The 144,179-nt window shown below is 43.1% G+C and overlaps 1 protein-coding gene across 1 annotated transcript; it reads right to left on the bottom strand.

The window, feature by feature from the left end:
- Window positions 1-36,180: 36,180 nt before the first annotated feature.
- Window positions 36,181-101,246, bottom strand: VTE1 (tocopherol cyclase, chloroplast / vitamin E deficient 1 (VTE1) / sucrose export defective 1 (SXD1)). Its single transcript, XM_086523818.1, has 10 exons — window positions 101,093-101,246; window positions 100,765-101,009; window positions 99,484-99,563; window positions 99,296-99,372; window positions 38,089-38,258; window positions 37,829-37,926; window positions 37,484-37,588; window positions 37,291-37,407; window positions 37,056-37,205; window positions 36,181-36,537 (listed from the first exon to the last, which is right to left on the bottom strand). Exons 1-10 carry the CDS (start codon window positions 101,239-101,241, stop codon window positions 36,361-36,363), a joined length of 1,368 nt encoding a protein of 455 aa, XP_086379944.1. The 5' UTR covers window positions 101,242-101,246; the 3' UTR covers window positions 36,181-36,360.
- Window positions 101,247-144,179: the final 42,933 nt, after the last annotated feature.

Below are 144,179 nucleotides of genomic sequence, written 5' to 3'. Positions count from 1 at the left end.
CACAACTCCAATTGGGGCACTTTAAAGCTTGAGAGAAAGCTTGAAAAATGACTGGCGAGAAATCTGAAGATGACTAAAATTGATTCCATACGCCCCCATGAGCAAAATTGACGCGAACAGAGAGCTGTCCCAGCACGACTACATGTAGAGAAGGCTAGTCGGGGCAAAAAACTGCATCCAAGAGCACCAAGGAGACAGAACGAGCTAAAACCTGTAAATTTCTGATATTTGGCTGAAATTGTTTTTGTTTGTACATGAGTTTAAGTTATATACAAGGCTCACTTCAAAAAACTCACTCACGGGCACTTACAGTAGCCCGACAGCTGTCACTAGACTAGCGACTTGCAGTGCATGTACATGTGCTTGCTAAAGCAAGCTAAAAAACCCACAAAAAGAAATCCCACACACCCTTTTGACATCGGGTGTCATATCCATATGTACAAATTTACAAAAAACGGTGGCACCCAACAACGTCTATTGGGTTGCAAGATTGCCGCCTATTGGCCAGCATTAGAGTGCGATGAGTTATAATTGGCAACAACTCGATCTGTAATAGATGGATAAAACTCGCCAAATTCACAAACGTGCTGCAAAGAAACGCGTCTTGTTCGTCGCACATCATGTTTGTATTGATTACAAGGACATAAGATCCTTGTTGAGAGATAGGTGTTTCGGTTGGACGGCCCCACATCGTCGTCGCTACTCATAATGAATGTAAAAACTTTATAACTTGGACATAAATTTAATCTTCTATCGGCATCCTCTCTCTCTCTCTCTCTCTCTCTCTCTCTCTCTCTCTCTCTCTCTCTCTCTCTCTCTCTCTCTCTCTCTCTCTCTCTCTCTCTCTCTGTTCACATTGTAATCTACCTCACGTTCTCTAGTCATGTCCGATCCCCGCACACCTCGGTCTAGAGGTGCATGGAGATCAAAACCACCGGGTTGTAATCTCGTCTTTAATGGTCAATGCCTATATTTGTGGTTACAAGAAATCTACACACCCACGTCTACATGACAGTGCATGTAGTGGACAAAACCCCTTTGCCTCTTCTCTAGCTGTAGCAATTCACAACATCTTAAAATCTCTTCACAGCAGATCCTTGTTCGAGGGATTACTTATAGCACATTACATGTTGGCCTCCAATCTGAGTATCATTCCGTTGAAAGCTTTCCAACTTAAGGTCGCATCCATAGAGAGGAAGAGAGGGATCACCGTTTTCCTATCTCTATTTTTTTTTCCATAATCCCGAAGGTAGACTTTAATATAAAAACTAAATCCAAAATCTAATCTTAAATTTAACATAATTGAATATATGGTGATTTTGAGCTAATTGAACATGGTTAGTGGGTGAGTTAATAGGTGTTAGATTCTGATGGGAATATACATATTGTTGTGTACCTAGTGTTTGCTCTTTGGGCAAAGCCTTGAGCTTAATTGGAACTCCCCCTTCATTGACATGCCCTAAAATCTAACCTAAATCTAAATCTAATCTAATCTTAAATCTAACCTAGCTAATCTTAAATCTTGCCCTAATCTTAAATCTAACATAAATCTAAATCTAATCTAATCTTAAAGTCAACATAAGCGTAAATCTAATCTAACCTAAACCTAAATGTAATGCAGTTTGACGCTTGCATTTCGTGTAGCTCTAACCTGTAGTAGAGGTGAGTTATGCTAGTGCAGTCATGCTGAGAGAGAGAGAGAGAGAGAGAGAGAGAGAGAGAGAGAAAGAGAGAGAGAGAGAGAGAGAGAGAGAGATCGTCTGTCACAACTGCAAGGGTGGGCCCTTCAATGCGCTCATGAAACGTTGCGAGTTTTCTCACTCCTGCTCTAGCATCAGCCTACAAGACAGTCCCATTCTCTCCGCCTCTTGCATAGCCCCCAAATCACCCTCTCATATCTCAACCTCCCTGGACCTCAACCGATGCATCACCAACAAACATGGTGCCTGCGAATACGTCTATTGGGTTGCAAGATTGCTGCACGTTGGCCAGTGTCAGAGTCCGACGAGTTATAATTGGCAACAAGTCGAGTTATAATCTAATCTAAACTTAAACTCAACATAAACCTAAATCTAATTTAACCTAAACCTAAATGTAATCTAACATAATCTTAAGTCTACCCTAATTTTAATTTTAGCATAAATTTTAAATATAAGTTAAATGTAATCTAACCTAATCTTCGACCTTAATCTAACCTAAGTTTAAATCTAACCTAATCCTAATCTTAATATAACATTTCATTAATTCATATTTTCTCTACTTTTTTTATCTATCACTCTCTCTCTCTCCCCTTACCTATCTCTTTTTGTCTTCTCCCCCTCTCTCTCTCTTTGTTTTCTTCTCTCCCTCTCTCTCTCTCTCTCTCTCTCTCTCTCTCTCTCTCTCTCTCTCTCTCTCTCTCTCTCTCTTCTTTTTCCAATGTGTGTGTATGCATTCTTTGTTTATGCATATGTGTGTAGTTTTTTGTACATTCAATGTGTGTGTATGTGTTTTTTCTATGCATGTGTGTACATTCTCTCTCTCTTTATCTCTCTCTCTCTCAAAGACACAATGTGTGTGTGTGTGTGTGTGTGTGTGTGTAAGATTGACAGGGAGAGAGAGAAAGAGGGGAAGGGAACATGAGAGGGAGGAGAGGGAAGGAGCATACCTGGCTCTCCTTCTTCTCCTCGTGTGTGTGTGTGTGTGTGTGTGGGGGGGGGGGGGGGGGGGGGGGGGGGGGGGGGAAGAGAGAGAGAGAGAGAGAGGGAGAGATGCGGGTTTACCTGTTTCGCTAGAGAGCCAAAGCTCAGATCTGAGATCTGAGTTTTTAGCGCTCTTCATTTATTTTTATACCATGTCGGCATCGCTATGCAACAAAGAAAATAGTGACGCCATGGATTTTAACGTTTGAGCGTCGCACTGCGAGCATCGCTAATGTAAAGTACCTCTTGTAGTGTAGCTAACCTAGAAATTCCTGATCTACCAAAAGCTTATGTCACAGAAGTAGATCAAAAGTTCCAATGGAAGAAATACTTACCTTTAGTGGAGTATGCTTACAATAACATTGTACATACTTCCACGGGAAAATCACCTTTTGAGGTGATAGAGGAAGATTAAAAAGTCCCCAGCTACTCAAGGTACATGGGAAGATCTTTGTTGCAAATGAATATAGCCGAATATAGCCGGCACCTACAAGAATCTTTTCAAAAGATTAAGGATGCTATATCCATCTCTCAGCAAAGGCAAAAAGCTTCTGCTAATAAGCACAAAAGAGCCCTAGACTTTTAAAAAAATGATTAGGTCTTGCTTAAGTTCCCAAGGCTCGATTAAGGCACACGACGAGCAAGAATCCTACAGGACACCAAAAGTACTATGCTAAGTTATCAAAAAGGTACTATGGTCCCTTTTAGATTCTTAGTCCACTCAATGAGATGACCTATCAACTCAAGTTGCCCAACCATTGGCTCATACACAATGCTTTCCACGTGAGCCTACTAAAGCCTTACAAAGGAGATCCACCTCAAGAAGCAATCATTAAAGACCCACCAGAGATCGAGGACCAAGAAGAGGTGCTACAGCCTGAGTCCATTCTTCGACATGAAGACAAATTACGAGGCGGTAAGACTATTCGATGATATCTTCAAGTTTAAAAATTATCCTTTTGAAGATGCTAGATGGATACAAGGCATATGATTAAAGGATAACCAAAACCTTGTCAATGTTTACAATGATTCCCTAGAGTAAGCAAATGTAAATATGTTTAAATGAACAAAGTTTTTGTCTTATAAGACTCTCTTTTTCTTTATTGTGCACAAATGATAATAAGTATGCAAGCCTAGGATCATGTTTGTGGAGACGAGGTCTCCCAAACACCAAGCATTAGGAAGAGAATGGGGTCAAGGAGGGCCTCTTTATTTGGCAGTTTAAGGAAGTCAAACCTTTTGTATTATTAAAGTAATCAAAGAACACCTTTTGAATTCAAACAGGCAAAATGGATAGTTTATTTGAATTCAAAGTTTCCCCCCAAAATGGAATTTAAAATATAGCGGGTAAAACCATATCATGTGGCATATCTATGGAAAGAGCTTGACGCATAAATTGTAGATCTATGATTTCCACTAAAATCAGAGATCATATGTGGGAGTTATGAAAGGCCAAAAATCATAAAACTTTCCATCTCCTTTTTGGGAGGAAAAGTGCATCCTTTGACCACTCTTACACACCCACCATTCTTGCACATTTGTCAAAATGTTAATCACCTCAATAAGCTCATGGAAAATAAAGAGGCCCTCCTACAGCCCATCCTCTTCCTAATGTAGAGTTTGTCACTCTACTATGGAGCATTGATACAGATTGGTAAGGCTACCAGACCGATCTCTGTCAGGAATAGAAAGGAGGGAAAATAGGGATCCAAAGGGGGACAGTCTGCAAAAGAGCAATGTGCTTTAGTGGGGCTTAAAAGACCTAAGGTCGAGCTCCATTAAGACTTCCATAGGCTAAAGTTCCCAAATTTAATTCAATTGTCTAATAGCCAAAGTAGGGGAAAATTGGATGGTCATGGGAAGACTAAAAATTCTTCCCACATCCCTAGGAAGGAGTGGGTGAGCCGTAATAGTAGGAGATGAGAGAGAAACACACACACACACACACACACACACACACTCCCAAGCTCTCCCCAAAGGGAAGAATGGACACATGGCAGACTCCTAGGCCAGTTGCCCCCAATTTCCTCTCAAATCCTATTGGATGGCCATAGAGGTGGACCAATGAGAATTAGGCTAGAGTATAATTATTCTAATCAATTAAAAAATGCTTGATAAAAGAACCAATAGAAAAATTAAGCTCCCTAGAAGACTATTGGACAGTCTACCAAGGGGTCCAATGAGCATACAATAGCCCAATGACTTGCCTGATTCCTATCGGCCAAAAGACTAAAAGGTCCAATTGGAGTTTACATGAATTATTTAATTACCTAAAGCTCTCACAAAAGTGGAAAGGGGAACACATGTCACAAGTCCATCAATTATAATTCTAAAGTGTGATTGGCTTAGCTTTGCACGAGCCAACGGGAATCCAGCATGAGTAATTAGCAAGAGGGGTCGACCAAGAAGAGAGAGAGGGCTGCATTTTAGTCTAACTCATTGCTACACACACACACACACACACACACACACACACACACACAACTCATGTGTGCAAGAAGAACTCCATCTCCTTCTCCACGCATTGGGAAGTTGCGGCCTACACCAACAACTCTTGGCTATGGAATGCAAATCCAACCAAGAGCCAAGCTTCAATGGCATGCTCATCTCATCTACCATGCTAATTACTAAGCTAATCTATGCTCTAGAGTGATTATGTGAGGAGAATACTTCTTTCTTATAAGATACATTTTCTTCCTCTCAATCTATCATCATTCCCTGTTAGCTCTCACTATTTTTGAAGGTGTGTGAGGTCTTGGGGCTGAGGCTAGGGACACTAGGTGTGTTTTTCAAGCATAATTTGGTGCATGAAGCTTCCATCTTCATTGCACCAATGATCAGTTTTGTCAAGGAACACAAAAATTGTAGTGTACAAAAGTCTCCTTTGATGGGAGAAGCTATAATACAAGGCCTTTACGGAGGAGGGACCGGCTCCATGTAAATCCGGTCCTGAACTATTGTCAATTGTTCTATTTCTCTACTTTTTTCAAGTATTGTCAATGCCAAATTAGCTAGGTGTAAATTGCTATGTTGATTTCTCAAATTAAGTACTCTCTCTATGCTCATTAGGTCTTGTTCTTAATGAAATGCTCACTATGTTATCAATTTTGGCCTTATAGACTATCAACCACAGAAAAGAATGGACTTTTTTGGGTAAATGGCTACATATTAGATTTTGGAAAACTTGAAGTACCATTGTGTTCTGTCAGCAAGACCTTCCGCCTTCTATTAAGGATGGTGTGGAGTGAGGGGGAGGAGGCTAGCATACAGGGTTCACAGTAGGTAAGTAGGGTATCGCCAACACATCCAAAGGCTTAGATGAAAACATAATCAGCAACTGAGAGAGAGAGAGAGAGAGAGATTTGATGAGATCTAAGCCCTTGGTTTTGAAGGAATAATGACTAAATAGGATGGTGATCCACGTAAACCTTTTCCAATCTGTGCGTGTCTCTAAGGAGAAACCCTTCATGTGTCTAAATGGGAGGGAGATCATCTGCTCCTCAGTGGGGTGATTGATGGCTCTAATTATCAACTTGGTAGTAAACTCAACAAGCTAGGTAGTAATGATTCTGATTTTAAGTCCCCCCTTTCTCTTTAGGAAGACAACATGTGTCCCAACTGAATTTGGCTGCTAACTTTTTGAAAGGGCCATCAGACCAAAGGAAGTTTCAGCAATGTCTAATAATTTGTTGAATATGGGAATTTGGTGGCCTCCAACAAAAGAGGAAGAATAGGATGTATGAAGTTGGAATTTGATTGATTACCATAACTCTTCTAGCCAATGAGAGTTGGACCCGTCATGGATCTTTTCTTTAAATTGATCAAGAATCCAGTCCCATCTCTGCTTCTTCAGAGTGACATTGAATTCAAAAGGCATTCCCAATAGTCTGAAAAGCTTTCCCTAGCCTCTTTGATCGCTTTACAACATTTTTGTGATTTCCAGCCATAAAGAGGGGCTCCACATGACTTCATTCCAATTTTACTCTGGTCGATCTTTGATACCAAGGCTGTGCAAAATGTCTATATGGCCCTCTAGAACTATCTGAGAGTGATTTCTTTGTTTGCTAGAAAGTCTTTTGTGCTATCTATAAATGGGAAAAGGCAATGTTAGCCTCTCTGATTTGGTAAGGGAATTCCTTTAATTAGACCCTAGTCCATTTTCCCTTTAATAAGATAGTTTATAAGTCTATCTGCTCCTACTGCAAACAAGAGGAGAGCCAAGGGCCAGACTTCTCTTATAGACATGTTCACTTCAAAATTTCATGAGAGAGCACCATTTAGGGAAACTTTAGCTCCGGCATTCCCAAAGAGTGTGGTCACAAACTGTAGCAAGTTTGGGCCAAACCTCATTTTTCCTATGCTTTGATTTGTAGAATGAACGACCGCTCCAATAGATCATAAACCTTGTCAAAATCAATCTTAACATATACATAGTTGAATCCTATTTTTTCTACATGCTTTATACCCTCCAAGAGAGCAATGAATGCTTTAAGAAGTCTTCTACCTTTGATGAATCCCTTTTGTTTAACATTGATCCAGTGCATGAGAATGGGTGATCAGGTTGGCTATTTTCTTAATTAGCAAATATTATATAGCCTATGGTGATCATTGTCCTTGTCTCTCTTCTTATGAAGTAGCTCTATGATGTCTTATGTCAATGGAGATTTGTAGGGCTTGATATCTTAGTGATTCCTCCCAAACCAATAGAAGCATTGGAACGAGGATGTCTTTGAAAGTGGAGAAGAATTCTATCAAGAGACCATGAATCTCTAGAGTCTTTTTTTTGTTTCAGGCTGTGAGTCATGAGATATATGTCTTTTAGGGACAAGGGAGTTTATGCGAGTTGTTTGAATTCAAGGGGGAGTTACTAATTTTTTGTAGGTCCACATGATGTTTCTGGCTTCCTTAGTTTCCAAGGTGATGTTCTTTGGAGGGCTAAACAAGCTTTGAAAGTGATCTTTTATGGATTCCAAATTCTCCATTTGGGCCTGGAGGCTCTTTTCTTGGGGTTGATGAGGAGAGCAATGGAATCTCTAGTTTTCTTCTTCTCAAAATTTTGAACATATGCTTAGAAGGCTTGCCTAAGAACATCAAGGATTGCTTGGAAACCAAGTCTTCTTCATTTTATATCTTCCTTCTGGTCTCAATGATTTGGGCTTGAGTTAAGGGGTCAACTGAGAGGGAAGACTCTAGTTCAGAAAGGGTCTATTATAATAAGTTCTATTTTCTCTTTCTCCTTATATTTGAAACCTCTTTTCTAAATTTGACTAGAGCTGCTTGAGTTTCCTTAACACTATTGGACCAGGCTAAGGTGGGACTACAGTTCAGAGAGAATTGTGATACCTAGATTTCTTTTATCAAGTCATGAGCTAGAGGTAGGGTAGAGAATGAGGGGTCAATGTGAAACCATTGATTCCTAATTTCTTTGGTTTTTCATCAAGCCTAACTACCAAGGGATAGTTGTCTCACAAGCAAGAGTTGTGTCCACTTTGTGACTCTAGTAAAGGATTTGGCCAATGAGATGGAGATGTAGCACGTATCCAACCTAGCCTTTCTTGCGAGATGACCAAAGAAGTAAATCTGGCAAGATGATTGACCCTATTTCTTAGCATACCACTGATCAAGATGATCCTTGAGGGCCTCCAAGGTGACTTTTCATCTGCCTTCCACAAATTTCCCTTGAATTTTGTATCTATCAAAGAGAGATTCGATCGTATTGAAGTCTCCACCGTTATGACTTCTCCTTGCATGTCTTGGAGAGTACTCCATAGGGGTTTTATCTATAGCTGATCCACTTGCATAGAGTGTGATAGTTGTGCAATTGTAGGGGTGAGTGGGAGGGGCTGCGATTTAGTTGGTCCCTATCCGTAGGGAAGCTCTATTAATTGTGAAGGATGATGGATTCCCAATACAGTGCCTCTAGACCCTCTTTTCTGAGTGGAAGCTATCTGAGTGTGGTCCTTTTATTGTGTAGTCTACATAAATTCAACACTATAAGAGGAAAAATTGAGAACCGCTCCTATTACCATCTAATAACAAATGAAAAGAGAGAGAGAAAATAAAAATAAAAATTGTGATGGCGGTAATTCTCGTGATAATAGATGCGGTTTGTCAAGAATATGCATGGTAATAGTCGTGGATATGTACCCACGCTTATTACCACAATTATTGCCATGACCATTATTGTGATTATTATTGCTAAACGCATTTTCAAAAATAAAGGTGCTCATTTGGGCTACCCAAAATGAGCACCTTTATTTTTTACCTTCATAAAACATATGAAGCATCAATTTTTGAAAAAGTGTACATAAAAAAATAAACAATAGAGTTTGAATATACGTGACGTTGACAATTTAAAGTGCAAAAGACCAATAATTCAAAAACCATTACAAATAAGGTGGAAATTTTAGTTCAGTTGTATATACATATGCTCATAGAGCTTTTCTTGTGCCACATTGGGACTTTAAGAGAGGACTACAAATAATTTTCTATCTATCCAAGTCCTCCTCTTCCTCCTTCTCCTCGTCCATAGGCTCATATGTCTGATTGCCATGACTCCACATTAACCAAAACCAAATTAAACAAATTAACAACTCAAAATAATTAATACAATATGATTTTTCTAGACTTTCCGCCTATAGAGATCCGACCGCTGAGTCGAATTTCTCGTGAGAGATGTAATGGCTCTCCAACAACCATTGTCAAGTTTCAAATTCTCTGTGCTGCTCTCGATATTTGACCATCTCTTTGGTTAGTCGACTTCGGGTGATATTTTCCTAAGTTAGCAATAGCAAAAGCAATTCATTAACAAGAACTTTTTTTAAACCGGTTTAGGTTCCAATTTAACCAAACCAAGATGCTTTGCCTCCCGAACCATAGTGTGTGGGAGTTTGTCTAGCCTAAGCTTCGGGCTGTTATCTATGGGATGAGCACGTTGCAGCTTGTTAGCCCTTTTTGTGCATTGCCCACTCCCACTCCACATCTACCATGTTGCCTCCGTAATAGCTCCTGTCTAGATCTCTAACCTGGTTGGCCGTTGCACACCATACACTTGATTTCTTGTTTTAAAAAAATATTTTAATGTAGCCCTCCAACCATTGTGTTGAAAAATGCTTGTTGGGGGCATTTTGGAATCGAGCATGCAATACTTCCTCGATGTAGCGCGCATGATCCGGTTGTTGGTCTCTGAAATTTACAAAACAATTCTTATACGTCGAGTGTATAAGAATTTGAAAATGGCATCAAAACACCCTACCATGTGCTGTAACAAAGTCCACAATTCGGCCATCGTACTTTATGTTATAGTAGCGTCCATGCGTATCTAGAGTGGGTGCATCAGTATCCTTGTCCTTTGTGTCTGGGACAACATGCTCCGAGATTAGGGGACTTCGTTCCTCCTCCCCTCCCCCCCCCCCAAATACCAAAACAAGAGAAGCCATAGGATCACTCATCGATCCACCTCTCTCAATGCTCACTTCCCTGAAGTGAATGTCTGTGCGCACTACCAGAAGAAGCACGTTGAGGATTCTTGAATGAAGCAGGAGTGGAATGGAGTGGCATGGGGCCCTACGATGGAAGAGGAGTAGGTTGATAAGAAGGGACCGTAGAAGGGTATGCCGTCGATGCGAGGCTCTGGACATAGGGAGTCCCTCCCTGGCTCCCCCATGTCATGCTTTGCTGAGAAAGACTGTAGACTGCAAGCTGCTATGGAGTGTAGCATCCAAACAGTCCCTCCATAAAACGGAGGTATCGCCCCGCAAAGAGAGTTCCCGTTGCAGGTCTGATCAATAGCCATTGGAAGAACCTAGGTAGATGGAATGGCACCTCCATAGGTGTAAGAGGTCCATGCCTACAAATAATATAGAAAACCTACACTCATGCTCATGGAAAAATAGCTACAAATAAGCTTAATTTCAATGCTTGGACTTACCGCCTCAAGACTCGGGTCCACTGGAGGCGACGTCCACCCTGGATGGGATCCCATCTAGACGTGAATCAACCAAAAGAAGAATGTGATGGCTGCTTCCCACCAGACGGTCTCTTGTCTGACATCTAGATTACAAGTAGATCAGAGACTTTGTGAAGGATTCAAAACATGTCATCCAACAATGATGGACTTAACCAAATTCCAAGAACAACTTCTATTCTTGGAAGTTTAGAATGTCAAACTTCCTCAAGAGTAAAGGTTATTGGGAGTACATTGATGGAGAGCATGACTAGCACCACTGTTACTAGAGGAAGGTGCAAATGCTATGTAGATAAAGATGTATAATTAAAATTGGAACCAGGGATCTCAGAAGGTCATGTACTCACTTTTTGTGAGGGTGCAAGACACTATGATTGGGCACATACAAGATGCTCACACCCCTAAGGAGGCTTGTGACACCTTATATTGTCATTGGATGTTACAAACACAAAGGCAAGGAGTCTATATTTGAAGGTTGACCTGAATATAATGTAGAAGAAAAACCCGTCTATTAATGACTATTCATTGAAAATAAAGAACATATATGAATCACTTGCATCGATTGGTGTTACAGTCAATGATGACAATAAAGTGTAAGTACGGTTTGAAGGGTTTGGGTCCAAAATACACACATTTTAAAATTGGTATCCATCTTATAGAGAACATTCCCTCTTTTATAGATTTATTGTCCTTAGTGCTTGTGGAAGAGAAGGAACTTGACGAATACTCCTCTACACAAGGTATAAAAAATTCTGAATAGGTCCTTTTCAACAACACAGGAAGAGAAAGAAGATGTGATGTGATATAAGTTATGGAGGAGGACAAGGAAGAGGCAAATACCAAGCACAATGACAGAATAATATAGGTGGTCAAGGAAACTTTTGAGGCATGGGTGAAGGAGTACGAGCGAAAGTACGACGCGAGAGAGAGTGCGAGAAGAAGAGCACGACAATATGGTGAACTCGCTCTACTGTAATGTGTAGAGCATAGTGAGTTCTTATTAGGTTTTTACAAAAGAATATGTGTACATACCTGGCGGCCCGCCCACTTACCAGGGCGACCACATTGGGCTTTATACCCCAACAACCTCCCACTTAAAGTCCAATGTGGTACTTTAAGTGTGAGAGAAGCTACTATACAAGCTAATATACAAGAGATGTAGAGAAGTGATGTACTACCCTACACCTAACTGCTTGCGAAAATGCGCAAAGCTCTCTGAGGGAAGTCCTTTTGTAAGTAGATCAGCAGGATTTTCTGTGGTGTGAACTTTGAGAAGCTGAAGTTGCTTATCCTCGAGCATTTCCCTGATGAAATGATACTTCACATCCACATGCTTTGTCTTTGAGTGATAAACTGGATTGCGAGCCAATTGTATAGCACTTTGACTATCACAATATAACATAGGCATCTCTTCTTTGATTCCCAAATCTGTTACTAGTCGATTAAGCCAAATTGATTCTTTGCATGCCTCTGATGTTGCAACATATTCAGCCTCTGTAGTAGACTGAGTAACACAATCTTGTAATCTAGAACGCCATGATACTGCTCCACCAGCCAATGTAAAGACATACCCTGACGTAGACCTTAGGTTGTCTAAGTCACCTGCATAATCTGAGTCTGTAAAACCCTTTACACTTAGCTCCTGACTCCCATAGCATATACGCATACTCTTTGTATCTTTCAGGTATCTCAATATTCCTTTCACTGCCTCCCAATGTTTCTTGCCTTGGTTTGACATGTATCGACTTACTACTCCCACTGCAAATGCAATGTCTGGGCGAGTAGCAATCATTGCATACATCAAACTACCCACTGCAAACGCATATGGAATCTTATCCATTTCAGCCTGTTCTTCCTCAGACACAGGAAAATCTTGTTTGCTAAGTTTCACATATGGTGGCAATGGAACACTCAATGCCTTTCCCTTCTCCATATTGAAACGTTGCAAAACCTTGTCAATATACTCTGTTTGAGATAACCAAATCAACTTCTTTGATCTGTCTCTCTCAATGCGCATACCAAGTATATGACTTGCCTCACCCATCTCTTTCATGTCAAACGATTTTGCCATCTTTGACTTCAAAGCTGAAATTTCTTCCAAGTGCTTGCCAGCAATCAACATGTCATCCACATACAAAATAAGGATCATCCAACTGCCATCCTTAGCCTTCTTTGTATATAGACAGTGATCGAACTCACTACGTTTGTAGCCTTGAGAAAGCATAAACTTGTGGAATTTATGGTACCATGCCCTCGGTGATTGTTTTAAGCCATAAAGACTCTTTAACAACTGGCATACCCAATCTTCCTTGCCTTTCTCAAAAAACCTTTCTGGCTGCTGCATGTAAATTTCCACATCTAAATCACCATGCAAGAACGCTGTCTTGACATCCATTTGGTGCAACACCAAATCTAATATGGCAACCAATGCAAGAAAGCATCTCAATGTAGTCATCTTGACCACCGGAGAGAAGACTTCATCAAAGTCAATGCCTTGTTCTTTCTTAAAGCCCTTGGCAACAAGCCTTGCTTTGTACTTTGGCTGACTATCATGAGCGGTGATCTTATACCTGTAAACCCATTTACAGGGTAGAGCATTTTTGCCCCGTGATAATTTAACTAGCTTCCATGTCTGGTTTTTATGCAGAGCTGTCATCTCTGACTGCATGGCCAATTGCCAATTCCCGGAGTCCTTCATTTGCACTGCTTCCTTGTAACATGAAGGGTCATTGCAATCAGTCAACATGACATAATTCATAGATGGAACAAACCTATTAGGAGGTCGCGTGACACGTCCAGATCTACGCACAATAGGTGGCTCAGGCTCAGCCACAACCTATGGTTCCACTCTATCCTGTCCTTGCTCCTCTTGAGCCCTGACATTTTGTCTTGCACGTGCAGGTCCATCTTCTTGGAAGACAACTCTCTAATCTCCTCAACCCTCTCTGGTTTAGAATGATATTTGGATTCATTAAAGTGAACATCATTGCTGCGGACAACCTTTCTGGATTCGGGATCCCAAAGTCTGTACCCCATCTCACCAGAATTGCCATAGCCTAGAAAGATGCACTTTCTACTCTTTGGCTCAAGTTTGTTCCTAAATTCCTTTGGAACGTGAGTATATGCCTCACAGCCAAAGACTCTGAGATGCTTGTATGAGGTCATTTTGCCTGACCATACCATCTCTGGCACTGAATCCTTCTGCAAAACCTTGCTAGGAGATCTATTTACAAGATGAACAGCTGTTGATACAGCTTCAGCCCAAAACCCATTTGGCAGTTGTGCATTAGACAACATACTTCTGACCTTCTCTTGTATGGTCCTATTCATCCTCTCAGCAACACCATTTTGAGGAGGATTGTAAGGAGCAGTAAGTTCACGTTTTATACCTTTTGACTCACAAAAGTCCTGAAAGGCCTTTGAAACATACTCTCCACCATTGTCAGTGCATAAGCATTTAAGCTTCTTGCCACTCTGATTCTCCACAAGTGTCACAAACGTTTTGAAAACACTAAACGCTTCATCCTTGTGCTTGAGAAAGTAAACCCATACTTTCCTCGAGTAATCATCTATAAATGTCATAAAGTAAGAAGCTGCCCCTAGAGATAGGTTAGGCATAGGTCCACACAAATCATTATGAACAAGTTCCAACTGTGTATCTCTTCTACTTCTTCTATGCTTATGTGGCTGCTGTGTTTGCTTACCATACAGACAATGTTCACAGAATTCAAAATCATTAAATGAAAATCCAGGCAAATAACCAGAACGAGACAAGATTTTCATTCCCTTCTTGGACATATGTCCTAACCGGCTATGCCACAAAGAAACGTTCGGTTGCTCGGTGACATTGATTACATTTTTAGAGACATTTGATACATAAATCATGTAAAGTCCTCCAGACTTTACTCTGTGTGCTACTGTCATAGAACCCTTGGATATCTTCCACATGTTCTATCTAAAAATGGTGACGTAGCCAGCATCATCAAGTAAACCAATGTTGATCAAGCTCTTTGCAATTGCGGGAACATGTCTCACATTCTTCAGCGTGAAAGAAGAGCCATTCTGAAACTTCAACTGAACATCTCCAACACCTAAGATCTCACATGTCTGCCCATTGCCTAGCCGAACATGATCTTTAGTGGTCACATAAGAAGTAAACCACTCCTTGTTTGGAGACACATGAAGTGATGCCCCTAAGTCTATAATCCAGTCACTCAGTGCATTTCCATCAGATGCTATAAGAAGAGCTGAGTCCATTGTATTCTTCAAGAAGTAGATGTCTCCTGACACTAGACTGTCATCCTCTGCAACAGTGTTTGTCACATTTATTTCTTGAATCTTCACTGAGGACTTGTTCTTCTCACCATGGTCTTCAGCTTTCTCTTTGCCTTTTTCTGCTTTCCATTCTCTGCAGTCTCTTTTCATGTGACCCTTCTTGCCACAATGGTAGCATTCTATGTCACTCTTGCCTTCAGCACTGCGGGACTTGCTACGAGACTGATTCCTCTTTCCACCTTTGTACTTTTCTTTGGTCCTTCCCCTGACAACTAAGGCTGTTCCTTTGCCTTTGTCCATTGTCTTTCTATTGGTTTCTTCAGTAAGCAGACTTCCTTCTACACCTGCTATGTTCAAACCATCTGGAGGTGCAGAATAACTCAAAGCTGTGCGAAAAGTGTCCCAACTTTCCGGCAATGTGATCAACAGGAACCTAGCTCTAACAGGTTCATCAAACTTGACACCTTGAGCTGACAACTGACTATAGATTGTGTTGAATTCATTCAGATGATTGGACATAGGTGTCCCTTCTTTCATCTTCAAGTCAACAAGCTTCTTAAGCCAGTATACCTGTGAAGCTGCACTCTGCTTCTCATAAAGATCACTCAGCTTTAACCATGCTTGATAAGCCGACATCTTGTCTGCTACATTGAAGTAAACGCTTTCTGCCAAAGTCAGCATAATGGTAGAAAGTGCCAATTCATCCATTTCGCTCCGTTCATCTTCGTCCATATCTTTTGGTTTTATCCCCTTGAGCTTTATAGGTTTTATCTACTTCTTTTGTACCAACACGTGCCAAATCTGCTTCTTCCACAATGGGAAATTGGTTCCATCCAGCTTCTTGATATTGTAAAGAGCAGTGTCCTGTGATCCAGCCATAGCTACGCTTCACAGTAGTTTACTTTTCTGGGAAAAATTTGGCAGAGTTTCCCCTGTAAACTGACCTCTGAACCAATATCAACCTGTCAAATGAACCAAGAAAGCTTCAGATTCTACAGAAATTTTGGCAGAGTCTCCTTTGTAAAATGGCTCTGGTGTACTAAAAATAGACCAAAAAACAGCTCCAAAAACACTGTCTCTCTGACACTGTAAGCTGCGGGTAAACCTGTCCTGCACCTGTACTGTCTCTCATTGTCCTGCCACTATCCTATAATCATAGACTGCGACAATGCCTCAACGGCAGTAAAGCAAAGATGCAATCCCAACTGTCTAACTCACAGTCAATACATCCTAGCTACCTATCTAAGGGTGCTCGAGGGATCGCTCCAAGACCTGTATCACCGAAAGGATCTCAACATTCGAGAATCCCCCAGCTCAATAAAACCTCACTCGACCCTCAACAAAGGCTGCAGTAAATCTGACAGTACATAGACTTCCCACAAAGTCATACATCCACAAATTTCCCACTGTATGATGTAACCGTTGCGGCGGTTTTTTGCTGCGTGACTCGCAGCCAGCAAACCCTCAACAGACATATATCATCTCTGACAATACATCCCATGTGGAAGTACCTGCAATGTCAGGATGAAATCTGGAATATCAAGCAGCAAACACAAGCTACCTGATGAACTAGTGGATGTCGCCTACAGTCTGTGTGTAGATGCGTCCGTGTCGTATGTGACACGCCTCCAAGAACTGTGAGCCGTCCTTCGATGTGTAGACAGCCACAAATCAACACTCTGGGAGTGTCGATATCTTCAGCACCTGCAGTCGTAGGCCGAAAACCCCAAATTTGCAGAGTCGGATATGCACCCGTCGAGACCACGTAGTCAAAAATGGCCTGCGCAGACCTTTGTCGAAGCCGAACGGTGGCCGAGATGACCTCAGAATGAAATTTTGAGAACACCGAGTCCTTCGGGCTCGCCCACAGGATTTGGGGCCGTGTCTTCGCCTGTCGAATTTCACTCCAATCTCAGTTGGTGACTCTAGCCTCCCGTAGTGCTGCCCCGAGCCTCGATCTGAGCTCTGATACCAGTTGAAGGAGTACGAGCGGAAGTACGACGCGAGAGAGAGTGCGAGAAGAAGAGCACAACGATATGGTGAACTCGCTCTACTGTAATGTGTAGAGCATAGTGAGTTCTTATTAGGTTTTTACAAAAGAATATGTGTACATACCTGGCGGCCCGCCCACTTACCTGGCCGACCACATTGGGCTTTATACCCCAACAATGGGGATTTGGAGAGGTCTTAGAAATGTGTAGCATACCAATACAAGTCAACACAAATATGTAGTATGTTGGGTTTGTGAAAGACATGGTCAATTTGAACGTGACTATCTAGACAAGAGGCAAGAAAATAATTGTGCAATCACTAGCAGGGTTGTTGATGAGCCTGAGAGGCTATTTGTGGTGTAGCACATGCTAAACACTATATCTACTAATGTGGAAAAAATTACTGATAATGTATGGTATGTGGATTTCGGTGCATCAAATCACATGACTAGTCATGGTGAGTGGTTTAAGGAAATATATACTTTGCAAAGTCCTCATTATGTAGAGAATGTGGATGATACTGCACATCCCATTATGCATACAAGAAAGTTACCATTTTCTATGAGTGATGGTAAAGTAAAGTACCTGACTGATGGATTGTGTGTATCCAATATTACAAAGAACTTGCTTTTTGTTGGGCAGATGGGCTTGCAAGTCAAGTTCAACTCTAATGGTCTCTTTGTCGACAAGCATAAGAAGAATGGAAGGTGGGTTTCACAAGGAAAGAAAGTGGGCAGAATGTTTACTTTGGATGTAAATGTGCGGAAGTTGAATGTTGCCATTTTTACACAAGGCGCATGAGTTGTTGTAGATATTGAGATTTGGCACTATTATGAAAGTATCAATCATGTAAATTTGCAAAAGTTGAAGACTATGCAAACCAAAGAGATGGTTACACATTTGCCATCACTTAAAGTTATTGAAATGCAAAAAAAAATTGTTAAGCTCGTTAGTTTGGAAAGCATGCAGTCTAAACATCATTTTCTCATGGTAAGCATGTAGGTAGGAATGCATTGGATTTAGTGCATACAAATGTATGGGATCTGGCAAAGATTGCATCTATGGGTGGATGTAGATGCTATGTGAGTCCCATTGATGACCATACGAGGAAGATATGGGTCTATTTCATGAACTAGAAAAGTGAGGATTTTATTCAGTTTCAAAGTTATGATTGAAAAAAAAAATTGGAAAACATGTAAATTGCCGAAGATCAAATGGAGGGGGAGAACATTTCTCTGATGAATTCAATTTCTTTCTCAAAAAGCATGGAATTCAGAGGCAATTTTCATGCAGGTATACTCCACAACAAAATGGTGTTGTTGAGCGAAAGAACGGAAACATTGCAAAAGTTGCTAGAGCATTGATGAATGAGAAGAGCATGCCTCATTGTTATTGGGGTGAGGCTGTTGCTATAGGCGTTTACATTATGAGCAGGACCCCTACTGCTATAATACATGATATGACACCAAAAGAGAAATTTTGTGGTGAAAAATTGTATGTTTCAAATTTTCAAGTGTTCAGATGTACTGATTATGTGCATGTGCCGGATGAACTAAGAAGTAATCTTGATCGAAAAGCAAAAAATTGTGCGTTTATTGGCTAGTCCCTTCAGAAAAAAGAGTACAAATATTACAATCATACCACAGGTAAAGTAAGGGTGAGAAAATATGTTCTTCTTGATGAAATGGCAAGTTGGTATGCTAATGTGAGATGGTTTAGGGGCTGATGCAAGAGAGAATGTGGCTGCAAAAATATAGGTGCACAATTGTAGGTTTTGAGTAGACCGCAAGGGTCACCTAATGCAGACCATGGTGAGAATCCATGGAGTGACAAGTTGTGTGAAAGAGTGAGTCCTCCTAGCTCTTCAAATATATCAAGCTAAGGGAAGGAAAAGATTGATGATGCCCCTAAGCTACCAAATTTGAGTGTTGGTCATGATGATGGTGATTGTAGTGGTTCTGAGCAGAGTTTAGATGAGGAGTTTGGCATACCCTCTGTGAAAACTTCCGGTGCAAGAAGGATGAAAATAGGAAAAAGGGAACCTAGAAGTGATCCTAGACCATAGAGGTTTGAAAGAGTAAGAAAGCATGTGCAAAGGTGGACTTATGACAATTATGTGGCTCGTCATTGTGCATATATGGTAAAGATTATAGAGGAGGTAGAGCCCACATGTCTTGAGATGCTATTAGAGGAGAAAAATAATGGCACTCTATGGACAAAGAGATGGATTTCCTTGATGCAAATAGGACATGGGAGTTAGTGCCATTACCAAAGGAAAAGAAGGCAACTGGATGTAAGTGGATTTACAAAATAAACCATAATGTTGATGGTAGTGTGAGTGGAAACAAAGCCATGCTTGTAGCCAAAGGTTATGCACAAATGTAGCAAATTAATTATGAGAAGACACTCATCCCCGTAGCCAAAAATGGCTATTGTTCATGTGCTAATTACAGTGGTTGTTGCAACCTTTAAATGGGTGTTGAAACAAATGGATGTGAAGAATGCTTTTAAATGGAGACTTAGAGGAAGTTGTGTATAAGGAGTAGCCACAAGATTATGCAAATATGAAGCTACGTGACCTTGTATGAAAGTTAACAAAAGAATTGTATGGGTTAAAGCAAGCACCTAGAGCCTGGAACGAGAGGATTGTGGCATTTCTCATTTCGTTGGGCTTTCAAATATTTGATGCAAATCATTCATTGTATGGTACAAATTGTGGTGATATGCATCAATGTGCATAACTTGATTGTTGCCAGTGATAATGTGGCTGAAGTAGGCTCTATTTATGCAAGATTTTGAGATGGAAAAAATTGGAAGACTTGCAATATTTCTTGGGCATTGAAATTATTCACACAAAAGACAGTTTATGGTTGTGACAAAGACAATATGCGTTGGACATGTTGAAAGAAGTATGGTATGGATGACTGTAAGCCGATTAAGATGCCCTTAGATCAGAATTTAAAGTTGAGGAATAATGTAGGTCAAGTACTTGAGAATGCTACCATGTACAAGAAGATTGTGGGTAGCTTGATCTACTTGACTATCTCACACATCCCGACTTGAGCTACACGATTGGATTGGTAAGTCAATTTATGCAGTCTCTTAGGAAACCCCACTTGGATGTAGTGAGGTGCACATTGCACTATGTGACTGTTACTTTGGATTATGCACTCTTTTATAGGGCTGATGTGGAATGGCAATTCTATGGTTACACGGATGAGGATTGGGCTGTTAGCACATACGATCGAAGGTCTACTAGCGGATTCTTGTTTCTTCTTAGGAGTGATTCTATCACATGGAGCAGCAAGAAGTAACCTACAATTCCTCTTTTGAGTATAGAGACAAGAGTACAGGGGTGTTGCAGTGGCATGGTTGGGATTGCTACTTCAAGAACTTGGAATATAGGTACAGAGGACGGTTGTCATCTATTGTGAGAACCTCAGTAGCTTATAGTTGGCATGAAACACTGACAGGACAAAGCACATTGAGGTACACTACCACTTTATCAGAGAGAGGGTCTTAGCAAGTGACATCAACCTTGAGCATGTGGCGACGGATGAACAAGTTGTATTTATCTTCATGAAGGCCCTTGGAGCAGAGAAGCTACGGTGATTTTGAGCAATCTTGGCATATGGGAGATGTCATTGAGCTTCAGGGGGAGTGTTGAGATGTCAGGCCCAACATGGATGACTCTTGGCTTGCCTTGGTGGATACGCATATCTTCGCCAATGATACTACAGTTGTGCTACACCAAGTTGATCTATTGCTCTTTCTTAAAGGTGACTTCTATGTGCATAATGTATCAAACTTGATTTGTTAAGGGTTTTCGTGGTTCATAAGTCTCCAACTACTAGAAAAATTCTTGTAAGGGTCTAGAAATGCATCGAGAATAGCCTACACAAGCAAACTATTAAAAATAACTTCACCTGCAAAAATGAGTTTCTCATTGATATCCTTGATACCAACAAGGAATGTTTCCCTATCATCTTTCTTTTGCATAATTTTCAACTCCAGCTCTTTATGCAACAATACAATTTTAGCCTTATTGTGACTTTCATAAAGACCAATCAAATTGTCCCAAGACAAATTTTACTGAACAAATGTGGGGAGTAATAATGCACTTCACAGGCTATGCAATCTCAATGCATGAGATTGCACATCTCTAACATATTAACTAGAGTTCTCAGTCGTAGGCAAAACAACTCTAACAACAATAGACCTATTAGAAATTGCAACATCCTTAATATAGCATGTATCCACAAAACGGGAATGTAGACCAATGCCCTACACAACATTCCAAACACACTTTTGACATAAAAACATGTGTCATCATGTAATCCCACATTGGGTAGTTATCCCCATCCAATTTTTCCTCAGTAGCAAGCATATCGAGAACATCTATGTTGTTAGCAAATGACTAAACTATGTGAAAATTCCAGGAAAAGAGGAAAAACAAAGTATGAATAACATGCACTATTTAGCACAACCCAAAGAGGATTGTATGGGACCTGTTCTACAAAAAATCACACTGAAACAACTTTGCACGGAAGGACAAAATTGCATGTGCAGTATTGCCTATAGAGGAAATACAGGCCAAAATGATATCGAACCAAAATTTTGAGTGACAAAGGAGTTGTTGGCGACACTGGTGGCTATGCTTGAGAGAATGCAGCCTGCTCTGATACCAATTGTTGGTATTAGGGGTGCATGGACGCACACAAAATTTGAAGAAGATAAATAAGTTCAAGGCACACATTACAAAGTTCATTGTGTAGTGCACATTGAATAGAAAGATAAGTTAGCCCTAAATGATCGGCAACTTGCATGAAGATCACCTCAAAGTATCCCAAGCCAACTTTTTTGACTTTTAAGAGCAAATGTAAGGAGTAATAATGCGCTCCACAAATAATACAATCAATGCATGAGCTTGTGCATCTCTAAAATCTCAACGATATTTCTTAGTCATAGAAAAAATAACTTTGCTCGCAAGAGACCTCCTAGAACCTGCAACATCCTCAAAAGAGCCTGTATCCATAGAAGGCACACCTACATCAGTGCCCTACACAAGCATTCCAAACATACTTTGAAACAAGAATATGTGTCATCATGTAAACCCACATAAGGTTGTTATCCATTTTTTTTCTCAGCAATAACAAACATCTTGAAAACATCTGTGTTGTTTTCGGCCATGATGAATGACTGCACTTGTTGTGAAATGAAATGAAAGAGGAAAAACAAAGTAGAACTAACATGTGCTATATAGAACAACATGAAGAGGACTCTAAGGACCTATTTTGCAAAAAAATACATTGACAAAAATCCTACACAAAAGGACAAGATTGTCTGCACAGTACTACCTATAGTGGAAATGAAGGCCAAAATGAACCCGAACAAACTTTTGAGCACATATAGCTCTTTGAGTTGTCCTGAAGTATTACTCGACCTATTAACGCTCACGAAAGCTCACCCAATTTGGAAAAAGTGAGTAGGGGGTTATGCTGGGAAGGACAAAACCTGCTCAAATACCAACTGTTGGAATTAGGGTTGTAGGGATGCATAGACAACTTGAAGAAGATGAACAATCTCAAGACACACAAAAGATAGTGTATTTATTAGTGCACAAATAGAAAGATATGCTAGACCTAGTAGGATGGGCGTACATATACAATGCAAAGGGAAAAACCTCCTAGTGAGGAAAAAATGCCCCAACGGTCCTGAGTGTGTTCACACACATCATTACCACATACATGGTCACATTTCCTCAAGAATGAGTTGAGCTTAATAGCAATGGTTTTAATCAAAATTTTGTACAATGTATCCATTTGATGACATTGGTGAGCTAAATAGGTGTAGAACATCTACTAGGGAATGAGCTTAATGGTGCCTTGTTTAAGTGAAGATTCCATTTATTTTGAGAAATCCAATATAGTTTACCAGATTAGTAACAAGAGGTTTCAATTGTTTCCACAATGTATGCATAAATTCCTTAGAGAGACCACACATACCTAGTGTCTTGTCATTAGGGAGTTTACTGATTGTCCATTTGAGTTCTTGTGCATTAAAGTCTTGCTCCAATCTAGAATTTCAGGAAAAAATTATGGTGTACTCATCTCCTCCTAGCCTTCCAATTCCTAGTTACATGATATGCGGGCTCATTGCCCTATATAGGACCCTTTTCCTCACACTACTCTCCCCTTGGAGAAGAGGTTCTGTCCTTAAAAATAAAAGTGAAAATTTGTTTATTAATCAAATTGACATTCTTCCAAGTGGAACCTTCTCTCTGTCCTTCCACTTGGCCTAAAATGTTTTGAATATCATAAACATGTAATAGTAAATCATAATGCTTGTACCATAAACATTTTATAAGTGGAACATCTTGATGCCCCTATTAAAAAGAGTATTAGGTAAATATTATCAAAATATGTACTGTTCATTCTCTTCAAAGAACCATAACAAGGTAGTACATAATGCCATCCCTAGGTTCTATAATATAACCCATCATAAGGTTGTCATACTTCTTATTCTTGCCACTTTTGTAGGCAAGGTCTTAATCATATCTATATACAAAACCTTGGCCATATAGTTGTCTTAAAAACAATTTTCTTCATGATACTCATAGAATGAGAGTGATCAACACACCTTAAGACCTCTCGTGACACATATGAAAAAATGGTATTAGTGCCATAGTTCATGAGAACTCATACCCTCTAAATGTCAAATATGTCCCATATAATGATGTTGATATCTCGCCCATCCATGTCAATATCCTTGCCAAAAAGGATTTAGTGCATGCATGGCTAAATTGAACTCCATGAGCTCCTAGATCATATTTTCCAACCTTGTGCTGGTGGATAACAAGTGCCGTAGAAAAGATCTCTACCCTTGTAATCATGGAATTTTCATAATCTAGTCTTGCTTTCAAGATTTTGGAAAACATAACAGCGTTACCTTCTTATTTGGCTACCAGCTTTGTAGCTATGCTTATTTTTGTTACAAATGTAAAAACTTGAACTAAATTCCACGAGTTCATGATGCACAAAGGCTCCTTAGGGGATGTAGAGAATGTAATCTATGGAAAACTCTGAAATTGGAAGAGAGGTTGAATCACATTTTTCAAACCATTATGGACTAGTAATGTATATGTAGTTTGAATTTTGTGTGACTTCACTATATGTTAAAGATTTGCTTTTAAATTTATGAGATAACATGCAAGTGTTGAGTTCTCAAAAAGGGCACCATGTGTTTTTTTTATAGTCTTTTTATATCTTTGAAGCATTTGAACCAATTGAGAAGTGAAGTGTGTAGTTATGAAATAATGAGTTATTTTCTTGACATGAAAATGTTGCATTTAGATAAGTACGCTTGGGGTTCTTGTAAGTTGGCATACTACCCCAAGCAATAACTTGTTGCATGATCATGCATAGAGTTGAACTAGATATTTTGGTGCCTCTACTTGCTCTTGATTGGGAAAATGTGATGTGAATGAGTGATTGGTAATGGCCAGAGGTTGCATGTGCCTTGATATTGTTGTTGTGTACAATCAATGTAAGGCTAGTTTAAAGCTATGGTGTTTGGGAGTGGATATAGTTAGAAAACTACAATTCATGGTTTTAAACGGTGTCATGTTGGTTATTGGGGTCTAATGGACCTTAGCGTTGAAATTTACTAGACGATTCGGAAGATTTGTATGTTAAGAAGGATTTGTCTAGGTTTGAGTTTATACTTCATATGGATGATGAGTTAAAGAATAATGCTTTTGGAGCTTATGCACACAAGAGGCATGTGATTGTGATGCCTACAAAGAGAACTTTCATGTGTGCGTTCATTTGGGGCAAGTCAATGATGTGTTGTTGTTTTTCTAAAATAAAGAAGCTCATCTTTGAGCATGAGGAAGTTTATAGATCTAAATAGTCTTCCACCAAATAGGGTTGTTGGTAAGCGCAAGAAGATGATGCAATTAGATCTCATCAGGAGGTTTTGTAGGGACTTTTAAAAGAGAGAGAAAAGAGCTCTTCCAATGAGAGAAGAACCAACGTTACGTAGAAAAATAGATTCATATTAACAAGAATTAAAAAAAGGTGCCACCCACTCATTTAGTAATCTATCGTTGAAAACAATCACCTTTTTTATTCAATGCAGTTGTCTTTTTCATGACCTGGACGCCACTCATTTGAAATTACTTTTGTCATCACTAGAATGAAAAAACAAAACACAAAAATATCATCTAGAGGTAGAATTTGAAGCTTTTGGCACCTTTGGTGCGTCCGGAACACCTAGAAACCTAAAAAACAAATATCTAGATGCCTTGTTCTAACACCCAAAGACGGACAAAAGCCCAATAAAACACTAAAAAGTGGTTTTTGAAGATTGGCACACAAAGGCCATTTCAAACAAAAATTGGAATGGCCTCTACATGTCGTTCTCCAAAAATCACGGTGTGCAAATGACAATCCAACAAAAATTGGAATGGCCTCTGTGCGCCGTTCTCCAAAAACCACTTTTTAGTGATTTTTCGAGCTTTTCTCTCTCTTCAAGTGTCAGAATGAGACATGCAAATATTCCTTTTTTAGGTTTTTGGGTGCTCCAGATTCACCGGGGGTGTCAAAAATTCTACCTCTAGGTGACAGTTTTGTGATTTTTTTATTTCATTCCAGTGATGACAACAACAATTTTAAATGAGCGGCGTCTACATCATGAAAAAGAAACTTGTATTGAATAAAAATGTGACCATTTTTAAAATTGGTGGAAAGTTTGGTTCACTTTTCAAAATGTGTAGTTGTCCTTTTGGACGTACTAAATAAGTGCGAGTGTATTTTAAGAAAACTTTGTAGAGAAAGAAATAGAATTTCTTATAAGGCCCTCCAAATGACCTCCAAAATTTTCAACTGTTGCTTCAAGGGTTGCCATGCTAGAGCCATTGTTGACTTTGTCTGTAATGTGTAGTCAAGAGTAACCCAAAGATAAGGTAAATCATTGTGTAAGTCATTTCTCTTCTTTTGGATATGTTTTTTGTGATTAACCGTAGTATACTTTCCATCTTCAATTTGATTCAAAAAATGAAGTAAATGGTTGGTCCTTCATTTCTTCTTCCTTTGAGCATGCAAGACTTGTTGGATTATCGTTCTGGACTAGTTTTTTTTTACGTATGGCTATAGAAGGTATATCTACTCATGATATTTTCATGTGTAGTAGATATGTTTACGATGCCTTGCTACTTTGTCATGGCTGATTCACGAGTCATAGGTTGATTGTGATAGATTGCAATGTCATGGTAAAAGGCCTTGTTCATGTGGCATATTGTAGTAGAGATTGCTTCTTTTGCTAATAGAGTAGTTTATAGAAGGTTTCTCTTGTGATAAGAGAGGTGTAGCAAATTCTCCTCTTTCTTGCAAAAAATCTTTCTCATGGAAACAAATAGTAGGAGATATGATAGCACATTGGCTTCATGAATTCATGTCTATGGAGTCACTTGTATTGTTTTGGTAGTCTTTTTGCTTTCATAGTCTAGATTTTTTAAGGAAATTCATGGGGTTTAATGTATTATTTTCATGAAACAGTTTATCTATTTTCTCAAGGAAGCCTCTATTTACCTCCACATGCCATGAAAGTTGGTTATTATAGGAGTCTCTACCTCTTGGTTAGAGGTATCAATGCTTTTCAAGGGTCTCTTGATAGCCAATTGTTCTAATGTGGTTATTTATGTGTTAATTTGGTTTGAAAATTTGTAATGAGGAAGAAGCTTACTAGTGACATACGTGACATATCCTGGCCCCTGCTAGTACCCCTCGAAATCGGCCAATCTCGATCTCGATCTCGATCTGTCCAATAGCGCATCGTATCCCATGGGATAAGTGTGTATCCATGTATGCAAGCGTAGTCACAAAACCGTCCTCTGTGGGTTGGAGAAGATGCTCTCTGTAGAAGGCCATCTTCGTTCCCAACTCCTGTGTCGACTGTATCCATGTGCTCTTGTTATCTAGCTGAATCAGATCCTAGCCTATGAGTCTGGTGATCTCTGTCCGTGTGAGAGACAGGGAGGGTGCATCCAGGGAGTATTTAAACGGAGGCAATCTATCCATGTTGAAACCATGCGATTGGAACTATGTTGTCTCTGTCCACACCAACATGCTTCGAGATGACTCGAGGACAAGCCGAGCATATCTATCCGGGAGGTCCCATAAACTGCGTATAAAGGATATTGATCTAGTTAGTGCCTCAACCACGAGAAGGGGGGGGGGGGGGGGGGGGGGGGGTTAATCTCATGCGGCGCTGAGGCCTTAGCCCGAATCATCCGAGCGATCATAGAGACCAAAGGCCTCTCCATATATCTCCATCCATCTGTGTTGCCAGATCTCCCATGATGGTCTACTGAGGGTCCCCATACCTGAACTCCGTAGAGCATAGCTGAAGTCACTAGAGTGTCAAAAAGCCAGAGCTTTGTTCGAGGTTCCTGGAACTGAAAATGCGAACATCTCCTCTGCTGTCCTCCCAAGGCTGCATATGCTCTTGTCAGTCTAGTTTCTGATGCTCTCTTCATTAAAAACACCGATCCATCGAAAACTACCCAAGATAAGTATGTGCATATGTGTACTCCACATTCTCCTGGCCATGCGTAAATGCGGGTGCTGACCTCCTGACCCACTGTGGTGTGGTGTTGAACACCATAACCTTGGTTTTTCCAAGGTTGACCGACAATCCATTGTCGCTAGCAAATGTATGCAAAGCATCTAAATGACACTGCATCCCCTCTCGAGAGTCAGAAATCAGCCCCTCTGTCTCCCTGACGTTCTACATAGTCTGAAAACTCATCTACATACATCCCAAAAAGAGTCGGAGATAGGGGGCATCCCTGCTTCACTCCAATAGTGGAGTGGATCATGTCAAACATTCCCTCAGTAGTGCGTACCCGCCCCAATCACTGTCCTGTATAAAGCCAGAATACCCCATATCAGCTCTATAGGCAGACCCATGTCCTCTAGTCTGCGTATAAGTCTGGCTCTCGGCACTGTGTCAAAAGCTTTGCGGGAATCCACAAAGCTACAATAGATCCTCTTGCCATGGTGTCTACCCTCCTCAATAATAGCTCTGAGTGTGAGAATTTGGTCAAGAGTGGAGAAACCTCTTCTGAATCCTGCTTGCCCTGGTGCTCGTATGCCTTCTCGCTTTGCCCATCTACTCAGCTCTTGCTCAAGAACAATGCATACAGCCTAGCCAATGTGTGACCAACCATGATGTTGCAATAATTTCCTGGAAACATGGGATCTCCTAAATTGAAAATAGGCACAATCGTACAAATACTCCAAGTCTCAAGAAAGCCTTCATACACGGCTCGATTAAACATCATTGCAAGAAGTTAGCATATCTCTAGCATGGATAAAGTATTGTGCTACCAGACCATCATGAGCATGTGCTCTCCTTGTCTTCATCCTGTCAATGGCTTTCTTTACCCTCTCGGCGGTAAAGAATACATGTCTCAAGGCATGTCTCTAGTGGGTCCGGCAAAGGTGGTTGCCCTAATGCTGTGTAGAGAGATGTGGCATATTCCCCCGTCTCTGTGGAGGTGATCGCTGGTGGTGGTGAATGCTCGTGGAATAGCCTCCATGCTTTGCCTGAGTCTTGACTCATAAATAGCTGATACAAATCCTGCTCTAGCTGAGATAGATAAGCCCTTTTCTTTCGTCGCACTAGGCGGCGAAAGATAATCCGTGGCTTTCTATCTGTGGTAATACCCAGGAGCACTTTCCTCTGTAATTTGATCCTCGTCTCTCTACACTCCTCATCATACCAACTGTTCTGGGGCATGCTCCCAGATCCTCTCCGTGTAGGCTGGCTGTGGAGGTATGCCTCTCATGCTGCATCATGGAGCGTCTCTGTCAATATCTGAGTGAGTTCATCTAGTGGCCGTCCCGGCTCCTGAGTACATAGCTGCCTATATATCTCATCCATATACACAGAATCTGTCTCCCTCATGAAGGTATACCGAGTGTGCATGGGGACTTCTCCTAATGGAGCTGTGCTGAATTGAAATGTAAGAGTGAAAGACAAGATAGCATGATCAACTACTACTCCAACTGGCCTAGTGCCCACCGTGAAATCCTGAAAGAATGGAATAAGACGAACCTTAGGTCTGATGAATCTACGTGACCTAAACCTAACACCTAGGTTCCTTTCATAACAAAGAGAGAGAGAGAGAGAGAGAGAGAGAGAGAGAGAGAGAGAGAGAGAGAGAGAGAGAGAGAGAAACAATGAGAATGAAATGAATGATATATTAACGTCTTCAAAAGGCCAAAACGACCTATGCGACCATCAGATACAAAGTGGTGAATCTAATACAATGTCTGAAGTACAAGTACAAAAAGTACTGAATGTAAAATGTGGAAAATGAAAAATGAAGTGTGAAATATGAAATGTGAAATATGAAATGTGAAATGTAGAATAGGCCCTCAACGACACTCTGGGCGTCGTGCTAGAATGCCTCTGATCCTCTGTTGGAGTCTCCGTCGATGGAGTGTGCTCCTGTGTCTCGGTCGTGGTCGTCTCGATCTCCCGAGCTCAGCCGCCCTGTCAATGAGGGTGTCTCTGGTTGAATGTGGGTACAACTCTGTGTTGGTGGTTGGTCTCCTGGCTCCCTCGATCCAAAGAAATCTGTGATCTGTCTCTGTGACTGTCGTACTCCATGTCTCCTCAGCAGACTATCTCTATGTCAATGTAGCTCAAGTAGATATAAGCCAAGGCATCTCTGATCCTGATACCTCATGACTCTATCTAGGGGTCCAAAACCCTCCCTAAATAAGCAATGAAAGCGCCCTCATATCTCATAATACACAGTGCAGCGGCATAGGTAGTGTAGCTTTGTCTCTAGCTCTCTATTGCATAGTTGGTATATCCTATACTCCGGTGGTATCCCTCTCAATCTACCCATCTCAATCTCCAACTGATGTGAGGACGTGCGAATCTGACCAATAGCACATCGCAGACCATGAGACAAATGAGTGTCCATGTAGCTTGGACGAATCACAAACCCATCTCCCGAAAGTTGGAGAAGATGCTCTTTGTAGAAAGCCATCTTCGTGCCCAACTCCTGCATCGGCTCTACCCATGTCCTCCTTATGTCCAACTGTATAAGATCCTGACGAATGAGTCTAGTGATCTCCGTCCGTGTGACTGGCAGTGAGGGTGCATCCAGGGAATATTGAAAAGGAGGTAGTCTATCCATGCTGAAACCATGAGGTCATCTGCGCATACCAACATGATGTGTCTCCCTGCATCGCTAATTGTCTAGAGGACTCAAGAGCCAATCTAGTATATCTGCCTCTATGTGTATCCCATAGACTGTGCATAAGGACACTAATCTGGTAAGAGCCTCAATCTCTACAGGAGGGGCGGCTACCTCCGCTCGAATAATCGCATGTGGTACGGAGGCCTTGGCTCTAATCATCCGGGATATCATAAATACCAAGGGTCTCTCCATGCTCCTCCAACTGTCATGATTCACAGATGGTCCCCAAACCTGGACCCCATAAAGCATAGCTGAAGCAACCAAAGTATCAAAGAGCGATAGCTTTGTTCGTGGTTCTTGAAATTGAACCTGCGAACACATCCTCTCTAGCCCTCCCAATGCCGCATAGGCTCTGGACAGTCTAGTCTCTGCTGCTCTCCTCATAGTAAACCTCGGTCCCATGAATACCACCCCCAGATATGTATATGCATCTGTGTACTCCACAGTGTCCTGACCCTATACAAGTGTAGGTGCCGATCTCTTGACCCACTGTGGTGTGGTGTTAAACACCATAACCTTGGTTTTACCAAGGTTCACAGACAATCCACTATCCTCTGCAAAGCTGTGCAATGCATCCAACTGCCCTCTGGTGACTCTGATATCAACACAATATCATCAGCATATAATAACAAAGGGATCCATGTCCCTGCTAGCTGAGCGCCTCTGTCGCCCTCTCTGTCAATGTAGTCAGAAACCTCATCTACATACATACCAAATAGTGTAGGGGACAAAGGACACCCCTGTTTCACTCCAATAGTGGAATGAACAATGTCAGAAATCCCCTCAAGAGTGCGTACATGGCCAATCACTGAGCCGTATAAAGCCATGATCCCCCATATGATCTCTGTGGGTACTCCCAACTTCAGTAGCCTACGCATCAATCTGGCCCTCGGCACAGTGTCAAATGCTTTGCGGAAGTCCACAAAGCAACAATACATCCGTCTCCCATGTGCCCGACCCTCCTCAATAATGGCTCTGAGTGTAAGAATATGGTCTAAAGTGGAGAAACCCCTCCTAAATCCAGCTTGTCCTGCTCCTCGTATGCCCTCATTTTCTGCCCATTTACTCGGTTGCTGTTCAAGAATGGATGCATACAACCGTGCCAATGTGTGCCCTATCATAATAGTGCGGTAGTTCCCTGGCACCGTGGGGTCCCCTGCCTTGAAGAGAGGTACAATAGTAGATAATCTCCAAGACTCGGGTAGTCCCTCACACATGACACAGTTAAACAACCACGCAAGAACCTCTGACAGTAAATCTCTAGCATGTATCAAGTGCTCTGCCACCAAACCATCATGATCATATGCTCTCCTAGTCCTCATCCTGTCAATGGCGTTCTTCACCATCTCAGTGGTAAAGAAGGTACTAGTGGCTGGACATGGCTCTAGAGGGTCTGGTAATGGTGGTTGCCCAGGTACTGTATATAATGTATTGCATACTGACCCCAAATCTCGGGAGAAGTAATCACTGGAGGAGGTGAGTGCTCATGGAAGAGACGCCAGGTCTCACCTGATTCTCGACTCAAAAAGAGCTGATAAAAACCATGTTCCATCTGGGCTAAAAATGCCCGCTTCTTCCGTCGCACTAAACGCCGAAGGGCAATCCGAGACTGTCTATATGTAATGACTCCAAGTATAAGCTCGCTTTGAATCTGAACTCTCATCTGTCTGCACTCCTCATCATACCAACTATTCTGAGGCATGTTCCCAGAATGTCTTCTCTGATCTGGTTGAGTGTGTGGGTATGCCTCTGCTGCTGCCCCATAAAAGATCTCCGTCAATAGAGCGGTGATCTCCTCCACGGTATATACAGGATCGACTGCCCACATCCGATTGTAAATCTCCTCCGCATAAACTGAGTCCGTCTCTAGTGTAAAAGTATACCGTGTGTGTGCAATCCTCCGTGGTGTCTGAGAAGCATTGTACTGGAAAGAGACTGAAAAAGTCAAGAGAGCATGGTCCACTGCTACTCCAACAGGTCTAGGTCCCACACTGAGAACCTGAATACTAGAGATGAAGCTCGGTGAAGTCATGACATAGTCCACTGTGCTGGCCCCATGTCTGTGTGGAAAGCATGTGAATCCCCCAGACAAAGGAAAAATCTCTAGACCATTAAGTATGGCCAAACCATGCGTAGTCGTCATCTCCAGGAGATATCTCCCATACTCTCTGTGCTCTCTATCCTGTGAGTGTCTATCAAGCCCCATCTCCGATATATCCATCTCTCTAAGCATCTCCTCCGAGGTATCATAAAATACCGTTTGGGAGTTGGCCGTCCTGGCATTAAAGTCTCCGAACAGAATGATATCTCCATCTCTAGAGAACTCCCATATGTCATCATCAAGTATAGAGAAAGGGGACTGCCCTCTAGGTGAGGTATAGACTGATGTGCTAGAGGGAAAGTAACATTTAGCAATGTATAAGAATCTGCCCATCTCAGCTCTCAATCTCACCCACATGTATCTCGCCTGGTCATCTCTCCAGACAATCTGTAATAGCGGTTGCAACTCCTCCCTGAATAAGACTGCTACCCCTCCTGAACCTCGACTCCCATGCTGGGATCTAGTGTCTAGCCGACAGGCTGTCTCCCATGAATAACCAGTCACACGTGGCATCAACTGTCCAGATTTCTGATGTGTCTCTGAGTAAAAGATTTCTGATGTGTCTCTGAGTAAAAGACAATGTCTCTATCTTTGAAGCTATCCTCAAAGGCACCCACATCCAGCCTATATGATTCATTACAATTCCATGCCGCCATCCTGAGTGTGGTCCCATATGTCTTGCACCGTCATGTTGTGCGTCTTTCCAAAACCACTACTTTCCCTCCTCTATAAAAGGCAATTTTTCCCTTCTCCCTTGCTACCTTGATCTCTGGCATCAACTCTTGCATATGTGCTATTTGTGCTAAAGTAAGGTCATCCCCCATAAATATCCCAGTTTTCTTAAGTGCTGGTCTCTTCTTCAGGAATTCCTTCTTTGTTTCCAAAGTCGGGAAACGCAAAACAAGTGCTCTCTCTTTGACGTTTCCCTTCTCATCCACTCCCTTCTCTTTCCTACTCTCCAAGCACCTATGTGCATAGGTTCCGGGATGCCCATGCGCGACAAGAGTTCCTTCACTTCTTCTTCTACATTTTCGGTGTCTTTGATACCTGTAATACGCACATGGAGGGCTCTATTCCTCCTCTTCTGTTCCTCCTCAATGATCATATTGATGATGGTAGAAGTCTGTGCAGCTTCTGGCATCCGGACCTTCCCTTTCTTTGCACCCTCAATCCATTTTTCTGCTTCGTCAACCTTCTCCTGTGTTTTAAAAAGGCGCTCCGCCCCCGCTTTCGAGTTTTGTTCTTCCCCTTCGTGCAGAGTCTTCACCTGCTCCTTAATTTCTTCGAGCTCCTTTAACATCGAGGGCTGATTTTCCCCCTCCATTTTGGGCATAATTTTGCAAGCTGCAAGTTCCCCTTTAAGCTCTTCAATCACTGCATCCTTTTCCTTCATGTAATTTTCCACAATGGTTTTCCAAGATTCAAAGCTTGCAATTGCCTCATCCAACTTTTTTTGCATAATACATTCCATTACATTCACTTATGCCCGCATTAGAGCCTGCATCTCCCCTTTCACAGATAGATACATCTCATCATGCTTACCAAGCATCGCTTTATCCAATTCTTTCCTCATATCTGCATACATAGAATTCTTATAACTCTCTGCGTTTGTGTACATCTCTTTCCTGATGTCATCTCTCATAAAGCTGAGCTCCGATTTAATCATCACTTGAACCCTCTCCATCATTAAATCATCCTGGACTCTGACGGTTTTCCCTGCCCGTAGAGAGCTTGGCGAGAGTACACTATCTTTGTTCCTCCGTTTGGATGTCGCTTTCATTTTTTGTGGGGTGATGAAGCTACCTGTATCACCATCCTCGGCTGGTTGGTCCATCCGAGAGAGAAGAACACACCGAGCAGCGAGCGAGAGAGAGAGAGAGAGAGTTAAAGAGCTTTTTCACTGAATACCCAACACAGGTCTTCTCTAGAGAGAGGAGATGGGCTGACGCATATCCAAAGCAGGACATGGCCTCTGCATCGAGACATGACCCATCGAGAGTATCTGTCTTGCTGAGGTCTCGCCCTCGCCCTGGCTGGCCTCACCCTCGCTCTCGCCCTTGCTGACCTTTGGTCTCGCCCTGAGGTCTCGCCCTCGCCCTGGCTGGTCTCGCCCTCGCCTGCTAGCTGCGGGCCTCGCCCTTGCCCTCGCTTGCTGCCCCGGCCTCGCCCTCACCTGCTGGCTGTGGGCCTCGCCCTCGCCCTCGCCTGGTTTCCCACACACACACACACACACACACACACACACACACACACACAGAGAGAGAGAGAGAGAGAGAGAGAGAGAGAGAGAGAGAGAGAGAGATGAAATGAAATGAAATGTTATATTAACGTCTTCAAAAGGCCAAAGTGACCTATGAGACCAGAAAGTTACAATGCGGTGTATCTGATACAAAGTCAGATTAACAAAATAAATTAAGCTAGGATAACAAGATATAAATACTGCGGAATCCTAAACTAAGCTGATAGGTGTGAAAGGTGAAAGGCGTGAAATGTGTGAACTAAGCAGTACAATGTGTAGACAATATGGGAGGGAAGTAGAGATCCATCTTCATAGAGATCCATCTTCATCTGCACTCTGGACGACGAGAAAGTAAGGCTCGAATCCTTATAGCCTCCTTCGAAACTGTGTAGCTCCTCTTCTCCATCGGGGTCGTCTAGATCTGCCTAGCTCCAATGCTCGGTCTATGAGAATGCCAGTAGTGCGGGCAGACCTCTCCACTGTTGGCTGCTCCTCTGTCTGTTCTTCTGGGTGTACAATATCTAGTGGAAAGAAATCTGTGTTCTGTCTTTGGGGTTGTCTCTCTTCAGATCTCCTCAGTAAAGTTTCTCTATGCCTGTGTAACTCAAGTAGACATAGCCCAAGACATCTCTAATCCTCATAACTCATGACCCTAGATAGAGGCCCAAAACCTTCTCTGAATAGACAATGAAAACAGCCTCGTATCTCATAGTACACTGTGCAATGACATATGTAATGTACCTCTGTCTCTAACTCTAGATGGCATAAGCGGCATATCCCGCTATCTGCTGGTGTCCCTCTGAATCTGCCAGTCTCAATCTCGAGCTGATGTGAGGACGTGCGTATCTGGCCAATGGCACAATGCAAACCATGAGAAAGATGCGTGTCCATATAGCTAGGTCGAATCACAAACCCATCCTTCGTGAGGTGGAGAAGATGCTCTCTCTATAGAAAGCCATCTTTGTGCCCAACTCCTATATCGGCTCTATCCATGTCCTCCTCGTGTCCAGCTGGATCAGATCCTGACGAATGAGTCTATTAATCTCTACCCGCGTCAAAGACCTCAAGGGTGCCTGTAGAGAGTATTGAAAAGGAGGCAACCTGTCCATGGTGAAACCATGTGTCTAAAACCATGATGCCATCTGTGCATACCAGCATGATGTATCCCCATTAAGAGCTAATTGTCTGGAGGACTCTAGAGCCACCCTGGCATATCTGTCTCTGGTAGTATCCCACAAACTGTGTACAAAGAAGACTAATCTGGTAAGCGCCTCAATCTCCATAGGGGGGGTAGCTAATTCCGCTCGAATGATATTCCTCCTAGAGCCGCACCAACTCTAGTTAGTCTAGTCTCTGCTGCTCTTCTCAAAGAAAATCTCGGCCCAGTAAAGACTACCCCCAGGTAAGTGTATGCATCTGTATACTCCACAATCTCCTGACCATATTTGAAAGTAGGTACTAATCTCCTGACCCATTGCGGTGTGGTGTTAAACACCATAACCTTGGTTTTACCTAGGTTTACACACAATCCACTATCCTCTGCAAAACTGCGTAGTGCATCCAAATGTCGTTGCATACCTTCTGGTAGAGAGAGAGAGAGAGAGAGAGAGAGAGAGAGAGGATCGCAAAATAAAAAGTAGACACCATCTACAACAGACACCAAAGCTTAGAATCAATTCATAAGTGAGACAACTTTATGGAAAAATGAAATGAAGGCTGAAAGAACGAAGGAAGCCCAAGTGGCTAACCAAAACAAGAGCATAAAATGAGCCGGCTCAGCTTATCTGATCCATGATCCAAAGCAGACAGAAGGGGAGAAGGGAACAAATCAGAGCCCGGGTGGTTTTAGAATTGGAGCCACAGAAAAGAGTGATTCTACATCTACAGGAAGTCCAACGATCGGGCTGATGGCATTATCCGTCTCGCTTCTCCCCTTCCAGTCACTATACCAAGGTCCACCACCAACCTCCAATGCTGCCATGTCACTTGTTACACTCAAGATTACCTGACAGTGCAAACAAACAGAAGGTCAAAACAACCATTGTCTATCAATATTATTATTTCTTTTTTGGAGGTGTAACTGAAATTTGTGAGATTCAAGTTCCCTCTGCCCACTTATGGTTACTTGATCTGTTTACACTGCAATCACCAGTTAGAAAGGTGCATCTATGGTTACATGATCTATTCACACTGCCATCACTAGCTGGAAAATCTCTTGCCTAATGGTACATGCATGCATGTGTGGGCGTGTGACTATGTTTTGGTGGTGGTTCTTTCTTTTTCTTGTTTTTTTTTTGTGTGTGTGTGTGTGTGTGTGTGTGTGTGTGTGTGTGTGTGTGTGTGTGTGTGTGTGTGTGTGTGTGTGTGTGTGTGTGTGTGTGTGCGCGCATGCACGTATGTGTGTGTGTGTTGGCGGGGGGGGGGGGGGGGGGGGGGGGGGGGAAGGAACAGCCCTCCATAAGCTGAAACTTAACTATTCCCTTTAGACACCACACGTCACAGAATTGAAATGGAATGTCTCACCTTTCCCCGGTCCCCCTTAGGATTCCGCTCCCAAATCTCAAGCCGAAGTTCACCATAGAAGGTATCTTTGCAAAAAGGAGCCAGACCAGCTTCGTCTGTTGGCGCTTTTAAGATTGTCCCTTGCTGTCTCGCAATGGCCTCAAGTTCAACCTTTGAAATTTTTATAGTAACCACATCAAAACCATGAACAATATAAAGGACCAAATGCATGAGCAGACATGTACATGTTGCCTACCTCATAGAGCGGAGTACTAGCCTTCATACGCCACAAACCCCAAGAGCTTATCTCCCATTCCACTGGGCCATACCAGGGTACAAACTCATAGAGTTTCCCATTATAATGAACACCTACCTGTCAAATTTTAGGTTGGCCCTTCAATGCTCTGTCCAAATAATCCCCCCAATGTCACAGAGTAAAGGCTGCTCACCATGGCCACTTCTTCATAAAGACCGGTGAGGGGAAGGTACCTTCGCCCTCCACCCGCAGTCAAGGCTATCTCCCCAACACCTCCTTCAAAAACATTGCATTGCACCTGTACCAGGGTATTAGCAGATAAACAGGAAAAAACACGGTTAAGCATGACTTGCAATCACCTTAGCAACCAGGAGCCATTTACCACACAGAACGACTTCTAAAACACAACAGCAGGAAAGTTTCTGACATGCTTATATACTTTCCAGAAGCCAACATATGCATGCACAATGTTTCTGAGGCCATGATAATGTAGTTAGGACAAGCACGGAATGTACAGGGGCAGAAGAGTAGAACAGACCCAAAACCATTTTTTGGGAAACGATCCCCCCCAGTTCTTTTCTGAATAAGATGGTGCATTCTCAAACTCAAACTTGCGACCGTCCCATTCAATCCAGCCTGCATTAGCCAATCAAAACTGTAATTTCAACTCACTGAAGGTAGAAACGATGGGACACAGCACATTATCAAGTTAATAGCTTTAAGCAGCCAATAGACCTGAAAAGGCAATATTCTCAAATCTAAGGAACAACGACTCGAGAGAAAACAGAGAGAGAATACCTGATGATAAACCACCAGCCATGCATATTTGCCAATGGGGCTCAAAGACAGGAAGTGCAGCCAACCAGCCTGCCGTAGCTCTCTGCGTTTTATCAGTATCACCCCACCCATAAACAGGACGAGTGCTGTATGCCCATTTGACCGTTTTTGCTGTTGTCATATCAGGTTGTCTGCAAATTCATATTAAGAACTCCATGAGACCCACTTATGTTATTTTGTTTCTTTAAAGTTCTTGATAGCTTGTAAACCAATGTTAGCTCTAAGGCACGCCTGTATTTGGCATTCGCCCAGATGGATGGGCATAGATACCTAAAAAATGCAATGCAGAGGGTGAGTCACGTCCACGAGTCTCTAAAGGCGGGCAAGAAGTGGCGTGAATTGAAAGTTAAAAGGACACAAACACTCAAATAAAAGAAATGCACCAGAAAAAAGAGGGCATTTGAAAAATTAAACAAGCACATGTTCAACTTGCACAGCTAACAAAATACAAATGCCAGATTAAGTGGAATATGACTCATTGTCAGAGTCTTTTTCCTGTACTGCCTCTTTCACCCCTCTGCCCCTGTGCTGACCCAGTACTTCACTTGTTCTCACAAGAGGAACGAAGGAAGCAATGACAAATCTGACAGACAGCTTCAAAGATAACTTTACTCAACAAGATGAAAAAATTTCATAGTGGATAATCATAATCCAGAATTTGCAGAAAAAGAAGATAGTAGTGGATGAAGAGACTAGAGCAGAAGATTTGATCCATATATTTGACAACCGATGATGAAGGAAGAGAATGAGGAAGTTTGACCACTTTTTTGACAGGTTTGACTAACAGGTGTCAAAGTGCATGGGAAAGCGTCTATGAAACGAACAGAGCGAGTGGATCTCCCGGCTACACAGACCGCCCACAGACACGTGTCGGACGAACCACCCGACTGTAGCCACCATCCGGCAGCTCCCTCGTGCTCGGGCCCGCGTCCGAGGACGTAGGCATGCACCTGTAACACCGAGCGTCCCATACCACCCGGCCTCACCTCCTCGAGGTGACCTCGCACACTCCTAGCCTCACGTGCTAACCACTGGCACTCTGCCAGTGGGGGTCAATAACTGTAAATGAGGCCTTGGCCTCCCTTTTATAATAATGGTTGGCCACACTGGCCGTGTTCACACTACGTTCGCCCGGACATTGGACGCCCATCCCGACGACGTCTGGGCTAGATCCCCTCTCCCAAGAGCGGGATATAACATACTTCCCCCCTTAAGAACCATTGATGTCCTCATCAATGAAGTGGGGATACTGAGCTTTTAGAGCTCTAACTCGTTCCCAAGTAGCAAACCTTTCAGATTGACCCTTCCGTTTAATTAAGTACTCGTCATAAGTCTTTTGGTGCAAATAATGGGTACAATGATCCAAAACTGCCTTTGGTTCTCGAGGAATATACTTAGTTTTCATATCTTGCCATACATTTTCCTCGATAGGCACAACAACGTCGGCTTCGCCTAATTTTACTTTAAGGCAGCTGACATGGAACACTGGATGTACACTAACATCCGAAGGAAGAGTCAGTTTATAAGCAACTTGGCCAATTTTCTTTGTGATCAAGAATGGACCACAATATCTAGCTGAAAGCTTATAATGCTTTCTTGTTCGCATAGTCTTGGAATCCTTGGGTATCTTCAGATAGACCCATTGTCCCACGTCAAGAGTCCTTGGAGATCTCTTTTGATTAGCATAAGTAGTGACCCGATCACGAGCTGTTCTTATACTATCTTTAGCCAATTCGAGCATTTCCTCCATGTCATACAGGAAATCACGAGCTTGGCGTTCCTTGACTTTCTCTAAGCCAATAGCATTTGGGGATTTAGGCTCAAACCCATACATCAATATGAACAGGCTAAAATCCAGTAGCAGAATGCTTGCTACTATTATAGGCAAACTCTAACTGTGGAAGGTACCTTTCCCAATCAGACTGCCTGTGAGAGACATAGGCCCTCGACATGTCCTCTAATGTCTGATTCGTCCTCTCAGTTTGTCCGTCGGACTCAGGATGGTCAGAAGACGACATACTCAACTTCGTCTAAAGATGAGGAAACACATCTCGCCAAAATCGGCCAATGAACTTAGTATCCCGATCACTGACGATATCCTCTGGCAGACCATACAGCTTTTAAAGCTAATCGACAAATAAAACTGCCAACTCATGGCTTTTTACTATCGACTTCATTGGTATAAACTTCGCCATTTTTGTCAGTCTATCAACCACAACCCAAATAGCGTCATTGCCCTACTAGTATTTGGCAAACCAACAATAAAGTCCATGGAAATACTCTGCCACTTGGCATCAAGGATTTCCAATGGATGTAGCAGGCCAGCTTTCCTAAGACGCTCTGCCTTATTGACCTGACACTGAGCGCATCTCTTCACATAGCTCTCTATGTAAGAGCGCATTCTTGGCCAATAGAAATATCGCTTGACCAAAGCCAAAGTTCTCTAGATGCCTGGGTGCCCGCTAGGAACATCGTGGCATTCGCACAAAATCCTTTGTCGAACCTCATCGATTTCCGGCACGTAGACTTTACCATTTCTGAACAATAGTCCACCTCTAATGGAATATTGTCGCTGTCTCGTCTCTCCGGCACGACTCACTTGGGTCTCCGGATCACCCAAGCCTGTACGCGAGTCATGCCCCGCTTCGAACTCGTTCCATATCTTGCCAAAATGGCCATCGGAACGACATAGCCCTCGGAGAGAGAGAGATAGAAATCCGTCGAGATTTCAACCATAGACAAGACATTGACCTCAGGAATCCTGCTGAGCGTATCGGTAACTCGATTGCTGGATCCTTTTCTATAACGGATCTCAAAGTAACTCTTGCATAAGCTCAACCCATCTACCTTCCAACCTCAAAGATCACCCTGATCACAGATATAGCGCAAGGAGTGATGATCTGTCCATGCAACAAACGTAGAGCCATACAAGTAGTGCCGTCATCAAGGCGTGGACTACGGCGTAAAGCTCCTTCTCATACGTTGGATAACGCGTCTTAGCGTTAGAAATATTCTTACTTTCAAACGCAACAAGACGTCCATTCTGGTATAATGCCACACCAATAGCATAATCGCTAGCATCCGTTTCAACCACAAACAGTTTGCTAGGGTCCACAATGTGCAATATTGGCGCAGTAGTCACTAAAGCTCTCGTCGAGACGCTCATTCTAGACAACAGGGGGATTACCCTTACCGTGAGGACCCGAAGTCTTCGGCCCTGTCACCCCTCTTTTTAATAGTTGTGTAAGCGGAGCAACAACTTTAGAGTAATCCTTGATAAATTTGCAAAAGAGTCTTGTAAAGCCTAAACTTGCGCACATTCTTCAGAATGGGCACCAATTTTTCACGGTCGACGCGAATTCCGTCACGAGTAATGATGTGACCCAAGTATAGAAGCTCTTTCTTAAAGAATTCACACTTAGAAGCCTTGGCGTAAAGCTTCTCAGTTCTCAGTGCTTCGAGAACAGTGCGTATATACGCTAAGTGCTCAAACAAACTTCGGCTGTAGATCAAGATATCATCAAGAAATACAACAACGAAGCTGTCTAAAAATGGTCTCAGCAGATCATTCATCATCTGCTGAAACGTAGCTGGAGCATTGGTCAAACCAAAAGGCAAGACCAAAAACTCATAGTGACCATAACGCGTATGGAAACCTGTCTTAGGAATATCTTCTAGTTTGATCCATATCTGATGATAGCCTAATCGTAGGTCTAACTTTGTAAAGTACATCGCTCCATGGAGCCGATCTATCAAATCGTCCATGCGTGGGAGCGGATACATATTCTTGACAGTGAGCTTATTCAACCCTTTATAATCCACGCAGAAGCGAATAGTGTTATCCTTCTTTCGAGAAAGTAACACTGGCGCTCCCCACGGGGATTTACTTGGCCGAACAAAACCCCTGTCGAGATAATCTTTCAGTTGTCGCTGAATCTCGTCCTCCTCGATTTTACTACACCGATAAGGTTGCATTCACAAGGGCTAACTACCAGCCACCAACTCAATGCCAAGATCTACTCCTCTCGAAGGCGGCAAGCCAGGAGGTAGATCATCAGGAAAAACATCCTTGAAATCAGTCATGATTTCTCGGATAAGGTTGGATTCGTCAGAATCCCCAAGTTGAACAAAAGACATGAAATATTTTCACGAAATTTAGTGGCAAAAGTACCAAGCACTAACGAATCAAACCAAGCAGATGGTACACATTGATAAAAGTCAACATCAGAAGACTTTGTTTCTTTATACATTTCCAAAGCAATAACAACTGGTATTGCAAGACCGTTATTTACAGACTTCTGATTACAAAGCGACACAGATACATGAGGCATGTCTTGCTTAACAAAAACAAGAGAGTGATGTACATAGTCTATATACAATGAGTCTTGTTTATCATAAAACCATGAAATTCCTAAAATAACATCTACTCTATCCAAGCGCATGATGTGGAAATCCAGGTTCTCTTTGTAATCAGCTAGCTCGAGCGACAAATCTGGAACCATCCAATTCCATACATCCGTCTCCTCGCCACGAGCCATCTTCACGCGATACTAATGGTCACTGTCCCACGTCCGCAGGCTCAGTTTCTGCACCAATTTTGCATCCACAAAATTGTGTGCGCTTCCATTATCAAGGAGTACCGTCACGTCGTGACCATTGATCTTCCCGGGGAAACGGAGAAGATCGTGCTTATCAAACACTTTGGTGCTGAAAGTACAGTTAGTGCATGAATTGTGCGAAATATGATGGATTTCAACTTGAACAATATCAGAGTTACCTGAGATCTTGTGAATCTGAACCGAAGGACGACCTTGCGGTTTCTGTGTCTTCTTCTTCTTGGGGCAATCCTTGATTTGGTGACCCGTCTGCCCACATCCGAAGCAAGTCCCCCTTCTTCACTACATCAGCAACTGACGCATTTTTAACTTTCTTCTTCTCCTGAGAAGATCTCGGCGGTGATTTGGACTTATACTCATAGTTACCCGGAACGCGGAACGGGAACGGCAAGGGGATCCCCGCACAACGGGGAACGGCTAGGGGTCCGGAATGGGAACGGCGCGGAACGGGAGGTATAAAAAACACCCAAATAGTGCATTTTTTAGCTCCTTGTGTTGAAATACAAGGAGTATTAGAGTCCTTCGACTCTAATACTCACAAAAAACTCGTTTTGAAGACCATTCAACCTTACTATGACTAGATGATGAGAGAATGAGAGAGAGAGAGAGAGAGAGGGAGAGGGAGAGAGAGCTTGAGAGCGTGAGATGGAGAGACTCCAGAGAGTGAGAGGGAGAGGGAGAGATTTGAGAGAGTGGGAGGGAGAGGAAGAGAGCTTGAAGGCTTGAAGCCTTCAGCCTTGAGAGAGTGAGTCTTGAGAGTGTGAGAGGGAGAGAGCTTGAGCCTTGAGGATTAGCTTGTGGAGAGAAAGGGGGAGGGGGGTGCATTTCATGAGTCCTTGAGGCCTTGCACACTTCAAAAAGAAGCCAAAACACTACCTCAATTTTTTCAATTTTTGCCAAATTTGTTTGTAGCCGTTGGCCGTTTCGGAACAATCCGGAACGGCCGTTCCGGTTTGCATTGACCACCTGGAACGTCCAGACGTTCCGGGACGTTCCGGAACGTTCGAGAAGGGAGCTGCCCCCCAGAACGCCGGAACGGGGACTAGGGGGCGTTCCCCGGTAACTCTGCTTATACTGTAATCGGGATCGCTTCCTCGAAGCACCCTCACTGGATTGATGGTCTGCAGTACTTTTCTTCTCATAGTTCGCTCCATTTATCAAATGGAACGTCCTGGCCTTTGCCACCGCATCCTCGACGTCAGTCGGGGCTTTGTCCTTGATTAAGGCCCAACGGTAATCCTCATGCAATCTTAGCAGGTACATGTGCACAGCGTGCGTAGAATCCACCTTGCAGAAGGTGAGCGCCTCTTTGAAAGCTGTCCTATACTTATCAATAGACAGAGTTTTCATCGAAAGACTCTGCAATTTGGCATAAGCTTTCAAAGCGTCCATTTTGGCGAAATCCCTCTTGAATTTCACACAAAAATCAACCCACGTTGTAGGCTTCTCTGTCATGTCGCGCCACCCGGTAAGCGCCTTACTACGCAAACAGAGAGGAATCGTCTGAATCCCCCGTTCATCATGCTCCCCATGGCGATCAAAATACGTGGTCCACTGATGCAGCCAGTTATTTATGGCGAGTTCCGTACACTTCTTCTCTTCCCCTGAGAAATTTGTAGTTTTGTACGGAAACGTGGCAGTCGGACCACCTTGTGAACGCCCAAAAGCAGCAATCTGCATCCGCAATTGCTGAAGATGGGTTTCGCCCTCAGAAATACGCGCAGTCGTCGACTGAGCCATATTTTCGAGAGTAGAAAGTCGGGAACTGAGCCCTTGCACGACCCCTTCGAGAGAGGCCAAGCAAATGTTCGTCTGAACGTTTGCGTTTTCTAGAGCAGTAGCACGCTGGTCAAAACTCTGGAGAGTACTTGTAATCCATATATAGAGAGCATGCGTGAATGGAATTTGAACATTACCTGGCGCGTCGTCATGGTGCACATCTGAACTGGAGGAATCCATGGCGAAATCTGTGAAAAACTGAAGGTTTCACGCGAAACTGGGACTTTTCTTGCACTTTTCAATTGCGAAAAGTTATACTGTGAGTAGCTCTACGCGTCGGCGTGAGTGTCTGAAGACGAGCAGGTGATGGCGGGAGCACGGGAGTGCGAGCTAGTGAGAGAGAGCAAGCTTGAGAGAGGAGCAGAGGCCAAAATTGAGTTCTTTGTAAACTCTACAAGTTTCTGTAAGTGAGTTTTAATGAAGTACAGGTTTCAGACCGTACTTTTTAAAAAAACTCAAAAAGTCCACATTTAAAGAGCCCGCCCATTTTATAATGGGTACCCCCTTTAAAAAAAAATCAATGTAGACCTTGCAGCGAGGAAAAGAAACTGTGCGCTGAAACTGCCGCGTGGAGATCACTAAGGAAAAGAATCGGGCGTGTGGTTACCTACGGCCAGCACGCGAAAGGGCCGCCAGTGAGAAGCCAGCGCTGGAAGGTGGACTCCACGCCAACAGTCAATATTCGCTGCACAAGAGCTCACGCTACAGAGAGAGGTCTCTCTCTCTCTCTCTCTCTCTCTCTCTCTCTCTCTGTGTGTGTGTATTGCGCACAGAGAGAGTAAAAAAAATAGTATGCTGAAATTGCAGTCCAGAATCAGCAAATCAATAATTAAATGACTGATTTTCGTCGAAAATCAGTAAGGTTGACAAAAATCCTCTGATTCTCAGCAATTGCACCTGCTAGATTGCTGAATTTTAAAAAAAATCAGCGGAAGTACCTTCAATTTTACCTGCAAACATGCTCATGAGAAGAAAACAATTGATTAAACATTTATATCATCAAAAAAGGCATCAAATGGTAATTATCCGACTCTAACCACGCTATAGGTGTGACACAATCCTTCGTGCAGCCAAGCCGGCTCTGATACCATGAACCGAACAGAGCGAGTGGATCTCCCGGGTACACGGTCCGCCGCCTACAGACATGCGTCGGACGAACCACCCGACCATAGCCACCATCCGGCACCTCCCCCGTGCTGGGGCCAACGTCCGAGGACGTAGGCGTGCACCTGTAAGACCGAGCGCTCCATACCACCAGGCCTCACCTCCTCGAGGTGACCTCGCGCACTCCTAGCCTCGTGGGCTAACCACTAGCACTCTGCCAGTGGAGGTCGATAACTGCAAATGAGGCCTTGGCCTCCCTTTTATAATAATGGCCGGCCACACTGACCGTGTTCACACTATGCCGCCCGACACTGGACGCCCATCCCAACGGCGTCTGGGCTAGATCCCCTCTCCCAAGAGGGGGACATAACAGTCTACAAACATGGAAAATCATCTACAGGTCATTTCCTTCATTAAATATGATCATCTTGGTCTAAAAGGGTTAGAAAGCAAGCTTTTTTTTGCTTTTTGTCCTTCAGGACATTCTAAACCTTTCTCAAATAATTGAGTATTTGAAGAAACCACAAACTTGATCCTCAAGCTGACAAGAGCGGATGTCAATTTCAACCACCTTCAAAATTTAGATTTTCAGCTAGGGTTTTTGCAAAACATTTCGCGTTTGTTCAATTGCAATTTTTTGATGCTCTTGCTTCGAAGAATAATTAGTGAAGATTCCTAGTGACTTCTTGGTTTCAAGAGCTTGACCACATGAATTTTCTCATTGGATGGCTTGATTTTGGAAGAAATTAACCATATGCTTCAACAACAAGGAAAGATAATCACAGTGTGGATGCTTCAACGACAAAGATATGTCGAATCTTTTGGGCTTCCTAGTTTCAACAACTCGACCAAAAAAAAATTCTCATTAGACGATTCAATTCTGCAGTTTGGAAGAATTTAACCATGTTGCACAAGGAAAGATTCTCACACTTTGGATATAAGAACGAACAAAGATATGTCAAATCTTTTGGATTTCTCAATTTCATTCTTTTTGGACCTCTTAGTTTCAACAACTCGACTAAAGAAATTTTCTCATTGGACAGTCTGATTTTGCATTCTATAAGATTTAACCATGCTTCAACCGGAAGGAAAGATTATCATAGTGTGGATATAAGAATGCACAAAGATATGTCAAATCTTTTGAATGAGGGTTTGGGGAGCTGAATCAATCTATGATGGATCGATTTTGTTTTTCTTTTTCGTAATTGTAGCAGGGCTACAGTGTCACTGGCACAAGACAAGTAGTTAGTTGCAGTTGGGCTGGAGTTCACACTGGACGTACTCTCGCCTGGGCAGTGACACGTGGCAAGTGATACGGATTTGTGGTCTAGTGGACACCGTGCCCAGAGCACCACCACAAGCTAAGCTGGATTGGGATATTTGCTGGCCGTTGGTGGCTCTTTAGGAGATACCTATGTGTGGTTGGTTCGCGTCGTCAGGGACTCTATTATCATTATCTACTTTGTGTGGTTGAGCGTCGAGTCTAGCATCTTGAGTTCGGGCACAACACGTCTGCACCATCCCTACACATTTGAGCCCTGCACATTTGAGCCTCGACACCCCCATTGTACCCGTGGGCTTGGAGCTGAGTGTGCTGCCATGCCAGATTCTGTATTGTTCATTTCAATTAGTCAAGTCCCATGTTGTTTAGTGTTCAGGGTCTACTGCTGAGTTGCTGTGTTTGCTCTGTTGTTCATCATTTTCAGTGTTTTCGTTCTGTTGGAGTGAGATTTCACGCACATTGCATTGAGGAGCACCCACAGTAGAGAGCACAACACATTATCTCCGCTACAGGTGCTCTCACTTGGCACCCTGTGGGACCTCAACTGAAGTCTCACCCTGTCGAGAGTCGAATCAAGGCGTCTGTGCTAATCTGCTTGTTTCGACTCGTCTCGTCCAACTTCGCCTCGCCCTAGACCAGCTTGGTCTAGACCAGCTTCTTCGCCCTAGACCAGCTTAGTCTAGACAAGCTTATTCGCCCTAGACCAGCTTCGGCCTCACCCTAGACCAGCTTCACCTCGTCCAGCTTGGTATAGCTGGTCTAGTCTCTCTCGCCCCTATTCAGCAAGAGTGGTCTAGGGTCTAGTGGGGTCTGGTCTAGCGGGTCTAGACTATCCAGCAAGTTCGAGGATCTCGACGCCGAGATCTTGTTGGGTCGGTTGCTTCTACTGCATAACACATACAAGGAAGTCTAAAGATCGACAAAGTCCCACTATTGAGCCCTTTGAAGTACTACCACAGAAAGCGTCAACCTTTCGTGCCAAGTACAATCCCCAGCCCCGTTACTTCTACCCTCCTACGTAGCTCCCTACATTCCCTCAACTAGTTCTTCACCTCCAAGGTCACCTTCCCCAGTACAGTTCTCAACCACAGCTCTTCCATGGCTATCTGCTCCTGGGTCTGCTGGTCAAGAGGTCACTGACAAGCGTTCTTGCTAAGGTGAACATGAATTTCCGACTTTCAAATGTCTGTCCACAGTGGATGCCGACGACTATGTTCGAAGATTTGTATCCCTCTGGAGGGGTCGTGGCCTCAACCGAGAAGATGCCTACCTAGTACTCTTCCCATCCACCTTGGATGGCTTAGCAGATAAATGGTACAGTCAGTTTGCAAAAAACCACTTTATGACTTGGGCCACATTAAGACAACAATCTGTGAAGCTTTCAGGCCAAGGGACTTCCAAGAGAAGGTTCTGGATGAGTTGGCCAACCTGATGCTTCAGCCAAATGAGACTTTTGTAGAATTCATGACCAGCACCAAGTCTCTAGTCGCCAAGCTTCTTCAGCAACTAGGTGAATTTATGGTCAAGAAGTGGGTAGAGAAGGCACTTCCTAAGAGTTCTCAACAAAAACTCAGAGAGAGTCTCTGCCCTAATGTAACAAACTTGGACACTCCGAGTCAAGATTCTACCGCGACACAGAAGAGATTCACTTCAAAACAGTTCACAATTCACACTTGATTCGACACGGCTCGGTGTAGTTCTGTGCCTAGAGATATTGGCCCCAAAGACTGGCGCCCCTTCCGGTCTTTCCTTTTGTATTAATCTATGTTCAAAGTACAAGAGAGTGGGAGGGTGCTCACTCTCAGACTCTGCGTCCAGATGCTCTGAAAAGTGAGGCCCTGCCCACTTATTTATTGGTTACAAAGGATGCCCAAAAGCAGAGCCCCAAAATCAAAACCTCTTAAGCTTTTCAAAATAAAGCAATTTGTTCCCAAAGCTGCCAAATCAGCCATCATAATTTTCAGCCAGCACTAAAGCAAGAATTCCGTACACTTTCAGCGTAAAAGACAGAAATCCGTACGGCAGGCCACGTTAGCACTGTCAGCGTGAAATGCGGCGGGAAATCCGTGACTACCACGTCAGCCTGTCTCCGCGTTTTACGAGCCTGTCCACTTACTACCAGCTGATGTGAGTGTGTCTAGACATGCCACGTCACCCGTTTGTGACATACCCCCTTCTTGAAAGCATTGTAATCGCCCTCGATTACGCCTGCAAAACAGACACAGACCATAAACTCTCTTAGCAAACTCTGACAGTTAGTATCGACACACTAGAAACAACACATCTAGCACATGTACCAATCGACAGTCACATCACAAGACATCACTTGACATCACTTGACATCACATGACAAATCACATTCAAAAATCATTCCAAATCTCAGACCATGATTAATCGGCAATGTATTTAGCAATCACATCTAGATCCAGTCAGGACCTCACAGATGCCCGATTAACTAATCCATATTGCAATCATGTGTATAGAGATTTATGAGACCGAAATGCTGCAGTCATTTCGTCTATCAGTTCCTGCACTTAAACAAGTCAAGTACAAATCAATCGATATCATTTTCATTATCGGGGATTCCAGTTCATAAAGTCATATAGCAGAATACAATCAGCTTAGCAGTATCCTTGAAACCCAAAGGGACATCAGTGACTCTATATCAAATCAAAGTATCGGGGCAATCTGTCGACAAAGGAGCGGAGTGACTCCCCTCTTGTGCATACCTGTTGCACTAGATTCGCCCATGCTGAAATCGGGGTTCTATCAGAGTAGACTATGCTAAACCGAATGCTTCAAGGTAAAGTTTCACAATCTAAGGAGTATCTGTTAGGTCCTCCTCCTCCATCCACTTCGCATCCAATGCGGGATAGTTCTTGAATTTAACCAAGAACCACCTTATCACCCATAGTATCTCATGCTAAGCTTTGGAAAAAGCCGTCCCTTGTCTTTCTCAGGCGTGCCTTCTCAAAACGTAAGAGCACCCAATCGTTCTCCTTTAATTTCAAATCGTGACGGTGTCGATCTGCTGCCTTTTTGTGTCTTTCCTGAGATTTCTCTAAAGCTTCCCGGACCTTGGCAAAAGCAGTGTCCAAGTCCCTCGTGTACTGGTCGGCTTCAAAAATCTTACTTTCGTGCTTAAGAAGGGTGGAACCTTCGGAGCACCTTCAATAATCTCAAACGGCGCCTTCCCCGTCGAAGAGTGAATTGTGTTATTGTAGGCAAATTCCACCAAAGGTAAAAACCTTTCCCATTGAGTCTTCTAATCCGAGATGTAAGACCCGAGTACCAATGAATTTGCAATCTCAGATTGCCCATCTGTCTGCGGGTGGAAAGATGACGAGAAGTGCAACCGTGTGCCAATGTTCTCTCAAATAGCCTTCCAAAACAAACTTGTAATTCGGGGATCTCTGTCAGAGACGATTGTCTCAGGCATGCCCTGTAATCTGAATATCTGGGCAATGAATGGTCTCGCTAAGTGATCCGGCTTGACTATTTTCTTCACTGGAATGAAATGGGCTTGCTTGCTAAATCTGTCAATAACGGTCCAGATACCATCATGCCTACTCTGTCTTCGGGAGATCAAAAATGAAATCCATTGAATACTTTCCGAGGGGCGGGTGGGAATGGGTAAGGGCTGTAACAATCCCTGTACTTTATGCCTATCAAACTTGACCTTCTGGCATACCAAGCATCTACGTACAAAATCGTCCACATCCTTCTTGAGTCTCGGCCAAAAGAAGTATCACTCCACACCTTTCAAGGTGGTGTCAATGCCACGTGACCCGTAAATGGTGGACAGTGGCATTCGGTTAGAACCTTTTCCCTCAACGACTGTGTAACACACAACATTGTTTTCTTCATCAAGTAGTCATCCCGAATGGAATATCCCGCTTATACCTCCCCATTCTGTATTCGACTGAATACATTTGCAAAATCTGGATCTGTGGCGTACCAATCAACCATGTCCTCGAAGCAGGATGTTAGTCATACTTTCTTTGTTGTCTTCGGCACTGTGGAAATGATGTACTTCATAGCAAATCTATACAAGTTTAGCGAAGGAGGCTGGCTACTTGTGGCTTTTGCTTCTATCTTGGTGATCACCAGGGTAGTGTGGTATTATGTTGCTCTCGTGTCCCATGCTGTTCAGGGTCTATGGTTGAGTCGCTATGTTTGCTCTGTTGTTCATCGTTTTCAGTGTTTTCACGCAAATTGCACTGAGGACCACCCACTATAGAGAGCACGACACATTATCTCCAGCCCAACTACGACTAACTGCTTGTCCCGTGAGTGACACTGTAGACCTGCTATAGTAATGATCAAGGCATAAACCACTACATCATGATAATTAAGGCATAAACCTTAAATCAATACAATCTACGTCATAATATTAAAAAAAAATTAGAAAAATCTAATGCACAAAAGGACGATATACGCTCGCTACTGTTGCTCGCTTCCCTTGCCATCGCTTGCCCTCGCGTAGCCTTCTACCCTGCACGCAACCCCGTTAGCATTGCAGCTTGCCTAGCCGCCCCCTGCCACTAGTGTCCCAGTCCACCCGCCCCTTGGCGACCTTGCCTACTCGCCCGCCATGGCTACAAAAATCCCAAAAATCACTAAATTCAAACCCCCCCCCCCCCCCCCCCCCCCCCCCCCTTGTGGGCTGCTTTTTCAGCCTCCTTGTAAACACATTGACACCAACGCCCCCTTCTCCACAGCAGACACAAAATGGCTGCCCTTGCTCCACCATAGAGGGACTCCACTAAAGCCGCCTCGTCCAGCACCACGAAGCCGACCCTTCGACTTGCTCTTTCGCCAGAAGAGCAAGCAAGCTTGATGGCCGGGCGGAACGCTTGCAAGCCACCTCAGTCATATGTAAGATTATTGGCACTCGACCCAGCCGAGGCAAGGTTCGGGACTTACTTCAGGCCCATCTCCTCACCGACGTGGGCAAGATCACCGATAACCAGATACTCGGGAGAGGGTATTATCAAATAGCGTTCCAAGTCTCCAGAGATGACGGCCAAGGTGATATCGATGAGCCCGCTTGGTATTCGATGTAAGGTGCAGCAAAAGTGAATGTTGAACTTTGCTCAAGATGAGTGCACCGAACTGTGCTCAAGGGTTCCTTTTACTTAGGGAAGGGAGACCCTTCCGTCCTTTAATGAGAAAGTGCAAGTGATCACAAACAAAGTGAATAGACACTGTGCGTGAAGGTGTTGAGACTGAGAGATAGAGAGAGAAGAGAATACGACACCGGGAAGTTGTCAAACCCTCCTCGAAGGGCCCCACAACTCAATGGCAAGAGTGGTCTACTATTGATTGCACAATCTGGTACAAGTGCTGATGCAAGTCTAAGTGATGCTATGGCTGAAAACTGTATGCTGCGAGGACGACGGTGAAGATGACAACGACGCTATATGCTGCTATGACCTCGTATGCTGAAAAACGCTGTCCCTCTCGCTGTCATAAATGCTTAATTGCTGTCCCCAAAAATGCTGAATTGGCTGCACCCAAAACGCTGATTTGGCTGTAGCAAAAACGCTGACTTGGATGTGGCAAACCGCTGATCTGCATGCTGGGAAATTGCTGAAGTCAGGGCTGAAAAACGCTGGAGTGTGCAGGTCTTGAAAACGCTGAAAACGCTGAGTTGCTGCAGGTGCTAATGAGTGGGATGCTGGTGAGGAAACGTGGCTGCTGGAAACGCCAGGTGTATGGCTGAAAATCGTTGGGCTTTAGGTGCTGGAAAACGTCAGGCTGAAGGGGCTGGTTCTTGCTCGAGTTCCCAACAAAGTCACTTAAAATAATAAGTGAAAATGTCAAAAATAGGGAAAATATGTTTAATGCACTGGAAAATGCTCCTGATGGACTCTGATGGATTCTGATGGTAGTGCTGATGATCGAGCTGTGTGCAACCAAAGGATATGCATCTACTCTAAGTGTCTGGACATGCACGGTCTGCGAACAGACTCACAAAAGTGCCAAATCACTTCCTATTCTAGACTGACTTGACTGAACTGAACCCTGGTGTAGCTTGTCCACGGACACATAGGGTTGGATGTATCACGTGACATTCAAGCAGCTTGAACCTACTTCTGAAGATGGCACCATGGCTTTGACCCTACTACAGATGTGCTTGAGGAGGAGGCCAACTTACCTATTTCGATCTGCTTCCTAGGCCTGAGGAAAGAGTACGTCCCCTTACTTTCCAGGATTGGCTCCATGTTTGGGACGACCTCGAGTCCCCACGCATTGCAGGTAGAGTTATGGCCAAGGCTGCATGGTTACCTACTCTGCGGGTCCTTGTTCATGATACACATACCCTTCTGAAGGTGGTACTATTGCCTCGAGTGAGTGGCAGTTGGATCAAACAGAGTGTGGAGTATTCGGGCCTCCGAACCACTGCAGGCTCAACCCCCACCGCAGGCTCAGCCCCCCAGGGCTGACCAGGACAGCAGCCAAAGGCCTAGGACACTCAAGCGGGCACTTCCTCCGAGCCTGGGACCCTGGCTGCAGAGGCATCGCAACAGGTGCCCGGGCTGCCGCCGTCAGGGTAGGACACATCCCACAACCCCTCCTGGTGGCCAACCCACGGCTACACAGCAGCATTGAGTGCACAACTTGCATACCCTCCCGTCCACACATACACCTGAATGAACGCACAAACATGCAGAAACACACATCAACCGAGGAAAACAAACAAAAAAAGAATAAAACCTGATAAAAGAGGACCACTGAAACAAAGAGAAAAATAGCAAGGAAAAGAGGAAACCAAATAGGAGGGACAAAGGAGCCAAGTGCGAGGAGGCTATGGGAAGGCACAACAGAGCGGCACCTTCAAGTTTCAACTGTAAAAATACATGAAGAACGACTGCATCGTGACACTCTGCATACAGCTAGGAGCAAGAAGAAACACCAAGGCCAGATGGAGCACCTAAACTGGCCAAGCACAGTTGAAAGCGCACCCTGCTCTGTCTGCACTCGTAGACAAATGCCTGCTAAGCTGCTAGTCGGTCAATCTTGAAGCATGGCTATGAGTAGTGATAAGGGCAGCTGGATGGAATACTGAGAAAAAGAAATTGTGAGAGAAGACAAAATATGCAGAGGCGTTCCATCTTAAAGGACGCAGAACAGTTGCAGACGAGTCGGCCGCATAGTCGTGACTCACAGGCATCAACAATAACATCAGCAGTGTCTACTGCAGTAGCATTGTCAATTGGTTCAACCTTGGCTCTCACACTCGCTTGAGGCAAGAAAAACAACTTCTCTTGAGACATATGATGGTTGCACGCATTGGAAAGTAGGCGGTGCATATAAGAGAGATGCAAGTCAAATGTATAAAGTTTTGGCGTGCAGGAAGCACCTAGTAGACACAGTCGATGGCAGGTTGCATTGGTATAACAGAAGATGGCAGCACTTAACTCGGAGGTAGAGTGTGCGCATGGTTGCACAGCAGTTGAGACTGATTCACATAGATTGCTTAACCATTACATGCAATTATGAAAGGGGTTCGATTCACTTGGGGACCTTCTCAAATTATGGCATTAGAGTGATTTAAGGAGAAATAAAACACATGACATGTTTTGATTCTTCCAAATCTTCAAAAGCTTGCCAAAATGCATTGCAATGAACGTGGTAGCAAAGTGGAAGCAATGTTGATGCAGGATGGCCATGCGGTAGCTTATGAGAGATCCTGAAGTCTGAGAGGGTTGGATTGGTTTACAAAAAAAAGCTCTTAGCTGTAACACATGCTTTGCATTGATGGAAGCATTATTTGGTTGGTGCAGATTTTACATTGCACATGGAGGATCATTGTAGTTTTTTATATTTCTTGTGTGCGCCGCCGCCCCCCCCCCTCCCCCTAAGCTAAGCGGCATGCAGATGAGAAGGGAAAATTTTGACACGGTGTCATTACCAGATTTTCCACATTGCGGGAAAGAAGAATGTGGTTGCAGAAGCACCACCTTATCCTCAAGGGACTGATTTGAACATCAACAGCAGTTCTGAAGGTATAGATTCAGCTTATGAGCAGCATTTCCCTTCTTTGGCAGAAATTGCTAAGAAGCCTGTTGAGGAGAAGGCTTTGAAGACCTCTAAACGTAGGAGGTCTGTCACAAACTACTAACGTGTCAAGCCACTGAAGACCCGAGCCGACTTGCGGATCCTGGCCAAGGGGCCTAAACCCTACTAGCAATAGAAGAAGCAGGGTTCTCACCAACTTACGGATCCTTGCCAAGTAGGACCAACAACTTATAATAAAGTCTTACCAACTTACGGGACCCCGTCCGATGGGGCCTAAAAATAAAGTACCCACACACACACACTCACAAGACCTTGCGTAAAAACTGACGATGTGGCAACTCACTTGAAGCAATATAAAGAAATACCGAAAGGGGTGCCACGGTTTGGGGCCATTGCTTTCTTAGGGTGGAACTCCACCACTCCACGTCTCGTGTATTGTACATCTCTTTCAATTCAATCATTATTTGAAGTGCTTAAGATTGTCTCGTCTGTTCTTTTCCGTTGGCACGTGGTACCCTCCCGTTACAGTGGTATCAGAGCTCTAGTCGTGTGCTTTTTTGAAAGCATACCGGTCCTTCCAAAGAGGAGAACAAATGGAAGCTATGAAGTTGGATGAAGAATAAAAGAACTCAAGAAAGAACCTAAAGAAGCTTTCTTAGATTTTTTTATCAATGAATCTCCGTGTCCCTGCCTCGGACTTACTAGGCATTCCCACCCTTAGTCCTTCGGGGGCGCTCCCGTCTTCATCGCTCTAAGGGGCATAAGCCATAAAGAACCCAGGACCACTTGCAAGAGTAGGAGGAGATAAAGAAGGAGTTTGTCTCGACGAACCCTACGCATTGACGCGAGCCGGTTTTGATTCCAACAATTTTGAAATATTAAGGTTTCCAGCAGCAATTTAGGGTTTCTGCAGAATTTTTCCTTAAAAGTTACATAACACCTTTCTCCAAAGAGCAGCTTCTGAAAGAGTGGGGGGACACCCTGAAATGCTTGCCACAGGCACCCTGACAAATTACAACCAGAAATTCCTAGACATCTATTTTCAAGTCTCTCTTCAAGTTTATAACCTTGGAGGCCCAATGTGACCGTCATATCATTGGACTATGATTACTGCTACAGACTTGTCCAAGCCTGTTTCAACTATTCAAGAGCTTATGGACCATTGTACGGTCGGCTACAATCTGATGAAAGGAAACTAACCCTAATTTTGATGCAAGTTCCAAGATGGAAAGCCAATCGTCTTTTAGAGCTCGAGTGATGTCGAGAATGCTTTTTAAGTTTGAACTTTGTTTGAGATTTGGAATTTGTTTGAAATGGATGGTACCTCTTTAGACCTGCCTTGCTGCCGATTTGAATTGTTTGACTCTGGTTTTAATACTGGTTTCAATAATGGTGATTTACTCCCGGGTGTAGTGAGAAATGATGTTTTGGTATTGTCTGAACCTCGAAACGACGTAGACGGGATGTCTAGGGAGCATTTCTTTGTACGCTTGAAAACCTCAAAACGATGCGGATGGGATGTCTGGGGTCGTTTCGTTGTACGCTACAGAACCTCTGAACGACGTAGACAGGATGTCTAGGGAGCGTTTAGTTGTATGCTTCAAACATCCAAGTGACGCACGTTGCGGCTTGTGGAGCGTTTGGTTGTATCACTCCTCTAAGTCATGGCCCGAACCTTTTTAGGTTATTTGCAGGGGGTAGTGATGAGGTAGTCATTGAGTAGCTTCATACCGCAAACCGTCTGTCTCATGGAAGTGCTTAGCGGCACTGTTCGTTGTAACATGCATATGTGAGCATTTGTGTTGCATTGTGAGTGCCAACCACTCAGTATTCCTGATTGGGTGAGATTGCCTGGGTATGTAATTTTAGGGCATCAAGACACCCGTCCCCCTCCATCCTTGACAGCTCGGAGGTCTCTTGGCAATGCATTTGCCACAAGCTGCTTGGCGCGGGAGGAGCAGACATACCTGCGATCTCCCCTATTGACGCACACATCGTCTTTTGCAGCAATCCCTCATGGACTGACCAGTTTCGACATTCATCGCCTGTGGGATTTTTCGACTATGACTTCACACGATTCCTCAGTGACTCTTCTCCTAACCTTCAGGTGGCTTGCTTCAGAGTCAATGTATTGTTTCTGGCAGCTAGAGGGGCAGAGGCCCTAGACACAGCGGTTGGTTTTTCCTTCCCACTTGTGGCAGGGATCAGACTGAGTGGAGTATGGATACAGTGATGGATTGGCTTCAGGTTCAAGCTCTAAAGTTCTCTCACCACATAGAAGACTTGGGGGTGCTTCTATTTTCCCCCCGCCCCTTGCTCACCATCGTGCCCCCTTGCTCGCCTTCGCCCTCTCTCCCTACCTGCTCACCGCTGCCCTGCCCGCTACCCACCCACCTGCCCAGCCCAGCCCAGCCCAGCCCAGCCCAGCCCAGCCCAGCCCGTTGCTCACTCGCCTACCCGCCGGCCTTGCCGCCGCCTGCCTGCACTTCCCGCTGCTCGCTGCCCCGCCCGCCTCCACATTACCCCTAGTCCATCTCCTCGCCCTCTTCTTTATTGCTTGACTGGTTCGACAGCACTTTCGACGTGCTCGGTCCAGGAGGAGGTTTCCACTCGCCGATTTCCACTCACCGACGCCTCTTCGCCCTTTCTTTACAGCAAAAAACACAGATGGAGGCTCAAGTTTCGCCACAAAAGGACTCCAATGAAGTCCCCTCGCCCGACCCCACTAAGCTCACCATTCGACTTGCTCTCTCACCGATAAAGCAAGCGAGCCTAGCCGCAGAGGTGGAACGCCTTCAGGTGACTTCCGTCATCTACAAGATTCTCGGCACCAAACCCAGCAGAGGAGAGCTACGTGATCTTCTCCAGGCCTACCTTCTCGCAAAGGTGGGCAAGATCTTGGATGTTCAGTTCCTCGGACGCGGCTACTATCAGACAGAGTTCGAGACTTCCGAGATGGTGTCCAAGGTCATCGTGATGAGCCCCTTGGCCATCCGAGCAGTTCGTGCCCACTTTCGACAATGGAGGCATGGTTTTGATCCAACTATAGATGTTCTGGTAGAGGAGGTAGACCTTCCGATCTCCGTCTGCTTTCCTGGTTTGAGGAGGGAGTACCTGCCACTTTTGTCCAGGATAGGCTCAAAGATTGAGTGTGTCCTGGAGACACCTCGCACGGCAGCCTCGGTAGCTGCCAAGGCGGCCGGCATCCCCTCAGTACATGTTCTGGTTAGGGACACCCACTCTCTCCGGAAGGTCATCCTACTTCCTCGGGTGAGTGGGGGGTGGTTTCGACAGAGCGTGGAGTATTCGGGCCTCCCGAATCAATGTTTCATTTGTAGACAGATGAGCCATCTTGTGAAGGCCTGTCCACGAAGGAGACCCCGACCTACACCACAGGCCCAACGTGAGCCCTCAAGGGCTGGCCAGCAGCAACAGACAGTCACAGAGTACGCAGGCAGAGCCACCCTCCAAGTCTGGGGCTCAAACGGAGAAGGGATGGCACCATGTTCGTGGTCGACGTCGGTAGCGGCCACCGCGCCAGCCTGGCACTCAGAGTGGTCCCGAGGCTCCTGCCCAGCAAGCGGTTCCCACGGGGAACCGATTCGACCCTCTTCAGCAACACGAGGTCCCTCCTCCAGCCTCCACCTCAGCCTCACAATCTCCACCTCCGCCTCATGATGTGGACACATTGTGGTTCACTTCTTTGCTGATACGCAGAGCCCGCCATGTTATGTACACATACATGAGTACTCTTGGACAGAGGAGGTTGCTTTGCGCACGGCTCGTTCTACTTGGGCTTGGGCCAGACACTCTTTGCAGTCACGCCTATCTCGGGGACGCTCGGATGCGGATTACTCCCCATCCAAGCCTGCCTCGAAGATAGCACGGTTAGCTGCTGCTACAGCATTAGTTCTTTCTCGCTCCCCATGAGGATCCTCTCATGCCAAGTAGGGCTCAGTGGATCACTATGCAGGTTCAGGGTTGCCTCGTGGGCTTCCTAAACATCTATGCGCCCAATGTGGCGAGTGCGCATGCAGAGTTTTGGTCTCAGATTGTTCAGTCTCTGCCGCAGGCAGAGAATTGGTGCATTGGGGGTGACTTCAACATGTTGGAGGACCCCTCTGACAGGATTGGAGGTAGCCATACTAGTGTGTATGGAGTTGAGTTGGCAGCTTGGGAGAGGTTTTGTATGACTTTGCGGGTTTCAGATGTGTGGCAGCATTCTAGCTTTGTGAGGCCCCCAGACAGTCTGGCCTTCTCTCGTTCGGATTGCAGAGTGGGAGGAGTGAATCCATCTCGTATAGATCGCTTCTACACTAGTGACCACTTCTGTGACTTGGGTGGGACAGTTGGCATTCTGGCTGGGACTTCCTTTTCGAACCATGCACCAGTGATCCTCACAGTGACAGATAGGCAAAGGGGGAGAAGCACGATGCTACGCATCCCTGAGAGGGTTTTGCTGGACTTTGTGCTCAGAGAGCGAGTTGTGGCTCTTAGGATAGAGAGCTTAGACATGCAGGATTCTCCTGCTGACAGAGTGGTCGTGGGTCACTACGCAGATACATGGCTGCCTTGTGGGTTTTCTGAACATTTATGTGCCCAACCATGCGAGTGCACGGGCTGGGTTTTGGTCATATTTGGTGGAATCATAGTTACAGGGAATGGCCATTTTCAGGTCCCCGTTCCCATCCCAATTTCCCGTTCCGGATTCCCGTTTCGTGTTTCAGACGTGAGTATCCGAAACAGGGAATGGCATTTCATGCATGTTGCCGTTCCCCGTTCCCCGTTCCGATTTCCCGTTCCAGGTAACTATGGGTGGAATCCCTACCCCATGCAGAGCAAGGGTGCACTGGGGGGATTTCAACATGCTTGAGGACTCCTCAGACAGGGTTGGGGGCAGTAATGCTACTGTACATGGGGCTGAGTTGGCTGCTTGGGAATGGCTATGTATGGCCTTGAGGATTTCGGATGTTTGGCAGCATGCTTGCTTTGCACAGCCCTAGGACAGTCTGTCTTTTTCCAGATCCGACCGCAGAGTAGGGGAGTGAATCTATCCAGGATAGATTGCTTTTATGCTAGTGAGCACTTTTGTGACCTGGGTGGTTCAGTTTTGCATTTTGGCAAGGACTACCTTCTTTGACCACGTGCCACTGGTCCTTACTCTAGCTGATAGGCAGCAAAGTGGCAGTGTCACGCATTCCTGAGAGGATCTTGCTAGATACAGAGCTCAGAGAGCAAGTAGCTACGCTATGGATTGAGAGTCTGGATACTCATGGGGACATTGCTGAGTGGTCAATGTCCTCAGGGAGATTAATCGCTTCTATCTCTAGGAGTTGACAGCACAACTCGCTGCGATCCGAGAGGAGGAGAGGCGACTTCATCGAGGCATTGGCTCCTTACAGAGGATGCAGGAGCGACACCCAGGTAGCCCCTGAATGGAGGACCAGATGCAGCAGGCTCGACAAGAGCTCATCACCATTGAGGACGGCGCCATGAGTTTTCCTACCACCGACAAGCATCTCAGCGGACCCAAACAGGCGATAGAGTTACTGGAGAGTTCTTTGAGATAGTGGGTCCCCACCATGCACACTCCAGCGTCTGCCGGTTGAGGAAACAGAATGGGACAATAGCGAAAGAGCCCGAGGACATACGGGCAGTAGCTACTGACTTTTTCAGAGAGTTGCTCTCAGTTGAGCCGCAGTCAGAGCGCAGGGACGCATGCAAAGAGCAAGTGTGGGCACAAATGCCTTGCCTCGTCACTGAGATGCGACAGATGCTTGAGCGACCACTCTTGCCAGAGGAGCTTTAGGAGGCTCTTAGAGCACTCCCTCGTGGTAGTTTCCTTGGAGAGGATGGTTTGACCTCCAGCTTTTTCTTGGAGTATTGGGAGGTGCTTAGACAAGACCTATGTAGTGCATACCAACACATTTTGCACACTAGGAGATGCCATCTTGACAACATCTTTACCTTTTAGGAGGCGACTACCCTTGCCCGCCTGCAAGGACAGGATCTTGTGGTGCTCCCTCTCGACTTTGAAAAGGCCTACGACAGAGTTGACTCGGACTGTACTTGCTATAGATGCTAGGTACTAATGGTACTCGATGTAGATGTTGTGGTGCTCCCTCTCGACTTTGAAAAGGCCTACGACAGAGTTGACTCGGACTGTACTTGCTATAGATGCTGGGTACTAATGGTACTAGATGTAGATGTTGGGTATTGTGAGGCTCAATGCTGAATTTTGAAAACGCTAATGGTGAAGGGCTGGAATCTGCAACTTGATTGCAACAAGGCTGAAAATGGATGGCGCTGATGGTGCTGAAAACATTAGGCTCATGCTGGCGATGATGGCTGAATTCGATGGTACTGGCTGAGGCTGAAAAATGCTGGTGGGCTGAAATTGATAGTACTGGCTGAGGCTGAAAAATGCTGATGGGCTGCGGGTGCTGCTGGTGCTGGTACTGCTTCTTGCCTTTGGAGGTGACCCCCCATGTCCCTTGTATACCAAGGAAAAGCTGGGTTAGGCAATGCTGAAAATGCCCCCACGACCTTGGAAATAAAATGCTGAAAAGTCACTTATTAATAAGTTGTTGACTCACTAATAAGAGGTGCTTCGTATGCCTATATGCCAAACTGACTGTAATGTGCAAGAGGGGGTATGCAACTATGACTTGCCTGATCATGCACGTCCTGCTAGAGGAGCACAAAGTGTCAGGCTAGGTCCTATGGTAAACTTGGACTAATGCTAGAATGTAGCAGAATCTGGTCCACGTGGTTGTCCATGTGGCACAAGTGCAGTGCGTACGTGACATCCCCTTGTTAAAGGTGAGACACAAATGCCGAACTTTTACCTGTACTTCTAATGTTGAAAGCTTGTGGATGCATAAGCCGATGAAAACTCCTTCAAACTTGTCGATATTGCGGATGTTGGTCCTGTTGGGATGTACGTCACAAAGTGATGATGTGGCATGACCTAAAGGACAGACTCCGGACAGAGGAGTCCGAGCCCTACTGAAAGATGCAGAAGAAGTTGTATCAACTTGCAGAATCAATCTGAGAGGCCAAAAATGAAAGGACACCAATTTTTATAAGATGTATCAACTTACAGGGTCCTATCCGATGAGGCCCAAGGGATAAAAGAACTCCGTGAAGATTGATTACGTGGCAGTTGTACGGATGCCCGCGAATCAACTGATGTGAAATGACCTAAAGGACATACTCCGGACAGAGAGGAGTCGGAGCCCTACTGAAAGATGCAGAAGAAATTGTATCAATGTGCAGAATAAATCTGAGAGGCCAAAAATAAAAGGACACCAATTTTTATGAGTTGTACCAGCTTAAGGGTCTTATTCGATGGGGCCTGAGGGATAAAAGATCTCCATGAAGGCTAATGACTAACAGTTGGACAGACTTGGACAGACGCCCGCGAATCATGTCGATGACGTGGCAACAGTAAGGACGCCCATGTTTTACGTTGCTGATGTGGCAGGCCCTCGTACGGATTTCCGCCTATTGCACTGGCAGCCCTAGCGCTACCCTTTAAACCTAAGCTTTTGGGGCTCTGCTTTTGGGCACCCCTTGTAATGTCTAAAAGAGCCCTTGGGGCCTCACTCTGCAAAGCATCTAAACGCACAGTCTGAGGGCAGAGGACCCTCGGTAGTTGTACCTTGATGTGATCAATAATAAAGAAATACCGATAGGGGCACCAATCTTTGGGGCCAGTGCTTCTGGGCGTGGAACTTTGCCTCTCTCTCTCTCTCTCTCTCTCTCTCTCTCTCTCTCTCTCTCTCTCTCTCTCTCTCTCTCTCTTTCTTTAAAGAATAGTTGCTATATACTGAGTACTGAGTGACTTCTAGAGATGCTCAAGAGAGCCTATCTGCTAGAAGAATTACAAATTGTGGATGATCATGGCAAAGCTGTATGTACATCAAGCTGGAAACTAAGAAGAATGATGAATAAACCACCATGGAGGGGAATAATGCCACGTGATCGTGCCTCTATCCATACTGAAAAGAAACTGTAGTACGCACCCAGAGTCAAAGAAACGGATGTCGTATCCTCTCTACTACCCTAGAGAGGCCTGCTGAAGAATCCCATTGGCAGGGGACTTCAATAATGTAGAGACATCTAGGGATTGGCAGTCTGTTGAAACCCCTGCTCTACCTTCTATTGCGAGATCAGAGCGTGATGCATGGGATCGATTATTGTTTGCACTTTCTGCGGAGGATGCGTGGCATGTTTCGTCCTTTGGCCACACCTGCCAATCCTTAAACTTTACTTGGGGTTTTGGGACAGGTTGCTTGAGCGCTTGGATCAATTTTATGCTGGGCATGGGTTGCTTCACTGGGAGTGTCACGATTGTGACTATGTTGCAGTATTACATTTTGTCCTAGTTGCAGATACGAGAAGTGACATGCCAAGGAGAACCCTTGCGCTTGGATGGTCACGACTCTTCGCTCTAGAGACATGCCTCTTTGTCAAAAGCCACACTCCTTCGACGACTTGTCACACCCCTTCGCTCTACAGTTGCGACTCTTCGTCCAATGGTTGTAGCTCTTCGCCGAAAGGATGTGTCTTTACGTCTAAAGTCATGTCTCTTCACCATGAGGTGTCTTTTCATTTGTGCCTCTTCATCTCCTATATAAAGAGCCTATTGTACTCATTTTTCAAGCAATCAAACACACATTAAGTCTCTTGAGTCTCAGTTTGATCTCAAGTATGAAGTTTTAAGTCTTAATTATAGGATTAGCAGCACTAATCCTCACAGTAGTATCAGAGCAAATTTTATTCCCAAGACCCGAAGGTTGTGAGCCTCTCACCCTCGCTGCTACACTCTATCCCCTTCCTGGAGTTGCATAGAAGCAGAAGAAAGGTGGTACACACATATACGTGTATAACGTAACATGAAATTTTCTGTTTCACTTACATACATAACAGACAGAGACGCAGATGTGTGTGTGCAGCGTGCCAAGTACTCCGTGAATTTCGGGCAAACTTCTGTTAGTGCCCTCTCCTGTGTCTCTTCATCGGGTGGCATCCCTTCGGGATCGTGCTCACACCTATTCATGTGAAAGGGCAGCACCTCTTCACCTTGTTGGCACCCTTTCACATACATGAGTACCTATTTACGGGTGTGGCTCTCCCTTTTGCTGACGACGGCTGAATACCTTTGCTGACTCTTGCACATCAACCGGCACATCTCTTCGTGAAAGGACACCACGGATCCCTTTGCAAGAGTCCTCTCCCCCGGCATGTCTTGGTAGCCTCTCTCTCTCATGCTTCTACACTCTCTAGTGTGCTTGGCCCAATTCCCATCTACAGGTTAAAATCTACATAGCCAATCCATCAACCATGACAATTTTTCCCAACTCTGCCCCTTCAAGTTGCCCTTTCGCTGGCTGCCCTTTGTGCGTGCCTTTTCATCGTGCATAGGGTTTTATGCTGCAAAATTTTTTACGATGAGGTTTAATGCAGCCAGCAACTTATAATTTGCCATTTACCTTGTTAAAAATATGTTTAAATTGGCCGGACACCCTCTTCATATCATGTGAACCCATTCTTGGGCACCTTGCGTTAAAAAAAAAACAAAAACAAAGAACGATAACAACCAGCGCTGGCCCTCACTCATCTTCTGACGCTGGCCCTCTAGTTGCCCTTTGTGCGCTATCGAAACCACACCCATGGCAGTTGATGAGTTCGGGGTACCTATCCCATATCTCTCGTACGTAGACGAGGTTCAAGACGGAGATTTTACCAGCAAATCCTCTTGCCAAGAAGCGATAATTATTCCAGATTCTCCTACCCCAAAGTTGGAACTTGTTCTAGAGGTGGTACCTGTGCCGGAATTCCCTGTTTTAGCTCCCAAAGTATCAGTTCTTAAGCTTATTCAAAGAAACAATCACTTTCTCTGGACAGTCAGCATGGCCAACTTACAAGATGGCAACGACTATTCCACTCGAGGAACTGATAGCAGTTCTCAAAGCGCAGATGGCAGCACTTTCCAAGAGCCTCGCATCAATTCACACTCGCTTAGAGCCGATGCAGACGCAAAAAACTTCTCGGAGTCGTCCTACTGCTTCTCATTGTTGCTTATCCGCCATCTTCTTTTGACGCTTAAGTGGTCGACCAGGAAGAACCACTCAAACAAAAGCCTTCGGAACTCAAATTTTCTCACCCAAAGCATGGTTTCTCAGAGACAACAAGACACAAAGTATTTTTGTGCGAGCAACAAAAGTCTCAGCATGAATATTCTTGGAAAAGTTACACTTCTCAGCAGCCAACTTCTTATTGGAATCATCAACAACAGAAGCAACAACATGAAGCTTTCAAAGGATCTCATTTCAAAATGAAAACACCCATCTCAAGATGGACGGACTTAGTGGCACATATATCCGACCCTAGTCGAGTACTCGATCGTGAACACCGCGACACTGGACAAGTTCCCCCTCGTGAGCCATGCCCTACATTTAAGTCGTTCTTGTCTGATGGCGGTAAAGTTGAAGATTTATTGATCCTTTCCTTGTGCAAGAGGATCCTTCAGAGATCTAAGAGGCAACAGCTCCCTCGACCGCCCCCTTCTCAATTGGAAGCCTTAATACCCGCTGAAGCCTGAAACAGCTGAAGATTCAGAAGATTCCGGTTCTTGTGTGACAGCGCACAAGCACATAACCCCTTCTATGGCCGTGATCCAACCAAAAAAAGTCGCCTCATCACCGCCCTTGCAAAATAAATTCTGTCTTTGAACACATACCCAATGCAGTGGTGAATGATAATCTTTCAACCTTGAAGACTCCAGTCCTTACCTTCAGCGATGCAAAGGATAAATCAGATGCAGAATCTTGCAGCACGACTTCGCTGCAATTGAATCTTCGTAGACAACTTGTTCTATTGATAAACCTTTACAGATGGATATACCTTCACGAGGTATATCCATTTGTAACGGTTTATCAACATCCCTTCACGAGGATCTTACTGCTCCAGACAAACCAATGGAAAACCTTGCAGATTTTCAATCAATGGTCATCACTCAACAGAAAATTCAAGTCAGTTTATCAATAGTTTCACTTGAAGTAGATAAAGAAACAATCTTTTCTTGGACAAAGCTCGAAGTTACAAATGACTTTGACAAAGGCACTAATCAAGTTGCAGATGTGATACTCATACTTTTGACAAAGATGAGACAAGTTGCAGATATGATCAGTTTTCAGTTTGGCAAAATAGTCATGGTCAATAACAAATGGGATTTAACAGTTCGAGCTTTGGATGCAGAAGCACAACAACAATACATTTCCTTCTCTCGGAGTTTCTACAACTACCCTGGGTTTTATTTTAAAGAGGGAGGGAATGTCACGATTGTGACTGAATTGCAGTATTACATCTTGTCCTAGTTGAAGATACGAGAAGTGACATGCCAAGGAGAACCCCTGCGCTTGGATGGTCACGACTCTTCGCTCTAAAGACATGCCTCTTTGCCAAAAGCCACACTGTTTCAACGACTGGTCACACCCCTTCGCTCTACGGTTGCGACTCTTCGTCCAATGGTTGCAGCTCTTCGCCGAAAGGATGTGTCTTTACGTCTAAAGTCGTGTTTCTTCACCATGAGACGTGTCTTTTCATTTGTGCCTCTTCGTCTCCTATATAAAGAGCCTATTGTACTCGGTTTTCAAGAATCATTCAAGCAATCAAACACGCATTCAGTCTCTTGAGTCTCAGTTTGATCTTAAGTATGAAGTTTTAAGTCTTAATAGGATTAGCACCACTAATCCTCACAGGGGGCACGATTACCATTTGGCCAGCCACAGTTTTGTCAGATCATGCTCCTGTTGCAAATCTAGACACTATCAAGGCCTCGCAGGGGAGCGCGTATTCCCGATACTGTATTGCAGGATACTTCGTTGACCCACTCGCTACAGTTGATTTGGTCTGCAGATGTTCCTAATGCATGTGGTCCGGCTCAGCAGCTTGCTTCTTGCATTGCTGCATCATCTGGTGTCTGTAGACATGTTGTAGGTGAGAGGTAGAGATTTGTTTCGACGTGAGCGGCAGTTCCAAGATAGGCTTGCTTGTATACGGCGTTTGCTTGAGGATTATCCAGGCAATGTATTCCTGGGAGATAAAGAGACAAACACTAGAGAGACACTCACTCAGCTTCAGCTGGAAAAGTTTGACTTCATCTTGGATTTCTAAAGCTGATAGGATGAACAAATACTTTTTCCACATTTTCGAGAGCGGCTGCTTGGGACATCCTTACGAACATTGCGCAATACCGAGGACACTCTACATATAGACCCAAATGTAGTGCTCGCTCTAGCTTCAGACTATTATGAGCATTTATTTACAACGGAGCTAATTACACCTACCATCCTAGAGGCCAAGGAGGAGGTTTGGTCTCATGTGCAGCATGTAGTTACAACGGATATGAGCATGATTCTATTAGCTCCATTCTCACTACAAGAGATGCATGATGCAATGCGTGGCATTGATGGTCTCTCTCTCTCTCTCTCTCTCTCTCTCTCTCTCTCTCTCTCTCTCTCTCTCTCTCTCTCTCTCTCTCTCTCTCTCTCTCTCTCTCTCTCTCTCTCTGTGCGTATCAATTAAAGTTCAGTGATTTTGAAGTTCATGTCCGTGTGTTGCTATTGATTTCACGAGTGTCCAAGCCTGTTACAATGTAACCACCGACCAACCGAGTTACTACCATCCTTGATGCTGACTCTACCTTGCGAGCAAGTACTACCACTCGAATAGTCCTGCCGTGAAAACATTGCGGGTGAAGATGAAAGGTAAGGGTGCTCGGAGGTATTTCCAATGGTTACTTGTCGACAGATGAATGCACGCTACACGCGAATGCGAATGCGAATGCAGAACAGGATTAGGAATCCTTGCTCCAACCCCTTCCATATCCGCATACAAGGCAAGTTAATCTTGGTATTCACGATTTGGATTTTTGTGTATTTGATGTCGATCTTCGTTCAAAGACATAGCCATAAAGACGGAGCGTGCCCGATGCGCAATGGACTAAGGGTGGGAGTGGCTAATAAGTCCGGAATCGGGACACAAAGATTCTTTGAGAAAAAAAAAAACTAAGAGAGGTTCTTTGGATTCTTTGGGTTCTTTGTTCTGCTTGGATTCTTGGTGGTTCTTCCCTTGAGTTTGTGAAGCTGAAGCACGCACAGAGCTCTGATACCAATGTCACGTGCAGGGAAAGTGTTTAAGGATTTAACTCAGATCTAGTACTCCGCACATACACAAGGTTACTTCACTTGAAAAGAGAAACTGAACTAAACACAATGAAGGGGGGAGAGAGAGAGAGAGAGAGAGAGAGAGAGAGAGAGAGAGAGGCATGTTGGGTCCAAACCACCCTCAAGGGCCCCCTTGATCTGTTGGCAGAGCGAGTACTTGCTTTTTATTACTTACACAATGTTATTACAATGATGCTGAATGATGAATGTTGACGGGTAGATGGTGAATCTACTGGGTACTACTAACAGGTACTTGCTATAGGTGTTGGGTACTGATGGTACTTGATGTAGATGCTGGGTATTGTCAGGCTAACTGCTGAATTCTGAAAATGCTAATGATGAAGGGCTGGACTCTGCAACTTTACTGCGACAAGGCTAAAAACTGATGGCGTTGATGGTGCTGAAAACGCTAGGCTGATGCTGGCGACGATGGTTGAATTCAATGGTACTGGCTGAGGCTAAAAAAAGGTTGATGGGCTGAAATCGATGGTACTGGCTGAGGCTGAAAAACGCTGATGGGCTGCTGCTGGTACTGCTTCATGCCTTTGGAAGTGACCCCTCATGTCCCTTAAATACCAAGGAAAAGCTGGGTCGAGCAGTGCTGAAAATGCCCCACGACCTTGGGAATAAAATGCTGAAAAGTCACTTATTAATAAGTTGTTGACTCGATAATAAGAGGTGCTTCGTATGCCTATATGCCGAACTCAATGTAATGTGCAAGAAAGGGTATGCAACTATGACTTGCCTGATCATGCATGTCCTGCTACAGGAGCACAAAGTGCCAGGCTAGGTCCTATGCTAAACTAGGATTGACGCTAGTGTCACAGAAATACGAAAGCGTAAACTGACTTTTAATTGTACTTCAAATACTCAAGAGAATTAGAGAGAGAGAGAGAGAGAGAGAGAGAGAGAGACCTTGACACTTCATTGGGGACCAAAACATGGGCTGGTCCCCCCCCCCCCCCCCCCCCCATAAAGTGATTATCTGTATTACTAAGGGAGAATCTTTACAAGCACAGGAACGGGGTAATAGCCCATCCTCTATTCCTTCTTTTCTACTTCTGTATGAGAGAGTGCGAAAGCTACTCTCTGAATACTGAGAGGATTTTCCCTCTGCTATGAGATTTTGGGAAGCTCTCAAAAACGAGATTCTATCTTCCACAAAACTCAACGGAAGCTCTCGAAAATGAGAATCTACCTTCCGCTAACTGTCCCTTTATGCATGATCGTTCCTGCAATAAAAACAAGAGAGAAATACGCACACATGCTTGCTGCAATTTTCTGCACATAACCTGAAAATGTTACCTGAGCATCTTCCAATGCCGAAATAGAGACTTTTTCCGCGATGGAATCGAACCAAATTTTGTGTATGCGTAGTGTAGGTAGAGAAGAACTAGATTCTATGTGTACTTTGCTGAAATTCACCCTAAAAGAGATGATTAAGAGCTGAAAACAGAGAATTTACAGCCACCACACTCTACGAAGAGAGTGCCTGCTGCAACTTCTCGCGATGAAACTTCACCAAAAGCTGGCTATAGCTATGAGAACCCTTGTTCTAAACAATGGGAGCATGAGGCCACCACATTTATCGCAAGGGACTGCTCTCAAGCTTCCATGGAGGGCTCCAATGCGTAGAGCATACTCACAATAGGGGGGGTACCCGGGTAGGAGCTCTGCCAAAATGAGAAGTGGGGGAGGGGGTGCTCTTATCAAGCCAACAGGAAGAGGGGGCGCTAGGAAGAGAGAGAGGGTGGGAGGTAGGAGCTCTGCCAACCTGAGAAGTGGGGGAGGGGGTGCTCTTATCAAGCCAGGAGGAAGAGGGGCCACTAGGAAGAGAGAGAGGGTGAGAGTGAGAGAGAGAGAGAGAGCTAGTTTCCATTGTAAGTGTGCCACTTGGCACACTTAATAACTTAAAAACCTTTCAACTTTCACCTTTAAAAGTTCATAAGTTATTAATGAAATGTGCAAATTGAACCACAACTGCACACATGGATACAACCAATGAAATGTTAGCTGCTCCCGAGCACAATGCCGTATCGGCACCGCTCTGGCATTACCTGTTCGCACTTGTCGGGCTATTTGGTCCAGCACAAACCATTTAAAATATTTTAATCAACTTATCCTAAGGCCGTAAAAATAATTCAGGCCTTTGGGTTACTGTTCTAAGGACCCCATCCCATTCCTGTGCTCGCATTGACGCGCGTATGTTTCTAAGCTTGAAATCTGAGGCTACTATTTATCCCTTTATTGAGGACCCGATTTCCCAATCACTAGGGCTTCAGGGTATTTTCTGCTAGAATCTCCCTCAGGTGCTCTAGCCCAAATTTGGGCGCACCTAAGGCCCTAGAACTGCTAGATCTATTTTGATGTGCACACAACTAATTAGATAATTATTTCCTCGTAAATGAATTGATTATTTACAAAGTCCGATATTGTTACATCCCTCTTGGTTCTAAACAGTTGACCTCAACTGCTGTAGAGCATCAACATAACTGTGCAAGATGTCTGGGTAGTCCTGAAGATCGGACTCAGTCATCCATTTTGCATTTAGAGGGGTGTAATTTTTGAACTTGACTAAATACTTTCGATGTAGGCTCCCGAACTTTAGTTGTCTCTCAGAGTGGTGTATTATTTGTACAGGTTGAAAGATTTCCCTCTATTCGACTTCTAGACGATGTTCTTGTACTGTCGCCACTGGAGGAAGTCCAACATATGGTCGGAGGAGACTTACATGAAAAGTATTACGGATGCGCCAATGAGAAGGCAAATCTAATCTAAAAGTCACTTCATTGACTTTATCTGTAATCTTGTAAGGGCCGTAAAATCTAAGGGAAAGTTTAACAACTTTCCCTTTTCCGACCCGCTTTTTCAATCTAGCTTTCTCAAACCTAAGCAGGACATATTGTCCTTTTTCAAGATTGAGATTCCTTTTGTGCTTGTCTGCTTTTCTCTTCTGTTGCTCTTGCTCTTGAGTACGAAGAATCGCTTGCTTTACTTGTTGATAGGCAGTATCAATATTGCGCGTAAATTCATCTGCGGCAAAGATGTTTTCTTTGGTGACCATAATAGGAAGTAAGAGTGGCTTCCCATAAATAATGTTGAAGGGAGCTTTACCAGTTGAGGAATGTATGGTATTATTATACGCAAGCTCAACTAACGGTAAGTATTGTTCCCATTCCGATTGTCTTTCCGAAACATAATACTTGAGGAGGTCTAAAACAGTGGCAATTAGCGATTTCGCTTTGACCATCTGTTTGAGGATGATAAGCTGATGAAAAATCAAGCTTAGTTCCCAAGTTCTCGAACAATGCTTGCCAAAATAGACTAGTCATGCGAGGATCTCTATCGCTGACAATAGTCTTTGGCAATCCATGATGTTTAAAAATCTGAGCTAGAAATATTCTAGCCATGTGATCAGCTTTGATGGTCTTCTTAACTGGAAGGAAATGTGCTTGCTTACTGAATCTGTCTACTAAAGTCCAGATTGCATCATTTCCATTCTTGGATCTAGCAAGATCCGTAATAAAATCCATGGCAATACTATCCCATGGCGTATTAGGCACAGGGAGTGGCTGAAGCTTGCTATAAACTTTATGTCTGTCATGTTTCACTTTTTGCCAGATTAAACATTCGCATACATATTTTTCAATGTCCACACAGAGTGTTGGCCAAAAGAAATATCTTTCGAGGGCACTAGTGGTAGCAGCAATTCCCCGATGCCCGGCATAGGGAGAATTATGTGCTTCATCCATCACCTTCTGTCGTAAGGGCTGAGCTATGCAAATTGCTTGTTGACGATATAGCGTATTATCCCGAATGGAATAAGGTGGCCTTGAGTGTCCAGCTTGAAGATCTTCCCAAAATTGTAGCGAAGTCTGGATCTTGAGGATACATCTCACTAAGAGATTCTAGTTCCTCATGATAAATTGTTGTCATCGCATTGATTTTTGGACGCCAGGAGGGAGCATCTGCAACCGCATTCTTTGTTCCATAAGTGTGTAAAATCTGAAAATGGAACATTGAAAGAAAGTTGGCCCATCTCATTTGCTTTTCTGATAACTTTCTCTCTGTGAGAAAGTAGCGAAGACTCTGATGATCTGTCTTGATTATAAAATCAGCTTCTAAGAGATAATGTTTCCAAATGGAAAGATTATTGCCAATAGCTCTCTCTCATAAATGGAAGCATGCAACTCTGCATCTTTAAGGCGCCGACTTTCATAGACTATGGCGTGACTCTTAGTTCAAAACTGCTCCTACACAATCTCCAGATGCATCGCAATCCACCTCGAAAGGTTTGCGAAGATCAAGGACGGTGAGAACAAGTCCGTGACTGAGTAGATACTTAAGCTTTTCAAAAGCTTGTTTTTGTCTAGGCCCCCAACTATGCGAGTTGATTCCATAAGTATCTACAAGTTACCTCGAGGGTAAAGCTTCATAGCCTTTTGGCTTCATGCAATCCTGCTTCAAACTTGCGCATCTTCTCTGAATCTTCAACCTTCTTGAATGAAGTGACTTTCAAGAGAAAGTCTCAAAACATATCCACATAGCGTGGAACAGTTTCGTTCTCTAATTGTGAGAATCGAACCCATTCTTTCTTTACCTCTTTCTCATAGTCTGGAGGAAGGAACCGTGCATAGAACTCCTTCTTGAAAGGAGTCCAATCTTGGGGTTTGCGTTTTTCTAGGATTAGGGTTAACCACCAACTGCTGGCGGTTACTGACATAGCGAAGCTTGGATCTTTCTTTAAAGTTCCCTTCTGCAAATGCAACTTCAAATTGGCGGATGAAAGCCAAAGCTTTGTCATTATCATGCCGTCCAGTGTAGGTGTCGAATTTTACATCTTTGTCACCTGACTTGAATGTTTTCTCCTTGTGGTGCTTCCTCTTATGATGTTCCTTCTTTCTATGCTTAGAATCCTTGTGGACGGGAGTCCTTTCCCTTGAATGCACTTCCTATTGCGACTGATCGTCAAGAAACATGTCTTCTGGAGCGACTATGTCATCCAGATCCTTCACGAAAGAAAACTGAGGAGAATTAGGAGGATCCTGCTCTTGAATCTTTGGATTAAATTGCACATGACATTCTGGAGGTTTCCTCTGCCTCTCGTGCATGCGGGAGATTCCAATTAAAGAATCTTTCTTTGGTTCTTGCGTCTTTGGGTTCTATGGGATTTGTCCCGGCCCCATCGCACTTTCTCCTTTCCTTTCTCAAGAGTATGGAGAATCTTTTGGACTTCTGGATGGGAGAGAGCTTTTTGGAACTCTGCCACCTGTTGTTGAAGGATAGAGAACTCTATCTCGCGTCCTTCCATTTCTGCAGTCTGCCAAGAGTCGTCAATCCCTTAAAAAAGAGAGAGATAACCTTGCTCCGATACCACTGTCACAAAAATATGGAAGCGTAAACTGACTTTTAATTGTACTTCAAATACTCAAGAGAATTAGAGAGAGAGAGAGAGAGAGAGAGAGAGAGAGAGAGAGAGAGAAATGAAATGAAATTATATATTAACGTCTTCAATAGGCCAAAATGACCTATGAGACCATCAGATACAAAGTGGTGAATCTAATACAATGTCTTAAGTACAAGTACAAAAAGTACTGAAAGTAAAACTGAAAACTGAAATGAAGTGTGAAATGTGAAATGTGAAAATGTAGAATAGGCCCTCAATGACAATCTGGGTGTCGTGCTAGAATGCCTCTGATCCTCTGCTGGAGTCTCCGTCGATGTAGTGTGCTCCTGTGTCTCGGTCGTGGTCGTCTCGATCTCCCGAGCTCAATCGCCCTGTCAATGAGGGTGCCTCTGGTATGAATGCGAGTACAACCCTGTGCTGGTGGTTGGTCTCTTGGCTCCCTCGATCCAAAGAAATCTGTGATCTGTCTCTGCGACTGTCGTACTCCATGTCTCCCCAACAGACTGTCTCTATGTCGGTGTAGCTCAAGTAGATATAAGCCAAGGCATCTCTGGTCCTGATACCTCATGACTCTATCTAGGGGTCCAAAACCCTCCCCGAATAAGCAATGGAAGCGCCCTCGTATCTCATAATACACAGTGCAGTGGCATATGTAGTGTAGCTCTGTCTCTGGCTCTCTGCCGCATAGTTGACATATCCTAGACTCTGGTGGTATCCCTCTGAATCTACCCGTCTCAATCTCCAGCTGGTGTGAGGATGTGCGAATCTGACCAATAGCACATCGCAGACCATGAGATAAATGAGTGTCCATGTAGTTCGGACGAGTCACAAACCCATCCCCTGAAAGTTGGAGAAGGTGCTCTTTGTAGAAAGCCATCTTCGTGCCCAACTCCTGTATCGGCTCTACCCATGTCCTCTTGGTGTCCAACTGTATAAGATCCTGACGAATGAGTCTAGTGATCTCTGTCCGTGTGACTGACAGGGAGGGTGCATCCAGGGAATACTGAAAGGGAGGCAATCTATCCGTGCTGAGACCATGCCGCTGAAACCATGAGGTCATCTGTGCATACCAACATGATGCATCTCCCTGCATCGCTAACTGTCTAGAGGACTCCAGAGCCAGTCTAGTATATCTACCTCTATGTGTATCCCATAGACTATGCATAAAGGACACTGATCTGGTAAGAGCCTCAATCTCTATTGGAGGGGCGGCTACCTCCGCTCGAATAATCGCATGTGGTACAAAGGCCTTGGCTCTAATCATCCGGGATATCATAAATACCAAGGGTCTCTCCATGTTCCTCCAACTGTCATGATTCAAAGATGGTCCCCAAACTTGGACCCCATAACGCATAGCTGAAGCAACCAAAGTATCAAAGAGCCATAGTTTTGTTCGTGGTTCTTGAAACTGAACCTGCGAACACATCCTCTCTAGCCCTCCTAATGCCGCATAGGCTCTGGATAGTCTAGTCTCTGCTGCTCTCCTCAGGGTAAACCTCGGTCCCGTAAATACCACCCCCAGATATGTATATTCATCTGTGTACTCCACAGTGTCCTGGTCATATACGAGTGTAGGTGCCGATCTCTTGACCCACTGTGGTGTGGTGTTAAACACCATAACCTTGGTTTTACCAAGGTTCACAGACAGTCCACTATCCTCTGCAAAGTTGTGCAATGCATCCAAATGTCTTTGCATGCCCTCTGGCGACTCTAACATTAACACAATATCATCAGCATATAATAATAAAGGGATCCATGTCCCTGCCAGCTGAGCGCCTCTGTCACCCTCTCTGTCAATGTAGTCATAGACCTCATCTACATACATACCAAAAAGTGTAGGGGACAAAGGACACCCCTGTTTCACTCCAATAGTGGAATGAACAATGTCAGAAATCCCCTCAGGAGTGCGTACCTGGCCAGTCACTGAGCCGTATAAAGCCATGATCCCCCATATGATCTCTGTGGGTACTCCCAACTTCAGTAGCCTGTGCATCAATCTGGCCCTCGGCACTGTGTCAAATGCCTTGCGGAAGTCCACAAAGCAACAATACATCCGTCTCCCATGTGCCCGACCCTCCTCAATAATGGCTCTGAGTGTAAGAATATGGTCCAAAGTAGAGAAACCCCTCCTGAATCCAGCCTGCCCTGCTGCTCGTATGCCCTCATTTTCTGCCCATTTACTCAGTTGCTGTTCAAGAATGGATGCATACAGCCGTGCCAATGTGTGCCCTATCATAATGGTACGGTAGTTCCCTGGTCCCCCCCCCATAAAGTGATTATCTTTATTACTAAGAGAGAGAGAGAGAGAGAGAGAGAGCTTGACACTTCATTGGGGACCAGAAGATGGGTTGGTCCCCCCCCCATAAAGTGATTATCTTTATTACTAAGGGAGAATCTTTACAAGCACAGAATGGGGCAATAGCCCGTCCTCTATTCTTTCTTTTCTGCTTCTAACTGAGAGAGTGCGAAAGCTACTCTCTGAATACTGAGAGGATTTTCCCTCTGCTATGAGATTTTGGGAAGCTCTCGAAAACGAGAGTTTATCTTCCACAAAACTCAACGGAAGCTCTCGAAAATGAGAGTCTACCTTCTGCTAACTGTGTCCCTTATGCATGATCATTCATGCAATAGAAACAAGAGAGAAACACGCAAAATGCACGCACACATGCTTGCTGTAATTTTCTGCACATAACCTGAAAATGTTACTTGAGCACCTTCCAATGCCGAAAAAGAGACCTTTTTCGCAATGGAATTACACCAAATTTTGTGTATGCGTAGTGTAGGTAGAGAAGAACTAGATTCTATGTGTACTTTGTTGAAATTCACCCTAAAAGAGATAATTAAGGGCTGAAAACAGAGTTTACAGCCACCACACTCTATGAAGAGAGTGCCTGGTACAACTTCTCGCGATGAAACTTCACCAAAAGCTGGCTATGGCTATGAGAACCCTTGTTCTAGACAATGGGAGCACGAGGCCACCACATATGTCGCAAGGAGCTGCTCTCAAGCTTCCATGGAGGGCTCCAATGTGTAGAGCATACTCACAATAAGGGGGATAGGAGCATTGCCAACCTGAGAAGTGGGGGAGAGGGTGCTCTTATCAAGCCAGCAGGAAGAGGGGGCGCTAGGAAGAGAGAGAGAGGGTGAGAGTGAGAGTGAGAGAGCTAGTTTGCATTGGTAAGTGTACCACTTGGCACACTTACTTAATAACTTAAAAACCTTTCAACTTTCACCTTTAAAAGTTCATAAGGTATTAATGAGATGTGCAAATTGAACCACAACTGCACACATGGATGCAACCAATAAAATGTTAGCTGCTCCTCAGCTCACAATGCCGTACCGGCACCGCTCTGCCATTACCTGTTCGCACTTGTCCAGCCATTTGGTCCAACACAAACCATTTAAAATATTTTAATTAACTTATCCTAAGGCCGTAACAATAATTCAGGCCTTAGGGTTAGTGTTCTAAGGACCCCATCTCATTTCTGTGCTCGCACTGACGCGCGTATGTTTCTGAGCCTGAAATCTGAGGCTACTATTTACCCCTTTATTGAAGACCCGATTTCCCAATCACTAGGGCTTCAGGGTATTTTCTGCTAGGATCTCCCTGAGGTGCTCTAGTCCAAATTTGGGCGCACCTAAGGCCCTAGAACTGCTAGATCTATTTGATGTACACAACTAATTAGATAATTATTTCCTCGTAAATAAAATAATTATTTACAAAGTCTGACATTGTTACAGCTAGACTGTATCAGAAGCTTGTCCACGTGGCGCAAGTGCGACGCGCACATGACATTTTCCCTTCGTTAAGAGGTTTTTTTCCCCGGCTTGTGTATACGCCAATAATTATAGGGCAAGCCTTCTCTTTGTATTAGCACACTCAGTAATACTACCTATGTTGTGTGCTCTTCAGCTTCTCCTTGATCTTCTCCATCTTCGCGTGCATGCTTGTTCCTCCAACCGTATTTCCAACAATTGGTGATACAACCTTCAGGCTCATTTCGGCCTCCGTTTCCATTGTTGGCAGTATTGTGTAGGCGATTTCGTTCTCTTGTGCAAATTTTTCAATGGTGCAGTGTCAAGTGCAACGGAGTTGAAATGGTGAAGACCTAGGTTTCACACTTCCACAAATCTTTACTTCTTTCCTTGCATTAGCGATTGCTTAAACATGAATGGTGGTTGCTTTTACTTTCTCTCAAGAGAAGGAGAGAGAGAGAGAGGTGCAGTTGAAGCAAATGTTGAACTTTGCTTAAGGTGAGTGCTCGGAACTGTGCTCAAGGTTCCTTTTACTTACGGAAGGGAGAGCCTTCCGTTCCTTTAGTGAGAGAGTGCAAGTGATCACAAACAAAGTGGATAAACACTGTGAATGAAGGTGCTGAGATTGAAAGATAGAGAGAAAAGAATACAACACCAGAATGTTGTCAAACCCTCCTCCGAAGGCCCCACTCTCTATGGCGAGAGCGGTCTACTATTGATTGCACAAATCTCTACAATGCAATGGACTTGCCGACGATGTCGACGACGACTAGACGGGCTGAAATCTGAAAACGCTAATGGTTGAAATCTGGAAATCTTTATCTGCTGAATTCTGACTCTATGTCGGTGACGATGTCGATGATGACGATGTGACGACGACGCGCTGAAAACGCAGATGCTGAAATCTGTGTTTTCCAGGCTGAACTGCAAACTTCGGTGGATCTGAGCGTGCGGGAAGGATCTGTTGCGGGAAGGTGAGATTTGTGAGGTTTGGGGGGGCTACTATGATGTGTCTATGCTGAAAACTGAAAACGCTCGTGCTAACTGAGGTTTTGTCTCGCGATGAATCTGCAAAATGCTGAGTTGCTCTGCTAATGCAAAAACGCTAGGGCTGATTTCTCTCTTGCTGATGCAAATTTGCTAACGCTAGGGCTGATTTGCGATCTGTTGTGGAAACGCTAGGTCCTGTTGTCGCCACGTGTATCTGCAATGCAAAAACGTTGGAGGCTCTGCAAAGCTGAAAACGCTGGTTGTTCTTGTGGCTGAAAACGCTAGGAGTTCCGCTTTGTGGGGGGCGGGGGAGAGGGTTTCTTACTGAGAAGGTGCCTGATGAACACAAGGTTCATGCTGCCTCTTATGCCAGAAAGTGCTAGCGCTAGGTTTCCTTATATATATCATTGGCTAAATTGCCCTACCTAGTTCCCAACAAAAATCACTTAAAAATAATAAGTGAAAAATGTCAAAAATAGGGAAAATAGGTCTATGCACTGTAAAAATGCTCATGATGGTTTCTGATGGTAATCTGATGATCATGTTGTGTGCAACCAGAGGATATGCATCTACTCTAGGTGTCTGGACATGCACGGTCTGCAAACAGACTTACAAAAGTGCCAGATAACTTCCTAATCTAACTGGACTGACTGAACTGAACCCATGTCATAAAGTAGCTTGTCCACGTACACATAGGGTTAGATGTGCATGTGACATCCCTTCTTTTCAAAGTGAGATACTGGTACCGAACTATATGGCGTCGAGGGAGTTTGCCAACAGCGTCTTGAATCCTGGAAGGAACTCTTCGCTGGCCCACTCTGATGCGTGGGTCATGCGATACTTGAACTTCATAAAGGTCTGCAACGCTTGCTTCTTTGGACTGCGCCGAAAGCGACACAAAGTCATATGTGGCCTTCAATGCTTCAACTTCGTCTATAGTCATGCGTCTACCTTCTTCAAGAATCTCCGAGGATGAAAATTCCTGAAACCACTTCCAACACAAAAACATGAACATACCCATTCCATGTAAAGTGACTGGACAAATTCTAGTCTTCTTTCAAAAAAACTGTGCATGCAATATAGATGAACAAAGAGACAAAGTGCCAAACCTTCTATCTAACACACGCAAACAACGGATTCGAACCTTGACTTTCTGATCTAAATCAATCAACTGTGGCAAAACACAACGGAAATGCGGATGATTGATGCTCAATCCTTCTTGTGCTCTTTCTGATACTGTGTCATGCCAAGGAAGAGACATGGAATGTGAAATCCTTGAATGCAAACATTTCATCTTTCCATGAGTAATCCGCATACATCCGTGCACATTCATGAGTGAATCATGCTCATCGTACAATATGTCATGCTTGTGAAAAGGGATCACATAAGGATGGTGACTAAAATACAGGAAAGCATCAGGAATGAAACACTCGAACAATGCGTGCTAACTAATCATTCGAACACATAGTACTTCCTCTGGGGGTTCTTTGGACCTCGACTCGAGAGCCAAGATCGGTTCTTCGTGATTGTCGAATCTTCCTGTGGGGGTTCTGTGGACCTCGACTCGAAAGCCAAGATCGGTTCTTCGTGATTGATCGAATCTGCAACGAGGTTAGCTTCACTAGAAAAAGTATCAACTAAACCATCATCCTTGTGAACAATCAGATCTTTTTCCTGCAAATCATCATGCTTGTGAGTAATCATATCTTGATCATGTAAATCATCATACTCGTGAGAAATCACATCTTGATCATGCAAATCATCATGCTTATCATTATCATGCAAATCATGTGTGTCATGCTTTGAAAAAGAAAAGACTGAAAGAGTCTCCTTCTCCTGTTCCTTTTCAAACTGCGCCTGCATATTAGAAAAAAGTCGCAACAACTCTTTCATGTGTTAGTCGCTCATCTCTTTTCTTGCTTTGTTCTCGCAATCAAATTCTGTTTGTCTTTCTTTGTTCTCGTGACCAAATTCTGCTTGTCTTTCTTCGCGCTCACGATCCAATTTGGTTTGGCTTCCAAGCGTGCTTGCTCGTGCTCACGCGCTATGGCTTCCATTCTTTCTTAATATTTGCGCTCTATGGCTGCTATTCTTTCTTCGCTTTCTAACTTCCTGTCCATCATCATCTTGTCGAAAGCCTCCATAGGAGTTAGTGCAATCCTTTGCATAGATGGAGAAGGGGGAGGGTAGGAAAAACCTCCTAGTGGGGAAAACTCTTAAATCATCATTTTCAAACCTCCTATGTGGTCAGAAGTACAATTGGACTTTCAGATCTTGACTTGAGACATCATACACTGTTGGGCAAAAGGAAAAGTGGAACACCTCTATAGCTTTATAGCCCAAGAGCGTTCTAACCTCAACCTCAGTACCAAAAATTATACTAAAACAACTCTTAGTAAACCCCAACCAAAAGGCCTATGCTCCCTAGGAAATTTATTAGCACACGCCTACCCAAAGGACCATAGCACATAGGAGCAAAACCCTGCCAAAGCATGGATTTACGACTAATGCATATGAAGACAAGAACCTCCCCTTTCACAATTCAACATCACAAACCCACAAACCACTCCCATGCTCACCACCTCCATGCGAAGTATCCATTCTGCTTCGGATGATGACCATCCACTAAAGTCTTGGGTTCTTAAGTTCACGAGGAACTTGGGGTCTTTGTGGTTCTTGGTTCTTGGGTTCTTGAGGGTCTTGAGGTTCTTGAGTTCTTGAGGTGCTTGAGGTTCTTCTTTCGCTTGCAATCTGTGTTAGAGAAGGATCTTCTCTTTACCCAAGCTCTTCTCTTTTCTGCGGGCGCACCCCTTGGCGGCCTTGCGCTCACACCAAGGTTGCTTTTTCCCACCTCACGTCGATTGGCGGGCCGCTAAGTGTATGGTCCCCTCTCAATGAGTGAAAAGAGAAACAAGGGGAGGCTGGACAAGCCCTTCTTTCTTGGGTTTCCTGCACTCTTCAAAAACACAATTAGGAATCGACACGCCCAAGAGGTCTTGGGTTACGTGCGACCGCAACAAGCAAAAAAAATTATGTGATTCTTTCCTTGAGTGATACACAACACTGCCAAAGCTTTGATACCAATGTAAGGTGCAGCGGAAGTGAATGTTGAACTTTGCTCAAGATGAGTGCTCTGAACTGTGCTCAAGGTTCCTTTTACTTACGGAAGGGAGAGCCTTTCGTTCCTTTAGTGAGAGAGTGCAAGTGATCACAAACAAAGTGGATAAACACTGTGAATGAAGGTGCTGAGACTGAGAGATAGAGAGAGAAGAATACGACACCAGAATAGTGTCAAACCCTCCTCCGAAGGCCCCACTCTCTATGGCGAGAGCGGTCTACTATTGATTGCACAAATCTCTACAATGCAATGGACTTGCCGACGATGTCGATGACGATGAGGATGACGACGAGACGGGTTGAAATCTAAAAACGCTAATGGTTGAAATCTGGAAATCTTTATCTACTAAATTCTGACTCTATGTCGGTGACGATGTCGATGACGACGATGTGACGACGACGCGCTGAAAACGCAGATGCTGAAATCTGCGTTTTCCGGGCTGAAACTGCAAACTTCGGTGGATCTGACCGTGCAGCGAGGATCTATTGCGGGAAGGTGAGATCTGCGAGGTTTGGGGGGGCTACTATGATGTGTCTATGCTGAAAACTGAAAACGCTGGTGCTATCTGAGGTTCTGTCGCGATGAATCTGCAAAACGCTGAGTTGCTCTGCTGATGCAAAAATGCTAGGGCTGATTTTTCTCTTGTTGATGCAAATTTGCTAACGCTACGGCTGATCTGTGATCTGCTGTGGAAACGCTAGGTCCTGCTATCGCCAGGTGCATCTGCAATGCAAAAACGTTGGAGGCTCTGCAAAGCTAAAAACGCTGGTTGTTCTTGTGGCTGAAAACGCTAGGAGTTCCGCCCCGGGGGGGGTCTTGCTGAGAAGGTGCCTGATGAACACAAGGTTCCTGCTACCTCTTCTGCCAGAAAGTGCTAGCGCTAGGTTTCCTTATATATATCATTGGCCAAATTGCCCTACCCAGTTCCCAACAAAAGTCACTTAAAAAGAATAAGTGAAAAATGTCAAAAATAGGGAAAATAGATCTATGCACTGTAAAAATGCTCCTGATGGTTACTGATGGTAATCTGATGATCATGATGTGTGCAACCAGAGGATATGCATCTACTCTAAGTGTCTTGACATGCACGGTCTGCGAACAGACTCACAAAAATGCCAGATCACTTCCTAATCTAACTGAACTGACTGAACTGAACCCATGTCATGAAGTAGCTTGTCCACGTACACATAGGGTTAGATGTGCACGTGACAGAGTGTCACAAACGGGAGCGCATAACAATATAAAATATACTCGGATAAATAGAATTTATCACTTAATACTGAAGCCAAAGGATATAGAGAGAAATAAATAGAGAGAGAGAGAGAGAGTGAGAAGATCAACACATTACTGGGGACCAGAAGATGGGCTGGTCCCCCCCCCCCTTAAAGAGAATCCTTTATTAGGGAGAATCTTTTTACAAGCACAAGAACCGGAGAAAACCCCTCCGTTCTAATTTTCTGACTCGATGGTTGTTCCTTCCCGTAAGGGAAATCCGAGAGATGAGCTCTCAATCCTTTTTCCGTCTGTACTCGGAGTCGAGACTCCACAGACAATTTCCGAATTCCGTTCCCGGAATTCCCAAGCGTAGGCCGAAGCCTTCTCGCTTCTCCTTCGCGATGAAGTACTGCAAACACACACGCAAACACGTGACAACAATTCGTATAGCGAATCCACAATAGATACCTTTCGCTCTTTCGCGGGAAAAGTGACTTCCGTGCTTCGTAGTCTCGCGATCTCTTGCGTTATCTGGCGGTAGAGTCTTCTCTTGGTGACGTTGGTAACTCCTTTTTCAGTGAGGGGCATGTGGTGCTTTTATAGCTCCTTGGCCACGGCACGAATTGCTGCTCGCGTAGAGATCGCAGCAATTTTTTTTATTTTATTTTTTTTATTTTTATTTTTTTTTGCGCTGCTCTACCCGAAATAGGGAGAGAGAATTTGCTCGCTAGTTTTGTTGCTTTATTTTCTAAGTGGCTGCCCGCTTATTAAGTGGGCGGCCGGCATATTTAAAATTGATCTGAACCTACCCAAAAACTCAATAAAACCTTACAAGTTTAAAACAATGCTTTTCACAACACTTCCCAAGCGTCCCTGGTGCAACCACATGCACGAATGCCATGCAAACATAGATTCCTCGCGGGAAAGCGTCTGCTCTTCCCGGAAAACTCATTAAAATATTCCGCTTTTTAAGAAAAGCTTCTCAGAACCCATCTTTATTCTTGTGCTTATGTCTTTACGCGTATTCCTCTTTTCCAGTTCGGATTTCCTCTCGACTATGGATATCCCCTTTCCGATGCACCCGTCACCCACCTTGTGACGCATCAGGAATACCCATCACCTAGTCCTTTCCTACCGAACTTACAGTACAATCTCCTTCACGATGCTCTATGTCGCCCATCCTGTGATGCATCAGAGATGTCCGTTACTGGATGGTCGGATACTTATTCCCGATTCTCCGTGTCACCCATCCGATGTGACGCATCAAAAAAAAAAAAAAAAACCGGCCGCGATCTCTACGCGAGCAGCTATTCGTGCCGTGGCCAAGGAGCTATAAAAGCACCACATGCCCCTCACTGAAAAAGGAGTTACCAACGTCACCAAGAGAAGACTCTACCGCCAGATAACGCAAGAGATCGCGAGACTACGAAGCACGGAAGACGCTTTTCCTGCGAAAGAGCGACAGGTATCTATTGTGGATTCGCCATGCGAATTGTTGTCGCGTGTTTGCGTGTGTGTTTGCAGTACTTCATCGCGAAGGAGAAGCGAGAAGGCTTCGGCCTACGCTTGGGAATTCCGAGAACGGACTTCGGAAATTGTGGAGTCTCGACTCCGAGTACAGACGGAAAAAGGATTGAGAGCTCGTCTCTCGGATTTCCCTTACGGGAAGGAACAACCATCGAGTCAGAAAATTAGAACGGAGGGGTTTTCTCCGGTTCTTGTGCTTGTAAAAAGATTCTCCCTAATAAAGGATTCTCTTTAAGGGGGGGGGGGGGGACCAGCCCATCTTCTGGTCCCTAGTACTGTGTTGATCTTCTCACTCTCTCTCTCTCTCTCTCTCTCTCTCTCTCTCTCTCTCTCTCTCTTTATTTATTTCTCTCTATATCCTTTGGCTTCAGTATTAAGTGATAAATTCTATTTATCCGAGTATATTTTATATTGTTATGCGCTCCCGTTTGTGACAGAGAGAGAGGGGGGGGAGGGGCGGGGGGAGGGGGAGGGGGAGGGGGGGGGGAGAATGATACGCAATGGGGTCCAAACCAACCCTCTCAAGGGCCTCCCACACCGTTGTCGATGTGCTATTTTCTTTTGATTGTGTAAATGGAACGTACACACATGCAATATCTCAAGTGCAGACTCTACTCACTCAAATGGGGAATGTCGCCTCGGTATAACTCTTCAAGATGAAGCACCTCCGGGGCTGATTTGATGCACCTTTGGATCCTTCTAGATGTGGGATTGCGGATGGCTACCAAGGGGTAGATTTGCGCTCCCGATATAAGAGAACAAGGGCTGAAAGCTGGCTGCAAATAAGCAGATCTAGCCACAAAATGCAACCAATCTGTCGTGTAAAGCAAGCCTAAAAAACACAGCTGATGATGTCGATGATGGGTAGCAATGGGAGCACTCGATGCAGCGAGGGATGGCTAAGGGCTGCCAAAAACTCCGGGCTACAACAAGATGATGAGCACTAGCGGATTCACCACACTTCCGGCAAGGGAATGGGCCGAAAACTGCAAGCGATGGAGCTGATCTGCAAGCGCTAGTGATGGAATGCAAAAACGCTGGCTGATCCTGTCCAAAAACGTTGGGGCTGATCTAGAGCAAAAACACTTAGTTGATCTGAAAGCTGCAAAAACGCCAAAAGAGAGGAAACTAGCTGGACTGATGCAAAATGCTAGGGTTCCTACTCTGCTAACGCTAGCTCCTCCAATTGGAAACGCTAGGCTGAGGTCTCCCTCTATAGGCTAGGATACTAGTTGAGAACTTTCTAAGGCTTAGGTAGGGCAAAAGTTGAAGACAAAGTTATAAAAATAAATCACTCAAATAATTTATTAATAAGCTTGACTTCGGCTAAGTTTCTAGGTGAAACTGTCGCACATCTACCCACTTGGGATCCGATTGACCAAAGGAATGGCGTGTTGGATTCCTCTAACTTAAAACTACATGCACGGCATGCCAGATGCCCACCGTAGCAAAATGACAGATGTCAAAACGCTTGTACAAACCATTTATGCAAGAGGGTTCCAAAACTGGAAAATCTATATATATATATATATATATACCTTCATAAGTTCAGAATAGTCTGAACTCACGAATTATAAGAGGGAATAAAGCACTCATAAAACTATAAAAGCAAGGGACACACGAAAAGAAAAGAAAAACAAAAACAAACAAACTAACTAACTAAATCACTTTGATTGCTTTGAAACAAAACTAGATAAAACAAAACATTATTAACTTAAAAATGTTTTCAAAAAAGGTATGTGTAAAATAAGTTGACGCAACTTACTTGGCTTAAAACAAGTACTCAACTTTAAGCCAAAAAAAAGGATAAGACATCTTAAAAACTTAATCCTCGAAATCAAACTTCACACAACAACCTATAACGGAACACATTCTTAAGTCCTCAGGTAAGCTAAATATGAAATCGAAAAATGAATACTACTACAAACCTACGAAGAGCAAAGAACCAAACTTGACATCAACTTCACTGCTTGTCCAAACAGGAAGAAAAAGATTATCACCTTTATCATGCATAGCTTGGACAACAGCTATGACATCCCTACTCACGTCGTCAGTGCCCAAGAGTAGGTGCAGGTTTATATAGAGGTCATTCAGGTTTATAATGAACTCGTCCGAGCATGCAAGTCTTGAAAGCAGGCTCACAAAATTGCCAATACTAATCCTACTAGGATTCTAGACACTCATATCTAGGGATAGGTACAGAATTGGCTCTGGAAGTCGATGAAGCATGTCCACATGCCACACAGCCATGTGCATATGACATACCCTCGTGCTAAAGGTGGGGTACGGGTACCAAATTCCATGCATGCCATTAGATGGTCTTGAATGAATAGCCAAAGGGTTCTAATTCGAGAAGATGCAGAAGGTGTGGACCCGATATGCTACCAAAGATGTGTACAGATACATGACGATGCAATGCCTCTTCTCAAATGATTGAATTCTCCAAGCAGATGGGAGAGATGGTTGTGCAAACAATGTCAACATTCTAAAGCTAATAGGCTGATGTGGATGGCGCCTTCCTTTGTCGTCATAGGCCGCTAACAAATCCTAATACTCGCAATCAACATCTTCATGTTTCCAGTGCATGTCTTCAATGATGTGATCTGTCATGTCGAAGAAGTTATAACTACAAATATCCATGCTAGGATTTCTTTATGTTGAGGTGGTCGAGCATGCACACCAAGTCAACTACCCTCTCGCAAGCACATTAGACCTATAACCCCCGGTATACAATTTTTGTATTTCCTACGCTCAAGACGCACGGTCCTACGCGGAATGGCAAGTCCTGTAGTTCCCTAAGTGAGAGAAGCGTCCCGACTCCTTGGGCAAAACATTACAACACACACTCAAACACTCGAGAGAAAAAAAAGTTTCAAAAATTAGTGGATTAGTGCAAATCACAAAACTCTGATACCAATGTCAGGTGCAACGTAATTGAAATAGTGAAGATCTTGGTTTTACACTTCCACATATCTTGACTAATTTCCTTGCATTAGTGATTGCTTAAGCATGAATAATGGTTCTTTATACTTTCCCTAAAGAGAGGGAATGAGAGAGAGAGGTAGAGAGAGAGAGAGAAGAGGAGAATGATACCCGATGGGGGCCCAACCAACCCTTTTAAGGGCCCCCACACGGTTGCCGATGTGCTATTTGCTTTTGATTGCGTAAATGGAATGTACACATGCAATACCTCAAGTGCAAACTCTACTCACAAATGGGGAATGTCGCCTCGATAACTCTTCAAGATGAAGCACCTCCGGGGCTGATTTGATGCACCTTTGCATCCTTCTCGATGTGGGATTGCAGTGTCACGTGCGCACTGTAGTTGTGCCACGTGGACAAGCTTCTCATAGTTACCCGGAATGGGAAACCGGAAAGGGGAACGACAACATGCATGAAATGCCATTCCTTGTTCGGATACTCACGTTTGAAACACGGAACGGGGATCCGGAACGGGAAATTGGGATGGGGACCTGAAAATGGCCATTCCTTGTAACTATGAAGCTTCTGCTACAGTCTAGCGTCAGTCTTAGTTTAGCTTAGGATCTAGCATAGCACTTTGTGAGCCTCTAGCAGGACGTGCATGTTCAGGCAGGTCATAGTCGTAGTCGCATTACCCTCTCTTGCACAGTACAATCATTGGGGCTACATTTATGCATCTCAACCCAGCTTTTCCTTGGAATGTATGTGACTTGGGGGTTTCTTCTCAGGAGGCAAGAAGCAAGAAGAAAAAGAACCAGCAGTACAAGACCTAGCACCATCAGCCTCCTCAGCGTTTTCAAGCATCAGTCCAACATTTTCAGCCCTTTCAACCAGCGTTTTCAAGCATAAGGACCAGCAGCACTTCAGTGTTTTGAACCTCACAAGTGTCAGACTTTCAACCTACAAGCACCAGCTTTTCAGCATCAGTTTTCAGCCTTATTGCATCAAGTTGCAGATTTCAGCCCGCATACATCAGCGTTTTCAGAATTCAGCACTTAGCCTCTCAAGTACCAAGTATCTACCGCAGTACCCTTCAGCATCCCTGTCAAGTACCCATCAGCATTCATCATCTAGGATCATTGTAACAACATTGTGCAAGTGATAAAGCAAGTACTTGCTCTGACAACAGAGCAAGGGGGCCCTTGAGGGTGGTTGGGACGCGAGATGCCGTGTCATCTCTCTTTTCTCTCTCTCCACCTCTCTCTCCTTCATTGTGTTTAGTTCAATTTCTCTTTTCAAGTGAAGTAAAGTAACCTTGTGTTTGTGCGAAGTACTAAATACGAGCTAAGTCCTTAAACTCTTCAGCTGCACCTGACATGCGGATGGCCACCAAGGGGTAGTTTTGTACTCCCGATGTAAGAGGAAACAAGGGCTGAAAGCTAGCTGCAAAAACGCAGATCTGGCGTGCAAAACTCAGCCAATCTGTCGCGTAAAGCAGGGCTGAAAACGCAGCTGATGATGTCGATGATGGGCAGCAATGGTAGCACTCAATGCAGCAAGGGAATGGCCAAGGAGAGGCTCGATGGGCTGCCGAAAACTCCGGGCTGCATCAAGATGATGAGCGCTACTGGATTCACCGCACTTTCGGCGAGGGAATGGGCCGAAAATTGCAAGAGATGGAGCTGATCTGCAAGTGCTATTGATGGAATGCAATAAAACGCTCGGGCTGATATGGAGCAAAAACGCTTAGTTGATCTGCAAGCTGCAAAAATGCCACAGAGGGAGAGAGGGCACTAGCTGGGCTGACGCAAAACGCTAGGGTTCCTGCTCTGCTAATGCCAGCTCCTCTGATTGGAAACGCTAGGCTCAGGTCTCCCTTTATAGGCTAAGATACTCGTTAAGGAAATTTTGAAGGCTTAGGTAGGGCAAAAGTTGAAGACAAAGTTATAAAATAAATCATTAAAATAATTTATTAAACTTGACTTCAGCTATGTTTCTGGGTGAAATTGTTTCACACATCTACCTACCAAATCGGATTGACGCGGGGAATTGTCACCAGCGTGTGACTACTATCTATCCTTTTTGTTGATTTCTTTCTTATAATTTATTTACTTTCACTTTTTGGAAACACCCCTCGGGAAATCTAACTGCCCTGCATTGCATAGCTAGTGTGGAACTGTCCAGAGGGAGTCCAGGCCTGAGGGCAAGAGAGCACTAAGGTTGGACAAGGACTATGGTTAGCCAAAGTGGGGTCATTGACTAGCCAAAGTGGAATCCTTTTCTACAGAGGCTACATTTCAGTTCTGGGTGTGGCTGCAGTGTACAAAGGGGGTCGGATGACCTAGAAAGATACAATGGCAGCATCTCCTAAAATTTAGGGAACTGTTATTTTGGGACCTGAAAATGTGTCCCCATCATTACATCCGGAATGACTAGGGGAACATTTTATCACTCTGCCGCAAAGTCAATTGATGCACCAATTGAGAGATTTTTAAGCAGGAAGCCCAATGCGGGGAAATTGCAAGTATGAGTGCCAAGTGGCGCTTTTTGGTCAATTTACCAAGTTTGGGAGAAGAGAATCCGTAAGTGACTCTCTGGAGCAGTTTTGGAGGCTGATAATTGTGATTTCAGCCATTTCTCTCCATTTTTGAGCTTCCCATGACATTACCTAGGACCAAGGAGCTCGTTTTCAGCATTGAAAGGCATCAGATGCGTGTTTACAGGGCTGTTTTGCTGCGTTTTCAGCGATACGCAGGTTTTGGCAGCCATGAAAATCTTCCCCTTTTTGCATCTATTTGTTCACAGATGCATTACAGGTTAAGGGCAGAAGAGGGGGCGCTTGATTTATGCTGGGAGAATGCTTCTTTGAGAGTCTGTCACAGGTTAAGAGCTATGGAGTGCTTCCTTTCCCTCTCATGTACAGTGCGGTGCCAGGAGTGATGCCCTACACGCTACGCACTGCTCTCTCTCTCCCCTATGGCAATATGTTATGCCCCTCTAGTGGGCTTTTCAATTGACCAATGTACAGTTGTGTGGGTTCATGCGCGATTGCCGAGGCAAGAGCCTCTTGCACAGGTACTGGATTAGCTAGCGGCTAATCCCCCGCAGGTACAGGTGAATTCGGAGAGGTTTCACGCCAGAAATCTCATCCGATTCAAAGGGCAAGTAGCCCTACAGGTGCGGGAGCTCGAGGACTTGCTACGGATGCGACCGGCACGCGAAACGGAGCCCGAAACAGTAAATTACAGCCTGCTGTGTATTTTTGCAGGTTTAGGGTTTTGGCCCTAAACGGTCCCTAATACCCCCAAGAGGTTTGGGGACGCGAGGGAACTGCTGTACAGGTGATCTGGCGCATTTTCGGGGCTGAAAACAGAGAATTCAGCGTGCTGCAGATTCTCGCCAGGTTTTGCAAAGTGCCCGTATGCGTCGGGAAAGTCATTCAATGCGTGGGAATACTAACTGTGAAGGGTCCTAGTACAGTTATGCTGCCGAAATCGAGCCAAAACAGTCGAAATTCAGCCAAGCTTGTGCGGGGCAGCTTGTAGGAAACCACAGCGTTTATTCCCTCTTTTAAACAATAAAGAAATACCGAAAGGGGCGCCTAAGTTAGGGGCCAATCTGGTGTCGGTCTTCTCATACAGGTGCAATCTAGCAGCCTGTATCCCTTTCCCCTTTGTTGTGTCTTGAAAGTACAGGTAAAGTGGACGACAAATTAAATGGGTGAAAGCAAATAAGGTTTAAGTCTAAAGTCTACCGCCCTTTCTGAGAGTACAGGCCGGTTTCATGGTTCCATCGCCGGGATTAAATCACTTTTTCCCATAGAAGTGAGCCTTGGTCAGGTTGGGCTTGAAGACACAGGGGATCATAGACCAAACTCAGGAAATTGCAATTATGGCTGACAGACCAGATGATGTGACTGAAGAGGTTTCCTCTTCGCAAGGTCAACAGACACATGAAGTGGGTGAGTCTTCAAGACCACCACAAACGGATGATGCATGGCAGATTGTGTCACAAAGCCATCGCGACGCAAAGTTATGGAAGAGAGTCATGTCCCACCGTATGCAGGGCATCGTGGTATCGATGCTACAGTTAAAGCGGTTGAGACATTCTTCTACTGGCCTACATTGAGAAGAGATGTGGATGCCTTTGTGCGAGAATGCCTAATTTGCCAGAAGGTCAAGTTTGATAGGCAAAAGGCACCAGGGTTATTGCAACCACTACCTATTCCAGATAAACCATGGGAAAGTATTGCTATGGATTTAATCTTTGATCTTCCGAGAACGCAGACAGGAAACGATGGTATTTGGACCATCATTTGCAGATTCAGCAAACAGGCTCATTTTATTCCTGTCAGGAAGAAGATAAAGCTAGATCAGATGGCACGCTTGTTTATGAGCAATATTTTCAAGTATCATGGCATGCCACAGTCGATTGTTAGCGACCGTGATCCACACATGAAAAGTTTGTTCTGGAGAGGCTTGTTTGAGAATATGGGCACCACGCTCAAATTCTCTTCGTCATTTCATCCTCAAACAGATGGGCAGTCAGAAGAGGCAAATTCTACTGTCCTAGATCTACTAAAGTGCTACGTGTCAGAACATAAAGGAAAGTGGGAGCAGTATTTGCCATTGGTGGAGTATGCATACAATAATACAATGCATTCATCAATTGGCAAGGCACCTTTTGAGATAGTTGAAGGTGGCAAGAAAGTTCCTCCCATACTGCATACAAAGGACAAGATATTTGAAGCAGACAAGTATGTTCAAGACATGGATGAAATGTACAAGAAGGTCAAAGTGGCCTTAGAAAAGACTCAGGCAAAGCAAAAGAAAGCAGCTGATCGTCACCGTCGTGAAGTGGTATTTTCACTTGGTGATTGGGTGCTTCTACGCTTTGAAAAGGCAAGGTTAAAGCAAGGAAAGACTGTTTCCAAAGCTCAGCATGCGTTACTATGGGCCTTTTCAAGTATGCGACATAATCAATGATGTTGCATATAGGCTGAAATTGCCTGAGAGTTGGAAGATTCACAATGCGTTTCATGTGAGTCTTCTCAGACCCTATGTGGGTGATGTTCCAGAGGATATGCCAGTTGCAGATGAGCCGGAAGTCGAGGAACTTGACGAGATCTTGGTCCCCGAACAGCCAAAAAGAAAGAAAAGTGAAAGGCAAGGTTGCTAGGCGTTACTTGGTAAAGTTCAGAAACTATCCACCAATGGATGCTAAGTGGATGGAAGAAGGTGAACTTGCAGAGTCACCAACTGTGCTATCACTTTACCTTGAAGCCTTCGATTTGCAACCTACCTTGACCCCTTGACTTTCAAAGCTACATGGATTGTCAGTGTGACAATGGCTTCTGAAAGAAATGATGTACATGGTATTTAAAGTGAGCTCAAATGAAAACCCTGTTACATGAATCTTAGAGCTGTACAAATTGTCAGTTTGGCAATTGCTCTTATGGAATGTCCAAAAGTATGGTTAGTGCTATAGAAGTGAGTATTTCTTGTAGTTTGTCAAGGATACAGTAATTGCTTCTATTAAAGGGTACATGTGTAACTACATTCTTAAACTGTCGGTTTGGGTATGCTCGAAAGTGTCACTGGGCCCAACGTGTACTATAAAACAGTGGCAAAATGTGTGCCTACCATTTTGTCATTGGAAAGTTAGTGACTCAAAGCAATGGCAGAGTGCGAAGCTACCACTATGTCATTGGGATAGGGTTCACACACAGGCAATACATGTGTCGACGAGGTGTTGAATACACCAACGTTGACAATGAGCATGTATGTGTCGTACATATGTCGACAAGTGTTGAATACATCAGTGTTGACTGTGAGTATGTACAACATAGATGCAAACGACGACGTTTGAGATTTCAAGAGGGGGGTATGTCACCAGCGTGTGACTACTATCTATCCTTTTTGTGGATTTCTTTCTTATTATTTATTTACTTTCACTTTTTGGAAACACCCCTCGGGAAATCTAACTGCCCTGCATTGCATAGCTAGTGTGGAACTGTCCAGAGGGAGTCCAGGCCCGAGGGCAAGAGAGCACTAAGGTTGGGCAAGGACTATGGTTAGCCAAAGTGGAATCCTTTGCTACAGAGGCTACATTTCAGTTTTGGGTGTGGCTGCAGTGTACAAAGGGGGTCGAATGACCTAGAAAGATACAATTAAAGCATCTCCTAAAATTTAGGGAACTGCTATTTTGGGACCTGAAAATATGGCAGCATCTCCTAAAATTTAGGGAACCGCGTCATTACATCCGGAATGACCAGGGGAACATTTTATCACTCTGCTGCAAAGTCAATTGATACACCAATTGAGAGATTTTTAAGCAGGAAGCCCAATGCGGGGAAATTGCATGTATGAGTGCCAAGTGGCACTTTTTGGTCAATTTATCAAGTTTGGGAGAAGAGAATCCGTAACTGACTTTCTGGAGCAGTTTTGGAGGCTGATAACTGTGATTTTCAGCCATTTCTCTCCATTTTTGAGCTTCCCATGACTTTACCTAGGACCAAGGAGCTCATTTTCAGCATTGAAAGGCATCAGATGCGTGGTTACAGGGCTGTTTTGCTGCGTTTTCAGCGATACGCAGGTTTTGGCAGCCATGAAAATCTTCCCCTTTTTGCATCTATTTGTTCACAGATGCATTACAGGTTAAGGGCAGAAGAGGGGGCGCTTGATTTATGCTGCGAGGATGCTTCTTTGAGAGTCTGTCACAGGTTAAGAGCTATGCAGTGCTTCCTTTCCCTCTTATGTACAGTGCGGTGCCAGGAGTGATGCCTGGCACGCTACGCACTGCTCTCTCTCTCCCCTATGGCAGTATGTTATGCCCCTCTAGTGGGCTTTTCAATTGACCAATGTACAGTTGTGTGGGTTCATGCGCGATTGCCGAGGCAAGAGCCTCTTGCACAGGTACTGGATTAGCTAGCGGCTAATCCCCCGCAAGTACAAGTGAATTCGGAGAGGTTTCACGCCAGAAATCTCATCCGATTCAAAGGGCAAGTAGCCCTACAGGTGCGGGAGCTCGAGGACTTGCTACGGATGCGACCGGCACACGAAACGGAGCCCGAAACAGTAAATTACAGCCTGCTGTGTATTTTTGCAGGTTTAGGGTTTTGGCCCTAAACGGTCCCTAATACCCCCAAGAGGTTCGGGGACGCGAGGGGACTGCTGTACAGGTGATCTGGCGCATTTTCGGGGCTGAAAACAGAGAATTCAGCGTGCTGCAGATTCTCGCCAGGTTTTGCAAAGTGCCCGTATGCGTCGGGAAAGTCATTCAATGCGTGGGAATACTAACTGTGAACGGTCCTAGTACAGTTATGTTGCCGAAATCGATCCGGAACAGTCGAAATTCAGCCAAGCTTGTGCGGGGCAGCTTGTAAGGAACCATAGCGTTTATTCCCTCTATTAAACAATAAAGAAATACCGAAAGGGGCGCCTAAGTTAGGGGCCAATCTGGTGTCAGTCTTCTCATACAGGTGCAATCTAGCAGCCTGTATCCCTTTCCCCTTTGTTGAGTCTTGAAAGTACAGGTAAAGTGGGCGACAAATTAAATGGGTGAAAGCAAATAAGGTTTAAGTCTAAAGTCTACCACCCTTTCTGAAAGTATAGGCCGGTTTCAGGAATGGCTCGTTGGATTTCTCTAGCCTAAAACTACATGCATGTTATGCCAGATGTCCATCATAGTGTAACACCTGTCAAAACACATTTTATGCAAGAGGGTTCCAAAACTGGAAAACTTAATCTAATGGACTCGTTCGAACATGCAAGTCCTGCGAACAAGCTCACAAAATTGCCACTACTAATCCTGCTAGGATTCTAGACGCTCCTATCTAGGGATGAGTACAGAATTGGCTTTAAAAGTCGATGAAGCATGTCCATGTGGCACACACAGCCATGTGCACGTGACATGCAAATGTTTGCAAAACAAGAACTTTATTGTCTATTGTGGGTTGTGCTGTATAGCACAAGTTAGTTTTTTGCAATTCTTCCTCTCCATATGCAACTTTTATATCAAGTGCGGTCACCAAACATGACTAAAATCCCACCAACCCCCTTCCAACTCACATTTTCCGATTAAGGTGCAAGCAATTTCGTCCTTTTGTGCAGATTTTGTGGAAGTGCAGATTTTTGCCAAACGGGAACTTTACAGTCTATTATGGATTATGCTATTAGCACAAGTTAGTTCTGTGCAGCTTTTCCTCTCCATAGGCCACTTTTGTACCAAGTGCGGTCACCGACCATGACTAAAATCCCGCCAACCCCCTTCCAGCTCACATTCTCTAATTAAGGTGATTTTTGGTGAGCTTTCACAAGGCGTCATAACCTTCGGGCTCATTTTGAACTCAGTTTTAACTACTAGCAATATTGTCCAGGCAATTTTCCTCCCTTCGTGTAGGTTTTTTGATAGTGCAATTTTTAAAGAACAAGCACTTTGCACTCTATTATGGGTTATGCTATATGGCACACAGTAGTTTTGTGCAATGTTTCCTCGACACTAGCAATCAAGTGCAATCATCGACCATGACTAAGAGCAATGATGTTTTCTACATATCGTCTGTTGAGGAAAAATTGGATGGGAACAACTACCCCCTTTGCAACAATTGGCCTTTGTTGCATAGGGCGTTCAAAACATTGTGCAAGGTTATGATGTGAGACCAGGTTCCGTGGATGATGCCAATGTAAGTTCTAGCAATTTTGCTATGGGTTATGCTATATGGAACTTTGTGCAATGTTTCCTCGACGCAGGCAACTTTGCATCAAGTGCAATCATCGACCATGACTAAGAGCAATGACGTTTTCTACCATTGTGCAAGGTTATGATAAAAGACCAGGTTCTGTTGTCACAAACTGCTGACGTGTCAAGTCATAGAAGAGCAGAGCCAACCTTCAGATCACGACCGAGGGGCCTAAACCCTAAGAAGAACAAGCAACAGCAGAAGAAGTCCTACCAACTTATGTGACCCCGTCCGATGGGGCCCAAGTGACATAAAGGAATTAAAATAAAGCTGGACCCTCACACACACAAAAAGACAGCGTAGAAACTAATGATGTGGCAGCTGTACGAACAGCCCGGAAATTGCGCTGACATGCTGAGGTGGCAGCCTCTACGGATTTTCGAGATTTGTGTCCCTGACGTGGCAGTTGTATGGATTTTTGTAAATCACGCTGGCAGCTTTTGGGCATCGCTATTGGACCAGATGCTTTTGAGTTTGAAGGCTTTTCATGTAAACTGCTTTTGGGCCTAGGGCCTTTAAATATGAGGCCATTGGCTCATTCTCTGGCATGCTTTCTGGAGAAGGTACAGAGCGTGGAGTACTGGCTTGTACTGTGTTGATGTGATATAAAGAAATACCGAAAGGGACGCGCCAAGGTTTGGGGACAATACTCTTTCGGGTGGAATTTCGCCACTCCCCGTCTCGTGTCGTTTCTCTCTCAGTTCAGTTGTTATTGAAGTGCTAAAAGTCTGTTCAGTCTGTTCTTTTCTATTGACACGTGGTGCCCGTCTTGTGACATTCGTGGATGCCAATGTAAGTTCTAGCAATTCTGCTCCTAAATTTGTTTTGGTTTCTGCTTAGCAGCCACGTTGGGATGCTAAGGATACACAAGCTCATGTGTTTATTTCTCTTTCTGTTAAGCGTTCCATTACTCCACATTTGTTCAGCACGACTAGGGTACACCAATACGGACATGGGATAACTAGCTTCCAACTTTGGCAAAAATTGCTTAACAATAAAAAGAGCTAGAGTCTAAGGTCATGCACAAGGAGGATGTATTTCTTGTGGAGATTAAAGATTTGAATGGGCAATTAATTTCCATTAATGAGATCATTCCTCACAGTACTCTTGTGCAAACAGTTCTTGATGCTTTTGTCATATTCTTATCAAACTTTTAGCTATACCTTTAGGCTTGTGACAGAGTGATTTGACGTTTGATGGCTTGTCTTTGTATTGCTGCAAGAGGCCCAATCCAAAAACAATAGGACTAAGCACTGTATTGTTGAACAAGTATTTGTAGCTGCATAGCAAAAGATGCACCGTGCTGTTAAACAAGCATTTGTAGTTGCACAACAAAAGAAGAATGCCTTTTGTTCCAATGCTTCTTAAGATAGCAGGCATGTCCCCGATGTTGCTTCTTCAAACAACAACAGGTTTGAGAAGTCTTGTGATGAACGCAAGAAGAAGTTGAAGTGTCATTACTACAGGACCAATGATCATCTCATCAAGCAATGTCCTAAGCTTAAGGCTGAAGGGGCTAGGAAAAAAGAGACTGACTGCACATGCTTCTTCCAATGTAGATTCGGCAAACATTGTGCAAGATGTAAAATTGGCTTTTAGTGTGCAATGTCAATAGGACCCATCACATATATTGCAGACTCTGTGGATCATGTGTGGTACTTCTTAGTGGGGCAACTAAACACATTACGTCTCATCGTGATTTGTGTTGACTTCTCTTGAGATAATCCCTAACAAAAATGCTATCACGTATGTCAATAATGCTTCCTATCCACTTAAGGGAGCTGGAAAAATTGTGCTTACTACAGGAGGTAGCAGCTCTTCACACTTTTGGATGCTTTGTATGTACCTCAAATCAAGAAGAACGAACCTTTTGTCTATATCTACACTTGCAAAACTTGATATTGTAGTTTAGTTTGTGGATTACACATGAATTGTGCATGATCTCAATTTTGGTGATATTATGGTGGCATCTAGCACTTTGTTTCATGGGATGTATAAGCTCAATGCTTACAAGAAATGTGTAAAAGATTTACCATGTGTAATTTTTTATAGAAAAGCTATTTCAAATGCAAAAGTTTGGCACACGTTTTGGTCATTTGAACTTTGCCAATTTGTTGCCCTTGCAAAATCTGATATGATTGCTCCGTTGCCCCCCATTAAGGCATCATTAAAACGTGTATGTGAGGGCTATATTTTGGGCAAAATACAGCGTTCCAAGTTTCTAAAGGATGATTTTGTGCTTACTACTCGCAAATTGCTGCTAGTCCATAGTAACATTTCTGGTCCAATGCAAACTCCATCTTCTGGGAATAATTTGTACTTCGTGACTTTTATTGATGGTTACTCAACTCCAAGCATGCATAATCATATCCGCTCAAGGCAAAGTCCAAAGTGTTTTATGTTATTCAAGCATCTAGTTATAATGTGAGCGCCCCCTATTATAATGGAGGGGGGGAGCATATGTCTAAAGAATTCAATGCATTTCTCCTGAGTCTTGGGATAAAACACCAATGTACAATGCCGTACACCCCTCAGCAATGGTGTTACTGAGAGGAAAAACAAGTCAATTAAGAAGATAGCACTTGTCTGAGCAAGAGCCAAGCTTTGCCTCAAGCATTTTGGGTTGAGGCAGTTATCGCTGCTACGTATGTACTAAACAAGTGTCCCACTAGAGCGTTGCATTCTATCACTCCATATAAGGCTTGGCATGGCAAGAAAACATCCATTGGTCGCTTGTATGTGTTGGATTGCTTAGCTTATGCCGTTTTTCGTTGGTTACAGTCTAGAAAGCAAAGGTTACATGTATCATCCGCAAACGAAGTGTATCTTGATTAACCCAGATGTTGTTTTACTGGAAGATGCACTTCAGCCCTTCTTAGCACATACCAAGGAGACGGATATGAGCTCATAAAACATACCAGCACCTACAAGAGGTAGACTAAGAGCTTTGTGCATCTTACGTCTCTCACTTGTTAGAAAGAGTTGTAGCCAAAAGGCACGTTTTTCTTAACTAATGGAAGGATCTGTTTTCAAGGAAGAATAAAGTTGAGGTAGCGTGTGCGATAACAACATTTAGCCACCACAAAAGTTCTCCTTATGTATGTACACCAGTACATTTATTCTCAAATATATTATGCAATGAGACATGTTTGTATGTGGCCCTTTATACAGCCGGGATACTCTATAAACAGGAGTGGTGTGTCCACGTTTATATAGTTTAGACAAGTGTGCAGCCTGACTAGCATGGGATGAGAGATTCATTAATTAAATTGACTCAAAGGTCCACATTGTCTTATTTGTTAATCTTGCAACTGGAAAAGTATTTCCTCCAGGGAATAGTAAAACAAAAACACCCTAGTCCACTTTCATATGAGCCACAAAACAATTCATAAAAGCTCTTACTCCATAGATAGATATATATTTATTATAGGAGGCCTAATCAAAAAGCTTACCCTCCATCATCGCAGAGATATCCTTGGTGCCACAGCGGAGAAACTTGAAATCCCTGCTCAACCCTTGCTGAGAAATCCTGCTCTATATGACAACAATTAAAATGATAGTAAACATGAAGTCAGTGAGACAATGTCATTGATCAGAAGTCTCTCCACTCTCAAAGAGGAACAAGAATATGCAGCTGCACCTGGTCTGTTGTCATGGCTGCTGGAGACTTCTGTCCAGGTTTGGCCCGAAAAGTATTTCCCAGTTCTAGCTCATGTCTACCTGGAAATTGACGACACGAGTTATTTACCTGCAATTCTTTTACATGGTTGAACTCCATCTCAACCAACACATAAACTGAATTGAGCAAGGATGAGAATATTGCCCCAAAACCACAATTTGTACAGGACCAGAAATTTTTAGAGTCAAGTTGCAGCATTTCTTTGAGAACGAGCTCAGATGGCCAAAGACTGACTAATAAGACCCATAGAATACTACATAAGACATAAGTGCGCATTGTTTGTAGCAACAGGTCCCAAAGATACTCATTGTTCAGCAGCACGAGAAAGACAGAATAAAGAAAGAATAATTTTATTTTCGTCTCATAGAGGCCAAAAAGAACTGACTTACGAGACAAAACCATGCACAAGGTGTTGGTGTCATCCAGATGTCCTAAATACAAAAAAACAAAAAGAATTGCCACTGTGATGTAGCTATGTCATCATGTCAGAGACTGTATTTGGGTGATACACAAGGCATAAAATAGTAAAATGATGGGGGGAGTACAGCAGGGCTGGATGAAGCTCTACTCACAAGGGTGCTCAATGCATGTCTACATGTCTATAAGAGTACATCAGCATGAAAACCCAATCCTGGTCAGCTCCATCCTTTGCCAATGAGGGGCTCTAGTATGGTGTACTTAAGGGAGCCCTCTGTAAGAACTCACAAGCTCTCAACATGGTCAGCAGTCCTCAGCTTCCATCGGTGTCTCTGGTCTTTGGCTCTGATGTGCTGCATCGCCTCCCATTCCCAAGCCATGGCTTGTACAGTAGCATCGCCTCACCACGGATAGCATACAACCGAGCCAACTGCATCGTACCTTGCAGCACATTTTGGTTCTCATATCAATCCCCCTTACAACAGAGTTCCCAAACCCTAATTGTTGCCAGGGTTGAAGCCTCATCTATCAAAGCTCTCTCCGAATTGATGTGATCAGTTCCCCGTCTTTTAAACCCATAGCCCCTAGCAAACAGCAATCCCTCCTCCACTACTTGCATCAGCATTCCGGCCCAAAATGTAGTTTCTTGCAAAGCAACAGTTTATCAAAGTGCAGATGTAAAGAATTTGGTTAGGTTATGGAAGCAATTATTTGGGCCCATTTGTCTCAGTCTACTGTTAAATCGATCAATTTGCATATTGTTTGAGTATCTACTGAGCTAAAATTTCTGTGAGTAAAGCAAGAAAATACATACAGGATACTCACTTCCCCAAAACGAGCCAGTATCTTGAGAATACTGACAAAGGTACCCATCATCAGCTCCCATCACTTGGGCTCCAACTCCAGGAAACCTTGGTCCGTCCAATAGCTGCTCAAATTGATTAATGCTGCCTGTAAAAGCGGGGTCTTCCGCTGAATACATAAAAGCAAAGCTTTGCTTCTCCTCTGGTATGGAAACCTTGAAGTACCAGCCCTCAAAGAAGCGGCGCTTGCTGCCGTCAAAGTGGTACCTAAAGGGCAAATCGGTGAAAACCTTGCGTAGGGCAACCCGTACATGTATGTGTGTGCGTGCGCGCGTGAGTAAATGTCGTACCCGCTATGAGGAGTCCTTGCAGGACGCTGACCAGTTGAGAAAGCTGGAGTTTGTTGCATGGAAGTAGCAGCTTTGCAAGCTTGAGAAGCACCCTGAAGTAGCGACACCATGGCAAACTGAAGTGAGGTGGGGAGTGAGTGTGCGGACATAACACTTTCCTCCGGGGGCTAAGTGACAACGTGGCAAACAAGACGTAAGCTGCCACGTGTCCAAATGGCCTCCTGTGACGTATTTGACATGACCATTCAACTGAGATCAACGGCCTATTTACTGCTCGATCGTTCAGGTGGATAGACAGCCTAGATTTAGGGCCAAATCTAGGGTCTCAATGTCATTCTATACGGGAGGAACAAAATGTAAAGCTAATAAGAACCCGGAAAATACCGAATCACTTGGCTGGTATTAAATGCTCTAACTTGAAGCGGTAACATATACCTTTATGGGGTTCTTTTAGCTACTTTGTGGAATGTAGTTCTCGATAAACAATAAACAAAATTCCAATCAACCACCAAGGGATCGACTATACAAAACTTATTGTGTTGCGTAAGTGCAGGGGAGGGGGGTTATTCAAACAATTAGATAAGCTTATAAGTTAGGGGTAGGCCCCCATTTTCCCTTTTAAAGTTAAAGGAAGGGGGAAAAGGGTGGGGGGAGGGGTGGGGGGGGGGGGGGGATATAAGTCTCACTTGAGGGGGAGGAGGAAGGGGGAAGGAGAACAAAAAGAGATGTATTGGAAAGAAAGGACCATATATTCTCTCTATGGAATCTATCAATAGTATATATCTCCATAGACATAAGTACATAAATAGCCTGCGCACATGCCTTGGTCCCGATGGGTGGTCGGTTGAGAGCTAAACTTCACCACCTATCAGCAATAAGCGCACATGCTGTAGCTCCAGCCGGTGTCACAACGTTGAAAACAAAAGTCAACTGTATTTGCTGGGATGTCCTCCTGAGGGCAATGCTTGGGGGTGATTGCATGGCCATGGGAGCACGTGAGGAGCCGAAAGAAATTCCAACGTGACCTATGAAGAAAAGCGGACTGTTTTGAAGGTAGTTTTTGCATAGCGATTGCAGCGGAAGGAGAACAATGACACCATCATTGTACACCTCTTTTTGAAGATAGGATGGCTATATTGTGTTTGGTTGATTGGAGTTTGTTGGACTTGTATGTCTCCGTGGCTCGGTTTGAGCACGGACGGAGATGTATTCTTTTTGGTTTTAATCTATTTCTTCCACCCACCTATTGTGGGTTTTGCTATTAAAAAAGAAAAATATTTTTTCCATGATACTTGTCAATGCTACTCTTGAATCTCTGTAAATCTTCTCTCTCGCCCTCATGCCATCTTATTGTGCGTCGGCGGGTATACATGTGTTTTCCGTGTGTGTCAGGTGGGTGAGTGCTCTCTATGTAGATACAATGTGTGTCACAAAGGTGTAAACTTGTAAGCAAGCTTGTGTTGGCCAATGACTTTGAAGCATTTGGGAGCGTTATCAAATTTGGGGTTGCTTAGTTGTGGGTGTAATGCATGCCAGAGATTTAGCAAGGGTTTGTATACTAGTCCATTTTAAGTTTCTATCTTCGTGTTTGGATGCTCTCAAAGGATTTAAGGCCAAAGTTATGATTAACTACTCTATGGTTGGATGTATACAGTTTGAGTTGGTTGGGTACATGCACAGGCAGTGATTGTTTGCACATTTGGTTTATATGTATGTGATTACTAGGAGATATGGGTGTTCTAGAAACCTTGGGCTATAGAGAGACATTCGTTATGTGTGCTAGGTGTGTTCACATTTCTCCCTTTCCATCTTGTCGTGCCCCTGGAGGATCACTGATTGCTCCTTCGCAAAGCATTTGCGAGTCAAGATGAAGCACAATTTTGGCCCGGTGTTCAAAGGAGATGTAACATTTAATGGCCTAATAACTTATGTGTAGCGGAAATTAGCATGAACATAGTGGGCATTTCATTAGAATAGATTCCTAATGAGAATTACAAGAGTGCTTGGGTGGAGAGAGCAACAAAAAAACATAACACCTAGTTAGATAGCATCGACAATACTTTCAAAAGAGAGAGAAATTAAGCTATTGACAACAGTTGAGGACCAGATTTGCATGGAGCCGGTCCCCCCTCCAAAAGGCTTTGTATTATGGTTTCTCCCATCAAGAGAGACATTGTACAATACAATTCTTTGTGTTCCTTCAAGACTAGCTAGTGCAATGAAGATGGAAGCTTCATACACCAAGCAAAACACTTAATCAAACACAACCTGAATTATCCCCGTTCTCAGACCCAAGACCTCACACACCTTCGAAGATGGAGAGAGCTAGCAAGGTATGAGAGTAGATTGAGAGGAAGAAGGAGTATCTTACGAGAAAGATGTACATCTCCTCACATAATCACTCATATTAGCATAGCTTAGCTTAGTAATTAGCTTGGTGGAGGAGATGAGCATGCATTGAAGCTTGGCTCTTGGTTGGATTTGCATCCACATGCCAAGAGAGTGTTGATGTAGGCTTCTATCTCACAAGCTTGGAGTAGGTGATGAGCTCTCCATTAAAGCTTGGGAGGAGATAGAGTATTCTTCTTTCACACATGGTCAAGTGTGAGTGTGTGTGTGTCAATGCCAAGCAAAAATCAGCCCCCTCTCTCTCTTGGGCGAGCCCTAGCTGCTAATTTGGTCTGGCTTTTGCCTTATTGGACCTCCCCAAGTCAAGCCAATAGGTATTAAGCAACATAAGTGATAGCCTTTTGACATGTGTCCCCCTTTCCCCTTTTGTGAGAGCTTTAGGTAATCAAATAATTAAACTAAACTCTCATTGGACCCCTTTGTCTCCTGGCCAATAGGAATCAGGCAAGCCATGGGGCTTCTGAATGCTCATTGGACCCTTTGGGAGACTGCCCAATAGTCTTCTAGGAGACTTAATTCTCATTGGTTTCTTTTATTAAATGTTTTTAAATTAATTAAACTACATTTACTCTAGCTTAATTCTCATTGGTCCACTTCAAGGGTCTTCCAATAGGAATTGGGCACACCTTGTGGGCATCTGGCCTAGGGAGCTGACATGTGTCCCTCATTCCCTTTGTGTAAAGGGAGCCTGTCTGTGTGTGTGTGGCTTTCTCTCTCATCCCCTACCTTTGGGGCTCGCCCCCTCCCATGTAGGGATGTGCAAAGACTTTTAGGGCACACACAAAGCATCCAATTTTCCCTAGGGTTGACCTTTGGACTCAACCTTTGAATTTTGGAACCTTAGCATTTTGGAAGTCTTAATGGGCTGAACCTTAGGGTCTTTTTAGCCCATTGTTGCACATGGCTCTTTTGCAGATGGCCCCCCCTTTCGATCCCTATTTTCCCTCCTTTGGATCCCTACTGTGGCCGGTCTGCTAGCTTAACCAATATTCTAGCTTTTTCTCCCTTGGCACTTCCCCACATTAAATGATCAGTTTAATATGAGAAAATCATTTAGGAGAATTAGATATTGATTATTATGACATTACCTCTCTCTTGAAATCATAGTCGTCCTCGACTATGGTGTAGAGAAGATAAAGCATATTCATGAGTCCTTTTCTTAGCGGGTAGAGGATCCCTATGTTACCCTACGACATCATTCCATAATGGATGACTAGTCCATTTGGTGCTTGAGAGCCTGAGACTGCCGCAAGCATGTCTGCACATTAGTCCTATCAGTCTTCCATAGTAGAGTGACAAGCTCTACTTGGTGTTTGGGAGACGTCGTCTCCGCAAACTTGATCTAAGCATGCATACTACTTCATTTTTGTGCACAAATAAAGAAAAAGAGAGTCTTATAAGACAAAAATTTTGTTCATTTTTAACATTTTGTACATTTGCTTACTCTTGGGAAGCATTGTAAGCATTGACAAGGTTTAGGTTATCCTTTAATTGTATGCCTTGCATCCATCTAGCATCTTCGAAAGGATAATTCTTAAACTTAATAAGATATCGTCGGATAGTCTTACCGCCTCTTAATACCTTGTCTTCATGTCGGAGAATGGACTCGGGCTGCAGCACCTCCTCTTGGTCCTCGATCTCCGATGGGTCTTCAATAGTTGGTTCTTGAGGTGGCTCTCCTTTGTAAGGCTTTAATAGGCTCACATGAAAAGCATTGTGTATGAGCCAATGATTGGGCAACTTAAGTTGATAGGCCATCTCATTGATTGGCCTAAGAATCTGGAAGGGACCATAGTACCTTTTTGCTAGTTTAGCATAGTACTTTTGGTGGCCCGTAGGATTCTTGCCCGTCGTGGACCTTAATCGAGCCTTGGGGAACTTTAACAAGACCCAATCGTTTTCTTTAAAGGCTTGGGCTCTTCTGTGCTTGTCAGCAGCAGCCTTTTGCCTTTGCTGTGAGATAGAGATAGCATCCTTAATCTTTTGGAAAGATTCTTGTAGGTCTCGGCTATACTCATCTGCAGCGAAGATCTTCCCATGTACCTTAAGTAGCAGGGGACTTTTTGATCTTCCCTCAATTACCTCGAAAGGTGCTTTTCATGTGGAAGTATGTACAGTGTTATTGTAAGCATACTCTACTAAGGGTAAGTACTTTTCCCATTGGGATCTTTGATCTACTTCCGTTACATAGGCTTTTAGTAGATCGAGAATGGTTAGGTTAGCTATTTCACTTTGGCCATCAGTTTGTGGATGATAGGCTGAAGAGAAGTTTAGCCTTGTTCCTAAATTCTCAAAGAGACGCTTCCAGAAATTACTGGTCATTCTAGGATCTCTATCCGACACTATGGACATTGGCAAACCATGGTACTTGAAAATTTGTGAAATGAAGAGGGTTGCCATTTGATGGGCTTTGATAGTCTTTTTGACAGGTATAAAATGAGCTTGTTTACTGAACCTGTCTACTATCGTCCATATCCCCGTATTCCCATGGATAGACTTAGGCAATCCAAAGATAAAATCCATGGATATGCTCTCCCAAGGTGAATTAGGGATTGGCAAGGGTTGAAGCAATCCAGGTTGCTTCCCTCTATCAAATTTTGTCTTTTGACATACCACACATTTGGAAACATACTCTTTTATGTTCACTTTCATGGTAGGCCAATAGAAATATGTTTCAATTCCCTTTAAGGTAGACTGAATCCCTCTATGCCCCGCATATGGGGGAGCATGAGATTCATACATTACTTTCTCACGTAGTGAGTTAGTAACGCATAGTCTATTGCCATAGAGAAGATAACCATCTTGTAAAGTAAATGGTTCTTCTTTCTTCCCTAATGCAAGGGCTGAAATCACATCTCTAAAATCGGGATCAATAGCATACTCATCTATCATTGAAGATAGATCATTGTGAGTTGCTATGGAAACCGCATTCACTCTCGGTCGTCTTGAGAGTGCATCGGCTACTTGATTATGCTTGCCAGCAATGTGAGCAATATGAAAATGAAATTGCGAAAGGAAATTTGCCCACCTCATTTGTTTGTCGGAGAGCTTGGTCTGCGTCATGAAGTACTTAAGACTTTGGTGATCCGTTCGCAGAATGAAAGGAGTCCCCAATAAATAGTGCTTCCATGAGTCTAAGGCATGTAGAACTGCAAGGAGTTCTTTTTCGTATATGCCTAGAGCTTGCTCAACAGGGTCGAGCCTTCGACTCTCATAGCCTATGGCGTGCCCTTCTTGGAGCAAAACAGCCCCAAGGCAATCACCACAAGCATCACATTGAACCTCAAATGGTTTTGAGAGATCCGGTAGTGTAAGCACAGGTTGAGAGATAAGCTTTTTTTTAAGCTTTTCGAAAGCATTGTTCTCCTTAGCAGACCATGTATACCTAACACTTTTCTTTGTTAGGTCATGTAATGGTCCCGCAATTTGTGAGAACTTTTCTATGAAGCGTCTATAGTATGCACACATACCTATAAAGCTTCTTAGTTCATGAAGATTCCTTGGTTTAGGCCATCCTTTTATTACCTCTAACTTGGATGGATCCATTTGGATGCCATCTTGAGAGATAATGTGACCTAAATACTGAATCTCTTGCAAGAATCACTTTTCTTTCGATTAACATAAAGTTTATTCTCTCTTAAAACTTGAAATATTACCTGGAGGTGTTGCTTGTGTTCCTCCAATGAATTAGAGTAGATGATAATATCATCAAAGAACACTCCAGTGAAGGTTCGATGAGGCCTGAACAGCTTCTCCATCAAGCGGTTGAATGTGGCTGGTGCATTGGTCAAGCCAAAAGGCATGACAATGTATTCGTAAAGACCAAATGTAGTACGAAATGCGGTCTTTACAATGTCTTGATCAACTATCCTTATTTGATGATAGCCACTTTTTAGGTCAATCCTACTGAAGTAGGTCGATCCTTGTAGCTTATCAAATAGGTCTTCTACCCGTGGAACGGGAAACCTATTCTTGATAGTGATCCTATTTAGTGCTCTATAGTCGACACACATACGATATGTGCCATCTTTCTTTTGCACTAATAGCACAGGTGAGCAAAATGGAGATGAGCTAGGCCTAACCATGCCCTTCTCAACTAACTCATGCACTTGCCGCATAATCTCCTCTTGTTGAGCTTGAGAAACTCTATAAGGAGGTTTGTTAGGCGGTGAACTTCCTGGAAGAAGTTCAATTGCATGGTCATCATTACCTCGTTTAGGAGGTAGCTCACAAGGGATGTCGTCAATAAAAACATCTTGAAACCCCTTGAGAAAATTGGATAACTCTAATTCCTTTTGGTTGCTTTTATTTTCTTTTGCTAAAGCATTAGGTTCATTTTGAGAATCTTTAACAAAAATCATGTACACGGAAATAGAGCTCTTTATTGACTTGTTGAAAGCTTGTGTATGTAAAATGGGTATAGTGTTACCCATTACCTTAGCATCTATATACATATCTTTTTCTTTGAACTTAAAGGAGATTCTCCTTTCAGGGAATTTAACATTGGCAGCCATGCGGTCAAACCATGGTGCCCCTAGGATTACATCCTCATGCTTGAGAGGAGAGATAAAGAAGTCCTCTTTGTCCACATAGCCTTGGACATGAAGCCTCAATTTCCCGATTAAGGGAGTGACTGAAGCTTCTTGCCCCTTGAAGGCACTGTATGCGGGTAGGATATCTCCCATCTCATAGGATTGTATGCCTAGCTTGGTGGCTAACTCCATAGATATAAAATTGTGAGTAGAACCAGGGTCAAAGAGAAAAAAAGCATCATGTTCTCTTACCTTTCCCCAAGCATGGCATAGAGGAGATCCTTTGTGGTGAGTTTGGTGAATCTCCTCCTCTTGGATTTCAACCAAAGAAGCTCTAGGAGGATCTTGGCGGTTGTTCTTTTGGGGACAAGCGTGGTACGCATGCCCTTGTTCGCCGCACTTGAAACACCGGTTATCTTTACGATAACGCTCAAGCTCTTCAGGAGAGAGTTTATTCTTTCCTTTGTAAACTCCCTTCTCTTTAGCTTTGTTGGAATTGCCCTTAGGAGACTTTTGGACATTGTCCTTCCCCTTAGGCTCATTGGAACCCTTGTTTTCCGGGGGCTTATTATTTCTTTTACCCCCCGTTTGGAAATTGATTCGAGAGGCCACCATAGTATGGTGTATTACCGCCGATATGGTACGTGGCCTTTGGGAGTTGACATACTCCGCCATTTCTTCGGTTAAGCCCGCACAAAATTGTTGCTTTTGCTCTCCAAAATCCAACTTTTTGAAGACAGTGGCTTTGAGTTGTAGGTCCCAAAACTTGTCTACATATTTGTGGATGGATTCATTGGGAGAGAGCTTTAAGCTTCGCCATTCGGTGAGTACTTTGTCTTTGGCATCGGTGGCCAAAAACTACTTCATAATGGAAGCTCTTAAAGCCTTCCATGTTCGTGGAGCTTCACCGTTGGCTCGTAGGCTAGACCACCATTGTCTGGCGGACTTTTGAAAGTGCATAGCTACATGGCGTAGCTTAGAGGACTCCGTGAAGCCCTCATCTCCAAACGCCGCATCGAATTGCTGGATAAAGGCCAAGACTTTGTCCGTAGCACCGAAGGTGCCATCATAGGTAAGGAAAGAGATGCTCTTCCCTCCCTCTTTGAATTTCTTCAGCTTGGACGACCTCTTCCATGCGGCATAGGATTTCCTATGGCCTCTTCTTTTTGATGGTTCAAAAGTTGCACCATCACTTTCTTCAGAAGGTGAAGAATTTGAAGAAGGTGGAGAAGAGGGTGACCTCTTTTTCGCCTTTTTCTTGTCTTGATCTTTGTCGTCTTCACCATAGCTTTCATAAGAGGAAGAGGATGAAGAAGATGGAGAAGAGGGTGTCCTCTTTCTCGCCTTTTTCTTCTCTTGCTTTTTATCATCCCTCTTTGAATTGTGGTGAGGAGAAGAATACGATGGTCTTCTCCGCTTTGGTGGTGATGGAGAGCGTTTAGCCCGCCGTCTTCGTGGAGCCATCTCCGCCGAGGTGGCGGGACACTCGCTTCTTTCTCATTCCTTCGGTGGAGGCTCTTGAGTTCTCCTTTGGGAAGGAGATGCATCATCAAGAAGTAAATTCTTGAGCCCTTCATATGGATTCTCTTCTTCTTCCCGAATCGGAGAGAGACCTCTTTTGGTAGTCTCACAAGGAGGCTTCCTAGGTGTTCTCTCGTCATGGTGATGAGCTTGGAGAATCCCGTGAGCACGGAGCTGCCGTTGCACTTCACTTTGGAGAGATGGATTGCCCATGGCTTGTTGAAGCCTAGAAACAAGATAGTTAACAAGCATTGAAGCATCATTAGTAGCTTGCTCATGAGCAAAATCAAAGTTATCAACATTAATTTCACTCTCTTTACTATTGTCAGCCATTCTAACAACTTTTAGGTGTAAACTTTTTAGGTATACTTTGGCACTTCAAGCCCTAGTTGCTACTCCTCTTTACCCCTTTAGAAAAAGCACTCAAGCTACTGTACCCGCGGCTCGAATACCATTAATTGCAAGGAATAGAAGAGAGGGTCTTTCGACACCAAAACAGCACCGGCTCCTGTCAAGCTCCTCATAGCTCAATAGTGGTTAAGCCGTAGGCAAGCCCCGTAGGACTCCACTATTAAGACCATAGCTCTCGACGGTGATGCCCCGTTAACTGCACAAAGGCAGGCGCACTGCAAGGCTGAAAAATCCCTATTCTACTTACTCACAGGCAATTAATAATACCAACCATTTGTAGATAGCTTGAGGACCTCCCTTTTTGAGCAAGAAAAGAGAAACCTTGTGCTCTGATACCAATGTAACATTTAATGGCCTAATAACTTATGTGTAGCGGACATTAGCATGAACATAGTGGGCATTTCATTAGAATAGATTCCTAATGAGAATTACAAGAGTGCTTGGGTGGAGAGAGCAACAAAAAACATAACACCTAGTTAGATAGCATCGACAATACTTTCAAAAGAGAGAGAAATTAAGCTATTGACAACAGTTGAGGACCGGATTTGCATGGAGCCGGTCCCCCCTCCAAAAGGCTTTGTATTATGGTTTCTCCCATCAAGAGAGACATTGTACAATACAATTCTTTGTGTTCCTTCAAGACTAGATAGTGCAATGAAGATGGAAGCTTCATACACCAAGCAAAACACTTAATCAAACACAACTTGAATTATCCCCATTCTCAGACCCAAGACCTCACACACCTTCGAAGATGGAGAGAGCTAGCAGGGTATGAGAGTAGATTGAGAGGAAGAAGGAGTATCTTACGAGAAAGATGTACATCTCCTCACATAATCACTCATATTAGCATAGCTTAGCTTAGTAATTAGCTTGGTGGAGGAGATGAGCATGCATTGAAGCTTGGCTCTTGGTTGGATTTGCATCCACATGCCAAGAGAGTGTTGATGTAGGCTTCTATCTCACAAGCTTGGAGTAGGTGATGAGCTCTCCATTAAAGCTTGGGAGGAGATAGAGTATTCTTCCTTCACACATGGTCAAGCGTGAGTGTGTGTGTGTCAATGCCAAGCAAAAATCAGCCCCCTCTCTCTCTTGGGCGAGCCCTAGCTGCTAATTTGGTCTGGCTTTTGCCTTATTGGACCTCCCCAAGTCAAGCCAATAGGTATTAAGCAGCATAAGTGATAGCCTTCTGACATGTGTCCCCCTTTCCCCTTTTGTGAGAGCTTTAGGTAATTAAATAATTAAACTAAACTCTCATTGGACCCCTTTGTCTCCTGGCCAATAGGAATCAGGCAAGCCATGGGGCTTCTGAATGCTCATTGGACCCTTTGGGAGACTGCCCAATAGTCTTCTAGGAGACTTAATTCTCATTGGTTTCTTTTATTAAATGTTTTTAAATTAATTAAACTACATTTACTCTAGCTTAATTCTCATTGGTCCACTTCAAGGGTCTTCCAATAGGAATTGGGCACACCTTGTGGGCATCTGGCCTAGGGAGCTGACATGTGTCCCTCATTCCCTTTGTGTAAAGGGAGCCTGTGTGTGTGTGTGTGTGTGTGTGTGTGGCTTTCTCTCTCATCCCCTACCTTTGGGGCTCGCCCCCTCCCATGTAGGGATGTGCAAAGACTTTTAGGTCACACACAAAGCATCCAATTTTCCCTAGGGTTGACCTTTGGACTCAACCTTTGAATTTTGGAACCTTAGCATTTTGGAAGTCTTAATGGGCTGAACCTTAGGGTCTTTTTAGCCCATTGTTGCACATGGCTCTTTTGCAGATGGCCCCCCCTTTGGATCCCTATTTTCCCTCCTTTGGATCCCTACTGTGGCCGGTCTGCTAGCTTAACCAATATTCTAGCTTTTTCTCCCTTGGAACTTCCCCACATTAAATGATCAGTTTAATATGAGAAAATCATTTAGGAGAATTAGATATTGATTATTATGACAGGAGATGAAGATGAAGATGAGTAAATTGCGGATTTTGAGTTATTTATGTTGATGTTGTGAATGCCAGGCGGTGATGCAAATCTCCAAACTCTATCTTTGGTGTTGCAAGGTAAAGCGAAGGCTTGTTAATTTGATGGTCTAGAGTATGCAAACAAGCAGATTTCTCATAGATATTGATGGCTGATTTTTTTGTAATAACTGCCACATTTAAAATATATAGCTATTTATTCACTATTTGATAGAATTAGGTAGCTACTACATATGTATTTTTAGTCCTAATTAATAAAAAACTATTAACCATTGGTATCTGTAATAGCTATCAAATACCTTTGTGCTCGAACCTACTAGCTATGAGGTAGCGTTGTAATATCTCTTATTTGATATTGGCTATCTAATAAATCTTTATAATTGAATTCCAATAGCTCCTAGATAATTGTTCTTATCGACCCTAATTTTTGTCAAAGATCTCTGTGCTAGAACTTAATTAGATATTAGATAACTTAAGTGTGAAAGCTAAAGGATAGGATAGCATGTTGCTGCATGTGTAAATCTTATAGTTGGAGGATGTCAGCCACATGCGAAGTTTAGGCATTTAGAATGCATGGTGGGTTATGCAAATGTACATGTGCGGTATGAATGGATTCATCACTTTGAGGAACATGTTTTGTAGCAAAGCACATTGTGAAGAGCATTTCAAAGCTTATAGACTATATTCTATGTCCCAAGAAAGCTCATTCTACTTAGCATGATCTAAACTGCCACATGGGTGAATGTTCCAATTGTGGGGTAAATAAAATTTGATGTTGTCCACGCGAACTATTGGAAGATGTCAAAACCATTTAAGAAAAATTATTGAAGCATGTGGAAATGGGCACTTTTGAAGGTGAAAATATGAAAAAAAGAAAGAAAATTATATACTAGGAGATGGTTTCTACTAATTTGTTTAAGACACATCTTCAAAAGTTCATCAAACATGACTTTGTATTTAGATGGCAAGTTGAACAATTCAAATTTTTGCATCACAAATTTCCCAAATGATGTCATCATATTTGTGGTGGACTTTGCTAAAAAATACTCATTCAAAGAGCAGAATGAAATCCAATCTATGCATTGGTATTCTATCTAAGTCACCATTTTTGTACACATTACCTACTACAATGTCAAAGGTGAGGTATTGAGCAAGACTTTACAATTATTCATTTTTTATGATAAGAAATATGACACACTATTTGTGCATCATTGCTTCATGCTACATTAGCAATGGATGAAGGACAAAGTCTTAGATGTCAACCAACATTGGGTTTGGTTTGATGGAGCGGAAATGCCATTCTAATGTAAGGCAACGATGCCTTTCTATTTTGTTGGTATATATCTTGGCTATTAAGAGAGAGAGAGAGAGAGAGAGAGAGAGAGAGAGAAGGAGAGAGCTTAAGATCTTGAAAGTACACACATACACACATTCACAGAGATGGAGGCAAACCCGCTCTTCTTCTTCTTCACTAACTCAAGATCTTTCTCTCACTATCACAATCCTTTTCATTGCAGATAGAAAATAGAAATCTCAAGGCTAAGTGAGGGATACAAATCCCTCACCTTAAAATACAAAAGGAGTAGCATGCACGATGTTCCTCCACCATCCATAGCTATTTTTAGCAAGCAAGGTACTATGATTAGTCCCCTTATGTATAGGCCAAAGTAATGAAGCAATGAACTTACAGGTCATTTTTCAAGCACAACAAGATTCCATCTAATCATAAAGCACTGAAGGTTTCAAGGTATTATAAGATACAAATAAATTTATAGCAAGATATCAGATCATCATTATAATACATGTATTTTTTTATTAGGAGATGTCTTCACCATTAATAGAGGAAAGGAAAAGCTTGCTCTCAACAGGCCCAAGTAAGTGGTGACAGTGGGAGTGTGCACTGAGGAGCTACATCAATTGGATGAACATAGCGAAAGGGGGGTTGAGTGTGTATGCAACGATATAAAAGCTTTCATTCCAAAGGGGGGAGCCAGGTGACGCACTAGAAAGGGGCAGTGAATAGCAGTATGGTAGCGGCGGCACATTTTCATTGGATGTGAGCATGGTGGGAAGTAGCAAAGTGGGAGCAAAAATGAAAAAATGCAAGACCTCGATTTGGGGCATGAAGGTAATAGCCTCATACAATGTCTGATGCAAACTACCATGAGGGTAGTGAATAGAGCACAAGCAGGAGGTCACACAATTACAAAGAAAGCCTCAAAGTTTAGCAACAAACTTGCTAGGAGGCCAATCAACAAGTCGGGTCATACCAAACCAAGCGCTCCACATCGAAGTTAGTAGTTTAGGATGGCAACCAAGTAGGAGGCCCTCCCACTAGATAGGCATCCTAAAGGGGTTTAAAATGTGAAAAGAATCAAGGAGATGTGTTTTTATGTAGACGGAAAGAGAGAGAGAGAAAAAACCCATATAAAAAATAGTAAGATACTTTTTGAAGGGAAAGTATCTCAACAAAGAGAGAACCAATTTGTAGACTCAAAATAGGTGACAAAGAGAGTATCAAATCTAGAGTATGACGGCCATTTTAGTAGCACAAGTATTTGTTTCAATGTAGAGAGCACTACCATTAGATCCAATAGAGAATGAAGGGTTGAAAAGTGAGATGGGGATAATCACTCATACAATAGATGTTGGAAAAAGGTAATGAATTTGAAGGTAGCTAATTGGCGATATGAGGGTGTTTACAAGTGTGTGTGTGTGTGTGTGTGTGTGTGTGTGTGTGTGTGTGTGTGTGCGCGTGCGTGTGTGAGCGCACACACACCTTGGGGGACGGACTATTGAGAAACCCCCTATATAACATGTGTTCAAAGGATATTTAAAAATCCCCTTTTTTATATATTTGAATAATTAAAATGATCCCTTATTTCAGGAAAATTTCCCAAAATTATATATAAAAACCCTTTTTGCTAATGTATCACTATTAATTTTCCTAAAATGTTTGCATTAAAAAACCCCTCTATTGAGCACACAATATATGTTAACGTGATTACATAGTGCACCCCGTGTGTTTGTGTGTGTGTGTGTGTGTGTGTGTGTGTGTGTGTGAGAGAGAGAGAGAGAGAGAGAGTGAGAGAGAGAGAGAGAGAGTGTGTGTGTGTGTGTGTGTGTGTGTGTGTGAGAGAGAGAGAGAGAGAGAGAGAGCACTTGTGGGTCTTATTATAAATGTGTGCAATTTGTAGCACTTGGCATCACCATCACCATCTGCCTTGCACAACAAGCTACTACAAACTTAGGTGATGTATATAGTTTCTCCTCATCATCTGTTGGTGGTGTGTGGGAGCTACTACTGCTACCTCTTATATTTCAATAAGATCTTGCAAATTGTAGTCATGGTCGTCGTTGTCGGTTGGGAATGTACCATGATGATGCAACATGAGTGTCAAGATGGTATTATGTTGAATGTGTCCTTCGTGTGAATAGCTTGATCTTTGGTTTGTTCTGCAAGAAGATTAAAGCCATGAATGGCTTCACCCTCTGCCTCCTCCAATGGTGTGCACAATACTTGAGACAGGTTGTCATCCCAACTCTGTTCTCCCTTCCCTTAAGTTGATATGGTTGCATGGCATGACTTCAAACTTGATGGCAGTTGAGTCAAGCATCCAAATACCTATAGCTCTAAAATTAGCTTAATGTTATTCTTTGTTAATGAAGACATCAAAGCTTTTGCAAGACTTTTTTGACCACCAAGGAAAGACCAATGTAATGCCTATTTTTTCCCTCGCCATTTCCTTGAGAGGCTTGCACGTATCCAGACCTTTCTTAAGAGGGAACCCTAGTATACAATAGTAAAATTAATCCATGACCAACTAGCTAAGTAATTAGCATAGTCCGAGTCTACTTCTAAGTAGCTTGGTGGCACGTGAAGTTTGCATGCCTAGTTCTTCATTGTGTATCTCACGAGAGAATCTCTAGATCCCACACTTGCTTCCATCTCTACCTATGTTTTGTGTGAAAGTTATCCTAGAAGAGGACTTTATTATCTCTCCCTCCTTCCATATATACATTTATTTGTTTTTATATATTTATATTTATATTTGTGTGTGTGTGTGTATGAAGGATGTGTTGGAAAATTGTGGCTGTGACTCTTAAGCACATTTTTAATGTAACTCTCTCTCTCTCTCTCTCTATGTGTGTTTGTGTGTGTGTGTGTGTGTGCGCCCGTGCAAGTGTTTGGTGTGAGAATCAAGAGTCATTAGCTAGATCTTTGAGGTCTCTTATGAGTGTTCCTACTTAATGTTCTTTCTTCTCCTCCTCCTCAAGATCCTCTCTCTCTCTCTCTCTCTCTCTCTCTCTCTCTCTCTCTCTCTCTCTCTCTCTCTCTCTCTCTGTGAGGACATGGGTCCTACGGGCAAGGCCACCGGCACGATCGAACAGTGTATACGCTAGGGGGAGGCTATAAGATAGCACGATTGGGTGGAGACTAGCATACGCATTACCACCTCCCTTCACTAGTATTCGAGCTATTCTTGGGAAAGGGAAAAAGCGGCTTGCATGTGCATGCGACATGCGTCTCCTTCCCCACGATTTGCAGGCGTCTCGTAGCACAGCAAAAAGAAGGCAGGCACGGAGTTCTATGCACAACACAAGGAGACAACCAACATTTAGCGATCGCAACCGCCCCACATACACCCTCCACAACAAGCCACCAAGGCAAACTCGACCGGCAACTCTATAGAATCAAGGCTCCGTTGGTTGCATGTGTAAAAAGGCCCTCTAAACCCTTGCATGAAGGAGGGTTGAACCCAACCCCATGAGGGTAAGAGGCCAACACTCTACCATCCAAGCTATTGAGCCTTATTGTGTATAACAAAGCAAGATAGCATACTTGTGTTGACAAGAAAGCTATAAGGAAAAGGAAAGCTTCAAACTTCAAGGAAGTAGTTTCACCCTTCCTTTTCACTTCTTGAGGAAGGCAAGTTTTACTCCAAAATTCATTTTTCTTCAAAGAGGAAGCTTCACCAGGTGAAGAAAAAGCCTTCACAAAAACGACGAGTTTTTGTGAAGAATCCACGAAGGTGTTCTCACAATGAACGACACGTGAAGCGCTACAATTTTTGCAAGGCGAGGTTTGCATGCGACGCAAATCGCCGAGCATAAAAAACACAAAGACTTCAAGCTTTACAAGGTACAAGTTGACGTTTTTTTTTTCTCTTTACATTAGTTTGTGTTTACCATGGCTAGTGAGGATATCCCACCTACGTATGCTTTTGATTTTGAGCACGTACATCAAAATTAGGGCACCCGCCGACACTAATATGCATGACGATGATGATCTAGGAAATCATGGCCTTGTAGGTATGGCTGCTTTCAAGACTCTGGAAAATCGCCAAAGCGTACTTGAATGCAACCTCTCTGCACTCAATGCAAATGTTACAAATCTTACTGAGCTACTTGTGAAATTACACACCCCAGATATAAAGATGGCTGTGGAAGCAAGTCTATCTCTTAAAGGCAAGGCAATAGATGCTCGTCCTCGGTCTTGGGCTGTGTTTCAAGCTTCTTTCCTCCAAAGAGTTTTTGGACTCCAATGAAGAAGATAAGAATTGGTTAGCATGGGATGCATGGCGCATGTCTGGCCTCTCTCTCACACAATTTCTTTCGAAGTATCGGGAAATCATATTAAAACTAGAAGATGTAGATGAATTCCAAAAGATACGGGGTTTTAATAGGGGTCTTGACATAAAGACGATACTATCGTCTTTATGTCAAGACCCAACATCCAAAAACTTTGGAAGAAGCCATCGGTCATGCCCAAAGATATGATGATAACCAAGAGAGGAGGGAAATGTTCCCTACTCTAAGAATAATTTTGCTAAGAGCAATGTGGCCAAGAGCCAATGGCGAGGTAGATCTCCCACACATTCCAAAAGGAATAAGAGACAATCTACCTCTCCACGCCCACAAGAGGCTAAGAAGTCTAAGCACTCACGAGATACTCCACGTGGGCCTCTCAACACTGCTGATTTTGAGCGTGCAAAGAAACACAATTTGTGTTTTAGATGTCTTTCAGACCAACATAACAAGAAAGATTGTCCTCTTTTGCAAGGCCAAGAAAAGGCCATGCACACGGTGCAACGCCTTACATTAGCTTCATCTCCTAAATATTGTGTTGTAGAGGTTCTTCATAGGGAAGAAAAGCACAAGTGTTGTGTGCCTACTTCAATGTGGCAGCCCACCTTTGGTCCCCATGAGTTGATTCGCATGCATGGCACTATTAACGGACAACGTGTTTGTATTTTAGTGGATGATGGTGCAACTTATAACTTCATGAACTATAAGGTAGTCAAGAAATTAAAGCTTACACAGACTCCCTACTCCCACAAGTATGTGGTGAAACAAATGTCTGGAAATGATAAAGAAGTATGGGACACGGTAGTTCAAGGGGTTGAGCTTATTGTTCAAGATCATACAACGATCCTTGACTTTCAAGTTATGAACATGGACCGTGCTGATGTAGTTTTAGGACGGGAGTGGTTGCATGGTTTAGGAAACACATTGCACACTAGTTATGAACACAACTCCTTATCCTTTATGGCCAATGGTAAACATGTGCTTTTGCTTGGTGAGAAAAATATACCATCTACACCTCTTATATGTACAATCGAGCTTTCTATTTTACAGAAAGTAGATTTAATAGATGAAGTCTTTTTGTGTTACTGCTCGTCTCCAAGTTTTGTGAATTCTCAAGAGAAAAGTGCTATGAATTCTAGTTATGGTATGCAAGTGCAATGAACTTTAATGATAAGCAAAGTGTTTACAATTCTAAAGAGCAAAGTGCTCTCAATTTTGATTCTATTGAGCAATGTGAAACTGTTGTAAAACAAACATTACAGGAATTACAAGATTCTTCATCCCAGCATAACTCTAGTTTACTTTCTCCTTTTGCACAGAAAAAGCCAACTCACTTACTCATGGAGTATAGTGATGTATTCTCAAGTGATTTACCGCCGGGTTTACCCCCTACATGTGATGTGCTGCATGGCATAGATGTCCTGCCGGGCACTAAACCGGTGAGTAAACCTCCTTATCGCATGAGTGCTAAAGAAGCCAAGGAGGTTGAGAGTCAGTTGGTTGACTACCTCGCCCTTGGTCTCATTAGACCTAGCACTTCGCCTTGGGCATCACCAATTCTATAAGTAAAAAAGAAAGATGGTACTATGCGCATGTGCGTAGATTATCGCGTGTTAAATGCCATAACCATCAAGTATCATCTACCTCGAGTGGATGAGTTGTTTGATCAACTCCACGGGGCAAGATACTATACAAAGATAGATCTTCGTTCAGGTTACCACCAGGTGGGTACCCTTTTGCAAGATATTGCTAAAACTTCCTTTAGAACACGGTTCGAGCATTTTGAATTTTTGGTTATGCCTTTTGGTTTAACCAATGTTCCAGCTACATTTATGACACTCATGGATAGTGTCTTACGTCCCTATCTTGGAAAATTCGTTGTGGTTTTCTTGATGACATTGTCATTTATAGTAAGACTGAAGATGAACACATAGAACACTTATGATTAGTATTGGAATAGCTATGAACTCACACTCTGTATGCTAAGCAAAGCAAGTTCGATTTATTCAAAGTAGAGATACATTACCTTAGTCATGTGATCTCTTATTCTAGAATCAAGATGGACATTGACAAGGTCGCTGCCATTCTTCGATGGCCACATCCCAACACGGTTGAGGATATTCTTAGGCATGGATGGATTTTATCGACAGTATATCCATGATTATGCCAAAATTGTTGTTCCTATGACGGATCAACTTAAAGAAAAAGGTAAGACCTTTTCTTGGGAAGAAGCAGTTTTGAACAGCTCAAGGTAGCTATAGCCATTGCTCCCATCCTAGCAATCGTTGACCCACTTAAGCGTTTGTGGTAGAGACTGATGCTAGTGATAAAGCAATTGGTGTGGTACTTCTCTAGGAGGGAAGACCTATAGCCTTTCAAGGTAAAAAGTTAGATAGAGATCAACAGAATTATTATGTCTATGAGAGAGAGCTCTATGCCCTAATTCACGCTTTACGAAAGTGGTGACACTATTAATATGGTGTCGAGTTTGAAGTAGTTTTTGACCATGAGAGTATAAAATGGTTTACTACTCAAACGGACTTGAAGGTCCATAAACCTAGATGGGCAAAAATCCTTCAAGATTATAATTGTAAGCTACAATATCACAAGAGGCGATATAATGTGGTAGCGGATTGTAACATTTAATGGCCTAGTAACTTGTGTGTAGCGGAAAATAGCATGAACATAGTGAGCATTTCATTAGAATAGATTCCTAATGAGATTAACAAGAGCGCTTGGGTGGAGAGAGCAACAAAAAGCATAACACCTAGTTAGATAGCATGAACAATACTTCAAAAGAGAGAGAAATTAAGCAATTGACAACAATTGAGGACCGGATTTGCATGGAGCCGGTCCCCCCTCCAAAAGGCTTTGTATTATGGTTTCTCCCATCAAGAGAGACATTTTACAATACAATTTCTTGTGTTCCTTCAATACTAGCTAGTGCAATGAAGATGGAAACTTCATGCACTACGCAAAACACTTATTAAACACAACATCAATTCCCTCACGGTCTCAGACCCAAGACCTCACACACCTTCGAAGATGGTGACAGCTAGCGGGGTATGAGAGTAGATTGAGAGAAAGAAGGAGTATTCTTATGAGAAAGATGTGCATCTCCTCACATAATCACTCATATTAGCATAGCTTAGCTTAGTAATTAGCATGGTAGAGGAGATGAGCATGCATTGAAGCTTGGCTATTGGTTGGATTTGCATCACAAAGCCAAGAGTTGTTGGTGTAGGCCTTCCTTCTCACAAGCTTGGAGTAGGTGATAAGCTTTCCATTAAAGCTTGAGAAGGAGAGAGAGTCTTATTTACTTCACACATGAGATTGTGAGAGTGTGTGTGTGATAATGCCTTGCAAAAATCAGCCCCCTCTCTCTCTTGGTTGACCCCTCTTGCTATTTGCTCTTGCTAGCATCCTATTGGACCTCCCTAGGCTTAGCCAATGGTAATAAAGCAGCATAAGTGATAGCCTTCTGACATGTGTCCCCCTTTCCCCTTTTGTGAGAGCTTTAGGTAATTATTTAATTCAACTAAAGTCTCATTGGACCCCTTTGCCTCCTGGCCAATAGGAATCAGGCAAGCCATTGGGCTACTGAATGCTCATTGGTCCCCTTGGGAGACTGTCCAAGAGTCTTCTAGAGAGCTTAATTCTTATTGGTTCTTTTATTAAGTGTTTTTAAATTAATTAAACTAGATTTACTCTAGCCTAATTCTCATTGGTCCACCTCCAAGGCCATCCAATAGGAATTGGGTACACCTTGTGGGCATCTGGGCTAGGGAGCTGACATGTGTCCCTCATTCCCTTTGTGTAAATGGAGCTTGTGTGTGTGTGTGAGTTTCTCTCTCACCCTCTACTTGCAAGGCTGGCCCCCTCCTATGTAGGGATTGACAAAGACTTTTTGTGACACACACTAAGCATCCAATTTCCCTAGTGTTTGGCCTTTAGACACAACCTTCGAATTTTGGAACCTTAGCATTTTGGAAGTCTTAATGGGCTGAACCTTAGGGTCTTTTTAAGCCCATTGTTGCACATTGCTCTTTTGCAGATGCCCCCCCCTTTGGATCCTTTTTCCCTCCTTCGGATCCCTACTATGGCCCGGTCTGCTAGCTTAACCAATATTCTAGCTTTTTCTCCCCTGGCACTTCCCCATATTAAATGATCAGTTTAACATGAGAAAATCATTTAGGAGAATTAGATATTGATTATTATGACATTACCTCTCTCTTGAAATCATAGTCGTCCTCGACTATGGGGTAGAGAAGATAAAGCATATTCATTAGTCCTTTTTCCTAGTGGGTAGAGGATCCCTATGTTACCCTATGACATCATTCCACAATGGATGACTAGTCCATTTGGCACTTGAGAGCGTGAGGCTGCTGCAAGCATGTCAGCACAATAGTCCTATCATCTTCCATAGTAGAGTGACAAGCTCTACTTGGTGTTCGGGAGACATCCTCTCCGCAAACTTGATCTAAGCATGCATACTACTTCATTTTTGTGCACAATAAAGAAAAAGAGAGTCTTATAAGAGTAAAATTCTGTTCATTTTTAACATTTGTACATTTGCTTACTCTTGGGAAGCATTGTAAGCATCGAAAAGGTTTAGGTTATCCTTATATTGTATGCCTTGCATCCATCTAGCATCTTCAAAAAGATAATTCTTAAACTTAATAAGATTCGTCCGATAGGGTTACCGCCTCTTAGTACCTTATCTTCATGTCGGAGAATGGACTTGGGCTGCAACACCTCTTCTTGGTCCTTGATCTCCGATGGGTCTTCAATTGTTGGTTCTTGAGGTGGCTCTCCTTTGTAAGGCTTTAGTAGGCTCACATGGAAAGCATTGTGTATGAGCCAATGGTTGGGCAACTTGAGTTGATAGGCCATCTCATTGATTGGCCTAAGAATCTGGAAGGGACCATAGTGCCTTTTTGCTAACTTAGCATAGTACTTTTGGTGTCCCGTAGGATTCTTGCCCATCGTGTGCCTTAATCGAGCCTTGGGAAATTTGAGTAAGACCCAATCATTTTCTTTAAAGGCTTGGGCTCTTCTGTGCTTGTCAGCAATAGCCTTTTGCCTTTGCTGTGAGATAGAGATAGCATCCTTAATATTTTGGAAAGATTCTTGTAGGTCTCGGCTATATTGATCTGCAGCAAAGATCTTCCCGTGTGCCTTAAGTAGCAAGGGACTTTTTGATCTTCCCTCAATTACCTCAAGAGGTGCTTTTCCCGTGGAAGTATGTACATTATTATTATAGCATACTCCACTAAGGGTAAGTACTTCTCCCATTGGGATCTATGATCTACTTCCGTTACATAGGCTTTTAGTAGATCGAGAATTGTTAGGTTAGCTATTTCACTTTGGCCATCTGTTTGTGGGTTATAGGCCGAAGAGAAGTTTAGCCTTGTTCCTAAATTCTCAAAGAGACCCTTCCACAAATTACTGTTCATTCTAGGATCTCTATCCGACACTATGGACATTGGCAAGCCATGGTACTTAAAGATTTGAGAAATGAAGAGGGTTGCCATTTGATGGGCTTTGAGAGTCTTTTTGAGAGGTATAAAATGAGCTTGTTTACTGAACCTGTCTACTATCGTCCATATTCCCGTATTCCCATGGATAGACTTAGGCAATCCAAAGATAAAATCCATGGATATGCTCTCCCATGGTGAATTAGGGATTGGCAAAGGTTGAAGCAATCCAAGTTGCTTCCCTCTATCAAACTTTGTCTTTTGGCATACCACACATCTAGAAACATATTCTTGTATGTTTGCTTTCATGGTAGGCCAAAAGAAATATGTTTCAATGCCCTTTAGGGTAGACTGAATCCCTCTATGTCCTGCATAAGGAGGAGCATGAGATTCATATATTACTTTCCCCCGTAGTGAGCTTGTAACGCATAGTCTATTCCCATAGAGAAGATAACCATCTTGTAAAGTAAATGGTTCCTCTTTATTCCCTAGTGCAAGGGCTGAAATCACATCTCTAAAATCAGGATCAATAGCATACTCATCTATCATAGAAGATAGATCATTGTGAGTTGCTATGGAAACCGCATTCACTCTCGGCCGTCTTGAGAGTGCATCGTCTACTTGATTATGCTTGCCAGCAATGTGAGCAATATGAAAATGAAATTGCAAAAGAAAATTTGCCCACCTCATTTGTTTGTCGGAGAGCTTGGTCTGCGTCATGAAGTACTTAAGACTTTGGTGATCCATTCGCAGAATGAAAGGAGTCCCCAATAAATAGTGCTTCCATGAGTCTAAGGCATGTAGAACTGCAAGGAGTTCCTTTTCATATATGCCTAGACTTTCATAGCCTGTGGCATGCCCTTCTTGAAGCAAAACAGCTCCAAGACAATCACCACAAGCATCACATTGGACCTAAAATGGCTTTAAGAGATCCGGTAGTGTAAGCACAGGTTGATAATAGATAAGCTTTTCTTGAAGATTTTCGAAAGCATTGTTCTCCTTTGCAGACCATGTGTACCTAATGTTTTTCTTTTTTAGGTCATGCAATGGTCCTGCTACTAGTGAGAACTTTTCTATGAAGCGTCTACAGTATGCGCACATACCTATAAAGCTTCTTAACTCATGAAGATTCTTTGGTTTAGGCCATCCTTTTATTACCTCTAACTTTGATGGATCCATTCGGATGCCATCTTGAGAGATAATGTGACCTAAATAGTGAATCTCTTGTAAGAAGAATTCACTTTTCTTTTGATTAACATAAATTTTATTCTCCCTTAGAACTTGAAATATTACTTGGAGGTGTGGCTTGTCTTCGTCTAATAAATTAGAGTCGATAATGATATCATCAAAGAACACTTCAGTAAAGGCCCTGGTGAGGCCTGAATAGGTTCTCCATCAAGCGGTTGAATGTGGATGGTGCATTGGTCAAGCCAAAAGGCATGACAATGTATTCATAAAGACCAAACGTAGTGCGAAATGCGGTCTTTACAATGTCTTGATCAACTATCCTTATTAGGTCAATCCTACTGAAGTAGGTGGAGCCTTGTAGCTTATTAAATAGGTCTTCTACTCGTGGAACGGGAAACCTATTTTTGATAGTGATCCTATTTAGTGCTCTATAGTTGACACACATATGATATGTGCCATCTTCACCATGCCCTTCTCAACTAACTCATGCACTTGCCGCATAATCTCCTCTTGTTGAGCTTGAGAAACTCTATAAGGAGGTTTGTTAGGTGGTGAACTTCTTGGAAGAAGTTCAATTGCATGGTCATCATTGCCTCGTTTAGGAGGTAGTTCACAAGGGATGTCGTCAATAAAGACATCTTGAAACCCCTTGAGAAAATTGGATCTCTAATTCCTTTTGATTGTGTATATTTTCTTTTGCTAAAACATTAGGTTCATTTTGAGAATCTTTAACAAAAATCACGTACACGGAAATGGAGCTCTTTATTGACTTGTTGAAAGCTTGTGTATGTAAAATGGGTATAGTATTACCCATTACCTTAGCATCTATATACATATCTTTTTCTTTGAACTTAAAGGAGATTCTCCTTTCAGGGAATTTAACATTGGCAGCCATGCGACCAAACCATGGTGCCCCTAGGATTACATCCTCATGCTTGAGAGGAGAGATAAAGAATTCCTCTTTGTCCACATAGCTTTGGACATGGAGCCTCAATTTCCCGATTCAGGGAGTGACTGAAGCTTCTCGCCCCTTGAAAGCACCATCTGCGGGTAGGATATCTCCCATCTCGTAGGTTTGTATGCCTAGCTTGGTGGCCAACTCTATAGATATAAAATTATGACTAGAACCGGGGTCAAAGAGAATAAAAGCATCATGTTCTCTTACCTTTCCCCAAGCATGGCATAGAGGAGATAGTTTGTGGTGAGTCTCCTCCTCTTGGATTTCGACTAAGGTAGCTCTAGGAGGATCATGGTGGTTGTTCTTTTGGGGACAAGCGCGGTACGTATGCCCTTGTTCGCGGCACTTGAAACACCGGTTATTCTTGCGATAATGCTCACGCTCTTCAAGAGAGTTTATTTTTGCCTTTATAAACTCCCTTCTCTTCAGCTTTGTTGGAGTTGCCCTTAGGAGACTTTTGCACATTGTCCTTCCCCTTAGGCTCATTGGAACCCTTGTTTTCAGGGGGTTTATAATTCCTCTTAGCCCCTATTTGGAAATTGATTCGAGAGGCCACCATAGTATGATGTATTACCGCCGAGTGCGTGGCCTTTGGGAGTTGACATACTTCGCCATTTCTTCGGTTAAGCTCGCACAAAATTGCTGCTTTTGCTCTCCAAAATCCAACTTTTTGAAGACAGTGGCTTTGAGTTGTAGGTCCCAAAACTTGTCTACATATTTGTGGATGGATTCATAGGGAGAGAGCTTCAAGCTTCACCATTTAGTGGCTACTTTGTCTTTGGCATCAGTGGCCAAAAACTGCTTCATAATGGAAGCTCTTAAAACTTTCCATGCTCGTGATCTTCATCGTTGGCTTTGTTAAGTATGGAGTCTGATTTACCCTCGTAATTTTTTGTGGTAAAAGCGCACATTTGTAAGGCCCCCATTATGAGGAGAAGCCATCGTCCGTGAAGGAAAATCACTCACCAGAAAGCAAAATTTTCACGAACAAGAATCAGGAGCAACTTTAGGGGCCTCGGGGGCGGAGGCTCCCGAGACTTTTTTTTCCTCGCCGGAATATTATGGCCGGACGACGGCCGGAAACTGGTCGAAAAACAACCGGTCGGTTGGCCGATGGCCGGTGGTCGGAAGTCAATGGCCGGTGGCCGGTGGCCGAATTCAAAAGCGGACTTGTCTTCTAAAGGGCGGCCACACATGGGCAGATTGGAGGGTCCAATTTGGACTTATTCGCACAAGGGCGGCTACACATGGCTGTCTCTCATAAGAGAGGGCAGCCCTTTTGGCCTATAAAAGGAGGCCATTTCTACACACATTTCATAGTGTGAAGTTGATGCAACAAGGTGAGTGTGAGGTGGTGAGAGTGAAGCAAGGCGGGAGCTCTATCAAGGGTTTAATCCCTTTGTAAACTACTTCTTGTTTTGAAGTACTAAAGCCATTGAGTGGCTGCTTTCCCGTGGACGTAGCCCACATTGGGTGAACCACGTATATCGTGTGTACTCTCTCTCTCTACTCTATAATCTCATGTATGTAAATCTGTCTCTCTCCATTAAGTAATCTACTCAATTATCTATTTAGCTACGTCTTATTTCCTAACAGGCTTGTAGGCTAGACCACCATTGTCTGGTGGACTTCTGAAAGTGCATAGCTACATGACGTAGCTTAGAGGACTCCGTGAAGCCCTCATCTCCGAACGCCGCATCAAATTGTTGGATAAAGGCCAAGACTTTGTTCGTAGCACCAAAAGTGCCATCATAGGTAAGGACAGAGATACTCTTCCCTCCCTCTTTGAATTTCTTGAGCTTGGACGACCTCTTCCATGCGGCATAGGATTTCGTAGTAATTAGCATGGTAGAGGAGATGAGCATGCATTGAAGCTTGGCTCTTGGTTGGATTTGCATCACAAAGCCAAGAGTTGTTGGTGTAGGCCTTCCTTCTCACAAGCTTGGAGTAGGTGATAAGCTTTCCATTAAAGCTTGAGAAGGAGAGAGAGTCTTATTTACTTCACACCTGAGATTGTGAGAGTATGTGTGTGATAATGCCTTGCAAAAATCAGCCCCCTCTCTCTCTTGGTCGACCCCTCTTGCTATTTGCTCTTGCTAGCATCCTATTGGATGTCCCAGGCTTAGCCAATGGTAATAAAGCAGCATAAGTGATAGCCTTCTGACATGTGTCCCCCTTTCCCCTTTTGTGAGAGCTTTAGGTAATTATTTAATTCAACTAAAGTCTCATTGGACCCCTTTGCCTCCTGGCCAATAGGAATCAGGCAAGGCATTGGGTTGTTGAATGCTCATTGGTCCCCTTGGGAGACTGTCCAATAGTCTTCTAGAGAGCTTAATTCTTATTGGTTCTTTTATTAAGTGTTTTTAAATTGCTTAAACTAGATTTACTCTAGCCTAATTCTCATTGGTCCACCTCTAAGGCCATCCAATAGGAATTGGGTACACCTTGTGGGCATCTGGGCTAGGGAGCTGGCATGTGTCCCTCATTCCCTTTGTGTAAAGGGAGCTTGTGTGTGTGTGTGTGTGTGTGTGTGTGTGTGTGTGTGAGTTTCTCTCTCATCCCCTACTTGCAAGGCTCACCCCCTCCTATGTAGGGATTAACAAAGACTTTTTGTGACACACACTAAGCATCCAATTTCCCTAGTGTTTGACCGTTGGACACAACCTTCGAATTTTGGAACCTTAGCATTTTGGAAGTCTTAATGGGCTGAACCTTAGGGTCTTTTTAAGCCCATTTTTGCACATTTCTCTTTGCAGATGGCTCTCCCTTTGGATCCCTATTTTCCCTCCTTTTGATACCTACTGTGGCCCGGTCTGCTAGCTTAACCAATATTCTAGCTTTTTCTCCCCTGGCACTTCCCCATATTAAATGATCCGTTTAACATGAGAAAATCATTTAGGAGATTTAGATATTGATTATTATGACACGGATGCACTATTTTGGATGCCTCAGATAAATTCACTTGCTTTCACAAAAATAAAGAGTGGATTTTTGGAGTCATTACGTGGCAAGTGTGCACAAGATCAATCATATGCTAAAGTGTGGAGTGCAGTTTTAAAAAGGGATCCCTCACACTCACATGTCTCTGTACAGCCATATCAACATGTCTCTGCATGCGCAGATAAAAACTCCAACACACAGAGCTCCACCCCTACTCAAGAAGAGTTTAAGTGATGGAAGAATTTTTCCATTGATGATGGCTACTTACTCCACAAGGGTAGAGTATGTGTGTTAAAGGACTTGGACACTAGGCGCCAAATCTTATGATAGTCCAAGTGCTGGTTATCCACGTATTCGTAAGACGTATGTCTTAGTTTGACGGTAGTTTTATTGGCTAGGCTTACATCATGATGTTCAAGAGTACGTACTAAACTGCCAACAGTGCCAAGTAAATAAGGCAGAGCGCCTCAAGGTAGGTAGCCTTTTACATCCTTTAGAGATTCCACAAGGTAAGTGGGAGAGTATCTCTATGGATTTTGTAGTAAGACTACATGCTACAAATCGTGGCCATGATGCCATATGGATAATTGTAGACCGTCTCACAAAGATGGGTCGATTCATTCCCACTAAGACTACGGTTAAGACACCGGAATTAGCACGGATATTGTAGAGCATATTTATAGACTCTACGGTCTTCCAGTTAGTGTCATCAGTGACAGAGATCGAAAGTTCGATAATCACTTCTGGAGAGCTGTGTTTCAAAAGTTGGAAACTAAACTTAATCTTAGTATGGATGATCATCCAGAAATAGATGGTCAAACCGAAAGAGTTAATCAAGTGCTAGAGGATATGTTATGAGCGTACGTTAGCAAGAAGCAAACCAATTGGGATGACTACTTACCTATATTGGAACTTTCTTATAATAGTTCAAAGCACGTGACTATAGGGTTTAATCCATTTATGCTTTTATATAGATTTCAACCTAGATCACCCATTACGGTGGGGTTGGCTTAGGAGAAGATACAACAAGCAAAGGATTTTCTCCAAGACCATTTTGACATGCTTCGAGTTGCTCAACAGAAGGTTAAGAAAGCTCAAAATCGATATAAGAAGTACACAGATGAGCATCATCATCTTGCCACTTTTGAAGAAGGAGACAAGGTTTTCCTCAAGGTTCGGAGCATTCAGAAAGTCTCAAGACGGGAAAAGTTGCTAAACTTTCACCACGCTATTGTGGACCGTTTACCGTTCTCAAACGTATAGGTCAAGTTGCCTATAAGTACTCATGAGTTCATCTTGTTTTTCATGTTAGCCGTTTACGAAAATAGCTATGACATAATGATAATGTTATTGACACAAGTGTGTTAGTTGACCTTATCAAACCACCAAGCATCCCTCATGAGCCCGAAAAGATTTTGGATTCTCATGAGCTTTGCACCAGACATCTTGTCAGACAACAGGTGTTAGTAAAATGGTGAGATAGACGTGAAGAAGGTTCTGCATGGGAGAATGTCTCCGCACTTAAGAAACGTTTTCCTATGTTCGTTTTCGAGGAAGAAAATGATTCTCCGGGGGGGGTAATGTAAGGACATGGGTCCTAAGTGCAAGGCCATCGGCACGGTCGGACAGTGTGTACGCTAGGGGGAGGCTATAAGATAGCACGGTTGGGTGGAGACTAGCACATGCATTACCACCGCCCTTTCACTCTCTCTCATCGCCAACTACAAAACCATGTTTTTCATCAAAAGAGGAGACGTACTCACCCTTACATACTCGATCCTATCCCCTTGTTGACAGTACGGACTATTCCAACCATTTGGCTTAGCTTCCACTACCTTTGATGCAAGACAGGGTATGGTGCTCCGACAATGGAGAAGAGTCAAATTGACTTTGCACATTATGATCTTGACTATGCTTCTATTCAAGAAAGGCATAGTTGGTCCATTGGCTTTTTTCTCAAGATCCACGTTTAGCACATCAAACATCGCTCCAAAGTAGATGACCAATCTACTTGGAACTTGGGAGAAAATCTACAACAATATGTCTACCAAGTTAGCACTAGCACCTTTTTGAAGTAGATTGCAGTAGTCTGGAGAAATTATACCATGAGTGGTGCAACATTTGGTATGCATACACATTACATTTAAACATTAACAAAGAACTTTCGACATCAGAGTTCAAAAGAGAGAATCATGCTCTTCTTTGTTGCATTTTCATTGAATACATCTATGTGGAAACATTAGGGCTTTGTATGCAATTCATTGAATACGTCTATGTGGAAACATTAGGGCTTTGTATGAAATTCATTGTAGGTGTCTACAAATGACATACTATCCTTCACTCATGGCTCTTGCATCCATTTAGCATCTTCAAAAAGGTAGCTTTTAGATTTAATGAGATACTTATGTAGGGCCTTACCATTGCATAGCACCTTGTCTTCATGCACATGATATGTTTTAGCTGCAATATCTCTTCAATCGGTTCAAATCTTGAAGGATCTTATGCTACTAGCTCTTGTGGTGGATCACCCTTGTAGCCCTTTAGTAGACTTACATGAAATTCATTATGGAGTGGCTAATGAAAGGGTGGATCACCCTAGTAAACTACAAGGGTGGATCACCCTTGTAACCCATTAGTAGACTTACATGGAATGGATTATGAATTGGTTAATGAGAACGTAGCTTAATTTTATAAGACATTTCATTGACTGGCCATAGAATCTAGAATCATCCATAATATCTACGTGCTAATTTTGCATAGTACTTTTGATGACCCATGAATTCTTCATGCCAATTGTTTCATGTAGTGTGCCTTAAGCAAGCTTTGGGAAACTTTAAGAGAACCCAAACATTCTCTTTGAGTTGAAGAGTTCTTCCATGTTTGTCAGTAGCAGCCTTGTGCTTTTGATGTGCAATAGAGATAGCTTGATCTTATCAAAAGCATCACATAAGTCACAACTACATTCATCAACAATGAAGATCTTTCCATGCATTTTCAAAATAGGGGGAACTTTTGACCTTCTTTTGATCACCTCAAAAGGTGCCTTACCTGTAGAAGAATGCAGAATATTCTTCTATACATATTCTAATAGAGGTGGATGGTACTTCTCCCATTGGTTGCATTGGTCTACTTGAATTACATAGCCTTTGAGTAGATCAAGCACAATGGACTTCACAGTTTCACTTTGCCCATCCATTTGAAGACGTTAGGTTGAAGAGAAATTGAGCTTTGTTCCAAGATTTTTAGAGACTCCCTTCCAAAAACTGCTAGTCATTGTGGGATATCTATTGAAAACAATACTCATTGACAAACCATGATAAAATATTCAAAAGATAAATAGTTGCGTCTTATGTGAATCCTTAATAGTCATTTTGATAGGTATAAAGTGATTTTGCTTGCTAAATTTGTCTCCTATTGTCCATATTCCTTTATTCCCATGGATAGCCTTTGCTAGACAATGCTAAAATCCATATCGATACTCTTCCATGGAGAATCAAGAATTGGGAGCAGCTGGAGAAATCCTAGTTGTTTCCTACGGTCATGTTTGCTCTTTTGGAATCTAATGCATTGAGTCACGTATTCTTGTATGTACTTTTGCAGTGTAGTTGAAAAGAAATATGTCTCAATTACATTGTTGCATGAATCGCTTTATGCCTAGCATATGGTGGAGCCACCTAAAGCACATATGATTCTCGCATCTTCCCTAGTGCTACAGTAGACATAACATATCAAAAATCTAGTCAGTAGTGTACTCACCTACCATAGATGAGAAGATTCAAGATAGCCACCTAAAGCACATATGATTCTCGCATCTTCCCTAGTGCTACAGTAGACATAACATATCAAAAATCTAGTGAGTAGTGTACTCACCTACCATAGATGTCAAATCATTGTGAGAGGCTATTGACACAGGATTTCATTGAGGTGTACATGAGAGTGCATCAACTACTTGATTGTGCTTTATAGGAATGTGAACAAAGTGAAAATGAAACTGGAAAAGGAAATTTTCCCACATCATTCGTTTGTTGGAAATCTTGGTTTGTGTCATGAAGTGCTTGAGACCTATGATCTATTCAAATGATGAAGGGCCTCCCAAGAAAGTAGGACGTCTACGCATGTAAGATAGCTAGAAGGTCCTTTTCATAGATGCCAATAATCATCTCATCATAGCCAAAATGGGGACTCTCATATGCTATGACATGCCCTTCTTGAAGAAGTGTTGCTCCAAGGTAATCACCACTACCATCACACTTGAGATGTGAGTCTCTCTTTCAGGATAGTGAAAGTTTTCTCTTCTTTTCATTCCATACATACTTGACATTCTTCTTGGCCAAATTGTGTAATGGTTCTTATATGGTAGAGAATTTTGCATGAATCCACTATAGTATGAGCACATTCAGCTCTGTAGCTCATGTAGATTCCTTGGTTCAAGCCACTCATTTATCACCTTAAGCTAAATTATTCATCCATGAAAATGCCATTTTTGGGATAATGTGACCCAAATATTGAAGAACTCATTGTTTTTGCGATTGATGAGTGCATCATGTTTCTTTTACTTTTCCCCATGCATAGGGACTTCCAAGTGAAATAGTATCCTCTTTTTTATCAGATACCATTGCACTTCTATAGGGTTTCTTCTTTGCATGACTTTGAGGGCATGCATCTAGTAGGAATGACCTTGTTCATCACCTTTAAAACATCTATTATTCTTACGATAATGCTCTATATATTTAGGAGATAATTTTTCTTTACCTTGATAGCTAGATTTGTCTTTAGGATTCCCAATTCAAGTAGGAAAATTTTGATTTTAATATCTTCCTCTCTCTTGCAGCTTGTCTCTCCCATTCTTTGGCTTTGGATCCTTGCTTGGATGTCTAAATTTGATGTTAGAGGCTACCATTGAGTGGTGTATAACCTCTAAAATAGTCTTTGGTCTTTGGGTATTAATATAGTCTCTCTAATATTCAAGCAACTCATCACAACATTGTTGCTTTTACTTGTTGATGCACTTGTACACCGTAGCTTCAATATGTAGATCTCAAAACTTCTCCACTTATTTTTTATTATTCTCTCCATCATCAAGTTTTAGGCTTTGCCATGCCATAAGAAGTTTATCAGAAGTTTCACTAGATAAAAATTGCTTCATGATAGCCTCTTGACAAGTTTTCCAAGTCTTTGGAGCTTCTCCCTTAGAACATACCCTTGCTCATCATTGACAGGATTGTTTTTGGAGATGCATAGAGACGTGGTGTATTTTGGATGGCTCCGAAAAAAAATCATTCTCAAAGGCCGCATCAAATTGCTCTTTAAAGCCTTGAACTTTGTCCACATTGCAAAACGTTTCATCAAATGAGAGGATGGTTATGCTTTTACCTCCTTCCTTGAACTTTCTTAGGCAAGATTCTCTGTTCCAAGTAGCATGACATCATCGATTGCCTCTTTTCTTGCCTAGTCTGAGAGAATTGCTATCTGAATAGGAAGAACTCCCCAATCTACATGAGCTTGATGATGAAGGAGATGTGGAAAACTTATTCTTTGTTCGTTTCTTTTTACGTTTCTTCTCACTCTCCCTAGAGCAATGAGAAGAACAAGAGCTTGAAGATATCCTCCCAAAGGATGGTGATGGCGAGGGATTTGTTTCACGCCTCCTAGGGTGTACATTTGCATCAGATGACACAAAGGATTTCTTCTTCATTCACAAGAGATTTCTCTCTTGTATCTTTGTACTTCTTCTTTCCCTTTGCCACATGTTGATGGCTTCTTCTTCTTCTTCTTCTTCTTGTAGCAGATGAGTGCTTCTTTTTCTTGATAAAATTTCCTATTTTTGAAGTCTCTTTATAAGACTTCAAAACAGATTCCTCTTATAGAGAAAAGACAATAAGATTCCTTGTTTGTATCCATGTTTGGAACACAACTCACAAAGCAAGATTTTCCATATCTTCTTGTTACATATGGGCAAGAAATTCAACTACCCAAATTCCATTAGTTGTGATAGCATCGTTGTGAATATCCAAACTTGTGAAGCCAATCACTCTCTCCTCTTTCTGATTGTGTTAAGACATAGTGATATTGTTTTGTGAATTGGAAGTTCCTTGTGAGAGATGATTATTTCCTGTGAACAACCACATCTATTCCCCTTTGTGAATCAAGAGAAATGTCTTTGGATCTTACACACCCTTGGTTTAAACTATTAAGGTAGAGAACAAGGTCACATCATTTCCCGTCTTGAAGCTAATAAAATCCTTTCAAACTTTATGTATGTTCAATAGTGGTAAAACCAAAGGGTAGGTGCATTATTAATATGACAGTTTCTAGGGTGTTTTGGTTGCACAATACATAGGGTAATAGATCACAATACTCACTTACAATGGTTAATTAAACTTCAAACCTAGAACTACCCTTTGTTCAAAAAGAAAGGGATAACCTACATTTTCAATCTAATACCAATTTCAAAGAATTGGAATCAAAGTGCAAGAAAAATTATGAATTAGCTAGAATAATAAATTAATTGTGTAACATTAAACATATTCAAGCATCATAATTACAAAGCAAGCATTAACTTGGATTCAAATCACACACCACATACATGTGTTGAAACTGTAAGAGAGAGAGAGTGTGTAGATGGTAAAGAAACAGATGATGATGATAAAGATTTTATCATTATTACTCATCCCAAACCCAAGCCCCCTACAGATGATCAAACAAGCATCTCAGAGGAAACGGTTAGGAGTGTACAAGAGGAAGGTATGAGTGCTCAAGAGGAAGGTTTCAGGACTGATTGCACAAGACACCAGTGATGACAGCCCTCGGTAGGGTTTTTGTAAACAAAGTAAAATTAATGAGAAAAGGTGGCTTGGAACAAATTCTGGAAGATCCTGGGGACGAGATATGTGATGCCCCTCCGAGCACTCTGGATGACAAATGAACGCAGCATAGGTGAAAAGAAAGGCATTCGCTCACATGCTTGCAAGAAATTATGCTAAATCTGTTCCCTGTCGTGTCCAAGTTATGTAGTGTTAGCAAGCTCCACACCCTATGGCATGTATCTCTTTGGATATTTATAATGGAGAAACTCTTTTCAATATTATTTTATTGTGCAACGATTCAGTAGTTTTTGTTTGTCCTTTATTATGTCTTTATTCGATACCATTTTTGTATCATAGGGCAAGATAAATTGCAGTTAGTTGCCCCGCATGATTTGAATTATGCCATTGCATGAAAAACCATACGAAAGCGGCGTATTGCCAAGGTGAGACAGCTATGAAAAGAAAAAGCCGAGATTGAGAAGCACCTGACTAGCTAGCTTAAACTCTTAACAAAAATTCTTGAGTACTTCAGTTATGTTCATCCCTCGAGGGAAGTTATTTTTACTGAATGGTATGCATTGCCAGACCCAATATGCGTGCCAAAGCCGTTGCTAGACGAGGGGTGCGCTTTGGTTCTTGATTTAAATGGCGTACTTGTTCAAGTTGTAGAGCCAATACACGCTGACATTCCCCCTAAACATGCAGGGGAAATGATAAAGTACAATGTGCAAGATAGGAGGTATGTATTTTGTTGCAAAGACAGCCACAAATTTTTGGATTGGTGCCTCCGATTTTTCCATGTGTATATATGGAGTACCAACATGGCACCTAAAGTGAATGCAATATTAGAAAAAATATTCAAAGAGCAGCGGGCTAAGCTAAGAGGTGTTTTTTCACAGAATCATTGTAGTGGCCAGCCTTGGCAGATATATACTAAGCCTGTATTCTTGAAGGGTTTGAGATTGTTTTGGAAGAACTACAACTTTGGGCCCCAAAACAGTCTAATTATTGACGATAATATGTACAAAGTGCACCAAAACCCTGAAGGAAGTTGGCTTATTACTCCTAAGATAGAGGACTAGACCAAAGAACATTGGCAAAACTTTTTGATAGATACTTTGAGCAGCTGGTTGTTCCTATGGCTACAATCAGAGGATTGTGCAGTGTATATAGCTGAAAATGCGTTTGATACTACCCCATATTTTTTTTCACAAGAAGTGATCAGGAAACTGGCATCAAAAATGCAAAAGCACAATGAGGCCCAACATAAGGAAGTCTTGGGTAGGAACAAAGGGAGGTTGATGAAGAAGCTGAAAGACATAAGAGAGAGAGGCTACAGAGGGAAAAATTAGAGAAGCAGCAGCAAGAAGAAGAAGAAAGAGAGTTGCAAGAACCAAAAGCTCAGCAAGAAGAAGAAAGAGAGCAAGACCCAAAAGCTTAGCAAACAAAGAAGCAAACAGACATTGAGCAAAAGCGAGTGTACAAGCGCGCTAAACCACTATCTTATCCAGAGTAGGAGGCTCCCTGTAGTTTTGAAACATTATGAGGGAAATTTGTAAGTTGCCTTACCAATGTTTGTAACTATTTCGACATTCACTTCAGATAGTAATGATCAAATCCTGTACTATTCTTTTTTTGAAGACAATACTATGTGTACTATTGGCATTCTTTTTTGTCTTGTAAACATTGAATTTGTATACATTCTTGTTGGATATCAGCAAAGGTATGATAATTAGCATAATGTTTATGCTAGTTAGCAGATTGTTTATGCTAACTAGCAAAAACAATGTGCTAATTAGCATATCATGTATGCTAATAAGCATAGCCACAGTAGCTAGTTAGAATACATTTTAATTAGCATACTCCACTTTTTTGTTCGTGCTAACTGCCACTCACAGCATACCATAGTATGCTAATTACTAATACATGGTATGCTAATTAGCATTCCTTCAATTAGCATACTATGGATTTTTGTTTTTGCTAACTTCCACTCATAGCATAGTATGGTAATTAGCATACACAGTGTACAGAAAGCTGCCATCCCTTCTTGAAACTAGCATACAGTATGCTAATTAGCATACATGGTATGCTTATTAGCATACACAGTATACAGAGAGCTGTTATCTCTTCTCCTTAAAACCAACAAAGGTATGCTAATTAGCATACTGTTTATGCTAGTTAACTATACTAATTAGCATACCCACAGAATGTCAACTGGCATAAACAGTATGCTAATTAGCATACACAGGATGCAGAGACCTATCATCTCTTATCCTTGAAACCAGCATAGATATGCTTATTAGCATACTGTTTATGCATACCTTCAATTAGCATATTGTGCATTTTGTTTGTGCTAACTTTCACTCACATCATAGTATGTTAATTAGAACACACAGTATATAGAAAGCTATCATCTCTTCTCCTTCAAACCAACAAAGGTATGCTAATTAGCATACTCTTTATACCAACTGGCATAAATAGTATGCTAATTAGAATACACATTGAACTGAAAGTTGCGATCTTTTCTCCTTGAAAGCAGCAAAGGTATGCTAATTAGCATACATAATATACAGAAAGTTGCCATCTCTTCTCCCCTAAACCAGCAAGGGTATGCTAATTAGCATTCCACTCATAGCATAGTATACTAATCAACATACACAGTATACAGAAAGCTGCCATCTCTTCTCCTTGAAAACCAGCAAAGTTATGCTAGTTAGCATACTGTTTATGCTAACTAGCATATATAAGTTTATGCTAATCAGCATTAACAGTATGCTAATTAGCATTAGCAGACACAATATATAGGACACTCCCATCTCTTCTCCTTCAAAACTAGCAAAAGGTATGCTAATTAGCACATTGTTTATGCTAAGTAGCATAAATAATATGCTAATTAGCGTACCATTTATGCTAACTAGCATACCCACAGAACACAATTAGCATACCTTCTTATTATCATATTGTGCAAGCCACAGGCCTTCTTTGTACACATCTTTCCAAACCCTAATGCCTTTCTTATAAGCTGGGTGTGGCTTCTTTTATAGTTTCCATTTATATTTGTGGGCTACCTGCCCAAACCATATATGGAGTCCTGCTGTAAAAAGCGTAAATTGTAAGACACCAAAGGAGGCAGACTTTGAGCTTGTTTGATCACCTCTCTAGAGTTCTACATTTTCTTGATGAGCTCAGATCCTCTAGGTTTAATGAGACAGGTTGTACAAATGATCTCTCTTAAACTGATACCCCTTTGTGATAGACACCAAAGCCATGTATACACAAAGCACACAAGAGACACAAGATACCCAAGTTTTTTATAAAACTGCATTATCTCTGAGCAAGAAGTATATTGAAGATGCAGTGATTACAACTTAAAAGATGAAGGGCGTGCTATTATAGATTGCTTCATAGCTTTCTAGGTTGATTGTGTACACCTGCGTCTCCGTGGGATGCACTCCATGGATATTTTGATACATCGTACCAGATGTGAAAGTAGGTGGATGATGGGCTGCTTGTGGTCTAGCCTGAAGGTGTATGCATCCATTGCTCATAATATAGACCTTGCACAACATATAAGCCTCTATCAATTGCATTGCCCTACTCATCGAGGTACCCCTTCTCCACCTTCTCCTTTGCTGCAACACACTTGACCAAGTAGAAATCCACATCCTTGACGTTGGTCGAAGCATCTAGATTTACAGCAAATGTGTTTCCAGCACATAGAGCCCTACTCAACACATCATGATGACCTTCGTATGTGAAGTCATCGTAGGTGGCTGCTTCATCTGTCGGCTCAGAATCTGACACAGCCTCATCAGGTAATGGCAATAGAGTATGATAATCCCAAGGCTGTACGTGCGCTTTATTGACGTAGTGATTCCATCTTCCGTGCATGCATGCATCACAGAATCATGCCAAGGCTCTTGTTGCTGCAAGGACAATTGGATCCCTAGGGTTGTGACCACAAAAAGCATGCAGAGAGTGAGCTTTTGGCACAATGGCACAATTCCACTTCACCTCCCGCTTTACTTCCCCCTCTTTAACCTCCTGGAACACACGGCAGCATTCCCTTTCTTTTGAAGGATAGTGTGAAGGTGCTCCCTTTGACAAGTTGGCTTGGCAATAAGCAACCACATCAGCTGCACACCACAAAATAGCTCCATTAGGTTTTAGCTATTCATGGGTCAAGGTTCTTTTCACAACTGCTCCTGCACCATCATGCTCTCCCTTGCTGTGCCCTGATCCAAAGAAGAACCAGCTCATCCCCATCTCTATGAGTCCACCATAGCTTGCAATGAAGTAAAAAGGCCTGGATCCCTTGAACTGCGAGGCCGCACCATCAGACCACACCCAATGTTGCTTATGAGTGACACCCTCTTGTTGTAACCAGTCACGGTGTAGCATGAAGTAGTGTTGCACGAACAACGTGTCATGCACCTTGTCATCTGATATGAAGAAGTGGATGGTTTTGACTACCTCCCCTGCCCTACGGTAGTACGTTATGTGTACAAAAATGGTTACTTGACTAGAGTGCCAATGCATTGATTGAATCTCATTTTGTTCCTTGAAGGCATAATTCTGCAAAATCAACAACTGACATGACAACATCATCCGAAAACCGAAGAAGGAAATCCTTGAATTGTTGTCCTTGCCATCGAGCCACATAGTTATGAGTGATAAAGAGCTCCAACTTGGTCTTCAAGAGTTGAAGAAACTCCCAGCACTGCATTTCTTTGTGCAAAAGATCTTTTCTTTTGTTACTATTTCCCTGCTTGTCTTGAGCTTGTACATATGCAAATACTTTCACATTAATACTATTACCTGGCTTTGCTTTCTCCAAGCAGCATAATTCCAACCTATTCACTCCACATGTCAAACACTCCCCCATCAGGCATTCCCTTCTATGGAAAACTACATCTGCGGGCTTTGGACAGAGAACAGACTCCCACATATGCGTGACACCTTTAAATGTGTGATGTGAAGCCAAGCAACCCTTGCTAACGTTCTCACCAGGGGCACAAATACTGCATATACAATCACAACCTGCTCTATGCAGCCCAAAAGCACGAGAGCGCATGTGGTTCAGTGTGTCCTTCAAAAGGACATTTGCACATGGTATTCGCAACAACATGTGTATCTATCCTTCAGCCGCCTACAAAAGAATGGCTTCAACATCTCAAACATTCTCATGCCAATCTTGCAATCTCGATCTTTTTCCTTGAATCTACGAAAGAGCTCAACCTGCAACATCCAAATGATGATCAATATTCAGGTTGCTAACTAGAACATCCAACATTTTCATGAAAAAAAATCATAGTGTTAAATAGCACAATCAACATCCTGATGTGCATGCAACAACGTATGTTAACTAGCATAAAGAGTGTTAAGTAGCATATATCTTGTGTTTACCAGGTAACTCTGTATGCTAGGTAGAGCACAAGGCATGCTAACTAGCATAGACCATATGATAACTAGCATACTCCCCATATGCTAGCTAGCATACTCATTAGGACACCCATCATGCTGTTGAGCATACTAGGTGTTAACTAGCAGAAATTATGTTAATTAGCACATATCTTGTGCTGACTAGCTAACTCTGTATGCTAGGTAGAACATAAGGCATGCTAGCTAGCATACTCCATATGCTAACCAATGATACTCCATATGCTAACTAGCATACCCAGCCCAACTGCTAGTTCTAACTAGCATAACCCTTGTCTTAAATAGCATACCCATCATGCTAGTGAGCATACTAGGTGTTAACTAGCATAAGAGGTGTCTCAGGGGGTTCACTATGTGTAAAACTACCATATCACGTGTGTTCAAGATATGTTTGCAAAACCCTTTAAAGATCTGTGAATTTTGTTAAGAATATAATGTACCCTTTTCTTTTAAAACTTGTAAGTTTTTTTCAAATTTGAAAAAAATAATGCCCTTTTGTATATATATTTCTGTAAGTTTCAAGAACTTTAAATACCCTTCTGTTGAACTCACGTGATAGGTTACATTTTTATTAGGTGACCTCCCCGGGAGAGGTGTTAACTTGCATACTTATTGTATTGAGCAACTAAATCTGTATGCTATTTAGAACTCAAGGCTTGGTAACTAGCATACTCCATATGCTACCTAGCAAACTCCATGTGTTAATTAGCATAATCACTTTCTATTAGACAATGTACTTATCATGCAATTGAGCATACTAGGTATGTTAACTAGCATACCATGTATGTTAATTAGCATACGTATTGTGTTAACCAACTAGCTATGTATGCTATTTAGAACCCAAGGCATGCTAACTAGCATACTCCATATGCTAACTAGTATACGCATTAGGACACCCATCATGCTATTGAGCATACTAGGTGATAACTAGCATAAATGATGTTAATTAGCATACATCTTGTGCTGACTAGCTAACTCTGTATGCTAGGTAGAACACAAGGCATGCTAAGTAGCATACTCCATATGCTAACCAACATACTCCATATGCTAACTAGAATACCTAGCCCAGCTGCTAGTTCTAACTAGCATAACCCTTGTCTTAAATATCATACCCATTATGCTAGTGAGCATACTAGGTGTTAACTAGCATAAGTGGTGTTAACTTGCATACCTTTTGTGTTGAACAACTAACTCTGTATGCTATTTAGAACTCAAGTCCTGCTAACTAGCATACTCCATATGCTAGTTAGAAAACTCCATATGCTAACTAGCATAATCACTTTATGTTAGACAACGTACTTATCATGCAATTGAGCATACTTGGTATGTAACTAGCATACCAGGTATGTTAATTACCATACATATTCTATTAACCAACTAGCTCTGTATGCTATTTAGAACCCAAGGCATGCCAACTAGCATACTCCATATGCTAACTAGCACAGTCAATCTGCTAACTAGCAAAAGTCTACATATCAGCATGCTATTGATTAGCATATACAAGTTACTATGCACTAGAGATGCAATGCAGAAAATGCATAAGTTATGGTGCAAGCATTTGATTGATCACCTGAGGCTCGTCTAGGAGGTGCACAAGGTGTTCTATGTACCTTTTCCTCCCCATCCTCTTTCGATAAACATCCTTCTTGTTCGGTGAAACGTGAGTCTCCACTTTCCAAAATGTGTAGACCAATTCCTTAATTTCATCTATGATAGGGCTATGATGGTGTTGCTTGTGACATGCAACCAATGAAAAAAATCGACCATCAACATCAAGCTTCGCCTGTCGTGATCCCGCCTTGTGCAAGGTGCGATGATTGACATTTAGGACCCTCACAATTTTTGCAATAGGAATGTTTTCCTTTGAATTCAACATCATCTGCAATGTTGCATTCTTCAAAAACAACTCCTCATTGCAACCTAGCTACTTGATGGTAGTCAGTGTGCTGCGGACATTGGAGACAATTGAGGTCTGTACAACAGCCTCCTTCTCTTAAGACTCATCATGGATCGCCCGAACATGCGGATTTTGAGCAACAAGATTCCAGATTTTCCACTTTGCTTCTGTACTAAAACCTTCAATCCTACTCTTGAATGCTCTCACAATCTCGGAAGAGATTTTCTTTTTCTCCTCATCGTTGAGGGCATGATGTTGTCGCTCAAATTTCATTTGTTTCTGCTCCACCCCCATTGTTTCCTCTTTCTTATACTCTCATATTCCTTGATTACAAAAAGAGCTGGATCTTGGGAGTTGTAATTCATTCCCTGTAGTGGCTCTTTCTGCTTTTTGCTAATAACTGTAGACGTACATAATCTGTTACTTACTTAAAATCACTTAAATGTATAGTTGTCAACACTTGATGCTATAATACACACATACTATGAACAAATGCCCTCACAAAACTATAGATGTGACCAACAAGACCAATGACTTCATTTGAAGTGGGTGGGCTACATATAAGATCTGCTTACCATCACATTACAATACGGCCCCGTTTCCAGCATTGGAGATAGTGGCAATAATGTTGACTGTTGGTTCTCTATTTCTATAGGTCTGTGTCAGAATAAGAGAAAGAGCTCAGCTTTGACAACTCATCTCTAAGGCAGGATTCCCGACGCAAGGAATGGGAGAGAGAGAGAGAGAGAGAGAGAGACTCTCCACGTCGTCTTCAGTAACTGAAAACATAAGCACATGAGGAGGGAAAATTATTTTTTTATGGAACATTTGAAATTCAAAGGACTTGTCCATCCGTTTTCAGTATATGCTAACAAGCACAAGTAACTAGCACTATCCGAGACAACATATTCAGTGACACGCTAACATGCTTCTACCCAAATATTGTTGCTTATCAAGAAAAGTCAAATTGCTTCCTTTGAGTGATCAGCCGATGGCTCAAAGAATTGATGCAAGGGGCTACTACCAAGATCAAAAAATTAAACACATCAGAGCATATAATAATTTATTGGCTTTTAATTCTCTAAGTACTCATGTAGATGAGCAACTTGCATGCCGGAGAGGTGTATACACATTTAAAGTTTGAGCTCAATGTGCCGAATTTAGATAGAGATTCCTTGCATAGTTTGTAGACTATGACGCATCGTGTTAACCCATATGCAAATGCCTTTTGGTCTACTGCTATAACAATGCAGAATGAAGGAATCCCAGACATGAAGATGGTCATTATTGAAAAGAGTACAAATGGTTGGTAATGTTTAGCCCCACATGGATCTAAGGTTGTAGAAATTATGCCAAGGCAAGGAGATGAAAGCAACATCCGCCATCATGATATTATAGTGCAGTATCGTGATGGGGGTCTTAAAAGTATCTCCATCCTACATCAATCATACATGCCTTTACTATATGTTCTATTGTTTTCTAATGGAGAGGATGGGTGGCATCCGTATATACCGCGGACTCACAATGAGCAGCAGTTCGTTACACAAAAACACTACTACACTTTTAGGTTGCAAATTAGGAGTGACACCATAGAGTGCCTTTTACCTGGAGGACAATTGTTGCAGCAGTACATTGTTGATGCCTACAGTACTATGGAGGAGTCAAGGTTATTATGGTTTAGAAACAACCAGAGATCAATTCATGCAGAAGTGTCTCAAGGCCTTGCAGACATGGTTGCTTCCAGCGACGGTGCACATGGATTCAAGGGTGTTAATGTTGGAAGAAGAATTGTATTGCCTTCATCTTTTGTGGGGGGACCTCAGTACATGCATCAAGTCTATCAAGATTCCATGGAAATTTTACGTAAGAGAGGAAAGACTAATCTATTCATAGCTTTCACATGCAACCCAAGGTGGAAGGAAATAGAAGATGCATTATTGCCAAGACAAAC

Source organism: Adiantum capillus-veneris, chromosome 11, assembly GCF_014529385.1.
Source record: "Adiantum capillus-veneris isolate H3 chromosome 11, ASM1452938v2, whole genome shotgun sequence".
NCBI lineage: Eukaryota > Viridiplantae > Streptophyta > Polypodiopsida > Polypodiales > Pteridaceae > Adiantum > Adiantum capillus-veneris.
The sequence above is the reverse complement of the archived record's forward strand: the minus strand, read 5'-3'. Positions and strand labels throughout refer to the sequence as shown.

Excerpts from the sequence above, each read along its gene's own strand:
- VTE1 (XM_086523818.1), bottom strand. The coding sequence starts at position 101,241 with ATGTCCGCACACTCACTCCCCACCTCACTTCAGTTTGCCATGGTGTCG. Across the intron at positions 99,564-100,764 it reads TACTGGCTCGTTTTGGGGAA|GTAGACATGAGCTAGAACTG; the intron begins GTGAGTATCCTG and ends GTCAATTTCCAG. Across the intron at positions 37,589-37,828 it reads TTCCCAAAAAATGGTTTTGG|GTGCAATGCAATGTTTTTGA; the intron begins GTCTGTTCTACT and ends ACCCTGGTACAG.